At 43.6% G+C, this 144179-nt stretch overlaps 3 protein-coding genes across 50 annotated transcripts; 2 read left to right on the forward strand and 1 right to left on the reverse strand.

The window, feature by feature from the left end:
- Positions 1–10560: 10560 nt before the first annotated feature.
- efcc1 (EF-hand and coiled-coil domain containing 1) lies at positions 10561–27967 on the reverse strand. The gene is made up of 7 exons (XM_052501350.1): positions 27269–27967; positions 26486–27015; positions 12887–13035; positions 12743–12811; positions 12560–12626; positions 11495–11550; positions 10561–11165 (listed from the first exon to the last, which is right to left on the reverse strand). Exons 1-7 carry the CDS (start codon positions 27965–27967, stop codon positions 10561–10563), a joined length of 2175 nt encoding a protein of 724 aa, XP_052357310.1.
- Positions 27968–28980: 1013 nt separating this feature from the next.
- Positions 28981–81534, forward strand: cfap92 (cilia and flagella associated protein 92 (putative)). The gene is made up of 16 exons (XM_052501297.1): positions 28981–29173; positions 29576–29907; positions 34073–34281; positions 48195–48349; positions 50115–50176; positions 58936–59070; positions 60185–60275; positions 60484–60650; positions 60759–60911; positions 67969–68153; positions 68287–68404; positions 68599–68855; positions 69135–69290; positions 70859–71214; positions 79836–80030; positions 81030–81534. The coding sequence occupies exons 2-16, from the start codon at positions 29595–29597 to the stop codon at positions 81385–81387; spliced, it is 2910 nt and encodes a 969-aa protein (XP_052357257.1). The 5' UTR covers positions 28981–29173; positions 29576–29594; the 3' UTR covers positions 81388–81534.
- Positions 81535–84814: 3280 nt separating this feature from the next.
- On the forward strand, positions 84815–109747 carry LOC127918107 (uncharacterized). Of its 48 annotated transcripts, none has more exons than XM_052501309.1 (13): positions 84815–85541; positions 85594–85697; positions 85750–85801; positions 85854–85905; positions 86010–86165; positions 86218–86373; positions 86426–86685; positions 86790–87453; positions 94645–94857; positions 99201–99357; positions 105310–105536; positions 107554–107732; positions 109358–109747. In XM_052501309.1, the coding sequence occupies exons 8-13, from the start codon at positions 87274–87276 to the stop codon at positions 109554–109556; spliced, it is 1155 nt and encodes a 384-aa protein (XP_052357269.1). In that variant the 5' UTR covers positions 84815–85541; positions 85594–85697; positions 85750–85801; positions 85854–85905; positions 86010–86165; positions 86218–86373; positions 86426–86685; positions 86790–87273; the 3' UTR covers positions 109557–109747. The 48 variants fall into 48 exon arrangements, with proteins under 48 accessions (XP_052357269.1, XP_052357273.1, XP_052357276.1 ...); XM_052501313.1 differs by having other exon boundaries at positions 86062–86165; XM_052501316.1 differs by having other exon boundaries at positions 85750–85957; positions 86062–86321; positions 86478–86685; positions 86790–86841; positions 86894–87453.
- Positions 109748–144179: the final 34432 nt, after the last annotated feature.

Consider the following 144179-nt stretch of genomic DNA (forward strand, 5'->3'; position numbering starts at 1 on the left):
TGTCAACAACCTACAGTATAGTATAGTACAGTACATGTCAACAACCTACAGTATAGTACAGTACATGTCAACAACCTACAGTATAGTACATTACAGTACATGTCAACAACCTACAGTATAGTACAGTACAGTACATGTCAACAACCTACAGTATAGTACAGTACATGTCAACAACCTACAGTATAGTACAGTACAGTACATGTCAACAACATACAGTATAGTATAGTGCAGTACATCTCAACAACCTACAGTATAGTACAGTACATGTCAACAACATACAGTATAGTACAGTACAGTACATGTCAACAACCTACAGTATAGTACAGTACAGTACATGTCAACAGCCTACAGTATAGTACAGTACAGTACATGTCAACAACCTACAGTATAGTACAGTACAGTACATCTCAACAACCTACAGTATAGTACAGTACATGTCAACAACCTACAGTATAGTACAGTACAGTACATCTCAACAACCTACAGTATAGTACAGTACATGTCAACAACCTACAGTATAGTACAGTACAGTACATGTCAACAACCTACAGTATAGTACAGTACAGTACATCTCAACAACCTACAGTACAGTACAGTACATGTCAACAACCTACAGTATAGTACAGTACAAGTCAACAACCTACAGTATAGTACAGTACAGTACATGTCAACAACCTACAGTATAGTACAGTACATGTCAACAACCTACAGTATAGTACATTACAGTACATGTCAACAACCTACAGTATAGTACAGTACAGTACATGTCAACAACATACAGTATAGTACAGTACAGTACAGTACAGTACATGGCAACTACCTACAGTATAGTACAGTACAGTACATGGCAACAACCTATAGTATAGTATAGTACAGTACATGTCAACAACCTACAGTATAGTACAGTACATGTCAACAACCTACAGTATAGTACAGTACAGTACATGTCAACAACCTACAGTATAGTATAGTACAGTACATGTCAACAACCTACAGTATAGTACAGTACATGTCAACAACCTACAGTATAGTACAGTACAGTACATGTCAACAACCTACAGTATAGTACAGTACAGTACAGTACATGTCAACAACCTACAGTATAGTATAGTACAGTACATGTCAACAACATACAGTATAGTACAGTACAATATAGTACCTATAATATAGTACATGTCAACAACCTACAGTATAGTACAGTACAGTACATGTCAACAACCTACAGTATAGTACAGTACATGTCAACAACATACAGTATAGTACAGTACAGTACATGTCAACAACATACAGTATAGTACAGTACATGTCAACAACATACAGTATAGTACAGTACATGTCAACAACCTACAGTATAGTACAGTACATGTCAACAACCTACAGTATAGTACAGTACAGTACATGTCAACAACATACAGTATAGTACAGTACAGTACATGTCAACAACCTACAGTATAGTACAGTACAGTACATGTCAACAACATACAGTATAGTACAGTACATGTCAACAACCTACAGTATAGTACAGTACATGTCAACAACCTACAGTATAGTACAGTACAGTACATGTCAACAACATACAGTATAGTACAGTACATGTCAACAACCTACAGTATAGTACAGTACATGTCAACAACCTACAGTATAGTACAGTACAGTACATGTCAACAACATACAGTATAGTACAGTACAGTACATGTCAACAACCTACAGTATAGTACAGTACATGTCAACAACCTACAGTATAGTACAGTACAGTACATGTCAACAACATACAGTATAGTACAGTACAGTACATGTCAACAACCTACAGTATAGTACAGTACAGTACATGTCAACAACATACAGTATAGTACAGTACAGTACATGTCAACAACCTACAGTATAGTACAGTACATGTCAACAACATACAGTATAGTACAGTACATGTCAACAACATACAGTATAGTACAGTACAGTACATGTCAACAACATACAGTATAGTACAGTACAGTACATGTCAACAACCTACAGTATAGTACAGTACATGTCAACAACATACAGTATAGTACAGTACAGTACATGTCAACAACATACAGTATAGTACAGTACATGTCAACAACATACAGTATAGTACAGTACATGTCAACAACCTACAGTATAGTACAGTACATGTCAACAACCTACAGTATAGTACAGTACAGTACATGTCAACAACATACAGTATAGTACAGTACAGTACATGTCAACAACATACAGTATAGTACAGTACATGTCAACAACATACAGTATAGTACAGTACATGTCAACAACATACAGTATAGTACATTACAGTACATGTCAACAACATACAGTATAGTACAGTACATGTCAACAACATACAGTATAGTACAGTACATGTCAACAACATACAGTATAGTACAGTACAGTACAGTACATGTCAACAACCTACAGTATAGTACAGTACAGTACATGTCAACAACCTACAGTATAGTACATTACAGTACATGTCAACAACATACAGTATAGTACAGTACAATATAGTACCTATAATATAGTACATGTCAATAACATACAGTATAGTACAGTACAATATAGTACCTACAATATAGTACATGTCAACAACCTGCAGTACATACAGTATAGCACGTTAACAACAACATTTCCTGTTCAGACTTCTGTTTATGTTCACCAAAGATGTTTATAACTAACCCAAGATAGACCAGAGCCTGTCATTTCCAATGAGAGCAACTTAATCATAGCAAGGTGGGCAGAGTCAAGCACGAGCTAATGAGATCCTATTGGTGCGTTCTAGCATTTATTTGCATATTTCCATTAGGGAACGCCTACTCTGTCAAGTGCACCCGTGCATAACACAATTTGCCCTTGCACTCCTTCTAAACAACCCAACTTTTTTGAAACATTTACAATGAGTAAAGTCTACAAAACGCAGTCCACTTGGTTAGTTTACATTTTTTTTACATTTTAGCCATTTAGCAGTTGTTCTTATCCAAAGCGACATACAGTTAGTGTGTTTATCATAAGATATACTATATATACACAAATGTATGTGGACTCCCCTTCAAAGGATTGGATTCTGCTATTTCAGACACACCCATTACTGACAAGTGGAAAAATCGAGCACACGGCCATGCAATCTCCTTAGACAAACATTGGCAGTGGAATGGCTCAGTGGCTTTCAATGTGGTACCGTCATAGGATGCCACTTTTCCAACAAGTCAGTTCGTCAGATATCTCCCCTGCTAGAGCTGCCCTGGTCAACTGTAAGTGCTGTTATTGTGAAGTGGAAATGTCTAAGAGCAACAACGGTTCAGCCGTGAAGTGGTAGGCCACACAAGCTCACAGAGTGCTCACCGAGTGCTGTAGCAAGTATGTAGCATGTAAAAATCTTCTGTCCTCGGGTTGCAACACTAACTAACAAGTTCCAAACTGCCTCTGGAAGCAAAATCAGCACAAGAAAGACATGTGGCCGAGAAGATTGTGGACATTTTTAAGGCCTTTGTGTCTATGAACAGCCCCCACATTCATACCCTCTGCCCTCCTCCACTGGACGATAACACAGATTATTGCAAATTCTCTGTTGATGACTGGGTTCTTTCTTGTATGACGTTGCTGTTCAATTGCTCTGCCATTATTAGTATTATTATTATTGTATGAGGTATTCTTGTTGGGGTTATCCCTGTGCTGTGATGTGGGTTTTATAGGGTGTGTATTCTCTTTTCTTTTCACTGGCTATCTGGTAAACAGGCTACACTTTAGGCAGTCTCTTCTGCTGATGTGTGTGGATCTGGTGGTGTTACTCTCTCTATTCTACTATTTTCCTTTCGGCATGGTAAATACCTGCCCGAACAAAATCTTTATCTTTACCCCTCTCAAATAAATACCGCTACAATGTATCCTAGGAAGGAGATGAATGGATGGAATTTGTATTTTTATGCTTTTACCCAGCTCTGATACCAGGTTAGTGTCCATGAAACTCTCATCGACCCGAGTCAATGAGTACCCGGAGAGATTTCACCTGGTTGTCCCACAGCTGGACTAGCAGAATCTTTTTTCTTCTTTCACAACTCTGACGAGCCCGAGGTGGAGGATATACGGCTCCCTCGGGAACAGGCCCCAAGCCCCGTGATCTGCGTGAAGGGGAGGCGGAGAAAGAGAGGCCGGAGAACAGGCTGCCTGCTGAGAAGTCGGAGGCGATCGAATAAACCCCCACTTCCCTCAATTCTGCTAGCAAACATGCAATCTTTGGGCAATAAAATGGAAGAGTTATTGGGAAGATTAAACTACCAACGGGACATTAAAAACTGTAACATCTTATGCTTCACGGAGTTGTGGCTAAACGATGACAATACCAACATACAGCTGGCTGGTTATACGATGTACCGGCAGGATAGAACAGCAGCATCTGGTAAGACAAGGGGATGCGGTCTATGTATTTTTGTAAACAACAGCTGGTGCACGATATCTAAGTAAGTCTCGAGCTATTGCTCGCCTGAGGTAGAGTTTCTCATGATAAGCTGCAGACCACATTACCTACCGAGTGTTTTCATCTATATTATTTGTAGCTGTTTACATACCACCACAGTCAGAGGCTGGCACCAAGATAGCATTGAATGAGCTGTATTCCGCCATAAGCAAACAATAAAATCCTCACCCAGAGACGGCGCTCCTAGTAGCCGGGAACTTTAATGCAGGGAAACTTAAACCAGTTTTACCAAATTTCTATCAGCATGTTAAATGTGCAACCAGGGAAAATAACTCTGGACCACCTATACTCCACACACAGAGATGCATATAAAGCTCTCCCTCGCCATTCATTTGGCAAATCTGACCATAATTCCATCCTCCTGATTCCTGCTTACAAGCAAAAATTAAAGCAGGAATCACCAGTGATTAGATCAATAAAAAAGTGGTCAGATGAAGCAGGTGCTAAGCTACAGGACTGTTATATGTTACAGACTGGAATATGTTCCGGGATTCCTCAAATGACATTGAGGAGTACACCACATCTATCACTGTCTTCATCAATAAGTGCACCGATGACGTCGTCCCCACAGTGACTGTATGTACATACCCCAACCAGAAGCCATGGATTACAGGCAGCACCCGCACTGAGCTAAAGGGTAGAGCTGCCGATTTCAAAGAGCGGGACTCTAACACGGAAGCTTATAAGAAATCCCGGTAAGCCCTCCGACGAACCATCAAACAGGCAAAGCAATAAAGGACTAAGATCGAGTTGTACTACACCGGCTCTGATGCTTGTCGGATGTGGCAGGGGCTGCAAACCATTACAGACTGCAAACGGAAGCACAGCTGAGAGCTGCCCAGTGACACAAGCCTACCGGACGAGCTAAACTACTTCTATGCTCGCTTCGAGGCAAATGACACTGAAACATGCATGAGCACACCAGCTGTACCGGAAGACTGTGTGATCACCCTCTCCGCAGCCAATGTGAGTATGACCTTTAGACAGGTCAACATTCACAAGGCCGCAGGGTCAGACGGATTACCAGGACGTGTACTCAAAGCATGCGCTGACCAACTAGCAAGTGTCTTCACTGACATTTTCAACCACTCCCTGTTCGAGTCTGTAATACCAACATGTTTTAAGCAGACCACTATAGTCCCATGTGCCCAAGAACACAAAGGAAACCTGCCTAAATGACAACTGACCCGTAGCACTCACGTTTGTAGCCATGAAGAGCTTTGAAAGGCTGGTCATGGCTCACATTAACACCATCATCCCAGAAACCCTAGACCCACTCCAATTTGCACACCGCCCCAACAGATCCACAGATGATGCAGTCTCTATTGCACTCCACACTGCCCTTTCCCACCTGGACAAAAGGAACACCTATGTGAGAATGCTGTTCATAAACTACAGCTCAGCGTTCAACAACATAGTTCCCTCAAAGCTCATCAATAAGTTAAGCACCCTGGGACAAAACACCTCCCTCTGCAACTGGATCCTGGACTTCCTGACGTGCTGCCCCCAGGTGGTAAGGGTAGGCAACACATCCAACACACTGATCCTCAACACAGGGGCCCCTCAGGGGTGCGTGCTCAGCCCCCTCCTGTACTCCCTGTTCACTCATGACTGAATGTCCAGGCACGACTCCAATACCATCATTAAATTAGCAGATGACACAACAGTGGTTGGCCTGATCACCCACAATAACGAGACCGCCTATAGGGAGGAGGTTAGAGACATGGCTGTGTGATGCCAGGACAACAACCCCCTCCTCAACGTGATCAAGAGAAAGGGGATGATTGTGGACTACAGGAAAAAGAGGACGGAGCACGCCCCCATTATCATCGACGGGGCTGCAGTGGAGCAGGTTGAGAGCTTCCAGTTCCTTGGTGTCCACATCACCAACAAACTAACATGGTCCAAGCTCACCATGACAGTCGTGAAGCGGCACGACAAAACCTATTCCCCTTCAGGAGACTGAAAAGATTTGGCATGGGGTCCTCAGATCCTTTAAAGGTTCTACAGCTGCACCATCGAGAGCATCCTGATTGGTTGCATCACTACCTGCTATGGCAGCAGCTCGGCCTCCGACCGCAAGGCACTACAGAGGGTAGTGCGAATGGCCAAGTGCATCACCAGGGCCAAGCTTCCTGCCATCCAGGACCTCTATACCAGGCGGTGCCAGAGGAAGGCCCTAAAAATTGTCAAAGACTCCAGCCACCCTAGTCATAGACTGTTCTCTCTGCTACCACACAGCAAACCGTACCGGAGCACCAAGTCTAGGTCCAAGTGGCTTCTAAACAGCTTCTACCCCCAAGCCATAAGACTCCTGAACATCTAGTCAAATGGCTACCCAGACTATTCACATTGCCCCCCCTCCCCTCTCCACACCACTGCCACTCTCTGTTGTCATCTATGCATAGTCACTTTAATAACTCTACCTACATATATATGTAACCGGTGCCTCTGCACATTGACTCTGTACCGGCACCCCCTGTATGTATTGTTAATTTTTACTGCTACTCTTTAATTACTTGATGATTTTATCTCTTATTCTTATCCGTATTTTTTAAAACTGCACTCCTGGTTAGGGACTCATAAGTAAGCATTTCACTGTGAGGTCTACATCTGTTGTATTCGGCGCATGTGACTAATAAAATGTGATTTGAATTAATTGCCCCGTCTATAACTGTCTGCTCCCCCGTTTGATCCCTGTGTCAGCATTAATGTCGTTATGTGTTCTGGTCCAGACGCTGTCCTGTTCCATGTCCGTTGATAATTAAATGTTCACTCCCTGTACCTGCTTCTCATCTCTACCAGCATCTATCCTTACAAAGACTTGTTCAAGAGCTGGCCCGCTGGGTCAAACTGAGCAATCGGTGTAGAAGGGCCTTGGTCAGGGAGGTGACCAAGAACATGATGGTCACTCTGACAGAGCTCCAGAGTTCCTCTGTGGAGATGGGAGAACCATCAATCAGGCCTTTATTGTAGAATGGCCAGATGGAAGCCACGCCTCAGTAAAAGGCACATGACAGCCCTCTTGTAGTGTGCCAAAAGGCATCTAAATGACTCTCAGACCATGTGAATCAAGATTCTCTGGTCTGATGAAACCAAGATTCAACTCTTTGGCCTGAACGTCAAGCGTCACTCGGGAGGCCCATAGTTGACATAGTTTACGTGCTATAGTTGACAAAGTTGACATAATTCATGAGATGTAGTGGACATAGTTAATCTTCTATAGTTGACATGCTATAGTTAACGTGCTATAGTTGACATCTGTCACGCCTTGGTCTTAGTATTTTGTGTTTTCGTTATTTATTTGGTCAGGCCAGGGTGTGACATGGGTTTCTTTTGTGGTGTGTTTTTGTATTGGGATTGTGGTTGAGTAGGGTTGTCTAGCATAGTCTATGGCTGCCTGAGGCGGTTCTCAATCAGAGTCAGGTGATTCTCGTTGTCTCTGATCGGGAACCATATTTAGGTAGCCTGGGTTTCACTGTGTGTTTGTGGGTGAATGTTCCTGTCTCTGTGTTTGTTTTCACAAGATAGGCTGTATAGGTTTTCGCGTTTCGTTTGTTGTTTTGTATATTAAGTTATTTCATGTATCGTTCAATTTTCATTAAAGAACATGAGTAACCACCACGCATTTTGGTCCGACTCTCTTTCAACAGACGAACGCTATGTCAACTATAGCTGTCAGGTTCTGACCTTAGTTCCTTTGTTATGTCTTTGTTTTAGTATGGTCAGGGCGTGAGTTGGGTGGGTTGTCTATGTTCCTTTTCTATGTTGTGTTTGCGTTTGGCCTGGTATGGTTCTCAATCAGAGGCAGGTGTCGTTAGTTGTCTCTGATTGAGAATCATACTTAGGTAGCCTTTTCCCACTTGTGTTTTGTGGGTGTTTATTTTCTGTCTAGTGTGTCTTGTCACCTTACAGAACTGTTTTGGTTTCGTTTCTTTCTCTTTGTTATTTTGTTTAGTGTTCTGAGTTTAAATAAATATCATCATGAACACATACCACGCTGCGCTTTGGTCCTCACCTCATTTCAACGACGATCATTACAATAGCAGATTACCTATGTCAACTATAGCAGATTAACTATAGCAGATTAACTATGTCAACTATAGCAGATGAACTATGTCAACTATAGCAGATTAACTGTGTCAACTATAGCAGATTAACTATAGCAGATTAACTATAGCAGATTAACTATGTCAACTATAGCAGATTAACTATAGCAGATTACCTATGTCAACTATAGCAGATTAACTATAGCAGATTAACTATGTCAACTATAGCAGATTAACTATAGCAGATTACCTATGTCAACTATAGCAGATTAACTATGTCAACTATAGCAGATTAACTGTGTCAACTATAGCAGATTAACTATAGCAGATTAACTATAGCAGATTAACTATGTCAACTATAGTAGATTAACTATAGCAGATTACCTATGTCAACTATAGCAGATTAACTATGTCAACTATAGCAGATTAACTGTGTCAACTATAGCAGATTAACTATAGCAGATTACCTATATCAACTATAGCAGATTAACTATAGCAGATTAACTATGTCAACTATAGCAGATTAACTATAGCAGATTAAATATGTCAATTTTAGCACTGAACTTGTTCTTAAAAAGTGGTCACCACTCACAGCAGATGGTTAACATGAACAGATGTTTAGGGTTGTTGCCTGTAGGTACTATAGACCTCAGAGATCACAGCAGATGGTTAACATGAACAGATGTTTAGGGTTGTTGCCTGTAGGTACTATAGACCTCAGAGATCACAGCAGATGGTTAACATGAACAGATGTTTAGGGTTGTTGCCTGTAGGTACTATAGACCTCAGAGATCACAGCAGATGGTTAACATGAACAGATGTTTAGGGTTGTTGCCTGTAGGTACTATAGACCTCAGAGATCACAGCAGATGGTTAACATGAACAGATGTTTAGGGTTGTTGCCTGTAGGTACTATAGACCTCAGAGATCACAGCAGATGGTTAACATGAACAGATGTTTAGGGTTGTTGCCTGTAGGTACTATAGACCTCAGAGATCAGATGTAAAGAACGTCTCATTGTCTCCATGTTGGGTGAAAACTCCAACAGGCTCTAACCAGCAGGAATCATTCTGCTCTAGCAGAAGGGTTTGAAGGGTGAAGGGTGAAGGGTGTTTGTGGTCAACACACACAGGGAACCAGCTGTGCTTCAGTCAGGGTGGCTCAGTTCACTACTGGCTGGGGTTAGGGATGGGGTTTAAGGCTCAGGCTGGGAGGCTGAGGCTGAGGCTGGGTAGCTGGGAGCTGGGCTGAGGCTGGGGTTAGGGATGGGGTTTAAGGCTCAGGCTGGGAGGCTGAGGCTGGGGTTAGGGATGGGGTTTAAGGCTCAGGCTGGGAGCTGGGCTGAGGCTGGGGTTAGGGATAGAGTTTAAGGCTCAGGCTGGGAGGCTGGGAGCTGGGCTGAGGCTGGGGGCTGGGCTGGGGGCTGGGGGCTGGGTGTCTGGGAGCTGGGCTGAGGCTGGGGGCTGGGGCTGGGGGCTGGGGCTGGGGGCTGGGTGTCTGGGAGCTGGGCTGGGGCTGGGTGTCTGGGAGCTGGCTGAGGCTGGGGGCTGGGGCTGGGGGCTGGGTAGCTGGGAGCTGGGCTGAGGCTGGGGGCTGGGCTGGGGGCTGGGTGTCTGGGAGCTGGGCTGGGGGCTGGGGGCTGGGGGATGGAGCTGGGGGCTGGGTGCCTGGGAGCTGTTCTGAGGCTGGGTGGCTGAGAGCTGGGCTGAGGCTGGGTGACTGGGAGCTGGGCTGAGGCTGGGTGGCTGAGAACTGGGTTGAGGCTGGGTGGCTGAGAGCTGGGCTGAGGCTGGGTGGCTGAGAGCTGGGAGGCTGAGAATTGGGTTGAGGCTGGGTGGCTGAGAGCTGGGTTGAGGCTGGGTGGCTGAGAGCTGGGAGGCTGAGAACTGGGTTGAGGCTGCTGGGTGGCTGAGAGCTGGGCTGAGGCTGGAGCTTGGTGCTATTTGGAAGGAGGGCTGTGCCACTCTCTGCAGTCTTCTCCTCTTTGAAGTCCAAGTCGTTCATATCAACCTCCAGCAGGTTGTTCAGTTACCAGTCTTTCATATTAACCTCCAGGAGGTTGTTCAGTTCCCAGTCTTTCATATCAACCTCCAGCAGGCTGTTCAGTTCCCAGTCTTTCATATCAACCTCCAGCAGGTTGTTCAGTTCCCAGTCTTTCATATCAACCTCCAGCAGGCTGTTCAGTTCCCAGTCTTTCATATCAACCTCCAGCAGGTTGTTCAGTTCCCAGTCTTTCATATCAACCTCCAGCAGGCTGTTCAGTTCCCAGTCTTTCATATCAACCTCCAGCAGGCTGTTCAGTTCCCAGTCTTTCATATCAACCTCCAGCAGGTTGTTCAGTTCCCAGTCTTTCATATCAACCTCCAGCAGGCTGTTCAGTTCCCAGTCTTTCATATCAACCTCCAGCAGGCTGTTTAGTTCCCGGTCTTTCATATCAACCTCCAGCAGGTTGTTCAGGTCCCAGTCTTTCATATCAACCTCCAGCAGGCTGTTCAGTTCCCAGTCTTTCATATCAACCTCCAGCAGGCTGTTCAGTTCCCAGTCTTTCATATCAACCTCCAGCAGGTTGTTCAGTTCCCAGTCTTTCATATCAACCTCCAGCAGGCTGTTCAGTTCCCAGTCTTTGCCTCCTCCTCTAGTCTTTAATACATTTTACACCAGAACCAACAGTCCTCAGAATGATGACAACGAACTGAGAGTCAAAACATGCCGTATTTTGGTTGTTCACGTCAGTGGCTCCAGTTGTACCGGTTGTAGCTCACCACACATGTTCTGCTTTGAGTGTGTGTACGTGCACGTGTGTGTACCTGGTCCATGTCCATCTGTAACTGTTGTGCCTGGGTCTCCTTCTGCTCCAACTTTTTATTCAGCCTCGTCACCTTCTCTAAGAGCTCTACCACCGCACTCCTCCTCTCCTCACTCCTCTCATCATCCTCCTCTCCTCCTCTTGTGCTCTCCTCACTCCTCCTGGAACCACTGAAGTGGGACAGCAGTTTCTTCATAGCCTTGTCATCACACCTAAGGGACAGGAGAGACAGAGGCAGGTCAATTACATACAGGTTAGGGTTATGGCCCCCATTTTTCACATACACATGTGTGTGTGAGAGGCTAATGCTTGTGTGTGCATACCTATGTGTGAGTGTGTGTGTGTGTGTGTGTGTGTGTGTGTGTGTGTGTGTGTGTGTGTGTGTGTGTGTGTGTGTGTGTGTGTGTGTGTGTGTGTGTGTGTGTGTGTGTGTGTGTGTGTGTGTGTGTGTGCATGTGTCTATGCGCCTGTGTGTGTGTGTGTGTGTGTGTGTGTCTGTGTGTGTGTGTGTGTGTGTGTGTGTGTGTGTGTGTGTGTGTGTGTGTGTGTGTGTGTGTGTGTGTGTGTGTGTGTGTGTGTGTGTGTGCATGTGTCTGTGTGTGTGTGTGTGTGTGTGTGTGTGTGTGTGTGTGTGTGTGTGTGTGTGTGTGTGTGTGTGTGTGTGTGTGTGTGTGTGTGTGTGTGTGTGTGTGTGTGTGTGTGTGTGTGTGTGTGTGTGTGTGTGTGTGTGTGTGTGTGTGTGTGTGTGTGTGTGTGTGTGTGTGTGTGTGTGTGTGTGTGTGTGTGTGTGTGTGTGTGTGTGTGTGCATGTGTCTGTGTGTGTGTGTGTGTGTGTGTGTGTGTGTGTGTGTGTGTGTGCATGTGTCTATGCGCCTGTGTGTGTGTGTGTGTGTGTGTGTGTGTGTGTGTGTGTGTGTGTGTGTGTGTGTGTGTGTGTGTGTGTGTGTGTGTGTGTGTGTGCATGTGTCTATGCGTCTGTGTGTGTGTGTGTGTGTGTGTGTGTGTGTGTGTGTGTGTGTGTGTGTGTGTGTGTGTGTGTGTGTGTGTGTGTGTGTGCCTGTGTCTATGCTGTGTGTGTGCCTGTGTGTGTGTGTGTGTGTGTGTGTGTGTGTGTGTGTGTGTGTGTGTGTGTGTGTGTGTGTGTGTGTGTGTGTGTGTGTGTGTGTGTGTGTGTGTGTGTGTGTGTGCATTATCCTGTGTATGTGTGTGTGTACTGTGTACCTGTCTCCGCAGCAGGACAGTCTGGCGAGGATCCTCTTCATTTCGTCCACCTGTCTCTGTTGTTCACCTGTCCCCAACACACACCAACATTAATTAACATTAATCAACACACACGTTTACATTTAACACATGTTCATGTGAAAAGCCATCCCAAACATGCACACACACTAAACCTGTTCTCACCTGTCCACTTTTCCTCGTCGTCGTCTGATGCTGCCTGGCCCTCTACTGACCGGAACAACTGCTCCTGACCTGGAGGACAGAACACACACATTAACACAGAACATAGACGTCAGAAAAACAAACAAACCCCTCGTGGTGTCTTACTGTTATCTGGAGTTGTCTCAGAGCGGCCGGTGGGGGACCAGCGGTCCTGTTGGTCGTCTAGGCAACACCTCTGGACTGGTCCGCAGGCTCCGCCCACCTGCTTATTTGCCCTTGTGCACCCTGAGAGCTGTAATTTAGACACCTCCGACCTGAGAGGGAACAGTCAAAGAGATATAATAATAATATATGCCATTTAGCAGACGCTTTTATCCAAAACTTACAGTCATGTGTGCATACATTCTCTATGGGTGGTCCCGGGATTGAACCCACTACCCTGGTGTTACAAGCGCCATGCTCTACCAACTGAGCTACAGAAGGACATCATATATATACAGAACAAAAATCTAAACGCAACAATTTCTAAGATGCTACTGAGTTACAGTTCATATAAGGAAATCAGTCAATTGAAATACATTCATTAGGCTGTAATCTATGGATTTCAGATGACTGAGAATACAGATATGCATCTGTTGGTCACAGATAACTTTAAAAAAGGTAGGGGTAAAGATGAGAAAACCAGTCGGTATCTGGTATGGATCAGAAAACCAGCCAGTATCTGGTGTGGATCAGAAAACCAGTCAGTATCTGGTGTGGATCAGAAAACCAGCCAGTATCTGGTGTGGATCAGAAAACCAGTCAGTATCTGGTGTGATCAGAAAACCAGTCAGTATCTGGTGTGGATCAGAAAACCAGTCAGTATCTGGTGTGATCAGAAAACCAGTCAGTATCTGGTGTGGATCAGAAAACCAGTCAGTATCTGGCGTGGATCAGAAAACCAGTCAGTATCTGGTGTGGATCAGAAAACCAGCCAGTATCTGGTGTGGATCAGAAAACCAGTCAGTATCTGGTGTGGATCAGAAAACCAGTCAGTATCTGGTGTGATCAGAAAACCAGTCAGTATCTGGTGTGGATCAGAAAACCAGTCAGTATCTGGTGTGATCACCATTTGCCTCATGCAGCACGACACATCTCCTTCTCATATTGATCAGGCTGTTGATTGTGGCCTGTGAAATGTTGTCCCACTCCACTTCAATGGCTGTGTGAAGTGCTGGAAGGTGGTGGGAACTGGAACACTCTGTGGTACACGTCGATTCTGAGCATCCAGAACATACTCAATGGGTGACATGTCTGGTGAGCATGCAGACCATGGAAGAACTGGGACATTTTCGGCTTCCAGGAATTGTGTACAGATCCTTGAGACATGGGTCCGTGCGTTATCATGCTGAAACATGAGGTGATGGCGGTGGATGAATGGTACAACAATGGGCCTCAGGATCTTGTCACAATATCTCATTCAAATTGCCATCAATAAAATGCAATTGTGTTTGTTGTCCATAGCTTATGCCTGCCCATACCATAACCCTGAGGCACTCTGTTCACAACGTTGATATCAGCAAACCACTCGCACGACGCCATACATGCTGTTTGCCATCTGCCCGGTACAGTTGAAACCAGGATTCATACACTTCTCCAGCGTGACAGTGGCCATCGAAGGTGAGAATGAGGTGAGAAGGTTACGACGCAAACTACATTCAGGTCAAGACCCTGGTGAGGACAACGAGCACCCAGATGAGCTTCCCTGAGACGGTTTCTGACAGTTTGTGAGGACAACGAGCACCCAGATGAGCTTCCCTGAGACGGTTTCTGACAGTTTGTGAGGACAACGAGCACCCAGATGAGCTTCCCTGAGACGGTTTCTGACAGTTTGTGAGGACAACGAGCACCCAGATGAGCTTCCCTGAGACGGTTTCTGACAGTTTGTGTGTGAAATTCTTCAGTTGTGCAAACCCACAGTTTCATCAGCAGTCTGGGTGGCTGGTCTCAGACGATCCCGCAGGTGAAGAAGACAGACGTGGAGGTCCTGGGCTGGAGTAGTTACACGTGGTCTTTGGTTGTGAGGCAGTTTGAACATACTGCCAAATTCTCTAAAATGATGTTGGAGGAGGCTTATGGTAGAGAAATTAACATTCATGGAGACTCCTGCAGTCAGCATGCCAGTTGCACGTTCCCCCAAAACTCATTGTGTTGTGTGACAAAACAGCACATTGTGCACCTGTGTAATGATCTCGCTGTTTCATCAGCTTCTTGATATGCCACACCTGTCAGATAATGCTCACTAACAGGGATGTAAACACATTTTGTGCATATGGAACATTTCTGGGATCTTTTATGTCAGTTCATAAAACATGGAACCAATACTTTACGTGTTGCGTTTATATTTTTGTTCAGTATAAATATACACAGTGTAAATATATTCTTATTCTATTGCCACTTAGAATCAGGCTAGTATCTGCAGCTAAACAGAGCTCCATGGAGCCATTGATCACCAAAGGCCCATTGGGCACAGTGAAGGAGAAAACATTGACATTTTTCTTGTACAGAACAAGAGCTCCGTATACATTGACACAATCAATCCAAGACATTGCCTGACATCAAAGAGGGTATTCCGTAACATGAGCATCTACAATCACCATCATCCTTTAATAGGAGCTGTGATATACTTAGCTCTTTATAGGGCTGCCTGTGATATACTGTAGCTAGCTTGTTGGGTGGAGTACTATAATTGGGATAAGGTTTTCATCTTTAGTTGAAGGCGTTTTAGAAACTTTGTCTGCTAGAATAGTTTTGCTGAGGAAGACTGAGAGTTGTGAGGTTAAAAACAATGACATGAACTGGATCAAACTGAAAACCAGGAGAACACACAGACAACATGATGGTCAATCCAACCGTCCATAAGGCTCTGTTTTAGTCTAACATGAAAACAACTTATCCAGCTAACAACCATTTAACCATCTAGTTGTTTTTCTTTACATTTAAACTCCAAATTCAAAGTGTCTTATTCAGAACACATTCCCACTACAGTTCTCTAGCAGATCTATCATTCAGCTTTACATTTTCCAGTTCTTTCTCTTTCTCTCTCTCTCTCTCTCCTGCTGTCTGGTGTTCTGTGTCGGAGGAAATCCGATAGGGGGCCTGGGAGAATCACTGTAAGTGTTTCCAGATGTCAACGTCCTGCCGCGTGTGTGTGTGTCGGTGGCATGTATGTGTCTTGCCAAGAACAAAATCAGAGAAAGCTGTTTCTCAGAAGCTTGGATATACAGCCTCCAGCCAGTAACCCAGCAAGCCAGTTACCCAGCAAGCCAGTAACCCAGCAAGCCAGTTACCCAGCAAGCCAGTTACCCAGCAAGACAGTTACCCAGCAAGCCAGTTACCCAGCAAGCCAGTAACCCAGCAAGACAGTTACCCAGCCAGATAGTTACCCAGCAAGCCAGTTACCCAGCAAGCCAGTTACCCAGCAAGCCAGTAACCCAGCCAGACAATTACCCAGCCAGACATTACCCAGCCAGACAGTTACCCAGGCAGCCAGTAACCCAGCAAGACAGTTACCCAGCAAGCCAGTAACCCAGCCAGATAGTTACCCAGCAAGCCAGTAACCCAGCCAGACAATTACCCAGCAAGCCAGTAACAAAGCCAGACAATTACCCAGCAAGCCAGTAACCCAGCCAGACAATTACCCAGCCAGATATTACCCAGCCAGACAGTTACCCAGGCAGCCAGTAACCCAGCCAGACAGTTACCCAGCCATATAGCCTGTAACAAGGCCAGACATTTACACAGACAGACAGTTACCCAGCCAGCCTGTAACCCAGCCAAACTGCCAGACAGGTACCCAGCTGGCCAGCCTGTAACACAGCCAAAAAGCCAGACAGTTACCCAGCCAGCCAGCCTGTAACATAGCCAGACAGTTACCCAGCAACACAGACAGCCAGACAGTTACCCAGCCAGACAATTACCCAGCCAGCCAGCCTGTAACAGAGACAGCCAGACAGTTACCCAGCCAGCCTATAAAACAGCCAGACAGTTACCCAGCCAGCCAGTTACCCCGCCAGCCAGCCAGCCAGTTACCCAGCCATTCAGCAACACAGACAGCCAGCAACACAGACAGCCAGACAGTTACCCAACCAGCCAGCCTGTAACACAGCCAGACAGTTACCCAGCCAGCAAGCCTGTAACCCAGCCAAACAGACAGACAGTTACCCAGCCAGCCAGTAACCCAGCCTGCCATCCAGTAACCCAGAAAGTAACCCAGCCAGCTAGACAGTTACCCAGCCAGCCAGCCAGCCAGTAACACAGAAAGTAACCCAGCCAGCTAGACAGTTACCCAGCCAGCAAGCCAGTAACACAGAAAGTAACCCAGCCAGCTAGACAGTTACCCAGCCAGCAAGCCTGTTACCCAGAAAGTAACCCAGCCAGCTAGACAGTTACCCAGCCAGCAAGCCTGTTACCCAGAAAGTAACCCAGCCAGCTAGACAGTTATCCAGCCAGCCAGCCAGTAACACAGAAAGTAACCCAGCCAGCTAGACAGTTACCCAGCCAGCAAGCCAGTAACACAGAAAGTAACCCAGCCAGCTAGACAGTTACCCAGCCAGCAAGCCTGTTACCCAGAAAGTAACCCAGCCAGCTAGACAGTTACCCAGCCAGCCAGCCAGTAACACAGAAAGTAACCCAGCCAGCTAGACATTTACACAGCCAGCAAGCCAGTAACACAGAAAGTAACCCAGCCAGCTAGACAGTTACCCAGCCAGCAAGCCTGTTACCCAGAAAGTAACCCAGCCAGCTAGACAGTTACCCAGCCAGCCAGCCAGTAACACAGAAAGTAACCCAGCCAGCTAGACATTTACACAGCCAGCCAGCCAGTAACACAGGAAAACAGCCAGGCAGTTACCCAGCCAGCCAGCCAGCCAGTAACACAGAAAGTAACCCAGCCAGCTAGACAGTTACCCAGCCAGCCAGTAACACAGGAAAACAGCCAGGCAGTTACCCAGCCAGCCAGTATCCCAGCCAAACAGCCAGGCAGTTACCCAGCCAGCCAGTATCCCAGCCAAACAGCCAGGCAGTTACCCAGCCAGCCAGTATCCCAGCCAAACAGCCAGGCAGTTACCCAGCCAGCCAGTATCCCAGCCAAAAAGCCATACAGTTACCCAGCCTGCCAGATCAATCATTCAGCATTTATTCAAATGTTCCAGTTCTTTCTCTTTCTCTCGCTCTCTCCTTTCATCTGGTGTTCTGTGTCAGAGGAAATACGATAGGGGAGCTGGGAGAATCCAGATGTCAACGTCCTGCCGCGTGTGTGTGTGTTGGTGAGTGTATGTGTCTTGCCAAGAAAAAAATCAGAGAAAGCAGTTTCTCAGCAGCTTGGCTATACAAACACCAGTCTGTAACACAGCCAGAAAGTTACCCAGCAAACCAGCAAGTAACCCAGCCAGACAGTTACCCAGCCAGCCTATAACACAGCCAGACAGTTACCCAGCCAACCAGAGAGTAGCCCAGCCAGACAGTTACCCAGCCACCCAGCCAGTAACCCAGACAGCCAGCATGTCATTTTACTTACCTATTGTTCACCTAATACATTTTTTGCACTATTGGTTAGAGCCTGGAAGTAAGCATTTGACTGTAAGCCACCAACAGGGTTTGGACCAGGCTGACTCTATGCTGTAGGATCAGCCACAGTACAGAAACAGCCTGACTCCATGCTGTAGGATCAGCCACAGTACAGAAACAGCCTGACTCTATGCTGTAGGATCAGCCACAGTACAGAAACAGCCTGACTCTATGCTGTAGGATCAGCCACAGTACAGAAACAGCCTGACTCTATGCTGTAGGATCAGCCACAGTACAGAAACAGCCTGACTCTATGCTGTAGGATCAGCCACAGTACAGAAACAGCCTGACTCTATGCTGTAGGATCAGCCACAGTACAGAAACAGCCTGACTCTATGCTGTAGGATCAGCCACAGTACAGAAACAGCCTGACTCTATGCTGTAGGATCAGCCACAGTACAGAAACAGCCTGACTCTATGCTGTAGGATCAGCCACAGTACAGAAACAGCCTGACTCTATGTTGTAGGATCAGCCACAGTACAGAAACAGCCTGACTCTATGCTGTAGGATCAGCCACAGTACAGAAACAGCCTGACTCTATGCTGTAGGATCAGCCACAGTACAGAAACAGCCTGACTCTATGCTGTAGGATCAGCCACAGTACAGAAACAGCCTGACTCTATGCTGTAGGATCAGCCACAGTACAGAAACAGCCTGACTCTGTGGGAATAACAAGGGAAGGTTCTACAACTGAATGCATTCAACTGAAATGTGTCTTCCAGATTGAACCCATCTGAATCAGAGAGGTGCGGGGGGCTGCCTTAATCGACATCCACATCTTCAGCACCCGGGGAACAGTGGGTTAACTACTTTTACCTTGTCAGCTCTGGGATTCGATCCAGCAATCTTTCGGTTACTGGCCCAAAGCTACCTGCCACCCCTACTGTACAGCCACAGGGTTAGGGTTATATCCTGTTGGAACCAGACTGACTGTATGCTGTAGGATCAACAACAGTTGAAGTTGACTCTGTGGTTATAAAACATTTTAATGTGTAGTTTAGAGCTAGGTTTCTGTGGATATACAACAGAGCGATGTGTAGTTTAGAGCTAGGGCTCTGTGGGTATAAAACAGAGTGATGTGTAGTTTAGAGCTAGGGCTCTGTGGGTATAAAACAGAGTGATGTGTAGTTTAGAGCTAGGGCTCTGTGGGTATAAAACAGAGTGATGTGTAGTTTAGAGCTAGGGCTCTGTGGGTATAAAACATAGCATAGTGATGTGTAGTTTAGAGCTAGGGCTCTGTGGGTATACAACAGAGTGATGTGTAGTTTAGAGCTAGGGCTCTGTGGATATAAAACAGAGTGATGTGTAGTTTAGAGCTAGGGCTCTGTGGGTATAAAACAGAGTGATGTGTAGTTTAGAGCTAGGGCTCTGTGGGTATACAACAGAGTGATGTGTAGTTTAGAGCTAGGGCTCTGTGGATATAAAACAGAGTGATGTGTAGTTTAGAGCTAGGGCTCTGTGGGTATACAACAGAGTGATGTGTAGTTTAGAGCTAGGGCTCTGTGGGTATAAAACATAGCATAGTGATGTGTAGTTTAGAGCTAGGGCTCTGTGGGTATAAAACAGAGTGATGTGTAGTTTAGAGCTAGGGCTCTGTGGGTATAAAACATAGCATAGTGATGTGTAGTTTAGAGCTAGGGCTCTGTGGGTATACAACAGAGTGATGTGTAGTTTAGAGCTAGGGCTCTGTGGGTATAAAACAGAGTGATGTGTAGTTTAGAGCTAGGGCTCTGTGGATATAAAACAGAGCATAGTGATGTGTAGTTTAGAGCTAGGGCTCTGTGGGTATAAAACATTTTAATGTGTCGTTTAGAGCTAGGTTTCTGTGGATATACAACAGAGCGATGTGTAGTTTAGAGCTAGGGCTCTGTGGGTATAAAACAGAGTGATGTGTAGTTTAGAGCTAGGGCTCTGTGGGTATAAAACAGAGTGATGTGTAGTTTAGAGCTAGGGCTCTGTGGGTATAAAACATAGCATAGTGATGTGTAGTTTAGAGCTAGGGCTCTGTGGGTATACAACAGAGTGATGTGTAGTTTAGAGCTAGGGCTCTGTGGGTATACAACAGAGTGATGTGTAGTTTAGAGCTAGGGCTCTGTGGATATAAAACAGAGCATAGTGATGTGTAGTTTAGAGCTAGGGCTCTGTGGGTATAAAACAGAGTGATGTGTAGTTTAGAGCTAGGGCTCTGTGGGTATAAAACAGAGTGATGTGTAGTTTAGAGCTAGGGCTCTGTGGGTATAAAACAGAGTGATGTGTAGTTTAGAGCTAGGGCTCTGTGGGTATAAAACATAGCATAGTGATGTGTAGTTTAGAGCTAGGGCTCTGTGGGTATAAAACATTTTAATGTGTCGTTTAGAGCTAGGTTTCTGTGGATATACAACAGAGCGATGTGTAGTTTAGAGCTAGGGCTCTGTGGGTATAAAACAGAGTGATGTGTAGTTTAGAGCTAGGGCTCTGTGGGTATAAAACAGAGTGATGTGTAGTTTAGAGCTAGGGCTCTGTGGGTATAAAACATAGCATAGTGATGTGTAGTTTAGAGCTAGGGCTCTGTGGGTATACAACAGAGTGATGTGTAGTTTAGAGCTAGGGCTCTGTGGGTATACAACAGAGTGATGTGTAGTTTAGAGCTAGGGCTCTGTGGATATAAAACAGAGCATAGTGATGTGTAGTTTAGAGCTAGGGCTCTGTGGGTATAAAACAGAGTGATGTGTAGTTTAGAGCTAGGGCTCTGTGGGTATAAAACAGAGTGATGTGTAGTTTAGAGCTAGGGCTCTGTGGGTATAAAACATAGCATAGTGATGTGTAGTTTAGAGCTAGGGCTCTGTGGGTATAAAACATTTTAATGTGTCGTTTAGAGCTAGGTTTCTGTGGATATACAACAGAGCGATGTGTAGTTTAGAGCTAGGGCTCTGTGGGTATAAAACAGAGTGATGTGTAGTTTAGAGCTAGGGCTCTGTGGGTATAAAACAGAGTGATGTGTAGTTTAGAGCTAGGGCTCTGTGGGTATACAACAGAGTGATGTGTAGTTTAGAGCTAGGGCTCTGTGGGTATAAAACAGAGCATAGTGATGTGTAGTTTAGAGCTAGGGCTCTGTGGGTATACAACAGAGTGATGTGTAGTTTAGAGCTAGGGCTCTGTGGGTATACAACAGAGTGATGTGTAGTTTAGAGCTAGGGCTCTGTGGATATAAAACAGAGCATAGTGATGTGTAGTTTAGAGCTAGGGCTCTGTGGGTATAAAACAGAGTGATGTGTAGTTTAGAGCTAGGGCTCTGTGGGTATAAAACATAGCATAGTGATGTGTAGTTTAGAGCTAGGGCTCTGTGGGTATAAAACAGAGTGATGTGTAGTTTAGAGCTAGGGCTCTGTGGTTATAAAACATAGCATAGTGATGTGTAGTTTAGAGCTAGGGCTCTGTGGGTATAAAACAGAGTGATGTGTAGTTTAGAGCTAGGGCTCTGTGGGTATAAAACAGAGTGATGTGTAGTTTAGAGCTAGGGCTCTGTGGGTATAAAACAGAGTGATGTGTAGTTTAGAGCTAGGGCTCTGTGGGTATAAAACAGAGTGATGTGTAGTTTAGAGCTAGGGCTCTGTGGATATAAAACAGAGTGATGTGTAGTTTAGAGCTAGGGCTCTGTGGGTATAAACCAGAGTGATGTGTAGCTTAGAGCTAGGGCTCTGTGGGTATAAAACAGAGTGATGTGTAGTTTAGAGCTAGGGCTCTGTGGGTATAAAACAGAGTGATGTGTAGTTTAGAGCTAGGGCTCTGTGGGTATAAACCAGAGTGATGTGTAGTTTAGAGATAGGGCTCTGTGGATATAAAACAGAGTGATGTGTAGTTTAGAGCTAGGGCTCTGTGGGTATAAAACAGAGTGATGTGTAGTTTAGAGCTAGGGCTCTGTGGGTATAAAACAGAGTGATGTGTAGTTTAGAGCTAGGGCTCTGTGGATATAAAACAGAGTGATGTGTAGTTTAGAGCTAGGGCTCTGTGGGTATAAAACAGAGTGATGTGTAGTTTAGAGCTAGGGCTCTGTGGGTATAAAACAGAGTGATGTGTAGTTTAGAGCTAGGGCTCTGTGGGTATAAAACAGAGTGATGTGTAGTTTAGAGCTAGGGCTCTGTGGATATAAAACAGAGTGATGTGTAGTTTAGAGCTAGGGCTCTGTGGGTATAAAACAGAGTGATGTGTAGTTTAGAGCTAGGGCTCTGTGGGTATAAAACAGAGTGATGTGTAGTTTAGAGCTAGGGCTCTGTGGGTATAAAACAGAGTGATGTGTAGTTTAGAGCTAGGGCTCTGTGGATATAAAACCTAGCAGAAAAACCTACTGACATTTCCAACTACTTTAACCACTTTTTCATTGGGATGGCAGGTAGCCTTGTGGTTAGAGGTGGAGGCAGGTAGCCTAATGGTTAGAGGGGGAGGCAGGTAGCCTCGTGGTTAGAGGGGGGCAGGTAGCCTAGTGGTTAGAGGGGGGATGCAGGTAGCCTAGTGGTTAGAGGGGGAGGCAGGTAGCCTAGTGGTTAGAGGGGGAGGCAGGTGGCCGAGTGGTTAGAGTGTTATCTTACACCAGACTCCTATAGAGGCCACCCCACCACCACCACTACACCAGACTCCTATAGAGGCCACCCCACCACCTCTACACCAGACTCCTATAGAGGACACCCCACCACCTCTACACCAGACTCCTATAGAGGACACCCCACCACCACTACACCAGACTCCTATAGAGGCCACCCCACCACCACTACACCAGACTCCTATAGAGGCCACCCCACCACCACTACACCAGACTCCTATAGAGGCCACCCCACCACCACTACACCAGACTCCTATAGAGGCCACCCCACCACCACTACACCAGGCTCCTATAGAGGCCACCCCACCACCTCTACACCAGACTCCTATAGAGGACACCCCACCACCTCTACACCAGACTCCTATAGAGGCCACCCCACCACCTCTACACCAGACTCCTATAGAGGCCACCCCACCACCTCTACACCAGACTCCTATAGAGGCCACCCCACCACCACTACACCAGACTCCTATAGAGGTCACCCCACCACCACTACACCAGACTCCTATAGAGGCCACCCCACCACCACTACACCAGACTCCTATAGAGGACACCCCACCACCACCACTACACCAGACTCCTATAGAGGCCACCCCACCACCTCTACACCAGACTCCTATAGAGGCCACCCCGCCACCACTACACCAGACTCCTATAGAGGCCACCCCACCACCACTACCCCAGACTACTATAGAGGCCACCCCACCACCACTACCCCAGACTACTATAGAGGCCACCCCACCACCACTACACCAGACTCCTATAGAGGCCACCCCACCACCACTACACCAGACTCCTATAGAGGCCACCCCACCACCACTACACCAGACTCCTATAGAGGCCACCCCACCACCACTACACCAGACTCCTATAGAGGCCACCCCACCACCACTACACCAGACTCCTATAGAGGTCACCCCACCACCACTACACCAGACTCCTATAGAGGCCACCCCACCACCACTACACCAGACTCCTATAGAGGCCACCCCACCACCACTACACCAGACTCCTATAGAGGACACCCCACCACCACTACACCAGACTCCTATAGAGGCCACCACACCACCACTACACCAGACTCCTATAGAGGCCACCCCGCCACCACTACACCAGACTCCTATAGAGGCCACCCCACCACCACTACACCAGACTCCTATAGAGGCCACCCCACCACCTCTACACCAGACTCCTATAGAGGCCACCCCACCACCACTACACCAGACTCCTATAGAGGCCACCCCACCACCACTACACCAGACTCCTATAGAGGTCACTCCACCACCACTACACCAGACTCCTATAGAGGCCACCCCACCACCACTACACCAGACTCCTATAGAGGCCACCCCACCACCACTACACCAGACTCCTATAGAGGACACCCCACCACCACTACACCAGACTCCTATAGAGGCCACCCCACCACCACTACACCAGACTCCTATAGAGGACACCCCACCACCACTACACCAGACTCCTATAGAGGCCACCCCACCACCACTACACCAGACTCCTATAGAGGACACCCCACCACCACCACTACACCAGACTCCTATAGAGGCCACCCCACCACCACTACACCAGACTCCTATAGAGGCCACCCCACCACCACTACACCAGACTCCTATAGAGGACACCCCACCACCACTACACCAGACTCCTATAGAGGTCACCCCACCACCACTACACCAGACTCCTATAGAGGCCACCCCACCACCACTACACCAGACTCCTATAGAGGCCACCCCACCACCACTACACCAGACTCCTATAGTGGTCACTCCACCACCACTACACCAGACTCCTATAGAGGCCACCCCACCACCACTACACCAGACTCCTATAGAGGACACCCCACCACCACTACACCAGACTCCTATAGAGGCCACCCCACCACCACTACACCAGACTCCTATAGAGGCCACCCCACCACCACTACACCAGACTCCTATAGAGGCCACACCACCACCTCTATACCAGACTCCTATAGAGGCCACCACACCACCACTACACCAGACTCCTATAGAGGCCACCCCACCACCACTACACCAGACTCCTATAGAGGCCACCCCACCACCACTACACCAGACTCCTATAGAGGCCACCCCACCACCACTACACCAGACTCCTATAGAGGCCACCCCACCACCACTACACCAGACTCCTATAGAGGCCACCCCTACACCAGACTCCTATAGAGGCCACCCCACCACCACTACACCAGACTCCTATAGAGGCCACCCCACCACCACTACACCAGACTCCTATAGAGGTCACTCCACCACCACTACACCAGACTCCTATAGTGGTCACTCCACCACCACTACACCAGACTCCTATAGAGGACACCCCACCACCACTACACCAGACTCCTATAGAGGACACCCCACCACCACTACACCAGACTCCTATAGTGGTCACCCCACCACCACTACACCAGACTCCTATAGTGGTCACTCCACCACCACTACACCAGACTCCTATAGAGGTCACCCCACCACCACTACACCAGACTCCTATAGAGGACACCCCACCACCACTACACCAGACTCCTATAGAGGACACCCCACCACCACTACACCAGACTCCTATAGAGGACACCCCACCACCACTACACCAGACTCCTATAGTGGTCACTCCACCACCACTACACCAGACTCCTATAGAGGACACCCCACCACCACTACACCAGACTCCTATAGAGGACACCCCACCACCTCTACACCAGATTCCTATAGAGGCCACTCCACCACCACTACACCAGACTCCTATAGAGGACACCCCACCACCACTACACCAGACTCCTATAGTGGTCACCCACCACCACTACACCAGACTCCTATAGAGGCCACCCCCCACCACCACTACACCAGACTCCTATAGAGGACACCCCACCACCACTACACCAGACTCCTATAGAGGCCACCCCACCACCACTACACCAGACTCCTATAGAGGACACCCCACCACCACTACACCAGACTCCTATAGTGGTCACTCCACCACCACTACACCAGACTCCTATAGAGGCCACCCCACCACCACTACACCAGACTCCTATAGAGGTCACCCCACCACCACTACACCAGACTCCTATAGAGGCCACCCCACCACCACTACACCAGACTCCTATAGAGGCCACCCCACCACCACTACACCAGACTCCTATAGAGGCCACCCCACCACCACTACACCAGACTCCTATAGAGGCCACCCCACCACCACTACACCAGACTCCTATAGAGGCCACCCCCACCACCTCTACACCAGATTCCTATAGAGGCCACCCCACCACCTCTACACCAGACTCCTATAGAGGACACTCCACCACCACTACACCAGGCTCCTATAGAGGACACCCCACCACCTCTACACCAGACTCCTATAGAGGACACTCCACCACCACTACACCAGACTCCTATAGAGGACACCCCACCACCACTACACCAGACTCCTATAGTGGTCACTCCACCACCACTACACCAGACTCATGCACCTAGGTAGAACTGGACCTATCGTATAGGAATAACATGTCGAGTAACTGAATCTTTGTTCCTGAAGGTACAGTCGTGTTAACCTGTAGTAGCGGATCTCCTGCTCCAGCTGCTTGATGTGTCTCTGTAGGACTGGTACTCTGCTGGCTTTAGCCTCCAGCTCTTTGACCTTCCCCATTCCACTGACCAGCGCCTGACGGGCATCCTCCACCTTCCTCCTCATGTCCCCCTGCTCCACCTGCAGTGCCCTGTTACACCCCTCTAACTCCGACACTGCCTCCCGCGACGACCTCAGCTCTTGTTCCAGCTTTTTATTAAACAGAATGGCCTCCTCCACCTGCCCATTCCGAGAGCTGTGGATCGGGTCAATCTCATGGACGAGGCTCCGCAGGCAAGTGTACTGGCTACTGGTCTTCAGGCTAGAGTACTGACTGGGGTCACGCTGGCTGCTGGGATTGCTGCTGTGGGTCGTCTTGATGTGGCTGAGGTTGTGGATCTTGGTGTTCCCATGGCAGTTGTTGCTGCTGTGGGTCGTCCGGACAGATAGTTTGTGATGAGCGATGAAGCAGCCACCCTCTGATTCGTGTTTGGAGTGGCTCTTCAACAGTCCTACCTGGGAGGGGACAGACAGACAACAGTAGGCTATGGCCAGTTCAGTGATGGGGGGATAATAGCCTGCTAACACAGCTTTTCCAATGCCAACTTTCCCATAAACATATTCATTTGAAAGTGTCAGTGTCTCTATTCTAAAACTTCATGATCCTTTACAGGGCTATGTTTTGTTACAGACTCAAAGCCTCCCATCAACACATAATAATAATAATAACAATAATAATAACAATACCACTGATGCCCATCTGGATTACCTGTAGTGCCAGGGAGCGGGCATCACTGCTCTGTAGAGCCGCCCTCATATCCTCCACCAGCTCCCTCAGACTGGCATTCTCATCCTGTAGTTTAGTTATCCTTTCCTCTGCTTCCTCCAGAGCCACAATCTCCTCGTAACACTCCCGGGTGCAGGAGGCGCGCAGCTGCCGACAGCCCGGCAAATGTCTATCTGAGTTCGGTGACGATCCCGGGCTCTCTCTCCCACCGGTCCCCAGAGATAGCATCTTCTTTCGCCGCCTGAGAGGGATCCTCAGGCGGATCTGAGTCTCTATATGCTCACTGTCTTTCCCGACCAGTAACCTCCCGTTCTCATACTGGGACCCAGCCTTGGTGCTGAAGTATCCGCAGAGTTTAGCGTGGAACTGCCTGAAGGTAAACTCACTGGGCAGATTATCCAGGACCCCCACACACTCCTCCGACTCAGAGTCTTTGTTCAACCCCAAGATCTCACACAGAATATTAAAGTCCTCCATGGATATCTTCCCATCTCCTGTACAGTCCATGTGGTGGAAGATCTCCTGCAGATACTGGTCCAGTCCGGTCGCCAGAACTATAATTTCGTTCTCTACTCCCCGATCCAGTCCGTAGTGGTAAGCCAGGGTACTCGCTATCCATTGTGTCCTGCGGGCGGGTCGGCCGTACAGATCACAACTATCTTTAACCAATATTTTATCCATTCTTTTCAAATCAGTACAAATCCATTGATGAGAAGAAAACAAGTTGTGTATCAGTGATCATGTTGTAGCATCCTGTGTCCATGTTCCCTTTTCCGTGACTGAATAAAAGTGTATTTCTGCAGAGGAGCTCTCTGTGCGCACAGGGCGTTTCTTTGAAGCGAGTTTTGGCTCAGCCCCTCAACACATATAAACTGGGGCGACATTTGAAATGGTTTCCTCGAAAGTAGAGAAAGAAAATGTATGTTTATCACGTTCACATCTTTCTAACGCAGCCTACATTACACTATACTACAGTAAGAGTAGAACACATCATATTTTATAGAATAGAAAGCAAAATTAAATAAAATAATGGGATAGAATACAATACAATGTGCAATATCATATTGCGACCTGATAATAACGGTCCTGACATGTAGCTTATTTGAAACAATAGGGTTTAAACCAATCAACTGCTGTTCTATTGAGTTAGACCAGTTGATTGACAGTTGGGACTGATGTCTGGTCGACCAACAGATATCAATACGGCTTCATTGTTCTGTAATTGAGTCCGTGAGGGGGGTAATGGTTTGAAAAGCCTAGGTGGTATTCATGCACGAAAGAAAATATTGAATGATTTAAAGATTTTGTTATAATAGTTTCTAACAGGTTGAAAAAAGTAATTGCTGAAAATAATGACAGTCTTAAATGACTAAAATATTGTGTGGGTTGTTTGTATTTTTTGTAAAAACATTGTTTGTAGACTATTCTGATGCTAAAACAATCTTTTATCGAGTTAATAATTATCAGGATAATAGCAATGCTTGATTCTTCTAATCTAATCGGGCTTTCAAAGTTTCAGTTCGTTCCGGATTGGCCATTGTGATAAATAATATCCATTTATTATGATATATTATGATGTCACAATGTAACTTTCACTCGCGGCAACATTGTTACAAACAATTTGTGACACTGGTGATTGTAACGTTATCACGTTGTTGTCGCAACACTGGTTGCTAAGGTGACGTAAACAGTTGATGTGACATCCTACCGCATTTGATGTTATTCCGTCAAAGATGAAACCGTGATTCTACGTAATTATGAAAATAACTAGGCTATATATCATGTATCAGTGATGATATTGGTAAAAGATTTAAGGGACACAAACTGAAATAGCTGCCGAACTGCACCTCCAGTCTACCAAAGAGCTAAGGACTATTTCGTGTAGCGGTAAGTAGGAAGGTGATTCACAGAAAAGTTGACATGTAATTTTACTCAGATGATGTGAAAATGAAGTGCCTGAAGGATCGGTAGGATCACCAACCCACACAGGCAAACAGAAACAGTAAACGGTAGGCTTGTGCATTGGGAATTAGCATTTTAAAAGTTACATAATAATGTAGAGCTGTATCTTGTATTGTTGTATGCGTAGCATTTACTCATTGTTGTTAGGAGTGTAGAGCATGACATTTGTTATTTTAAGAATAAAATAATGAACATTTACTTTGTTTGGCTGCAACGTAATTTATTATATTTATTTATATTTATTTTTGACGAAGTTAGAAATAACAATGTTTGTTCCCTTGGCAGGTCTGTTATTCAGTCAGTAACGTTACACTGTCTATTCATCAGAAAAAGCTGTGACTGAACCATGGAGTCCAGATCGCTGTGTGAGGAACCCGACTCCAAGAGCTCTCTACCCTGTCCCTCTCCACCAGACTCTGATTTGGGGGAGGACACAGAGACAGAAGGGTGTGGAGGAGACAGGGACAGGGAGGACATGTTCCCAGGGGGACAAGAACATAGAGACCAGGACAGGTCATATTCGGAGTCCAGCTCACCTGTGGATGTCATCGTTACGACAGACAGCAAAGACATACCCGATGACCTGACCAGTACAAACAGCAAAGATGGCTCCCATGTCGTCAAATGGACTGTCAGCATTGTTATAGCCATTCCTAAAGGTACACTACCATATGTTGGGACTATACATATTACAACAGGCAAGCACATTATGAATAGAAATGTCAACACAAAATACAGTAGCACCCACAAACACATTGACAAACAGCAGAATTGCGCAGCATTTGAATTCACAAACATTAATTTTATAGAAAACAGAGAAGAAAATTATTGTTACTTGTTTATAGTTACTAGAACTATATCATACACACAAGAGTCCTTGACATCACACCTAGCTGTCCCCTATATCATAGAGATACATTACCCCTATATGTGTATCACACCTATCTGTCCCCTATATCATAGAGATACATTACACCATATGTATATCACCCCTATCTGTCCCCTAACTGTAACCTATATCATAGAGCTGCATCACCATATCTGTCCTCTATACCATAGAGCTACATTACTGCTATATGTATATCACCCCTATCTGTCCCCTATCTGTCCCCTATATCATGGAGATACATTACCCCTATATGTATATCACCCCTATCTGTCGCCTATATCATAGAGCTACATTACCCCTACATGTATATCACCCCTATCTGTCCCCTAACTGTCCCCTATCTGTCCTCTATACCATAGAGCTACATTACCCTCTATGTCCTCTATATAATAGAGCTGAATGACCCTCTCTGTCCTCTATACCATAGAGCTACATTACCCCTATATGTATATCACCCCTATCTGTCCCCTATATCATAGAGCTACATTGCACCATATGTATATCACCCCTATCTGTCCCCTAACTGTCCCCTATCTGTCCTCTATACCATAGAGCTACATTACCCTCTATGTCCTCTATATAATAGAGCTGAATCACCCTCTCTGTCCTCTATACCATAGAGCTACAGTACCCCTATATGTATATCACCCCTATATCATAGAGCTACATTGCACCATATGTATATCACCCCTATCTGTCCCCTAACTGTCCCCTATATCATAGAGCTGCATCACCATATCTGTCCTCTATACCATAGAGCTACATTACCCCTATATGTATGTCACCCCTATCTGTCCCCTATATCATAGAGCTACATTACCCCTATATGTATATCACCCCTATCTGTCCCCTAACTGTCCCCTATATCATAGAGCTACATTACCCCTATATGTATATCACCCCTATCTGTCCCCTATCTGTCCTCTGTATCATAGAGCTGCATCACGCTATCTGTCCCCTATACCATAGAGCTACATGATCCTCTCTGTCCTCTATACCATAGAGCTACATTACCCCTATATGTATGTCACCCCTATCTTTCCCCTATATCATAGAGCTACATTACCCCTATATGTATATCACCCCTATCTGTCCCCTATCTGTCCCCTATATCATTGACCTACATCATCCCCTCTGTCCCCTATACCATAGAGCTACATTACCCCTATCTGTCCCCTATACCATAGAGCTACATTACCCCTATATGTATATCACCCCTATCTGTCCCCTAACTGTCCCATATCTGTCCTCTATACCACAGAGCTACATTATCCTCTCTGTCCTCTATACCATAGAGCTACATTACCCCTATATGTATGTCACCCCTGTCTGTCCCCTAACTGTCCCCTATATCATAGAGCTGCATCACCCTATCTGTCCTCTATATCATAGAACTGCATCACCCTATCGGTCCTCTATATCATAGAGCTGCATCACCCCTATCTGTCCTCAATATCATAGAGCTGCATCACCATATCTGTCCTCTATACCATAGAGCTACATTACCCCTATATGTATATCACCCCTATCTGTCCCCTAACTGTCCCCTATATCATAGAACTACATTACCCCTATATGTATATCACCCCTATCTGTCCCCTAACTGTCCCATATATCATAGAGCTGCATCACCCCTATCTGTCCTCGATATCATAGAGCTGCATCACCATATCTGTCCTCTATACCATAGAGCTACATCTATACCATAGAGCTACATTACCCCTATATGTATATCACCCCTATCTGTCCCCTATATCATTGACCGAAATCATCCCCTCTGTCCTCTATACATAGAGCTACATTACCCCTATATGTATATCACCCCTATCTGTCCCCTATATCATTGACCGAAATCATCCCCTCTGTCCTCTATACATAGAGCTACATTACCCCTATATGTATATCACCCCTATCTGTCCCCTATATCATTGACCGAAATCATCCCCTCTGTCCTCTATACATAGAGCTACATTACCCCTATATATATATATTACGCCTATCTGTCCCCTATATCACAGAGCTACATTACCCCTATATGTATATCACCCCTATCTGTACCCTATATCATTGACCTATATCATTCATTACATTTACATTACATTACATTTAAGTCATTTAGCAGACGCTCTTATCCAGAGCGACTTACAAATTGGTGCATTCACCTTATGACATCCAGTGGAACAGCCACTTTACAATAGTGCATCTAAATATTTTAGGGGGGTGAGAAGGATCATTCCCTCTGTACTCTATACATAGAGCTACATTACCCCTATATGTATATCACCCCTAACTGTCCCCTATATCAGAGCTGAATCACCCTATCTGTCCTCTATACCATAGAGCTACATTACCCTCTCTGTCCTCTATACCATAGAGCTACATTACCCTCTCTGTCCTCTATACCATAGAGCTACATTACCCCATATGTATATCGCCCCTATCTGTCCCCTATCTGTCACGTATATCATAGAGCTGTATCACCCGACCTGCCTTTATACCATAGAGCTACATTACCCCTATATGTATATCACCCCTATCTGTCCCATAACTGTCCCATATCTGTCCTCTATACCACAGAGCTACATTATCCTCTCTGTCCTCTATACCATAGAGCTACATTACCCTCTCTGTCCTCTATACCATAGAGCTACATTACCCCATATGTATATCGCCCCTATCTGTCCCCTATCTGTCACGTATATCATAGAGCTGTATCACCCGACCTGCCTTTATACCATAGAGCTACATTACCCCTATATGTATGTCACCCCTGTCTGTCCCCTAACTGTCCCCTATATCATAGAACTGCATCACCCTATCTGTCCCCTATATCATAGAGCTGCATCACCCTATCGGTCCCCTATTTCATAGAGCTGCATAACCCCTATCTGGCCTCTATATCATAGAGCTGCATCACCATATCTGTCCTCTATACCATAGAGCTACATTACCCCTATATGTATATCACCCCTATCTGTCCCCTAACTGTCCCCTATATCATAGAACTACATTACCCCTATATGTATATCACCCCTATCTGTCCCCTAACTGTCCCATATATCATAGAGCTGCATCACCCTATCTGTCCTCTATATCATAGAGCTGCATCACCATATCTGTCCTCTATCCCATAGAGATACATCACCCCTCTGTCCTCTATCTGTCCTCTATCCCATAGAGATACATCACCCCTCTTTCCTCTATCCCATAGAGATACATCACCCCTCTGTCCTCTATCTGTCCTCTATCCCATAGAGATACATCACCCCTCTGTCCTCTATCTGTCCTCTATCCCATAGAGATACATCACCCCTCTGTCCCATATCTGTCCTCTATCCCATAGAGATACATCACCCCTCTGTCCTCTATCTGTCCTCTATCCCATAGAGATACATCACCCCTCTGTCCTCTATCTGTCCTCTATCCCATAGAGATACATCACCCCTCTGTCCTCTATCCCATAGAGATACATCACCCCTCTGTCCTCTATCCCATAGAGATACATCACCCCTCTGTCCTCTATCCCATAGAGATACATCACCCCTCTGTCCTCTATCCCATAGAGATACATCACCCCTCTGTCCTCTATCCCATAGAGATACATCACCCCTCTGTCCTCTATCTGTCCTCTATCCCATAGAGATACATCACCCCTCTGTCCTCTATCTGTCCTCTATCCCATAGAGATACATCACCCCTCTGTCCTCTATCCCATAGAGATACATCACCCCTCTGTCCTCTATCTGTCCTCTATCCCATAGAGATACATCACCCCTCTGTCCTCTATCTGTCCTCTATCTGTCCTCTATCTGTCCTCTATCTGTCCTCTATCCCATAAAAATTCATATTGGTGTGTTGTAATGTAATTCTTTCCCCTTTTGTCTCCTAGGTGATTTATAAGACAGCCTTGTCTTTAATTATATTCCCTGTTTTAGGTGAAGAACCCTGTCCTGTTGGTGAGGTGGTCTTAGTGGAGAAGAAGAAGCCCAAACGTGCTCTGTCCGGTGGAGTGGTGGAGGCCCCTAAGGCCCAGACATACTACCGTATAGAGTACAACATGCTGCCTGGGGACCAGGACCCTGTTAAAGTAGATCTGGTGATGTTCGGCCTTGCTGCTAAGATCTACATGGAGAATGAGACCAAGGTAATGCCATCAGTGTGTTAGCCTGCTGAACTGAGACAAGTCTTTATTATGAACTCTGGGAAGGCCTTATCACAGTGTGTGTGTGTGTGTGTGTGTGTGTGTGTGTGTGTGTGTGTGTGTGTGTGTGTGTGTGTGTGTGTGTGTGTGTGTGTGTGTGTGTGTGTGTGTGTGTGTGTGTGTGTGTGTGTGTGTGTGTGTGTGTGTGTGTTTTACATGCATAGATTTTGTACGAATGTAACAGAGGAAGCCATGCCAGCTGAGCTGAGTTGGTTTAGATTGATTGATTAATGTTTAATACCTGTCTATCAAATCAAATCAAAGTTTATTTGTCACGCGCCCCAAATACAGTGAAATGCTTACAGGCTCTAACCAATGGTGCGAAAAAAAGGTGTGTGTGTGTGTGTGTGTGTAGGTAAGTTAAGAAATAAAACAGTAAATAGAAATTTGAAAATAAGAGTAGCAAGGCTATATACAGACACCTGTTAGTCAGGCTGATTGAGGTAGTATGTACATGTATATATGGTTAAAGTGTCTGTACATATATGATAACCAGAGAGTAGCGTGAAACAGGGGGGCACACAATGCAAATAGTCCAGGTTGGTCCTTCTGTAGCTCAGTTGGTAGAGCATGGCGCTTGTAACGCCAGGGTAGTGGGTTCGATTCCCGGGACCACCCATACGTAGAATGTATGCACACATGACTGTAAGTCGCTTTGGATAAAAGTGTCTGCTAAATGGCATATAAAAAAAATATAAAATAACCATTTGATTACCTGTTCAGGAGTCTTATGGCTTGGGGGTAAAAACTGTTGAGAAGCCTTTTTGTCCTAGACTTGGCACTTCAGTACCACTTGCCATGCGGTAGCAGAGAGAAGAGTCTATGACTGGGGTGGCTGGGGTCTTTGACCATTTTTAAGGCCTTCCTGTGACACCGCCTAGTGTAGAGGTCCTGGATGGCAGGAAGCTTAGCCCCAGTGATGTACTGGGCCGTTCGCACTACACTCTGTAGTGCCTTGTGGTCAGAGGCCGAGCAATTGCTCTACCAGGCAGTGATGCAACCAGTCAGGATGATCTCGGTGGTGCAGCTGTAGAACCTTTTGAGGATCTCAGGACCCATGTCAAATATTTTCAGTTTCCTGAAGTTACCTGTCAGTCTGGATTAATACCTGTCTATCTATACCTGTCAGTCTGGGTTAATACCTGTCTATCTATACCTGTCAGTCTGGGTTAATACCTGTCTATCTATACCTGTCAGTCTGGGTTAATACCTGTCTATCTATACCTGTCAGTCTGGGTTAATAGCTGTCTATCTACACCTGTCAGTCTGGATTAATACCTGTCTATCTATACCTGTCAGTCTGGTTTAATACCTGTCTATCTACACCTGTCAGTCTGGGTTAATACCTGTCTATCTATACCTGTCAGTCTGGGTTAATACCTGTCTATCTACACCTGTCAGTCTGGGTTAATACCTGTCTATCTATACCTGTCAGTCTGGATTAATACCTGTCTATCTATACCTGTCAGTCTGGATTAATACCTGTCTATCTACACCTGTCAGTCTGGGTTAATACCTGTCTATCTATACCTGTCAGTCTGGGTTAATACCTGTCTATCTATACCTGTCAGTCTGGGTTAATACCTGTCTATCTATACCTGTCAGTCTGGGTTAATAGCTGTCTATCTATACCTGTCAATCTGGGTTAATACCTGTCTATCTATACCTGTCAGTCTGGATTAATACCTGTCTATCTACACCTGTCAGTCTGGATTAATACCTGTCTATCTATACCTGTCAGTCTGGATTAATACCTGTCTATCTACACCTGTCAGTCTGGATTAATACCTGTCTATCTATACCTGTCAGTCTGGGTTAATAGCTGTCTATCTATACCTGTCAATCTGGGTTAATAGCTGTCTATCTATACCTGTCAGTCTGGGTTAATACCTGTCAGTCTGGGTTAATACCTGTCTATCTATACCTGTCAGTCTGGATTAATACCTGTCAGTCTGGATTAATACCTATCAGTCTGGATTAATACCTGTCAGTCTGGATTAATACCTGTCAGTCTGGGATAATACCTGTCTATCTACACCTGTCAGTCTGGGGTAATACCTGTTAGTCTGGGATAATACCTGTCTATCTACACCTGTCAGTCTGGATTAATACCTGTCAGTCTGGATTAATACCTGTCTATCTACACCTGTCAGTCTGGGTTAATACCTGTCAGTCTGGGTTAATACCTGTCTATCTATACCTGTCAGTCTAGGTTAATACCTGTCTATCTATACCTGTCAGTCTGGGTTAATACCTGTCAGTCTGGGTTAATACCTGTCTATCTATACCTGTCAGTCTGGGGTAATACCTGTCTCTCTATACCTGTCAGTCTGGGTTAATACCTGTCTATCTATACCTGTCAGTCTGGGTTAATACCTGTCTATATATACCTGTCAGTCTGGGTTAATACCTGTCTATCTATACCTGTCAGTCTGGGTTAATACCTGTCTATCTATACCTGTCAGTCTGGGTTAATACCTGTCAGTCTGGGTTAATAGCTGTCTATCTATACCTGTCAGTCTGGGTTAATACCTGTCAGTCTGGGTTAATAGCTGTCAGTCTGGGATAATACCTGTCTATCTATACCTGTCAGTCTGGGTTAATACCTGTCAGTCTGGGATAATACCTGTCTATCTATACCTGTCAGTCTGGTTTAATACCTGTCTATCTATACCTGTCAGTCTGGGTTAATACCTGTCAGTCTGGGTTAATACCTGTCAGTCTGGGATAATACCTGTCTATCTATACCTGTCAGTCTGGTTTAGTACCTGTCTATCTATACCTGTCAGTCTGGGGTAATACCTGTCTATCTATACCTGTCAGTCTAGGATAATACCTGTCAGTCTGGGATAATACCTGTCTATCTACACCTGTCAGTCTGGGGTAATACCTGTTAGTCTGGGATAATACCTGTCTATCTACACCTGTCAGTCTGGATTAATACCTGTCAGTCTGGATTAATACCTGTCTATCTACACCTGTCAGTCTGGGTTAATACCTGTCAGTCTGGGGTAATACCTGTCTATCTATACCTGTCAGTCTGGGTTAATACCTGTCAGTCTGGGATAATACCTGTCAGTCTGGGATAATAACTGTCTATCTATACCTGTCAGTCTGGGATAATACCTGTCTATCTATACCTGTCAGTCTGGGTTAATACCTGTCAGCCTGGGATAATACCTGTCTATTTATACCTGTCAGTCATGGATAATACCTGTCTATCTATACCTGTCAGTCTAGGATAATACCTGTCAGTCTGGGTTAATACCTGTCTATCTATACCTGTCAGTCTGGTTTAATACCTGTCTATCTATACCTGTCAGTCTGGGGTAATACCTGTCTATCTATACCTGTCAGTCTGGGATAATACCTGTCAGTCTGGGATAATACCTGTCTATCTATACCTGCCAGTCTGGTTTAATACCTGTCTATCTATACCTGTCAGTCTAGGATAATACCTGTCTATCTATACCTGTCAGTCTGGGATAATACCTGTCTATCTATACCTGTCAGTCTGGGATAATACCTGTCTATCTATACCTGCCAGTCTGGTTTAATACCTGTCTATCTATACCTGTCAGTCTAGGATAATACCTGTCTATCTATACCTGTCAGTCTGGGATAATACCTGTCTATCTATACCTGCCAGTCTGGTTTAATACCTGTCTATCTATACCTGTCAGTCTAGGATAATACCTGTCTATCTATACCTGTCAGTCTGGGATAATACCTGTCTATCTATACCTGTCAGTCTAGGATAATACCTGTCTATCTATACCTGTCAGTCTGGTTTAATACCTGTCTATCTATACCTGTCAGTCTGGGTTAATACCTGTCAGTCTGGGATAATACCTGTCTATCTATACCTGTCAGTCTGGTTTAATACCGGTCTATCTATACCTGTCAGGCTGGGGTAATACCTGTCAGTCTGGTTTAATACCTATCTATCTATACCTGTCAGTCTGGGATAATACCAGTCTATCTATACCTGTCAGTCTGGGGTAATACCTGTCTATCTATACCTGTCAGTCTGGGTTAATACCTGTCAGTCTGGGGTAATACCTGTCAGTCTGGTTTAATACCGGTCTATCTATACCTGTCAGTCTGGGGTAATACCTGTCTATCTATACCTGTCAGTCTGGGATAATATCTGTCAGTCTGGGTTAATACCTGTCTATCTATACCTGTCAGTCTGGGTTAATACCTGTCTATCTATACCTGTCAGTCTGGGTTAATACCTGTCAGTCTGGGTTAATACCTGTTAGTCTGGGTTAATAGCTGTCAGTCTGGGATAATACCTGTCTATCTACACCTGTCAGTCTGGGGTAATACCTGTTAGTCTGGGATAATACCTGTCTATCTACACCTGTCAGTCTGGATTAATACCTGTCTCTCTACACCTGTCAGTCTGGGTTAATACCTGTCAGTCTGGGTTAATACCTGTCTATCTATACCTGTCAGTCTGGGTTAATACCTGTCTATCTATACCTGTCAGTCTGGGTTAATACCTGTCTATCTATACCTGTCAGTCTGGGATAATACCTGTCAGTCTGGGATAATACCTGTCTATCTATACCTATCAGTCTAGGATAATACCTGTCTATCTACACCTGTCAGTCTAGGTTAATACGTGTCTATCTATACCTGTCAGTCTGGGTTAATACCTGTCAGTCTGGGTTAATACCTGTCTATCTATACCTGTCAGTCTGGATTAATACCTGTCTATCTACACCTGTCAGTCTGGGTTAATACCTGTCAGTCTGGGTTAATACTTGTCAGTCTGGATTAATACCTGTCAGTCTGGGTTAATACCTGTCAGTCTGGGATAATACCTGTCTATCTATACCTGTCAGTCTGGGTTAATACCTGTCTATCTACACCTGTCAGTCTGGGGTAATACCTGTCAGTCTGGGGTAATACCTGTCTATCTATACCTGTCAGTCTGGGTTAATACCTGTCTATCTACACCTGTCAGTCTGGGGTAATACCTGTCAGTCTGGGGTAATACCTGTCTATCTATACCTGTCAGTCTGGATTAATACCTGTCTATCTACACCTGTCAGTCTGGGGTAATACCTGTCAGTCTGGGGTAATACCTGTCTATCTATACCTGCCAGTCTGGTTTAATACCTGTCTATCTATACCTGTCAGTCTAGGATAATACCTGTCTATCTATACCTGTCAGTCTGGGATAATACCTGTCTATCTATACCTGTCAGTCTGGGATAATACCTGTCTATCTATACCTGCCAGTCTGGTTTAATACCTGTCTATCTATACCTGTCAGTCTAGGATAATACCTGTCTATCTATACCTGTCAGTCTGGGATAATACCTGTCTATCTATACCTGCCAGTCTGGTTTAATACCTGTCTATCTATACCTGTCAGTCTAGGATAATACCTGTCTATCTATACCTGTCAGTCTGGGATAATACCTGTCTATCTATACCTGTCAGTCTAGGATAATACCTGTCTATCTATACCTGTCAGTCTGGTTTAATACCTGTCTATCTATACCTGTCAGTCTGGGTTAATACCTGTCAGTCTGGGATAATACCTGTCTATCTATACCTGTCAGTCTGGTTTAATACCGGTCTATCTATACCTGTCAGGCTGGGGTAATACCTGTCAGTCTGGTTTAATACCTGTCTATCTATACCTGTCAGTCTGGGATAATACCAGTCTATCTATACCTGTCAGTCTGGGGTAATACCTGTCTATCTATACCTGTCAGTCTGGGTTAATACCTGTCAGTCTGGGGTAATACCTGTCAGTCTGGTTTAATACCGGTCTATCTATACCTGTCAGTCTGGGGTAATACCTGTCTATCTATACCTGTCAGTCTGGGATAATATCTGTCAGTCTGGGTTAATACCTGTCTATCTATACCTGTCAGTCTGGGTTAATACCTGTCTATCTATACCTGTCAGTCTGGGTTAATACCTGTCAGTCTGGGTTAATACCTGTTAGTCTGGGTTAATAGCTGTCAGTCTGGGATAATACCTGTCTATCTACACCTGTCAGTCTGGGGTAATACCTGTTAGTCTGGGATAATACCTGTCTATCTATACCTGTCAGTCTGGGTTAATACCTGTCTATCTATACCTGTCAGTCTGGGATAATACCTGTCAGTCTGGGATAATACCTGTCTATCTATACCTATCAGTCTAGGATAATACCTGTCTATCTACACCTGTCAGTCTAGGTTAATACGTGTCTATCTATACCTGTCAGTCTGGGTTAATACCTGTCAGTCTGGGTTAATACCTGTCTATCTATACCTGTCAGTCTGGATTAATACCTGTCTATCTACACCTGTCAGTCTGGGTTAATACCTGTCAGTCTGGGTTAATACATGTCAGTCTGGATTAATACCTGTCAGTCTGGGTTAATACCTGTCAGTCTGGGATAATACCTGTCTATCTATACCTGTCAGTCTGGGTTAATACCTGTCTATCTACACCTGTCAGTCTGGGGTAATACCTGTCTATCTATACCTGTCAGTCTGGGTTAATACCTGTCTATCTACACCTGTCAGTCTGGGGTAATACCTGTCAGTCTGGGGTAATACCTGTCTATCTATACCTGTCAGTCTGGATTAATACCTGTCTATCTACACCTGTCAGTCTGGGGTAATACCTGTCAGTCTGGGGTAATACCTGTCTATCTATACCTGTCAGTCTGGATTAATACCTGTCTATCTACACCTGTCAGTCTGGGGTAATAACTGTCAGTCTGGGGCAATACCTGTCTATCTATACTTGTCAGTCTGGGTTAATACCTGTCTATCTATACCTGTCAGTCTGGGTTTATACCTGTCTATCTATACCTGTCAGTCTGGGTTAATACCTGTCTATCTATAACTGTCAATCTGGGTCAATACCTGTCTATCTATACCTGTCAGTCTGGGTTAATACCTGTCAGTCTGGGTTAATAGCTGTCTATCTATACCTGTCAGTCTGGGTTAATACCTGTCTATCTATACCTGTCAGTCTGGGTTAATACCCGTCTATCTACACCTGTCAGTCTGGGTTAATACCTATCAGTCTGGGTTAATACCTGTCTATCTATACCTGTCAGTCTGGGTTAATACCTGTCAGTCTGGGTTAATACCTGTCTATCTATACCTGTCAGTCTGGGTTAATACCTGTCAGTCTGGGATAATACCTGTCAGTCTGGGATAATACCTGTCTATCTATACCTGTCAGTCTGGGTTAATACCTGTCAGTCTGGGATAATACCTGTCTATTTATACCTGTCAGTCAAGGATAATACCTGTCTATCTATACCTGTCAGTCTAGGTTAATACCTGTCTATCTATACCTGTCAGTCTAGGATAATACCTGTCAGTCTAGGATAATACCTGTCTATCTATACCTGTCAGTCTGGTTTAATACCTGTCTATCTATACCTGTCAGTCTGGGGTAATACCTGTCTATCTATACCTGTCAGTCTGGGATAATATCTGTCAGTCTGGGATAATACCTGTCTATCTATACCTGTCAGTCTGGTTTAATACCTGTCTATCTATACCTGTCAGTCTGGGGTAATACCTGTCTATCTATACCTGTCAGTCTAGGATAATACCTGCCAGTCTGGGTTAATACCTGTCTATCTATCTAAAAGTACTTTTTCATTACATTTCATTACATTCATTATATTACAACGGTTTGATTTGTCTAATCTTAGCAATTTCTTCTTAGCTAGCTACATAGCCGTCTTTGTATCAACGATAATTGCATAATTATCGTATTTCGTCGTCCTAACGTAGTCTACTGCCCAGCAGCTAGCCACATAGCATACACCCACCGATTAGCAGCACTGTAGTAACTATTACACTCAACTGAACGACTTGATTAGTGTAGTGTTAGCGAGCTACATAGCTGTCTTGCTGTCTTCGTATCCAAGATAATTGTGTAGTCTTAGAGTGATTATCTTAACTTACCGAGGTTAGCTAGCCAGCTATCTGTCGTCCTTAACGTAGGAGACTCTGCTAGCTAGCCAACAGCTAGCCAACAGCTAGCCAACAGCTAGCCAACGGCTACCGAATAGGACTCAACAACCCGGTCGCATTCACAGGTAGTATCACATTTTCATTTCATTTCATTACAGTACAACGGTTTGATTTGTTTGATCGTAGCTAGCTACACAGCTAGCTACATAGCCGTCTTTGTATCAAAGATAAGTGTGTAGTCTAGAGCGATTTTCTAGGTTAGCTAGCCAGCTATTGTCGTTCTTTTAACGCAACGTAACGTAAACAACACTGCTAGCTAGCCAGCTAGCCCCGAATAGCAGCACTGCAGAAACTATTACACTCAACGGAACGACTTGATTAGTGTAGTGTCAACAACGCAGCCACTGCCAGCTAGCCTACTTCAGCAGTACTGTATCATTTTAATCATTTTAGTCAATAAGATTCTTGCTACGTAAGCTTAACTTTCTGAACATTCGAGACGTGTAGTCCACTTGTCATTCCAATCTCCTTTGCATTAGCGTAGCCTCTTCTGTAGCCTGTCAACTATGTGTCTGTCTATCCCTGTTCTCTCCTCTCTGCACAGACCATACAAACGCTCCACACCGCGTGGCCGCGGCCACCCTAATCTGATGGTCCCAGCGCGCACGACCCACGTGGAGTTCCAGGTCTCCGGTAGCCTCTGGAACTGCTGATCTGCGGCCAACAAGGCAGAGTTCATCTCAGCCTATGCCTCCCTCCAGTCCCTCGACTTCTTGGCACTGACGGAAACATGGATCACCACAGACAACACTGCTACTCCTACTGCTCTCTCTTCGTCCACCCACGTGTTCTCGCACACCCCGAGAGCTTCTGGTCAGCGGGGTGGTGGCACCGGGATCCTCATCTCTCCCAAGTGGTCATTCTCTCTTTCTCCCCTTACCCATCTGTCTATCGCCTCCTTTGAATTCCATGCTGTCACAGTTACCAGCCCTTTCAAGCTTAACATCCTTATCATTTATCGCCCTCCAGGTTCCCTCGGAGAGTTCATCAATGAGCTTGATACCTTGATAAGCTCCTTTCCTGAGGACGGCTCAGCTCTCACAGTGCTGGGCGACTTTAACCTCCCCACGTCTACCTTTGACTCATTCCTCTCTGCCTCCTTCTTTCCACTCCTCTCCCTCTTTTGACCTCACCCTCTCACCTCCCCCCTACTCACAAGGCAGGCAATACGCTTGACCTCATCTTTACTAGATGCTGTTCTTCCACTAACCTCATTGCAACTCCCCTCCAAGTCTCCGACCACTACCTTGTATCCTTTTCCCTCTCACTCTCATCCAACACCTCCCACACTGCCCCTACTCGGATGGTATCGCGCCGTCCCAACCTTCGCTCTCTCTCCCCGCTACTCTCTCCTCTTCCATCCTATCATCTCTTCCCTCTGCTCAAACCTTCTCCAACCTATCTCCTGATTCTGCCTCCTCAACCCCCTCCTCTCCTCCCTTTCTGCATCCTTTGACTCTCTATGTCCCCTATCCTCCAGGCCGGCTCGGTCCTCCCTCCCGCCCCGTGGCTCGACGACTCATTGCGAGCTCACAGAACAGGGCTCCAGGCAGCCGAGCGGAAATGGAGGAAAACTCGCCTCCCTGTGGACCTGGCATCCTTTCACTCCCTCCTCTCTACATTTTCCTCCTCTGTCTCTGCTGCTAAAGCCATTTTCTACCACTCTAAATTCCAAGCATCTGCCTCTAACCCTAGGAAGCTCTTTGCCACCTTCTCCTCCCTCCTGAATCCTCCCCCCTCCTCCCCTCTCTGCAGATGACTTCGTCAACCATTTTGAAAAGAAGGTCAACGACATCCGATCCTCGTTTGCTAAGTCAAACGGCACCGCTGGTTCTGCTCACACTGCCCTACCCTGTGCTCTGACCTCTTTCTCCCTCTCTCTCCAGATGAAATCTCGCGTCTTGTGACGGCCGGCCGCCCAACAACCTGCCCGCTTGACCCTATCCCCTCCTCTCTTCTCCAGACCATTTCCGGAGACCTTCTCCCTTACCTCACCTCGCTCATCAACTCATCCCTGACCGCTGGCTACGTCCCTTCCGTCTTCAAGAGAGCGAGAGTTGCACCCCTTCTGAAAAAACCTACACTCGATCCCTCCGATGTCAACAACTACAGACCAGTATCCCTTCTTTCTTTTCTCTCCAAAACTCTTGAACGTGCCGTCCTTGGCCAGCTCTCCCGCTATCTCTCTCTGAATGACCTTCTTGATCCAAATCAGTCAGGTTTCAAGACTAGTCATTCAACTGAGACTGCTCTTCTCTGTATCACGGAGGCGCTCCGCACTGCTAAAGCTAACTCTCTCTCCTCTGCTCTCATCCTTCTAGACCTATTGGCTGCCTTCGATACTGTGAACCATCAGATCCTCCTCTCCACCCTCTCCGAGTTGGGCATCTCCGGCGCGGCCCACGCTTGGATTGCGTCCTACCTGACAGGTCGCTCCTACCAGGTGGCGTGGCGAGAATCTGTCTCCTCACCACGCGCTCTCACCACTGGTGTCCCCCAGGGCTCTGTTCTAGGCCCTCTCCTATTCTCGCTATACACCAAGTCACTTGGCTCTGTCATAACCTCACATGGTCTCTCCTATCATTGCTATGCAGACGACGCACAATTAATCTTCTCCTTTCCCCCTTCTGATGACCAGGTGGCGAATCGCATCTCTGCATGTCTGGCAGACATATCAGTGTGGATGACGGATCACCACCTCAAGCTGAACCTCGGCAAGACGGAGCTGCTCTTCCTCCCGGGAAGGACTGCCCGTTCCATGATCTCGCCATCACGGTTGACAACTCCATTGTGTCCTCCTCCCAGAGCGCCAAGAACCTTGGCGTGATCCTGGACAACACCCTGTCGTTCTCAACTAACATCAAGGCGGTGGCCCGTTCCTGTAGGTTCATGCTCTACAACATCCGCAGAGTACGACCCTGCCTCACACAGGAAGCGGCGCAGGTCCTAATCCAGGCACTTGTCATCTCCCGTCTGGATTACTGCAACTCGCTGTTGGCTGGGCTCCCTGCCTGTGCCATTAAACCCCTACAACTCATCCAGAACGCCGCAGCCCGTCTGGTGTTCAACCTTCCCAAGTTCTCTCACGCCACCCCGCTCCTCCGCTCTCTCCACTGGCTTCCAGTTGAAGCTCGCATCCGCTACAAGACCATGGTGCTTGCCCACGGAGCTGTGAGGGGAACGGCACCTCAGTACCTCCAGGCTCTGATCAGGCCCTACACCCAAACAAGGGCACTGCGTTCATCCACCTCTGGCCTGCTCGCCTCCCTACCACTGAGGAAGTACAGTTCCCGCTCAGCCCAGTCAAAACTGTTCGCTGCTCTGGCCCCCCAATGGTGGAACAAACTCCAGAACGACGCCAGGACAGCGGAGTCAATCACCACCTTCCGGAGACACCTGAAACCCCACCTCTTTAAGGAATACCTAGGATAGGATAAGTTATCCTTCTCACCCCCCTTTAAGATTTAGATGCACTATTGTAAAGTGACTGCTCTACTGGATGTCATAAGGTGAATGCACCAATTTGTAAGTCGCTCTGGATAAGAAGAGCGTCTGCTAAATGACTTAAATGAAATGTAAATGTATCTATACCTGTCAGTCTGGGTTAATACCTGTCAGTCTGGGATAATACCTGTCTATCTATACCTGTCAGTCTGGTTTAATACCGGTCTATCTACACCTGTCAGTCTGGGGTAATACCTGTCTATCTATACCTGTCAGTCTGGGATAATACCTGTCAGTCTGGGATAATACCTGTCTATCTATACCTGTCAGTCTAGGATAATACCTGTCTATCTATACCTGTCAGTCTGGGGTAATACCTGTCAGTCTGGATTAATACCTGTCTATCTATACCTGTCAGTCTGGGTTAATACCTGTCAGTCTGGGATAATACCTGTCAGTCTGGGTTAATACCTGTCAGTCTGGGATAATACCTGTCAGTCTGGGTTAATACCTGTCTATCTATACCTGTCAGTCTGGATTAATACCTGTCTATCTACACCTGTCAGTCTGGATTAATACCTGTCTATCTACACCTGTCAGTCTGGATTAATACCTGTCTATCTACACCTGTCAGTCTGGATTAATACCTGTCTATCTACACCTGTCAGTCTGGGATAATACCTGTCAGTCTGGATTAATACCTGTCTATCTATACCTGTCAGTCTGGGCCTCTCTAGATGCCTGCCTGCCTGCCTGCCTGCCAGCCAGCCAGCCAGCCAGCCAGCCAGCCAGCCAGTCAGTCAGTCAGTCAGTCAGTCAGTCAGTCAGTCAGTCAGTCAGTCTGTCTGTCTGTCTGTCTGTCTGTCTGTCTGTCTGTCTGTCTGTTTGTCTGTGTTAAGGTGACAGACAGACAGACAGACAGACAGACAGACAGACAGACAGACAGACAGACAGACAGTTATTACAGACAGACAGACAGACAGACAGACAGACAGACAGACAGACAGACAGACAGACAGACAGACAGACAGACAGACAGACAGACAGACAGACAGACAGTTATTACCACAGACAGAGACAGACAGACAGACAGACAGACAGACAGACAGACAGTTATTACCCCAGACAGACAGACAGACAGACAGACAGACAGACAGACAGACAGACAGACAGACAGACAGACAGTTATTACCCCAGACAGACAGACAGACAGACAGACAGACAGACAGACAGACAGACAGACAGACAGACAGCTAAAATCTACATGTAGAATGAGAGGAAGTTAGTGTGTGTGTGAGAGAGACCAAGATAATGCCGTGATTGTGTTAGCCTGCTGAGCTAAAGCGAAGTTAGACGGACGGACGGACAGACCAAGGTAATGCCATGATTGTATTAGCCATGACACTACCGGTACCCTCTATATATAGCCTTGCTATTGTTATTTTACTGCTTCTGTCTAATTATTTGTTACTCGTTATTTTTAGTTTAACACTTATTTTTTTCTTAAAACGTCTTAACTTCTTGCGTTGAGAAATCCCGTATCCGGGAGCGTAATCATAGCCTCAAGCTCATTACCATAACACAACGTTAACTATAAAAAAAAATACACGCAGCTGGAGATTACGCAATAATTGCGACGGAGGACACCAAGCGAGCACCTGGTAGATGTCGTGTAAAATGGTCACTCTTCCAATGATATGCCTACAAGATACGTCACAATGCTGCAGACACCTTGGGGAAACGACAGAAAGTGTAAGCTCATTCTTGGCGCATTCACAGCCATATAAGGAGACATTGGAACACAGCGCCTTCAAAATCTGGAGCATTTCCTGTTTGAAATGTAATCTTGGTTTCGCCTGTAGCATCAGTTCTGTGGCACTCACAGATAATATCTTTGCAGTTTTGGAAACGTCAGAGTGTTTTCTTTCCAAAGCTGTCAATTATATGCATAGTCGAGCATCTTTTCGTGACAAAATATCTTGTTTAAAACAGGAACGTTTTTTTTAACCAAAAATTAAAAGAGCGCCCCCTATATCGAAGAAGTTAAAGCATTGTTGGTTAAGGGCTTGTAAAGTCAGCATTTCACTGTAAGGTCTAAACTATTCTATTCAGTGCATATGATTTGATTTTCTGAGTAAAGCCAAGGCAGACAAACAAACAGACCAAGGTAATGCCATGATTGTGTTAGCCTTCTGAGCTAAAGCTAAGCAGACAGACAGAAAGACAGGCATGGCATGGCATGGGCATGTAATCCCACTCAATCTCAACACAATGACACACCCTCCTTTTCTCTCGTTGAATATAATGGTCCTCAATGTAGAGTCCTCAAAGTGACCAGGCACATTATGTCCAACAGGTGTATAACGGACCATGCGGTGTGTGTATGTATCTTCCCAGGTGTTGAAGCCGTGGCTTGAAGGGGACCAGGTGTGGTTAGGCTGGTCTCAGTCTGTAAAGGTTAGAGTCACCAGAGAGCTGCTCATTAAACTGGTGTCTCATAAAATCACCTTCAAAATCTGGGACACCAAGGACAGGGTCTCTGCTAAAGCCAGGTATTGTACCACTCACACAGATTACAGACTAAAGACAGGCATTGTACCACTCACACAGATTACAGACTAAGGAATTATAGCACATATTACAGACAAGGCCTGGCATTATACCACACATTACAGACAAGGCCAGGCATTGTGCCACTTACACAGATTACAGACTAAAGCCAGGTAGTGTACCACTCACACAGATTACAGATTTAGGCAATGTATTATACCACATATTACAGACAAGAACAGGCATTGTACCACTCACACAGATTACAGACGAAAGCCAGGTATTGTACCACTCACACAGATTACAGACTAAGGCCAGGTATTGTACCACAGATTATAGACTAAGGCTAGGTATTGTACCACAGATTATGGACTAAAACCAGGTATTGTACCACAGATTATGGACTAAAACCAGGTATTGTACCACAGGTTATGTACTAAGGCCAGGTATTGTACCACAGATTATAGACTAAAGCCAGGTATTTTACCACAGATTATAGACTAAAGCCAGGCATTTTACCACAGATTATGGACTAAAGCCAGGCATTTTACCACAGATTATAGATTAAGGCCAGGTATTGTAACACAGATTACAGACTAAGGCCAGGTATTGTACCACAGATTATAGACCAAGGCAAAGAATCGTACCACAGATTATGGACTAAAGCCAGGCATTTTACCACAGATTATAGATTAAGGCCAGGTATTGTACCACAGATTATAGACTAAAACCAGGTATTGTACCACAGATTATAGACTAAAACCAGGTATTGTACCACAGATTATGGACTAAAGCCAGGTATTTTACCACAGATTATAGACTAAAGCCAGGTATTGTACCACAGATTATGGACTAATGCCAGGTATTTTACCACAGATTATAGACTAAAACCAAGTATTGTACCACAGATTGTGGACTAAAGCCAAGCATTTTACCACAGATTATAGACTAACGCCAGATATTGTACCACAGATTATAGACTAAGGCCAGGTATTGTACCACAGATTATAGATTAAAGCCAGGTATTGTACCACAGATTGTGGACTAAAGCCAGGTATTGTACCACAGATTATAGATTAAAGCCAGGTATTGTACCACAGATTGTGGACTAAAGGCTCAATTGAATCTATAGTACTGAAGAACTGCATTACATCGCGTTAGAAATGTTAAATCAATGTTCTTGGTTCAGTGGTAAATGCTGCATATCTCGGCTCATTCTGATATTGTAATGAATTTCCTCCTCTTCTTCCGAAGAGGAGAGGCGAAACGGATCAGAGGACCAATACGCGGCGTGGTAATTGTCCATGGTTCTTTTTAATACGTTAAGGTACACATGAACAACTGACTACAAAAAACCAAGAAATGTGAAAACTCAAAACAGTCCTATCTGGTGCAGAGACAGAGACAGGAACAATCACCCACAAACACACAGTGAAACCTGTTGTTCATGATTCTCAATCAGAGACAACTAATGACACCTGCCTCTGATTGAGAACCATACTAGGCCGAAACATAGAAATACCCAAATCATAGAAAAACAAACATAGACTGCCCACCCAACTCACGCCCTGACCATACTAACTAAATACAAAACACAGGAAATAAAGGTCAGAACGTGACAGATATTAACTTTAGATTTCAATAGTGATATAATGCTGAACCTCAGCGATACGGATTGAACTGAGCCCCAACAATGAATAAGTATGTAAACCTGTTGTTCAATGTAAGTGTGGATCAAAGTGTCTGCTTGCTTATTTATTGATCCAGATATGACCGACCCAAAACCTTCCGGCTGCCACAGGCCAAACCAGGGGAAGACAATGATCTAGGTAAGAGCTTTTAACCTGTTTTAACTTCTAATAACATCACTGGGAATCATTTACATTTCCCAAACTCAGATAGTTGTGTTCATGTTAATAACTGTCATGAGGTATTTATCTGACGTCTAGGAGTAAACCTAGACTGAGGCAGCCAGAAGTAATCAAATAAACAATCTCCATCTGTGACCTGAGATCTGGTCTGGGGCAGGGCACTGGGCTTAGCTAAGCATAGACATAATACAATCTCCATCTGTGACCTGAGATCTGGTCTGGGGCAGGGCACTGGGTGACCTGTGATCTGGGCTGGGGCAGGGCACTGGGCTTAGCTGAGCATAGACATAATACAATCTCCATCTGTGACCTGAGATCTGGGCTGGGGCAGGGCACTGGGCTTAGCTGAGCATAGACATAATACGGGTTTAGCTGAGCATAGACATAATACAATCTCCATCTGTGACCTGAGATCTGGTCTGGAGCAGGGCACTGGGCTTAGCTAAGCATAGACAATACAATCATAATACAATCTCCATCTGTGACCTGAGATCCGGGCTGATAGGCGTGATATACATATAGGGGTAATGTAGCTCTATGGTTAAGCTTGTGTGTTAAGCTTGTGTTTGAATATATTTATTTAATTTCAATTACGATTTTCATGAATAGGAAAAGTTGCGTTATGGTAATGCACTTGAGGCTATGATTACGCTCCCGGATACGGGATTGCTCGTCGCTAGAGGTTAAAATCGCCAGCTACAATAAATGTGACCTAAGGATATGGTTTCCAGTTTGCATGCGTCCAGTGTAGTTATTTGAGGGCCGTCATGGTATCGGCTTGAGAGGGAATATACATGGCTGTGCCTATAACTGAAGAGAATTCTCTCGGGAGGTAATACTGTCTGCATTTGATTGTGAGGTATTCTAGGTTGAGGAAACAAAAGGACTTGAGATTCTGTATTTTATCACAAATCACACCATGAGTAGTTAATAATGAAGCATACAGGCAGGGCCTTTCTTCTTCACGGAGAATTCTTTATTCCTGTCTGCGCGATGAACTGAGAACCCAGCTGGCTGTATGGATGGGGACAGTATATTCCGAGAGAGCCATGATTCCATGAACCAGAATATGTTACAGTCCCTGGTGTCTTTCTGGAAGGAGATCCTTGTCCTGAGCTCGTCTACTTCATTGTCCAGAGACTGAACATTAGCGAGTAATATACTCGAAAGCTTTGGATGGTGTACACGCCTCGGACTAGAGGTCCATTCTGAATATCTCTTCTCCACTGGCAATGTTTTGGAGCAGCCTCTGGGATAAGTGTAATTGTCCTGGGGGATACAAACAAAAGATCCAATTCTGGAAAGTCGTGTTCCTGTTCGTAATTGTGGTGAGTTACCGCCGCTCGGATATCCAAAAGTTATTTCCGGCTGTATGTAATAACACAAAAAACATTCTGGGCTAATAATGTAAGAAATAACACACAAAAATGAATACTGCAAAGTTGCTAACCTCTTAGTCCGCCCCATCCCGCATGCAGGATCGTGACTACAGCCTCAAGCTCATTACCATAACGCAACATTAGCGATTTCTAAAAATTGCAAATGAAATGAAATAAATATGCCTGCTCTCAAGCTTATCCTTGTCTTAACAATCCTGTCGTCTCAGATTTTCAAAATATGCTTTAGAACCAGAGAAAATCAATAATTTGTGTAAGAGTGGTGATAGCTAGCTTAGCATTTAGCGTTAGCATTTAGCACGCAACATATTCACAAAAACCAGCAAAGGGATCAAATAAAATAATTTACCTTTGAAGAACTTCAGATGTTTCAATGAGGAGACTCTCAGTTACATAGCAGATGTCCAGTTTTTCCTGAAAGATGCTTGTGTAGGACACAACGTTCCGTTTTGTTACTATGCATTTGGCTACCGAAACTAACCGAAAATTCAGTCACCTAAACGTCAAACTTTTTTCCGAATTAACTCCATAATATCGACTGAAACATGGAAAACGTTGTTTGAATCAATCCTCAAGGTGTTTTGTCATATATCTCTTCATTGAAATGCCGTCCCTGGAAGCGTGCATTCTTCTCTGATTCGGATGGAAAAATACTGGTAGCTGACTTTTTGCGCACCAATTTCCACGCAGACACCGTGCGGGACACTTGGCAATTGTAGTCTCTTATGGTCAATCTTCCAATGATATGCCTACAAATACGTCACAATGCTGCAGACACCTGGGGGAAACGATAGGAAGTGTCCGTTCATTCCTGTCGCATTCACAGCCATATAAGGCGATCATGGAAAACGTGCCGTCCGAAATCCTGTTGATTTCCTGGTCGCTCAAACATCTTGGTTTTGCCTGTAGATTTTGTTCCATGGCACTCACAGTGAAAATCTTTGCAGTTCTGGAAACGTCAGAGTGTCTTCTTTACAAAACTATCAATTCCAAGCATAGTTGAGCATCTTTTCGTGACAAAATATTGCGCTAAAAACGGGCACGTCTTTTTATCCAAAAATGAAATACTGCCCCTATAGGACGAGCTTGAAGCAGAGCTGCCATGTTTGTCGGCGGCACCTTATACTGATAGTTTGATGGTTTGTACGGTTGTGGCTAAATCAAGTACAGCTATGGATAGAAGTGACTTTAACAATCAGCATGGATCTCAAACCATGCTACAATATTAAAGCAGATTGTCAGCCAGGTTTCTTCCCTCTCTTCCCACTTCCCACCAGTGGACTTTGTCTCATCAACAGAAGTTCTATAAACAGATGCTTCAGATTGTTACATCCTGAGAGATCTGGCTCCTTCTTTTATCAGTGGTGTCAGGACCCGGTTACGAACCCGGGTCTCCGGAGTGAGAAACAGTCACTTAACCAACTGAGCCACGAATAGTCGGCAGAACCCAGAAGATGAGGCAGACACAGCAGTATTTGAGACGGTGTATTTAATGAAGTAAAAAGTGAAGTTCTTCAGGAAAACATGTAACTCCACAACCTCAAAAGGAATTCCATAAGAACAAAGGTAATCCTCCAAGACAAAAAGGTAAATCCACAAGATGGAAGGTATAGCACAAAAAGCCTCAAAAGATACTCAAAAAACAAACAAACAAGAACAAAAAAACAGAATTCCTCAAAATAGTCCACCGGGATCAACAAGAGTACACAGAGTACTAGGGCTGGGTGCTAACATACAAACACAGAGCACAGAACTGAGGAAAACAAAGGGTTTAAATACAATCAGGGGAAACGAGGCACAGGTGCAAATAATAATGGGGATCAAGGGAAAACAAAAAGGTCAAAAGGCACAATGGGGGCCTCTAGTGACCAAAAACCGGAACAACCCTGGCCAAATCCTGACAGAATCCCCCCCCCTAGGAACGGCTCCTGACGTTCCTACCAGCTCTCTCAGGGTGGAGGGCCCTGAACTCACGAATGAGGTCAGGGTCCAGTATGTCTTTGGCAGGAACCCAGGAGCGCTCCTCGGGACCGTAGCCTTCCCAGTCCACCAGATACTGCCAGGACCGCTGCACCCGGCGGGAATCCAGTATCCGATGGACGGTATAAGCCGGCTGGCCTCCAATGACACGAAGCAGAAGGGGAGATCTGTCTGCCGGGACAAGGGGAGAAAAAACAGGTTTTAATAAGGAAATGTGAAACGTGGGATTAATCTTAAGGGATCTGGGTAAGTGTAGGCGATAAGAAACTGGGTTAACTCTCCTGGCAACCTTAAAGGGGCCGATGTATTTTTGGGACAGCTTGCGAGACTCCACCCGTAGTGGTAAGTCTCTTGTGGAGAGCCAGACTCTCTGGCCGGGGCGCAGGGTAGGCCCAGGACGGCGACGTCTGTTGGCTTGTTGTTGGTACCTCTGTGAGGAACGCATAAGATTAAGACGGGTCTTCCTCCACATAAGCCGACAGCGTCTGACGAACTTCAAGGCTGAAGGCACTCTGACTCCTGCCTCCTGGTCTGGGAACAATGGAGGGGCATAGCCAAACTGACACTCGTGCGGGGACATACCAGTGGAGGAGGAGCGCAAGGTGTTGTGCGCGTATTCGGCCCAAACAATGAAGGACGACCATGTGGACGGGTTGTTACGAGTCATACATCGGAGGGTGGTTTCCAGCTCTTGATTCATCCTCTCTGTTTGGCCGTTGGACTCCGGATGGTACCCTGAAGATAGACTGGCAGAAGCCCCCATGAGTTGGCAGAAGGCCTTCCAAAACCTAGAGGCGAACTGGGGACCTCTGTCAGAAACAATATCTTGAGGAATGCCGAAGACTCGGAACACATGATTAATTACCAACTCAGCCGTTTCCTTGGCAGAAGGTAACTTAATCAGAGGGACGAACCTGGCCGCCTTAGAAAACCTGTCGATTATGACTAGGATAGTAGTATTGCCATGGGATGGAGGAAGGCCAGTAATAAAGTCCAACGAGATATGGGACCAGGGTCTGTGGGGAACAGGTAAAGGGTGAAGGAGTCCTTGCGGGCGGAGGTGAGAAGATTTGCCCTGGCAGCACACGGGGCAGGCATTGATGAAAGTGGCAACGTCTTCTCTTATGGTAGGCCACCAGAACTTACGCTGGATGAACTCCAAGGTGCGACCTACGCCCGGGTGACAGGTGAGGCGAGAGGAGTGCCCCCACAGAAGGACCTGAGTCCTCACTGCCTTGGGGACAAATAACCGATTGGCAGGACCTCCTTTCGGGTCCGGTTCAATAGCTTGAGCTCGTCTCACGGTATCCTCAACTTGCCACGAGATCGGAGCCACGATCTTAGCAGCAGGAAGGACAGGCATGTCCGTGTCATCTCGAATGGCAGGAGCGTAGACTCGGGACAGGGCATCCGGTTTGAGATTCTTCGACCCGGGCCGATAGATGAGGATAAACTGGAATCGATTGAAGAAAAGAGACCATCTAGCTTGTCTAGAGTTCAACCGCTTCGCCTGCTGGATATACTCCAGATTTTTGTGGTCCGTAAGCACTTGAAACGGGTGAGAAGCCCCCTCGAGCCAGTGTCTCCATTCCTTCAATGCCATCTTAACCGCTAGGAGTTCACGATCCCCCACATCGTAGTTCCTCTCAGCCGGGGTAAGCCGGTGTGAGAAGAAAGCGCACGGATGAAGCTTCTTGTCTTCACCCCTCTGAGACAGGACAGCTCCAACACCAACCTCTGAGGCGGCTACCTCCACCACAAACGGTTCATCCGTAGTCGGTAGTATCAGGATGGGAGCAGAGAGGACGCGCTGCTTGAGTCCTTGGAAGGCCGTCTCAGATTCTCTTCCCCACAAAAACCTTGCATTGCCACCCTTGGTTAAAGCTGAGAGAGGGGCTGCCACCAAGCTGAAGTTCTTGATGAACTTGCGGTAAAAGTTAGTGAAGCCCAGGAAACGCTGAACTTCCTTAACGGATTTGGGGGTGGGCCAATCCGCTACCGCCCCTACCTTCCTGGGGTCCATTTGGACTCGACCGGGTTCCACTACAAATCCCAGGAATTGTACTCGGGATGAATGGAATTCACATTTTTCCGGCTTAACGTACAGATGGCTGTCTAGGAGGCGTTTGAGTACTTGTCTGACATGCTTTGTGTGTTCTTGAAGAGAGCTCGAAAAGATGAGGATGTCATCCAAGTAAACGAACACAAAAATGTTAAGCATATCCCTAAGCACATCGTTTATGAGCGCTTGGAACACCGCTGGGGCGTTGGTCAGGCCGAAGGGCATCACCAAGTATTCATAGTGACCAGTAGGCGTGTTGAAAGCGGTCTTCCACTCGTCACCAGGTCTGATCCGCACAAGATGGTATGCGTTCCGCAGGTCAAGCTTAGTGAAAACAACTGCTTCCTGGAGCAGCTCGAAGGCTGTGGCCATAAGGGGTAGCGGGTAGCGGGTAACGGTTACGAACGGTTATGGCATTGAGTCCCCGGTAGTCGATGCAAGGACGTAATCCACCGTCTTTCTTGGCCACAAAGAAAAACCCTGCTCCCGCCGGGGAGGTGGATGGACGCATGAGGCCTGCTTCCAGAGCGTCCTTGATGTAGGTATCCATAGCAGCTCGTTCGGGTGGAGATAGGGAAAAGATCCGACCCCTGGGGGCAAATGCCCGGAAACAGTTCGATGGGGCAATCATAAGGTCTATGGGGTGGTAGCATGGTGGCCCTCTGTTTGCTAAATACCAGTTTGAGGTCATGGTAACACTCGGGAACTCGGGTCAGGTCGATGGATTCTAAAGACTCGGGAGTAGAACTCGGGAATTCGGGAAAATACAAGTAGCTTGGCACGTAGGACCCCACTGCTTGATAGTGCCCACAGACCAGTCGATGTGAGGGTTATGGCTGTGAAGCCAGGGGTATCCAAGGACGAGAGGGAACTCGGAACAGGAGATCAAATGAAAGTTCATCAATTCCTGGTGTTGTGAAACTGAAAGTCGCAAGGAGGTAGTGACATGAGTGACAAGTCCAGATCCCAAAGGGCTTCCATCCAATGTAGTAACCCTCATGGGGTCACTTAGAGGTTCAGAGGGAATGCCATTCTCCTTCGCCCAGACACCATCCATGAAGTTACCTGCGGCTCCAGAGTCTACCAAGGCTTGAAGGTGAAGCTTGTGGTTGTCCCAGGAAAGGGTGACTGGAATGAGCAGACGGGAGTTGGACGGATGGGAGGAGGTTATGTTTCCCGTTACAGTTCCCCCCGGTCTGTACGGGACAGAGCGTTTCCCTGGAGCCCGGGACACGTGGAACGGAAATGGCCCGGTTTGCCGCAATATAGACAGCGTCGCTCCCTCATCCGGCGGTCTCTCTCAGCCTGGGAGATGCGTCCAATCTGCATGGGTTCCGGTGGAGCCAGCGAGGATAAAGGTGGGGACTCGGAGCTGGGACTGATATGGGCTAGAGGTCTACGGTTGAGTTCTCTCTCTCTCAGACGCTGGTCAATGCGTGAGGCCAACTTGATCAGGGACTCGAGATTGTCCGGTGGTTCCCGAGTGGCCAGTTCATCTTGGATAGTGTCGGAAAGGCCTTTCAGAAAGCACACCGTGAGCGCCTCGTTGTTCCAGCCACTCGCTGCTGCCACCGTGCGGAACTGGATGGCATAGTCCGTCACGCTGCGCCGACCTTGGTGGAGAGTCAGGAGCTGTTTGGCTGAGTCAGAACCACTGCTTGGGCCTTGAAACACTCGTTTGAATTCCTTAGCAAAGGCAGAGTAGCTGGCACAGCAGGAATTATGGGCATCCCACACAGCAGTAGCCCAGGCCAGGGCTTTTTCCGACAGCAGGGTGATGATATATGCGATCTTAGACCGGTCGGTGGGGAACGACGAGGGTTGCAGCTCGAAGGAGAGAGAACATTGGGTGAGAAACCCTTTACAAGCACTTGGATCACCTGAGAACCGTTGGGGAGGTGGAAGACGAGGTTCAGCCAGAGGGTTAACTGCCATGGGTACGTGATTCTGAGGTACTGGGACGGGAACTGTTGCCGGGGTAAGTCGATCAGATATCTGCTTTATGGAAGTCAGCATCTCCGACAGAAGATGAGAATGTCTAGCCATTAAGGCCTCTTGCTGAACCAGGGCGGCTTCGTGGCGTTGAACAGTCTCCTGGTGGTGGGACAGCATGGCAACAAGGTCCTGGGAACTGGCTGCCTCTGGGTTCATTTTTGGCCCTGTGTTTCTGTCAGGACCCGGTTACGAACCCGGGTCTCCGGAGTGATAAACAGTCACTTAACCAACTGAGCCACGAATAGTCGGCAGAACCCAGAAGATAAGGCAGACACAGCAGTACTTGAGACGGTGTATTTAATGAAGTAAAAAGTGAAGTTCTTCAGGAAAACATGTAACTCCACAACCTCAAAAGGAATTCCATAAGAACAAAGGTAATCCTCCAAGACAAAAAGGTAAATCCACAAGGTGGAAGGTATAGCACAAAAAGCCTCAAAAGATACTCAAAAAACAAACAAACAAGAACAAAAAAAATAGAATTCCTCAAGAGAGTCCACCGGGATCAACAAGAGTTCACAGAGTACTAGGGCTGGGTGCTAACAAAACAAAGGGTTTAAATACAATCATGGGAAACGAGGCACAGGTGCAAATAATAATGGGGATCAAGGGAAAACAAAAGGTCAAAAGGCACAATGGGGGCCTCTAGTGACCAAAAACCGGAACAACCCTGGCCAAATCCTGACAAGTGGTGTAACTGAGCTGTCAAATCAGTGAGTGGCTGCTCATGTGCTCGTTGGGCAGGTTCATTTTGCATGGCCTATTGTCCTGGGTGGGCGTGGAGTTTGCACATATTAGACCATTCCATTGGTTCTTAACATTTCCACCCATCCGGGGCACTAGGCCATGCAAAACAAATTGGCCCATTGTCACGAAGCTGCCCACACCCTTCCCAATCGCGCTAGAAGTTCACAATGAGAAAGTGTGTTTTATGGAAGACATGACACTCAAATTTAAGATCATTAAAATAAATCACGAGGATTTCTGTCAGTCTAAACGAGGTTTAGATTACACCACATGTTCCAGTGTTTGAATTTGTAAACACAGCTGCATGGTATTTCTACTAATGTGACTCCATGCAGCCAATGGCAATGCTTGCGGTGGGTATAACACCGGGAGCCTCTTGTGGATTTGACAGCTTCCACCTCAGACACAATAAAAACAACAGCTATACGGGAGAAGGATAGCAACAATCTGGTAGAATGGCTGAGGTAGACTGCACGTTGGGACAATATAACAATCTGAATTTTAGCAAATAGTGGATTTCAGATGATGTTTGCTTTCAGGTGGGATAAAGAGCATGGTGTACAAGTTGAGATCAATGTTTGAGAAGAAGAATCCCAGGACCAGATCGTCCAATAAGAGAGGAGATGCCTTGTCCACGGACTTCAAGAGGTTCTCTGAGCTCAATTGTGTTACAGGTACAGGACTTTCATCAGTATCCATAACATGAACACAGGGTATACCTACAGTGTAACATGATGTTAACATTACCTACCAGTTGAGCCATAGCCTACAGTGTAACATGATGTTAACATTACCTACCAGTTGAACCATAGCCTACAGTGTAACATGATGTTAACATTACCTACCAGTTGAGCCATAGCCTACAGTGTAACATGATGTTAACATTACCTACCAGTTGAGCCATAGCCTACAGTGTAACATGATGTTAACATTACCTACCAGTTGAGCCATAGCCTACAGTGTAACATGATGTTAACATTACCTACCAGTTGAGCCATAGCCTACAGTGTAACATGATGTTAACATTACCTACCAGTTGAGCCATAGCCTACAGTGTAACATGATGTTAACATTACCTACCAGTTGAGCCATAGCCTACAGTGTAACATGATGTTAACATTACCTACCAGTTGAACCATAGCCTACAGTGTAACATGATGTTAACATTACCTACCAGTTGAGCCATAGCCTACAGTGTAACATGATGTTAACATTACCTACCAGTTGAGCCATAGCCTACAGTGTAACATGATGTTAACATTACCTACCAGTTGAACCATAGCCTACAGTGTAACATGATGTTAACATTACCTACCAGTTGAGCCATAGCCTACAGTGTAACATGATGTTAACATTATCTACCAGTTGAGCCATAGCCTACAGTGTAACATGATGTTAACATTACCTACCAGTTGAACCATAGCCTACAGTGTAACATGATGTTAACATTATCCACCAGTTGAACCATAGCCTACAGTGTAACATGATGTTAACATTATCTACCAGTTGAACCATAGCCTACAGTGTAACATGATGTTAACATTACCTACCAGTTGAACCATAGCCTACAGTGTAACATGATGTTAACATTACCTACCAGTTGAGCCATAGCCTACAGTGTAACATGATGTTAACATTACCTACCAGTTGAACCATAGCCTACAGTGTAACATGATGTTAACATTATCTACCAGTTGAGCCATAGCCTACAGTGTAACATGATGTTAACATTATCTACCAGTTGAGCCATAGCCTACAGTGTAACATGATGTTAACATTACCTTCCAGTTGAGCCCAAGGCATCCACCACAGAGGTCTCCTCCTCAGCTGCCCTCAACACAGGATCGCTGGTCTCAGACACAGAACAATGTGGAACCAGGTCACACACACACACACACACACACACACACACACACACACACACACACACACACACACACACACACACACACACACACACACACACACACACACACACACACACACACACACACACACACACACACACACACACACACACACACACACACACACCAATATTCCATGCCAAGCTTGACAAACTTTTCCATTATTCTGTGACGTTTTAGATCAGGGGAACAGGACCTGCAGTCAGTCGACTCAAAGAGTGCCAAACCTGATGGCCCAGTGGAACAGGAGAAGGAGAAGGATTCCGCTTCATCAAAACCAGCCCAGAAGAAATCAGCCCTGGACCAGTCTTCCAAAGCCGTAAAAGAAACCAGCAAGACAACCATTCGTACGTGACTGGTCTGGAAGCGCTGTTTGAACCTGTTTATTTCTATAGAAATCCTGTCAATATCAGCTGACACATACAGTATAAAGTCATGTGTTTCTCTCACATCAGCTCCTATGAAGGCTGGTTCAGTGAAGGACAAGTTGGTGGTGCCTAGGAAGAAGGCTCTCGTCAAGTCGACCCTGGAGACTGCTTCTCACATTGAGCACATCAGGAGGAACGGAGTGGCATCACTAGAACTCAGCTACATATACCTCCTGGCAGGTAAGATAGGAGAGACTGGGATGGAATAGAATGCAAATAAAGTGATCAAATGGAATGGGATGGAAAGAGACATGGGATAGAATGGAATGGAAAGAAAGGGGAAAATAAATGGGAAAGAATAGAATGGAAGGACAGGGAAATTGGACAGAATGGAAGGACAGGGAAATGGGATAGTATCAAAAGGAAGGACAGGGAAATGGGATCGAATGGGGGGAAAGGACAGGGAAATGGGATCGGATGGGGGGAAGGACAGGGAAATGGGATCGAATGGGGGGAAAGGACAGGGAAATGGGATCGAATGGGGGGAAGGACAGGGAAATGGGATCGAATGGGGGAAAGGACAGGGAAATGGGATCGAATGGGGGGAAGGACAGGGAAATGGGATCGAATGGGGGGAAGGACAGGGAAATTGGATCGAATGGGGGGAAAGGACAGGGAAATTGGATCGAATGGGGGGAAGGACAGGGAAATGGGATCGAATGGGGGGAAGGACAGGGAAATGGGATCGAATGGGGGGAAGGACAGGGAAATGAGATCGAATGGGGGGAAGGACAGGGAAATGGGATCGAATGGGGGGAAGGGGTAATCTGACAGAAAGGAACAATAGGAAAATCGGATTGAAAATAATGTAAGGAAAGGGAATATGGATAGAATGGAAGAAAAAGGAAATGGAAAGGAATGGAGGGAGTGTCAAATGGGATTGGGGGAAATGAAAAGAAAGGGAAATGGGATAGAATAACAGGGAAATGAGATAGATTGGAATGGAAGGAAATGGTAATTGGGCACAATGTAAGGACAGTGAAATTGAATAGAATGAAAGGGAATGGGAATGGAAGAAAAGGTAAATGGGAATGAATGGAATGGAAGAAAAGGTAAATGGGAATGAATGGAATGGAAGAAAAGGTAAATGGGAATGAATGGAATGGAAGAAAAGGTAAATGGGAATGAATGGAATGGAAGAAAAGGTAAATGGGAATGAATGGAATGGAAGAAAAGGTAAATGGGAATGAATGGAATGGAAGAAAAGGTAAATGGGATAGAATGGAATGGAAAGAAAGGTAAATGGGAATGAATGGAATGGAAAGAAAGGGAAAGGGTATATAATGGAAGTAAATGGAAATGGGATAGAATGGAATGGAAATGGAAATGGGATAGAATGGAATGGAAATGGAAATGGGATAGAATGGAAGGTAAATTAAATGGAATAGATTGAAATGGAAGGAAAATAAAGAGAAATTGGATAGTGTGGAAGAAAATGGAAATGCGATAGAATGGGATCGAAGGAAAGGGAATTGGGCTAGAATATAATAGAAGGAAAGGGAAATGGGCTAGAATATAATAGAAGGAAAGGGAAATGGGCTAGAATATAATAGAAGGAAAGGGAAATGGGCTAGAATATAATAGAAGGAAAGGGAAATGGGCTAGAATATAATAGAAGGAAAGGGAAATGGGCTAGAATATAATAGAAGGAAATGGAGCTGGGCGAGAATAGAATGGAAGGAAATGGAGCTGGGCGAGAATAGAATGGAAGGAAATGGAGCTGGGCGAGAATATAATAGAAGGAAAGGGAAATGGGATGTAATAGAATGGAAGGAAGATGAAATGGGGTAGAATAGAATGGAAGGAAATGGAAAATGGAGTAGAATGGAAGACAAGTGAAATTGAAAGGAATATAATGGGTTTAATGTATAGAAAGGGAAATCTGACAGAAGAAAACAAAGGGAATGGGATAGAATTTAAGGAAATGGAAATGGAATGGAAGGAAATGGAAATCGTATAAAATGGAATCGACAGATAAATGAGATTGAATGGAAGGAAAGGAAAGGAAAATGGGATAGAATGGTAGGAAATGGAAATGGAGTAGAATGAAAGGGAAATGAAATATAATTAAATGGAAAGAAGGGAAATGGGATAGAATAGAATGAATGGGAAATGGTATAGAATGAAATGGAAGGAAAGGGAAATGAGTCAGTGTGGAGGCTATATGCAGGGTATTACGGTACAGAGTCAATGTGGAGGCTATATACAGGGTATTACGGTACAGAGTCAATGTGGAGGCTATATACAGGGGGTACCGGTACAGAGTCAATGTGGAGGCTATATACAGGGTATTACGGTACAGAGTCAATGTGGAGGCTATATACAGGGTATTACGGTACAGAGTCAATGTGGAGGCTATATACAGGGTATTACGGTACAGAGTCAGTGTGGAGGCTATATACAGGGTATTACGGTACAGAGTCAATGTGGAGGCTATATACAGGGGTATTACGGTACAGAGTCAATGTGGATACTATATACAGGGTATTACGGTACAGAGTCAATGTGGAGGCTATATACAGGGGTATTACTGGTACAGAGTCAATGTGGAGGCTATATACAGGGTATTATGGTACAGAGTCAATGTGGAGGCTATATACAGGGGGTACTGGTACAGAGTCAATGTGGAGGCTATATACAGGGTATTACGGTACAGAGTCAATGTGGAGGCTATATACAGGGGTACTGGTACAGAGTCAATGTGGAGGCTATATACAGGGGTACTGGTACAGAGTCAGTGTGGAGGCTATATACAGGGTATTACGGTACAGAGTCAATGTGGAGGCTATATACAGGGGGTACTGGTACAGAGTCAATGTGGAGGCTATATACAGGGTATTACGGTACAGAGTCAATGTGGAGGCTATATACAGGGGGTACTGGTACAGAGTCAATGTGGAGGCTATATACAGGGTATTACGGTACAGAGTCAATGTGGAGGCTATATACAGGGGTACTGGTACAGAGTCAATGTGGAGGCTATATACAGGGGTACTGGTACAGAGTCAATGTGGAGGCTATATACAGGGAGTACCGGTACAGAGTCAATGTGGAGGCTATATACAGGGGGTACCGGTACAGAGTCAGTGTGGAGGCTATATACAGGGGGTACTGGTACAGAGTCAATGTGGAGGCTATATACAGGGGGTACTGGTACAGAGTCAATGTGGAGGCTATATACAGGGGTACAGGTACAGAGTCAATGTGGAGGCTATATACAGGGGGTACTGGTACAGAGTCAATGTGGAGGCTATATACAGGGGTACCGGTACAGAGTCAATGTGGAGGCTATATACAGGGGTACAGGTACAGAGTCAATGTGGAGGCTATATACAGGGTATTACGGTACAGAGTCAATGTGGAGGCTATATACAGGGGTACAGGTACAGAGTCAATGTGGAGGCTATATACAGGGGGTACCGGTACAGAGTCAATGTGGAGGCTATATACAGGGGGTACTGGTACAGAGTCAATGTGGAGGCTATATACAGGGGTACCGGTACAGAGTCAATGTGGAGGCTATATACAGGGGGTACCGGTACAGAGTCAATGTGGAGGCTATATACAGGGGGTACCGGTACAGAGTCAATGTGGAGGCTATATACAGGGGGTACCGGTACAGAGTCAATGTGGAGGCTATATACAGGGGGTACTGGTACAGAGTCAATGTGGAGGCTATATACAGGGGGTACCGGTACAGAGTCAATGTGGAAGCTATATACAGGAGGTACCGGTACAGAGTCAATGTGGAGGCTATATACAGGGGTACCGGTACAGAGTCAATGTGGAGGCTATATACAGGGGTACCAGTACAGAGTCAATGTGGAGACTATATACAGGGGTACCAGTACAGAGTCAATGTGGAGGCTATATACAGCGGGTACCGGTACTGAGTCAATGTGGAGGTTATATACAGGGGGTACCGGTACTGAGTCAATGTGGAGGCTATATACAGGGGTACCGTACAGAGTCAATGTGGAGGTTATATACAGGGGTACCGGTACAGAGTCAATGTGGAGGCTATATACAGGGTATTACGGTACAGAGTCAATGTGGAGGCTATATACAGGGGTACCGGTACAGAGTCAATGTGGAGGCTATATACAGGGGTACCGGTACAGAGTCAATGTGGAGGCTATATACAGGGGGAACTGGTACAGAGTCAATGTGGAGGCTATATACAGGGGGTACTGGTCCAGAGTCAATGTGGAGGCTATTTACAGGGGGTACTGGTCCAGAGTCAATGTAGAGGCTATATACATGGTATTACGGTACAGAGTCAATGTGGAGACTATATACAGGGGGTACCGGTACAGAGTCAATGTGGAGGCTATATACAGGGGTACCGGTACAGAGTCAATGTGGAGGCTATATACAGGGGTACCGGTACAGAGTCAATGTGGAGGCTATATACAGGGGTACCGGTACAGAGTCAATGTGGAGGCTATATACAGGGGGTACTGGTACAGAGTCAATGTGGAGGCTATATACAGGGGGTACTGGTACAGAGTCAATGTGGAGGCTATATACAGGGGGTACTGGTACAGAGTCAATGTGGAGGCTATATACAGGGGTACCGGTACAGAGTCAATGTGGAGGCTATATACAGGGGGTACCTGTACAGAGTCAATGTGGAGGCTATATACAGGGGGTACCGGTACAGAGTCAATGTGGAGGCTATATACAGGGGTACCAGTACAGAGTCAATGTGGAGGCTATATACAGGGGGTACCGGTACAGAGTCAATGTGGAGGTTATATACAGGGGGTACCGGTACAGAGTCAATGTGGAGGCTATATACAGGGGTACCGGTACAGAGTCAATGTGGAGGTTATATACAGGGGTACCGGTACAGAGACAATGTGGAGGCTATATACAGGGGGTACCGGTACAGAGTCAATGTGGAGGCTATATACAGGGGGTACCGGTACAGAGTCAATGTGGAGGCTATATACAGGGGGTACCGGTACAGAGTCAATGTGGAGGCTATATACAGGGGGTACCGGTACAGAGTCAATGTGGAGGCTATATACAGGGGGTACCAGTACCAGTACATGTCCATTTATTCGCCTGCCAAATAAGTTATGTTATAATCACAGACATAATTTGAACAGTTTTAGAAACTTTAGAGTTTTCTATCCGAATCTACCATTATATAAACATCATAGCTTCTGGGCCTGAGTAGCAGGGAGTTTACTTTGGGCACGCTTTTCATCCTGATGTGAAAATAGTTCCCCCTAGCCTGAAGAGGATTTAAGGAAGCGGAAATGGAAGGAAATGGACGGAAAATAAAATGGGATAGAATAGAAGGAAAGGGAAGTGGGATATAATGGAAGGACAGGTAAATGGGATAGAGAGGAATGGAATGGAAGGAAAGGGGAATGGGATCAAATGGAAGGAAAGGGAAATGGGATCGAATCGAAGGAAAGGGAAATGGATATAATGAAAGGAAACGGAAATGGAATGGACGGAAAATGAAATGGGAAAGAATTGAATGGAAAGAAATGTGATAGAGTGGCGTAACAGCATTTCCCACGGAAATGGGATAAAATGGTGGGAAAGGGAAATGGGATTGATTGGAAGAAAAGGGACTGAGTTAGAACGGAAGGAAAAGGAAACAGGATAGAATGGAAGGAAAGGGAATGGAAGGAAAGGGAACAGGATAGAATGGAAGGAAATGGAAATGGAATGGAAGGAAAGGGAACAGGATAGAATGGAAGGAAAGGGAATGGAAGGAAAGGAAACAGGATAGAATGGAAGGAAATGGAAATGGAATGGAAGGAAAGGGAACAGGATAGAATGGAAGGAAATGGAAATGGAATGGAAGGAAAGGGAACAGGATAGAATGGAAGGAAATGGAAATGGAATGGAAGGAAAGGGAACAGGATAGAATGGAAGGAAATGGAATGGAAGGAAAGGGAACAGGATAGAATGGAAGGAAATGGAAATGGAATGGAAGGAAAGGGAACAGGATAGAATGGAAGGAAAGGGAATGGAAGGAAAAGGAAACAGGATAGAATGGAAGGAAAGGGAACAGGATAGAATGGAAGGAAATGGAAATGGAATGGAAGGAAAGGGAACAGGATAGAATGGAAGGAAATGGAAATGGAAATGGAATGGAAGGAAAGGGAACAGGATAGAATGGAAGGAAAGGGAACAGGATAGAATGGAAGGAAATGGAAATGGAATGGAAGGAAAGGGAACAGGATAGAATGGAAGGAAATGGAAATGGAAATGGAATGGAAGGAAATGGAACAGGATAGAATGGAAGGAAATGGAAATGGAATGGAAGGAAAGGGAAATTGGATAGAATGCAATGGAAGGAAAGGGAACAGGATAGAATGGAAGGAAATGGAATGGAAGGAAAGGGAAATGGAATGGAAGGAAAGGGAACAGGATAGAATGGAAGGAAATGGAAATGGAATGGAAGGAAAGGGAACACGATAGAATGGAAGGAAATGGAAATGGAATGGAAGGAAAGGGAAATTGGATAGAATGCAGTGGAAGAAAAGGGAAATGGGTTAGAATGGAAGGGAAATAGGATAGGTTGGAAGGGAAATGGGTTAGAATGGAAGGGAAATGGGATAGGTTGGAAGGGAAAGCCAGTTCGTCGGGCTCCGACGCCTCTATGGAAGGTTTCTTCCTAAGTTCCCGCCTTTCAAGGGAGTTTTTCCTAGCCACTGTGCTTCTAGATCTGCATTGCTTGGTGTTTGGGGTTTTAGGCTGGATTTCTGTATGAGCACTTTGTTACATCTGCTGATGTAAAAAGGGCTTTATAAATACATTTGAGCCCTATTACAAACTTCACAAGGCAATAAGTTACCTGACATAGCAGGCTCAAAATAACTGCCTGAAACTAAATCCCCTACATACTGGTCGTGACAAGAAAAAAAAACTGTCTGGTGGTTTTCTTCTGCACTGTTCAACCAATCCAGTAAATGTTGAGGAGGAGTTAAGATGGAGTGTCGCCTTGCTAACACCTAAAAGCTCAATTTTCCCTGAAAAACAAAACACCCGGTTGGTGGGCAAAGGCTAGCCAATTAGAAATTATCTGTAGCCCCTCCCAAAATCCCCCAGTTACAACTACACTGCTAAACACAGTATCACAACACCAAAGAAAAGACACATCAAATGTTTTACTATTGGCATGGCAAAGTTAATGTAGTTCTAAAACGTAGATGAAGAACAACAGTTTTGTTATGTCAATCTTGTCCTTTTTTTAATTTGTGTATGTCAGGAGACCGGTGTCTGACTGACTGCCTGGAGACATATTCCTCTGGGGTGTACGAGGGTCTGTGTAACATCACACTTGACCGACCTCTGATCTCTGAGAAGCTGAAGGCTGAACTCAACCCTCTAGTCATCACCATCCTGTCAGCCTCCTCCCTGCCATCATCCCCTGTCCCCTTCCATGTCTTAGAGGTAATATACCCCAACTCTTGACCTCTAACATGACCCTCCCAGCCTGCCCCCTTCTACACACTGTAGGTACTAACACTACACTGTCTCAGCTGACCCCAAACATCCTTTCCTCTTCTACTACATCTTCTGCCAGGAGAAGTGTCTGCCAGTGTACTGCCAGTACCAGTTCCATAACACATCTAAGCACCGGACCAAAGGCCAGGAACACAGGACTAAAGTTTACTTCAATGACGTCAATGTCATCATGACAGGTGGAGCACTGTCACACATGCCCTTAAGAATTTGTTTACTGTCACTATTCATATCATCGCTATCGCTAAATGCAGTTATCGCTTTATCTATCATTAGCGCTAAAGCTATCGCTAAAGCTAATGTTACTGCTACAGCTATTGCTAAATCTGTCTATTGTTTGAGCTTTTATTATTGCTAGCTCTACCTAATCCAGGCTTGCTAAGTCCCGGGGAGCTGTTGGAGGTCCTGCGAGGTCCTCCGCTGGAGATTGAGGTCCACGACAGAGACAGGAAGTTGGAGAAGGTGTCGACCAGCCCCGCCCTGTTTGGGACATATCCCAATGATGACAAGCCTGTCTCTGGGAAACGGACCAATCACCACCCCTTCAGAGAGAACAGCAAACACTATGACCCCTGTGGCCTCGCCAAGCTTAACCTCAATGACCTGCTACAAGGACAGAGGAGTCTGAAGGTGAAGCTAGCATTGATCAAGGAAAAACAAGACTGTTCACTGTTTTTATTGTCACGTGCACAAGTACAGTGAAATGCCTTTCTAGCTCTTTCCCAAAGAAGCAGTAATCCATATCACAATATAACAACATTGATCTGACTTTGTGCTACTCACTTAAACCTCAGTGGGAAGATCGTGGCAGACATTTGTCATTTTTCTAGTACATCCATCCATCTTTCTTTTCAGCACCAGAACCAGTTGGATGGGAATATTTAGTGTTCTTTCCCGTTCCATGACCAGGTGAACCTGCCGATCCGCTGTTCCCCACCGCCCCAGCTGTTGAGTAGTGAGAGGAGTGACTGGGAGAGGAAAATGGCCTCCATGCCAGGGACAGGAGGGGTGGATGGGCCAGAGCAACAGCCTGGACACTATTTTGACGCCAATTCACAGCTCAAGGTATAGTAGTAGTAGAATAGTAGAAGTAGTAGTAGTAGTAGTAGCAGTAGTAGTAGTAGTGGTGGTAGTATTAGTAGTAGTGGTAAAATTAATAGTAGTAATAATAGTAGTAGTGGTAGTAATAGTAGTAGTACTAATAGTAGTAATAGTAGTCGTAATAGTAGTAGTAGTAGTGGTGTGGTAGTAGTAGTAGTGGTAGTAGTGGTAGTAGTATTAATAGTAGTATTGGTAGTAGTGGTAGTAGTAGTAGTGGTAGTAGTATTAATAGTAGTAGTAGTATTTATAGTAGTGGGAGTAGTAGTGGTAGTAGTAGTAGTGGTAGTGGTAGTAGTAGTGGTAGTAGTAGTAGTAGTAGTGGTAGTAGTAGTAGTAGTAGTAGTAGTAGTAGTAGTAGTAGTGGTAGTAGTAGTGGTAGTAGTATTAATAGTAGTGGTAGTAGTAGTAGTAGTAGTATTAGTGGTAGTAGTGGCAGTATTAATAGTAGTAGTGGTAGTAGTATTAATAATAGTAGTAGTAGTGGTAGTGGTAGTATTAATAGTAGTATTGGTAGTAGTAGTAGTAGTGGTAGTATTAATAGTAGTAGTAATAGTAGTAGTGGTAGTAGTAGTGGTAGTAGTAATGGTGGTAGTAGTAGTGATAGTAGTATTAATAGTAGTAGTGGCAGTAGTAGTAGTAGTAGTAGCTGTGGTAGTAGTGGTAGTAATAATAGTAGTAGTATTAATAGTAGTGGTAGTAGTAGTAGTAGTAGTAGTAGTAGTAGTGGCAGTAGTAGTAGTAGTAGCAGTGGTAGTAGTGGTAGTATTAATAGTAGTAGTGGTAGTAGTATTAATAGTAGTAGTGGTAGTAGTATTAATAGTAGTAGTGGTAGTAGTAGTAGTAGTAGTAGTGGTAGTGGCATTGGTAGTAGTGGTAGTGGTAGTAGTATTAATAGTAGTAGTGGTAGTAGTAGTAGCATTAGTGGTAGTAGTATTAATAGCAGTAGTGGTAGTAGTAGTGCTAGTATTAATAGTAGTAGTGGTAGTAGTATTAATTGTAGTAGCGGTGATAGTGGTAGTAGTATTAATAGTAGTATTGGTAGTAGTAGTAGTGGTAGTATTAATAGTAGTAGTGGTAGTAGTATTAATAGTAGCAGTGGTAGTATTAATAGTTAATAGTAGTGGTGCTAGTAGTGGTAGTAGTATTAATAGTAGTAGTGGTAGTAGTGGTAGTAGTATTAATAGTAGTAGTGGTGGTAGTGGTAGTAGTATGAATAGTAGTAGTGGTAGTAGTATTAATAGTAGTAGTGGTAGTAGTAGTATCAATAGTAGTAGTGGTGGTAGTGGTAGTAGTATTAATAGTAGTAGTGGTAGCAGTATTAATAGTAGTAGTGGTAGTATTAATAGTTAATAGTAGTGGTGCTAGTAGTGGTAGTAGTATTAATAGTAGTAGTGGTGGTAGTGGTAGTAGTATTAATAGTAGTAGTGGTAGTAGTATTAATAGTAGTAGTAGTAGTGGTAGTAGTGGTAGTAGTGGTAGTAGTAGTAGTTTATTGATCCCAACTTGAGAATTTGAGTGATTTATTGATTTAGGTGCAGGTGGAGATTGCCTGTCCTCTGACGGGAGAAGGTGGGGCCAGTGACGGGGCATGGGACTGCCCGTTCGGACGCATCATATACCTGTTCAAGTACGCTAATGTCCCGGTGATGTCACGGCTTAGGGCGGAGCTACTAAGGATCAATGCTGTGGCGTTCCATCTGGAGGACCAATCAGAGGAGACTGTGGAGCGGGCATTGTCGTGTTACAAGATGGCGGCGCCGGAGAGGGAGAGCCGTGACTTGGACGTGGTGACGGGGTTCCACCTGCTAGATAAACAAATCCACCTTTTTGTTCTGGAAGGACTGAAACATAAAGGTGTCAGGAGACTCTGGGACACAGTCTCCATACAGTAAGTTATAGAGAGACTGTCTCCATACAGTAAGTTATATAGAGACAGTCTCCATACAGTAAGTTATATAGAGACTGTCTCCATACAGTAAGTTATATAGAGACGTAGCCATACAGTGGTTAGAGAGACTGTAACCGGAAGGTCATTCAAGACTGTCTCCATACTGACAAGGTACACATCTGACTGTCTGCCCCTGAACAGGCAGTTAACCCACTGTTCCCTGGCTCCATGAAAATAAGAATGTGTTATAGAGACTTTCCTGGTTAAATAAGGTAAAAAAATAAAATAATAATAATAATTATATAGAGACTGTCTCCATACAGTAAGTTATATAGAGACTGTCTCCATACAGTAAGTTATATAGAGACTGTCTCCATACATTAAGTTATATAGAGACTGTCTCCATACAGTAAGTTATATCCATTCTGCTTGTTTGAGACTGTCTCCATACAGTAAGTTATATAGACCTCACTACTGTCTCCATACAGTAACTTATATAGAGACTGTCTCCATACATGTAAGTTATGCCTAGTAGACTGTCTCCATATCATTGTTTTAGTTATATAGAGACTGTCTCCATACAGTAAGTTTATAGAGACTGCGGTCTCCATTACAGTACCAGTCATGTCCAGAGACTGTCTCCATACAGTGCCTAAGTTATATAGAGACTGTCTCCATACAGTAAGTTATATAGAGACTGTCTCCATACAGTAAGTTCTATAGAGACTGTCTCCATACAGTAAGTCATATAGAGACTGTCTCCATACAGTAAGTTATATAGAGACTGGCTCCATACAGTAATTTATAGAGACTGTCTCCATACAGTAAGTTATATAGAGACTGTCTCCATACAGTAAGTTATATAGAGACTGTCTCCATACAGTAAGTTATATAGAGACTGTCTCCATACAGTAAGTCATATAGAGACTGTCTCCATACAGTAAGTTATATCAGAGACTGTCTCCATACAAGTAAGTTATATAGAGACTGACCAGTCTACTGGCCCTCCATACAGTAAGTTATATAGAGACTGTCTCCAAACAGTAAGTTATATAGAGACTGTCTCCATACAGTAAGTTATATGCCGCCTGGAGACTGTCTCCCATACAGTAAGTCATATAGAGACTGTCTCCATACAGCTCCTTCAAGTTATATAGAGACTGGCTGGGATACAGTAAGTTATATAGAGACTGGCTCCATACAGTAAGTTATATAGAGACTGTCTCCATACAGTAAGTTATATAGAGACTGTCTCCATACAGTAAGTTATCCTGACCAACTGTCTACCATACAGTAAGTTATATAGAGACTGTCTCCATACAGTAAGTCATATAGAGACTGGCTCCATACAGTAAGTTATATAGAGACTGTCTCCATACAGTAAGTTATATAGAGACTGTCTCCATACAGTAAGTGTTATAAGAGACTGTCTCCATACAGTAAGTTATATAGAGACTGTCTCCATACAGTAAGACCTATATAGAGACTGTCTCCATACAGTAAGTTATATAGAGACTGTCTCCATACAGTAAGTTATATAGAGACTGTCTCCATACAGTAAGTTATATAGAGACTGTCTCCATACAGTAAGTTATATAGAGACTGTCTCCATACAGTAAGTTATATAGAGACTGTCTCCATACATTAAGTTATATAGAGACTGTCTCCATACAGTAAGTCATATAGAGACTGTCTCCATACAGTAAGTTATATAGAGACTGTCTCCATACAGTAAGTTATATAGAGACTGTCTCCATACAGTAAGTCATATAGAGACTGTCTCCATACAGTAAGTTATATAGAGACTGGCTCCATACAGTAAGTTATATAGAGACTGGCTCCATACAGTAAGTTATATAGAGACTGTCTCCATACAGTAAAACCATATAGAGACTGTCTCCATACAGTAAGTTATATAGAGACTGGTCTCCATACAGTGGAAGTTATAGAGACTGTCTCCATACAGTAAGTCATATAGAGACTGTCTCCATACAGTAAGTTATATAGAGACTGTCTCCATACAGTAAGTTATGGCTTCCAACACGTTTGTATAGAGACTGTCTCCATACAGTAAGTTATATAGAGACTGTCTCCATACAGTAAGTTATATAGAGACTGTCTCCATACAGTAAGTTATATAGAGACTGTCTCCATACAGTAAGTTATATAGAGACTGTCTCCATACATTAAGTTATATAGAGACTGTCTCCATACATTAAGTCATATAGAGACTGTCTCCATACAGTAAGTCATATAGAGACTGTCTCCATACAGTAAGTTATATAGAGACTGTCTCCATACAGTAAGTTATATAGAGACTGTCTCCATACAGTACAGTTATATAGAGACTGTCTCCATACAGTAAGTTATATAGAGACTGTCTCCATACAGTAAGTTATATAGAGACTGTCTCCATACAGTAAGTTATATAGAGACTGTCTCCATACAGTAAGTCATATAGAGACTGTCTCCATACAGTAAGTTATATAGAGACTGTCTCCATACAGTAAGTTATATAGAGACTGTCTCCATACAGTAAGTTATATAGAGACTGTCTCCATACAGTAAGTCATATAGAGACTGTCTCCATACAGTAAGTTATATAGAGACTGTCTCCATACAGTAAGTTATATAGAGACTGTCTCCATACAGTAAGTTATATAGAGACTGTCTCCATACATTAAGTTATATAGAGACTGTCTCCATACATTAAGATTATATAGAGACTGTCTCCATACAGTACGTTATATAGAGACTGTCTCCATACAGTAAGTTATATAGAGACTGTCTCCATACAGTAAGTTATATAGAGACTGTCTCCGTACAGTAAGTCATATAGAGACTGTCTCCGTACAGTAAGTCATATAGAGACTGTCTCCATACAGTAAGTTATATAGAGACTGTCTCCATACAGTCCAAGTTATATAGAGACTGTCTCCGTACAGTAAGTTATATAGAGACTGTCTCCATACAGTAAGTTATATAGAGACTGTCTCCATACATTAAGTTATATAGAAACTGTCTCCATACAGTACGTTATATAGAGACTGTCTCCACACAGTAAGTTATATAGAGACTGTCTCCACACAGTAAGTTATATAGAGACTGTCTCCATACAGTAAGTTATATAGAGAATGTCTCCATACAGTAAGTTATATAGAGACAGTCTCCATACAGTAAGTTATATAGAGACTGTCTCCATACAGTAAGTTATATAGAGACTGTCTCCATACAGTAAGTTATATAGAGACTGTCTCCATACAGTACATTATATAGAGACTGTATCCATACAGTAAGTTATATAGAGACTGTCTCCATACAGTAAGTTATATAGAGACTGTCTCCATACAGTAAGTTATATAGAGACTGTCTCCATACAGTAAGTTATATAGAGACTGTCTCCATACAGTAAGTTAAATAGAGACTGTCTCCATACAGTAAGATACCATCATCATGTTAGGCTGTCTCCATACAGTAAGTTATACAGAGTTATATAAAGTTATATAGTCTCCATATAATAAGTTATATATATAGACTCTCCCCATACATTAAGATGTATATAGACTGTCTTTATACAGTACGTTACATATATAGACTGTCTTTATACAGTACGTTACATATATAGACTGTCCCCATACATTAAGATGTATATAGACTGTCTCCATACAGTACGTTAGACTGCCTCCATACAGTAAGTTATATATATAGACTATCCCCATATAGTAAGTTATATATATATATATATATATAGACTATATATATATATATATATATATATATATATATATATATATATATATATATACTGTCTCTATACAGTTAGACATATATATATATGACTGTCCCCATACAGTTTTTTTGTATTTTTTTTATTTTTTTTATTTAACCTTTATTTAACCAGGTAGGCTAGTTGAGAACAGGTTCTCATTTGCAACTGCGACCTGGCCAAGATAAAGCATAGCAGTGTGAACAGACAACACAGAGTTACACATGGAGTAAACAATTAACAAGTCAATAACACAGAGAAAAAAGGGGAGTCTATATACAATGTGTGCAAAAGGCATGAGGAGGTAGGCGAATAATTACAATATTGCAGATTAACACTGGAGTGATAAATGATCAGATGATCATGTACAGGTGGAGATATTGGTGTGCAAAAGAGCAGAAAAGTAAAGAAATAAAAACTGTGGGGATGAGGTAGGTGGAAATGGGTGGGCTATTTACCGAAGGACTACGTACAGCTGCAGCGATCGGTTAGCTGCTCAGATAGATGATGTTTGAAGTTGGTGAGGGAGATAAAAGTCTCCAACTTCAGCGATTTTTGCAATTCGTTCCAGTCACAGGCAGTAGAGTACTGGAACGAAAGGCGGCCGAATGAGGTGTTGGCTTTAGGGATGATCAATGAGATACATCTGCTGGAGCGCGTGCTACGGATGGGTGTTGCCATCGTGACCAGTGAGCTGAGATAAGGCGGAGCTGAGATAAGGCGGAGCTTTGCCTAGCATGTCCTTGCGTCCTACCTGACAGGTCGCTCCTACCAGGTGGCGTGGCGAGAATCTGTCTCCTCACCACGCGCTCTCACCACTGGTGTAAAGCTAGTTATTTTCCTATGTAGTAAAGCTAGTTATTTTCCCTATGTAGTAAAGCTAGTTATTTTCCCTATGTAGTAAAGCTAGTTATTTTCCTATGTAGTAAAGCTAGTTATTTTTCCTATGTAGTAAAGATAGTTATTTTTCCTATGTAGTAAAGCTAGTTATTTTCCTATGTAGTAAAGATAGTTATTTTTCCTATGTAGTAAAGCTAGTTATTTTCCTATGTAGTAAAGCTAGTTATTTTCCTATGTAGTAAAGGTAGTTATTTTTCCTATGTAGTAAAGCTAGTTATTTTTCCTATGTAGTAAAGCTAGTTATTTTTCCTATGTAGTAAAGCTAGTTATTTTCCTATGTAGTAAAGCTAGTTATTTTCCTATGTAGTAAAGCTAGTTATTTTTCCTATGTAGTAAAGCTAGTTATTTTTCCTATGTAGTAAAGCTAGTTATTTTCCTATGTAGTAAAGCTAGTTATTTTCCTATGTAGTAAAGCTAGTTATTTTCCTACGTAGTAAAGCTAGTTATTTTCCTATGTAGTAAAGCTAGTTATTTTCCTATGTAGTAAAGCTAGTTATTTTCCTATGTAGTAAAGCTAGTTATTTTCCTATGTAGAAAGCTAGTTATTTTTCCTATGTAGTAAAGCTAGTTATTTTTCCTATGTAGTAAAGCTAGTTATTTTCCTATGTAGTAAAGCTAGTTATTTTCCTATTAGTAAAGCTAGTTATTTTTCCTATGTAGTAAAGCTAGTTATTTTTCCTATGTAGTAAAGCTAGTTATTTTCCCTATGTAGTAAAGCTAGTTATTTTCCTATGTAGTAAAGCTAGTTATTTTTCCTATGTAGTAAAGATAGTTATTTTTCCTATGTAGTAAAGCTAGTTATTTTCCTATGTAGTAAAGCTAGTTATTTTCCTATGTAGTAAAGCTAGTTATTTTTCCTATGTAGTAAAGCTAGTTATTTTCCTATGTAGTAAAGCTAGTTATTTTCCTATGTAGTAAAGCTAGTTATTTTTCCTATGTAGTAAAGCTAGTTATTTTTCCTATGTAGTAAAGTTAGTTATTTTTCCTATGTAGTAAAGCTAGTTATTTTCCTATGTAGTAAAGCTAGTTATTTTCCTACGTAGTAAAGCTAGTTATTTTCCTATGTAGTAAAGCTAGTTATTTTCCTATGTAGTAAAGCTAGTTATTTTCCTATGTAGTAAAGCTAGTTATTTTCCTATGTAGAAAGCTAGTTATTTTCCTTTGTAGTAAAGCTAGTTATTTTTCCTATGTAGTAAAGCTAGTTATTTTCCTATGTAGTAAAGCTAGTTATTTTCCTATTAGTAAAGCTAGTTATTTTTCCTATGTAGTAAAGCTAGTTATTTTTCCTATGTAGTAAAGCTAGTTATTTTCCTATGTAGTAAAGCTAGTTATTTTCCTATGTAGTAAAGCTAGTTATTTTTCCTATGTAGTAAAGCTATTTATTTTCCTATGTAGTAAAGCTAGTTATTTTCCTATGTAGTAAAGCTAGTTATTTTCCTACAGATACATAGAGACTCTCCAGACAGATACATAGAGACTCTCCAGACAGATACATAGAGACTCTCCATACAGTAAGATACATAGAGACTCTCCAGACAGATACATAGAGACTCTCCAGACAGATACATAGAGACTCTCCAGACAGTAAGATACACAGAGACTCTCCAGACAGTAAGTTACATAGAGACTCTCCAGACAGTAAGGTACATAGAGACTCTCCATACAGTAAGATACATAGAGACTCTCCAGACAGTAAGGTACATAGAGACTCTCCAGACAGATACATAGAGACTCTCCAGACAGATACATAGAGAATCTCCAGACAGTAAGTTACATAGAGACTCTCCATACAGATACATAGAGACTCTCCAGACAGATACATAGAGAATCTCCAGACAGTAAGTTACATAGAGACTCTCCAGACAGATACATAGAGACTCTCCAGACAGTAAGATACATAGAGACTCTCCAGACAGGTACATAGAGACTCTCCAGACAGATACATAGAGACTCTCCAGACAGTAAGATACATAGAGACTCTCCAGACAGATACATAGAGACTCTCCAGACAGATACATAGAGACTCTCCAGACAGATACATAGAGACTCTCCAGACAGATACATAGAGACTCTCCAGACAGATACATAGAGACTCTCCAGACAGATACATAGAGACTCTCCAGACAGATACATAGAGACTCTCCAGACAGATACATAGAGACTCTCCAGACAGTAAGGTACATAGAGACTCTCCAGACAGATACATAGAGACTCTCCAGACAGTAAGTTACATAGAGAGTCTCCAGACAGTAAGATACATAGAGAATCTCCAGACAGATACATAGAGACTCTCCAGACAGATACATAGAGACTCTCCAGACAGATACATAGAGAATCTCCAGACAGATACATAGAGAATCTCCAGACAGATACATAGAGAATCTCCAGACAGTAAGGTACATAGAGACTCTCCAGACAGTAAGATACATAGAGACTCTCCAGACAGTAAGGTACATAGAGACTCTCCAGACAGTAAGATACATAGAGACTCTCCAGACAGTAAGGTACATAGAGACTCTCCAGACAGATACATAGAGACTCTCCAGACAGATACATAGAGACTCTCCAGACAGATACATAGAGACTCTCCATACAGTAAGATACACAGAGACTCTCCAGACAGATACATAGAGACTCCCCAGACAGTAAGATACATAGAGACTCTCCAGACAGATACATAGAGACTCTCCAGACAGTAAGATACATAGAGACTCTCCAGACAGATACATAGAGACTCTCCAGACAGTAAGATACATAGAGAATCTCCAGACAGATACATAGAGACTCTCCAGACAGATACATAGAGACTCTCCAGACAGTAAGGTACATAGAGACTCTCCAGACAGATACATAGAGACTCTCCAGACAGTAAGATACATAGAGACTCTCCAGACAGTAAGGTACATAGAGACTCTCCAGACAGATACATAGAGACTATCCAGACAGTAAGATACATAGAGACTCTCCAGACAGTAAGGTACATAGAGACTCTCCAGACAGATACATAGAGACTCTCCAGACAGATACATAGAGACCCTCCAGACAGTAAGGTACATAGAGACTCTCCAGACAGATACATAGAGACTCTCCAGACAGTAAGATACATAGAGACTCTCCATACAGTAAGGTACATAGAGACTCTCCAGACAGATACATAGAGACTATCCAGACAGTAAGATACATAGAGACTCTCCAGACAGTAAGGTACATAGAGACTCTCCAGACAGATACATAGAGACTCTCCAGACAGATACATAGAGACCCTCCAGACAGATACATAGAGACCCTCCAGACAGTAAGGTACATAGAGACTCTCCAGACAGATACATAGAGACTCTCCAGACAGTAAGATACATAGAGACTCTCCATACAGTAAGGTACATAGAGACTCTCCAGACAGATACATAGAGACTCTCCAGACAGTAAGGTACATAGAGAATCTCCAGACAGATACATAGAGACTCTCCAGACAGTAAGGTACATAGAGAATCTCCAGACAGATACATAGAGACTCTCCAGACAGATACATAGAGACTCTCCAGACAGTAAGGTACATAGAGAATCTCCAGACAGATACATAGAGACTCTCCAGAAAGTAAGGTACATAGAGACTCTCCAGACAGATACATAGAGACTCTCCAGACAGTAAGGTACATAGAGACTCTCCAGACAGTAAGGTACATAGAGAATCTCCAGACAGTAAGGTACATAGAGACTCTCCAGACAGTAAGGTACATAGAGACTCTCCAGACAGTAAGATACATAGAGACTCTCCAGACAGTAAGGTACATAGAGACTCTCCAGACAGTAAGGTACATAGAGACTCTCCAGACAGATACATAGAGACTCTCCAGACAGTAAGATACATAGAGACTCTCCAGACAGATACATAGAGACTCTCCAGACAGTAAGATGTTATAGATAAATGTAAAGTGTGATGTTAATGTGGTTTCAGGTTAACAGGCAGTGAGGAGGACCAGGTGATGGTTCTCTATAACTCTGGTCTGAGTTTCTCTAAGCGTCTATATACCCGTCTGGATGTCAGCTTTACTCCCGTCCACCTACACCAACCCCTGGAGACCATCATGAGACAACCTCTGGTCTACGTCAGAGACATGGTGCCTCATACCTGCTTCCAGGCCATGTCACGGTACTACACCTGTCTGTCTGTCTGTCTGTCTGTCTGTCTGTCTGTCTGTCTGTCTGTCTGTCTCTGTCTTTTGTGGTTAATATAGTTGTATATGATTAATATAGTTGTATATGGTTAATATAGTTGTTTATGATTCTTCAGGTTGAGCCTGCTGGTAGTATTTGTTATAGTTGTATATGGTTAATATAGTTGCTTATGATTCTTCAGGTTGAGCCTGCTGGTAGTATTTGTTATAGTTGTATATGGTTAATATAGTTGTTTATGATTCTTCAGGTTGAGCCTGCTGGTAGTATTTGTTATAGTTGTATATGGTTAATATAGTTGCTTATGATTCTTCAGGTTGAGCCTGCTGGTAGTATTTGTTATAGTTGTATATGGTTAATATAGTTGTTTATGATTCTTCAGGTTGAGCCTGCTGGTAGTATTTGTTATAGTTATATATGATTAATATAGTTGCTTATGATTCTTCAGGTTGAGCCTGCTGGTAGTATTTGTTATAGTTGTATATGGTTAATATAGTTGCTTATGATTCTTCAGGTTGAGCCTGCTGGTAGTATTTGTTATAGTTGTATATGGTTAATATAGTTGCTTATGATTCTTCAGGTTGAGCCTGCTGGTAGTATTTGTTATAGTTGTATATGGTTAATATAGTTGCTTATGATTCTTCAGGTTGAGCCTGCTGGTAGTATTTGTTATAGTTGTATATGGTTAATATAGTTGTTTATGATTCTTCAGGTTGAGCCTGCTGGTAGTATTTGTTATAGTTATATATGATTAATATAGTTGCTTATGATTCTTCAGGTTGAGCCTGCTGGTAGTATTTGTTATAGTTGTATATGGTTAATATAGTTGTTTATGATTCTTCAGGTTGAGCCTGCTGGTAGTATTTGTTATAGTTGTATATGGTTAATATAGTTGCTTATGATTCTTCAGGTTGAGCCTGCTGGTAGTATTTGTTATAGTTGTATATGGTTAATATAGTTGTTTATGATTCTTCAGGTTGAGCCTGCTGGTCCAGCTGAGGAAGATGAAGGACGTTGTCCAGAACAATCTGTTCCCGTCGGCTGAGATGGTCCTCTCCATGACCAAGGAGTTTGGAGCGGTGCACCCTGGGAGGTGGCAGCAGAGGCTGCTGGGTAGTGGTGCAGCAGAGGCTGCTGTGTTGTCACACCATGGCTCAGAGAACACACAATGCCACGTGGATACACACAATGCTCCCTATTTACAGTGGAAACATTACCTCTCCAACCAGCAGATGAACAAACTCACCAAAGATTTTATACAGGTTGTGGTGTCTTGTGTTATGTTACGCTATACTATCCCTGTTTATGCTATGCTATGCTATGTTATGATATAATATGTTATGTAAAACTATATTACGCTATGTTATGTTATTCTATTTGTTATTTTATGTTATGTTATGCTACATTATGCTATACTAATCAATATTATGTTGTGCTATATTATATTATGCTATATTATGTTATGCTATATTATGCTATGCTAATCGCTATTATGCTATGCTATATTATTTTATTTTATATTCTGTTATGAAATATTATGCTATGTTATGCTATATTATGTTATGAAATATTATGCTATGTTATGCTATATTATGTTATGCTATATTATGCTATTTTATATTGTGTTATGCAATATTATGCTATATTATGTTATGCTATATTATGTTATGCTATATTATGTTATGCAATATTATGTTATGCTATATTATGCTATATTATATTATGCTATATTATGTTATGCTATATTATGTTATGCAATATTATGCTATGTTATGCTATATTATGTTATGCTATATTATGCTATTTTATATTCTGTTATGCAATATTATGCTATATTATGTTATATTGTGCTATATTATGTTATATTATGTTATATTATGTTATGCTATATTATGTTATATTATGTTATGCTATATTATGTTATATTATATTATGCTATATTATGTTATATTATGCTATATTATGCTATATTATGTTATATTATGTTATGCTATATTATGTTATATTATGTTATGCTGTATTATGTATTATTATATTATGCTATATTATGTTATATAATGCTATATTATGCTATATTATGTTATATTATGTTATGTTATATTATATTATGTCATGCTGTATTATTATATTATTATATATATTATTATTATTATGCTGTATTATATTATATTATGCTATATTATGTTATATTATGCTATATTATGCTATATTATGTTATATTATGCTATATTATGTTATATTATGCTATATTATGTTATATTATGCTATATTATGTTATATTATGTTATATTATGTTATATTATGTTATATTATGCTATATTATGTTATATTATGCTATATTATGTTATATTATGCTATATTATGTTATATTATGTTATATTATGTTATATTATGTCATGCTGTATTATTATATTATTATATATATTATTATTATTATGCTATATTATGTTATATTATGTTATATTATGTTATATTATGCTATATTATGTTATATTATGTTATATTATGCTATATTATGTTATATTATGCTATATTATGCTATATTATGTTATATTATGTTATATTATGCTATATTATGTTATATTATGTTATATTATGTTATATTATGTCATGCTGTATTATTATATTATTATATATATTATTATTATTATGCTGTATTATATTATATTATGCTGTATTATATTATATTATGCTATATTATGTTATGCTATATTATGTTATGCTGTATAATGCTATGCTGTATTATGTAATCTTATGTAGTGCAATGCAATTATGTACAGTAGAGCCTGGTACCAGATCTCCATATGTAGGAGAGAGGGTGTGAGAAAGAGAGAGCAAGAGGAGTACATGTGTGAGAGAGAGAGAGGTGTGTGTGTGTGTGTGTGTGTGTGTGTGTGTGTGTGTGTGTGTGTGTGTGTGTGTGTGTGTGTGTGTGTGTGTGTGTGTGTGTGTGTGTGTGTGTGTGTGTGTGTGTGTGTGTGTGTGTGTGTGTGTAGTTTAGAGAGTGTGTGAAGGAAAGAAAACGATCATCAGAGGAGTTGGTACATCAAGGTCTGAACCAGGCTAATAGTGATTAAATAATGGCCCTGTCGCGTGATCTGTTTGTGCTGTCTTGCCAAATGCTATGGACACAATTTGGTCTCAGAGTAAAAAAAGTATTTAAATATTTGCGCCACTCCATTTAGTATGATATGTTACTCTACGTTACATTACATTGGCCTACCAATGCAATAGCAATCGTAAAATACTGTGCACTCGGAAAGTTCAGACCCCTTGACTTTTTCCACTATGTTAGCCTTAATATGAATATAAAATGGATAAAATATTTTTTCCCCCTCATTAATCTAAATACAATACCCCATAATGACAAAGCAAAAACAGTAACAGTGGCAGTGACTACAGCCTCCAGTCTTCTTGGGTATGATTCTACAAGCTTGGCACATCTGTATTTGAGTAGTTTATCCAGTTCTTCTCTGCAGATCCTCTCAAGCTCTGTCAGGTTGGATGGGGAGCCTCGCTGCACAGCTATTTTCAGGTCTCTCCAGAGCTGTTCGATCGGGTTCAAGTTTGGGCTCCTGCATTATCTTTGCTGTGCTTAGGGTCGTTGTCCAGTTAGAAGGTGAACCCCAGTCTGAGGCCCTGAGCACTCTGGAGCAGGTATTCATCAAAGAGCTCTCTGTACTTTGCTCCGTTCATCTTTCCCTTGATCTTGACAAGTCTCCAAGTCTCCACCGCAGAAAAACATCCCCACAGCATGATGCTACCATCACCATACTCACCGTAGGGATGGAGTCAGGTTTCATCCAGACACTTGGCATTCAGGGCAAATAGTTCAATCTTGATTTTATCAGACAAGAGTATCTTATTTCTCATGGTCTGAGAGTCCTCCAAGCGGACGTGTGTCTATTCCTGAGGAGTGGCTTCAGTCTGGCAACTCTACCGTAAAGGCCTGATTGGTGGAGTGCTGCAGAGATGGTTGTCCTTCTGCAAGGTTCTCCCATCCCCACACAGGAACTCTGGAGCTCTGTCAGAGTGACCATCGGGATCTTGGTCACCTCCCTGATGAAGGCTCTTCTCCCGCGATTGCTCAATTTGGATGGGCGGCCAGCTCTAGAAAAAGTATTGGTGGTTCAAAACTTCTTCCATTTAAGAAAGATGGAGGCCACTGTGTTCTTGGGGACCTTCAATGCTGCAGAAATGTTTTGGTACCCTACCCCAGATCAGTGCTTCGACACAATCGGACAATACTGTGGGACCTTATACAGACAGGTGTGCCGTTGCAAACAAATTGTACAGCGAATCAGGTGTACATTGAAATTCTTACTTAGAAGCCCTTAACCAACAACACAGTTTTAATCAAATAAGTAGTTCAAACAGACAGCTCAACAGGTCAATACCACAAATACAAGAAGAAACCAGATAAAAGATCAGATTCGCATTCTACATAATACAAAGGATCTTCCATGCAACCCATCTCCACTAACACACTTTAACCAGTTGCTGAAGTTTCAGCCAAAGGCAAAACATCCTCCAAAATGAAGGACTGGGCTGCCCCAATGTCTCACAGTATCTTCTCCGGCTGCTGACCAGCATCTCCCCTCTGCAGAGACACAAACCCATCTGAAACAAAGTGAAGGACTGGGCTGCCCCAATGTCTCACAGTATCTTATAATATATATAATATCGCTTTTATCCAGCTGCTTACCAGCATCTCCCCTCTGCAGAGACACAAACCCATCTGAAACAAAGTGAAGGACTGGGCTGCCCCAATGTCTCACAGTATCTTCTCCGGCTGCTTACCAGCATCTCCCCTCTGCAGAGACACAAACCCATCTGAAACAAAGGATTTTATTTTATTATTTATTTATTTATTTTACCTTTACTTTACTAGGCAAGTCAGTTAAGAACTAATTCTTATTTTCAATGGCCTAGGAACAGTGGGTTAACTGCCTGTTCAGGGGCAGAACGACAGATTTTGTACCTTGTCAGCTCAGGGATTTGAACTTGCAACCTTTCGGTTACTAGTCCAATGCTCTAACCACTAGGCTACCCTGCCGCCCCATTCATACATATCTGATCCAAAATCTTGTTATGGAGATAGACCAGAGACTTAATGGGCTGGACTGCTCCCATAAGAATTTTTATCTCAACGTAGGACACAGAGACAATTTCTCACGGCAGTAATGACACACTGGCGGATGCAAAACAAACCGTGTTCTGCAGAGTCACTGAGCAAAGCCACAATGAAACAGAAGGGGTTTTCAGAGGGCTTCTGAAAGACACTCATGACAGTTGACTTGCAATAACAACTAGAACCTAAAAGACATCCACACATAAAGACAGGAATCAAATCAAAAAGTGGAGCAAAGAGGAAAACAGGGAAGATCAGATAAAGAATTGTTTGTCTAGAAATAAAATAGGGAGCGCCAACTGAAGGTGTTCACCCTCCACATCTCTCAAGACAACTGGAGCACTGGGCCAACTGAAGGTGTTAACCCTCCACATCTCTCAATACAACTGGAGCACTGGGCCAACTGAAGGTGTTCACCCTCCACATCTCTCAAGACAACTGGAGCACTGGGCCAACTGAAGGTGTTCACCCTCCACATCTCTCAAGACAACTGGAGCACTGGGTCAACTGAAGGTGTTAACCCTCCACATCTCTCAAGACAACTGGAGCACTGGGCCAACTGAAGGTGTTCACCCTCCACATCTCTCAAGACAACTGGAGCACTGGGTCAACTGAAGGTGTTCACCCTCCACATCTCTCAAGACAACTGGAGCACTGGGCCAACTGAAGGTGTTCACCCTCCACATCTCTCAAGACAACTGGAGCACTGGGTCAACTGAAGGTGTTAACCCTCCACATCTCTCAAGACAACTGGAGCACTGGGTCAACTGAAGGTGTTCACCCTCCACATCTCTCAAGACAACTGGAGCACTGGGCCAACTGAAGGTGTTCACCCTCCACATCTCTCAAGACAACTGGAGCACTGGGCCAACTGAAGGTGTTCACCCTCCACATCTCTCAAGACAACTGGAGCACTGGGTCAACTGAAGGTGTTCACCCTCCACATCTCTCAAGACAACTGGAGCACTGGGTCAACTGAAGGTGTTCACCCTCCACATCTCTCAAGACAACTGGAGCACTGGGCCAACTGAAGGTGTTCACCCTCCACATCTCTCAAGACAACTGGAGCACTGGGTCAACTGAAGGTGTTCACCCTCCACATCTCTCAAGACAACTGGAGCACTGGGTCAACTGAAGGTGTTCACCCTCCACATCTCTCAAGACAACTGGAGCACTGGGCCAACTGAAGGTGTTAACCCTCCACATCTCTCAATACAACTGGAGCACTGGGTCAACTGAAGGTGTTCACCCTCCACATCTCTCAAGACAACTGGAGCACTGGGCCAACTGAAGGTGTTCACCCTCCACATCTCTCAAGACAACTGGAGCACTGGGTCAACTGAAGGTGTTCACCCTCCACATCTCTCAAGACAACTGGAGCACTGGGTCAACTGAAGGTGTTCACCCTCCACATCTCTCAAGACAACTGGAGCACTGGGTCAACTGAAGGTGTTCACCCTCCACATCTCTCAAGACAACTGGAGCACTGGGTCAACTGAAGGTGTTCACCCTCCACATCTCTCAAGACAACTGGAGCACTGGGTCAACTGAAGATGTTCACCCTCCACATCTCTCAAGACAACTGGAGCACTGGGCCAACTGAAGGTGTTCACCCTCCACATCTCTCAAGACAACTGGAGCACTGGGTCAACTGAAGGTGTTCACCCTCCACATCTCTCAAGACAACTGGAGCACTGGGCCAACTGAAGGTGTTCACCCTCCACATCTCTCAAGACAACTGGAGCACTGGGCAAGACTCGTAAATAACACCTCAAACAGCACAGGTGAAACACCTTCCCACTAAAGAGGTGACAAACCAGCACAGGTGTAACACATTATGACTAACGAGGTGACGCCAATCGGTGCGCCCTACATGCTAACGTCCAACCTTAAAATATAAATGGAAAACCAAAGCCTGTAACACATACTAAATAGATTTTAGTAAGATATAATACGTTTTGCTCTGAGACCAGACTAATGGACAGCACAAACAGATGTAGGACCAGGCTAAATACATAAAGTTGCCAAGGGGCATTTCGCTACACCTGCTAAACGCATGTATGTGTCCAATAAAATGTGATTTGATTAGATGTTTCTTTTTAACAAATACCATTTCATTGCAGTAACTCTGATCCAACCTATCCATATGTATTTTCAGGCCAACATTGCGGAGGTGCAGCAGGCCAGTCTTCAGCTGCAGAGGGCCAGACCTGCTGTACTGCTAGCTCCACTGGATGACGAAAGACACAGCATTCAGACCACAATGCAGGTATGGAGCAGGATGTGGTACAGGGTAGAAACATGCCACACTGGGATGGAGCAGGATGTGGTACAGGGTAGAAACATGCTACACTGGGATGGAGCAGGATGTGGTACAGGGTAGAAACATGCTACACTGGGATGGAGCAGGATGTGGTACAGGGTAGAAACATGCTACACTGGGATGGAGCAGGATGTGGTACAGGGTAGAAACATGCTACACTGGGATGGAGCAGGATGTGGTACAGGGTAGAAACATGCTACACTGGGATGGAGCAGGATGTGGTACAGGGTAGAAACATGCTACACTGGGATAGAGCAGGATGTGGTACAGGGTAGAAACATGCTACACTGGGATAGAGCAGGATGTGGTACAGGGTAGAAACATGCTACACTGGGATGGAGCAGGATGTGGTACAGGGTAGAAACATGCTACACTGGGATAGAGCAGGATGTGGTACAGGGTAGAAACATGCTACACTGGGATGGAGCAGGATGTGGTACAGGGTAGAAACATGCTACACTGGGATGGAGCAGGATGTGGTACAGGGTAGAAACATGCCACACTGGGATAGAGCAGGATGTGGTACAGGGTAGAAACATGCTACACTGGGATAGAGCAGGATGTGGTACAGGGTAGATTGATTCTATACAGGTATGGAGCAGGTTATGGTACAGAGTAGATTGAGAGACAACATTACAGGTAACATTATAGAGACATAACATTACAGGTAACATTATAGAGAGACACCATTACAGGTAACATTATAGAGAGACACCATTACAGGTAACATTATAGAGAGACACCATTACAGGTAACATTATAGAGAGACACCATTACAGGTAACATTATAGAGACATAACATTACAGGTAACATTATAGAGAGACAACATTATAGAGACATAACATTACAGGTAACATTATAGAGAGACACCATTACAGGTAACATTATAGAGAGACACCATTACAGGTAACATTATAGAGAGACACCATTACAGGTAACATTATAGAGAGACACCCTTACAGGTAACATTATAGAGAGACACCATTACAGGTAACATTATAGAGAGACACCATTACAGGTAACATTATAGAAACACCATTACAGGTAACATTATGGGAGAGACACCATTACAGGTAACATTATAGAGAGACACCATTACAGGTAACATTATAGAGAGACACCATTACAGGTAACATTATAGAGAGACACCATTACAGGTATCATTATAGAGACACCATTACAGGTAACATTATAGAGACACCATTACAGGTAACATTATAGAGAGATAACATTACAGGTAACATTATGGAGAGATAAGCAGGATGTAACGTTACAGGTAACATTGCTACACATTATAGAGAGATGTTACAGGTAACATTATAGAGAGACACCATTACAGGTAACATTATAGAGAGACACCATTACAGGTAACATTATAGAGAGACACCATTACAGGTAACATTATAGAGACATAACATTACAGGTAACATTATAGAGAGACAACATTATAGAAACATTACAGACATAACATTACAGGTAACATTATAGAGAGACACCATTACAGGTAACATTATAGAGACACCATTACAGGTAACATTATGAGAGACACCATTACAGGTAACATTATAGAGAGACACCATCACAGGTAACATTATAGAGACACCATTACAGGTAACATTATAGAGACACCATTACAGGTAACATTACAGAGACACCATTACAGGTAACATTATAGAGACACCATTACAGGTAACATTATAGAAGACACCATTACAGGTAACATTATAGAGAGACACCATTACAGGTAACATTATAGAGAGATAACATTATAGGAGATATTACAGGTTACAGGTAACATTATAGAGAGACACCATTATGAGAGATAACATTACAGGTAACATTATAGAGAGACACCATTACAGGTAACATTATAGAGAGACACCATTACAGGTAACATTATAGAGAGATAACATTACAGGTAACATTATAGAGAGACAACATTATAGAGAGATAACGTTACAGGTAACATTATAGAGAGACACCATTACAGGTAACATTATAGAGAGACACCATTACAGGTAACATTATAGAGAGACACCATTACAGGTAACATTATAGAGAGACACCATTACAGGTAACATTATAGAGAGACACCATTACAGGTAACATTATAGAGAGACACCATTACAGGTAACATTATAGAGAGACACCATTACAGGTAACATTATAGAGAGACACCATTACAGGTAACATTATAGAGACATAACATTACAGGTAACATTATAGAGAGACAACATTATAGAGAGACACCATTACAGGTAACATTATAGAGAGACACCATTACAGGTATCATTATAGAGAGACACCATTACAGGTAACATTATAGAGAGACACCATTACAGGTAACATTATAGAGACATAACATTACAGGTAACATTATAGAGAGATAACATTACAGGTAACATTATAGAGAGATAACATTATAGAGAGATAACGTTACAGGTAACATTATAGAGAGACCATTATAGAGAGATAACGTTACAGGTAACATTATAGAGAGATACCATTACAGGTAACATTATATAGAGATAACATTACAGGTAACATTATAGAGAGATAACATTACAGGTAACATTATAGAGAGACAACATTATAGAGACATAACATTACAGGTAACATTATAGAGAGACATCATTATAGAGAGATAACGTTACAGGTAACATTATAGAGAGATACCCTTACAGGTAACATTATAGAGAGATAACATTACAGGTAACATTATAGAGAGACACATTACAGGTAACATTATAGAGCGACACCATTACAGGTAACATTATAGAGAGACACCATTACAGGTAACATTATAGAGAGACAACATTACAGGTAACATTATAGAGAGACACCATTACAGGTAACATTATAGAGAGACACCATTACAGGTAACATTATAGAGAGACACCATTACAGGTAACATTATAGAGAGACACCATTACAGGTAACATTATAGAGAGACACCCTTACAGGTAACATTATAGAGAGACACCATTACAGGTAACATTATAGAGAGACACCATTACAGGTAACATTATAGAGAGACACCATTACAGGTAACATTATAGAGAGACACCATTACAGGTAACATTATAGAGAGACACCATTACAGGTATCATTATAGAGAGACACCATTACAGGTAACATTATAGAGAGACACCATTACAGGTAACATTATAGAGACATAACATTACAGGTAACATTATAGAGACACCATTACAGATTTTATAGTAGAGATAACATTACAGGTAACATTATAGAGAGACACCATTATAGGAGATAACGTTACAGGTAACATTATAGAGACACCATTACAGGTAACATTATAGAGACACCATTACAGGTAACATTATAGAGAGACACCATTACAGGTAACATTATAGAGACATAACATTACAGGTAACATTATAGAGATAACAGACAACATTATAGAGACATAACATTACAGGTAACATTATAGAGAGACACCATTACAGGTAACATTATAGAGAGACACCATTACAGGTAACATTATAGAGAGACACCATTACAGGTAACATTATAGAGAGACACCATTACAGGTAACATTAAGAGACACCATCACAGGTAACATTATAGAGAGACACCATTACAGGTAACATTATAGAGAGACACCATTACAGGTAACATTATAGAGAGACACCATTACAGGTAACATTATAGAGAGACACCATTACAGGTAACATTATAGAGAGACACCATTACAGGTAACATTATAGAGACACCATTACAGGTATCATTATAGAGAGACACCATTACAGGTAACATTATGAGACACCATTACAGGTAACATTATAGAGAGATAACATTACAGGTAACATTATTTAGATAACATTATAGAGAGATAACGTTACAGGTAACATTATGCCATTATAGAGAGATAACGTTACAGGTAACATTATAGAGAGACACCATTACAGGTAACATTATAGAGAGACACCATTACAGGTAACGTTATAGAGAGATAACATTACAGGTAACATTATAGAGCAGATAACATTATAGAGATAACGTTACAGGTAACATTTGAGAGACACCATTACAGGTAACATTATAGAGAGATAACATTACAGGTAACATTATAGAGAGATAACATTATAGAGAGATAACGTTACAGGTAACATTATAGAGAGACACCATCACAGGTAACATTATAGAGAGACATCCATTACAGGTAACATTAAAGAGACACCATTACATTTACTATAGAGAGACACCATTACAGGTAACATTATAGAGAGATAACAAGGTAACATTAAGACACCATTACAGGTAACATTACAAGGACACCATTACCATTACATTATTTTACCTCACGTTAGTGCTTCTACACCTGCATTGCTTGCTGTTTGGGGTTTTAGGCTGGGTTTCTGTACAGCACTTTGAGACATCAGCTGATGTACGAAGGGCTATATAAATACATTTGATTTGATTTGTTAGTCTCATTCCAAACGTCGTAAATTGTTGGTTATCTGCACAAACCCAGTCTTCACTGTTAGTCATCCATTTGTCTTAAATCATTTATTTACTAACTAAGTAATTCATAGAAATGCATAAACAAACAGTAGACAGTTACAAGGAAAGGATAACGGAGATTCCCTAGTGGGATAAACCGGCATATTGGTGGACAGAAAGGGAAGTGGGGGTCAACTGACATGAGACACTACAAAGTTGACAATTATAACAAATGAAATGCTAATCCTTTGCACATGAACGCTCACTCATTCGGGAACAATTGCAATCAATAAATATATTTACGCTCAGTGTGTCGTCGGGATCTCTGTTGAAAAGTTTGTTTCTGTTGGAGAGTTTGTCCGCCCTCTCTCTCTGTCTGTCGTGGCTAGAATGGATAGTTCAGAGTGACATTCATTCACGTTGTTATAATATTAAAGAATAGATTTTTCGGTGGTTGTCGGTCTTCGCGCTCAATGATACCGAATTCCTAGCTGCAGACTAGTAGTTAATATCAAAGACTTGTTCTTATTTTGTCGGTATCGATTAGTCTAAGAGTTTAACCATGTGGTATGGTTAAAAGATTCAGCCATCTACTCAAACCTTGGCCCTCTCGTTATCGAGGTAAGCTGGTCTGCAACCTTTGTCCTCTTGTGATTGAGAGAAACACGGTTTGTTGAGAAATTCTCAAGGTGGGGGTTTTATTCAGAAGAGCAGAAAGGGGCCTGTCCCAGGATGCCAGACCATAACTGTGCTCATGGGCGGTCCTCTGATTTAGTTAAACTCCAAAGGGAATAGGAGTTTCCTTCATTAAACAGTCCAAAATCACATTACACAATTTCACAAACACTATCATCCTCACACATTCATCTTATACAACAATTAGATGTAAGCCTCATATCTGAGGCTATTGTATAAACAGCATTATGGTAATGTGGCCGTATTAGCTCCCATGAGTTTCACAAAATTGTACCAAATGGACCAGTTCGTAGCTGGATTCTTCACCAATCTTTTATACCTTCTCCAGAACATAAATATTGTTCAGACCTCAAGTTCCGCGAGGTGGAAGAAATTCCTTTGTTCTCTCTATGGAAACTCACTCTCGCTCTATACTGTGGCCATGAGGAGATAATTTCCTCCAGGAATTTATGACCTGAGGTCACAGCAGCCTGAGTGTAGGAGACAGAGGGAGGGGGATGGTGCTCGCTGTTCCCAAAGAGGGCAACGTCATGACAGTACATACGGAGCAGGAGTTGACGTAGCAGGAGACGTCCTGCGCCAAGGTGGGTTACCAGTACTTAATGGAGATGGATTGAGTGGTGCGGGTGATACCTGGGTGTTCAGCGACAAGGGATGATTGCACCCAGGTCAAAAGTCAATCCCTTACCTCAGTGGGAACGTAGGTGCGCTCTGGAGGACAGGAAGCCGGTGCGGGTTCCCTCTCCAAAGCCTGGCGGATGTCCAGATTCAGCTGCCTCTCCACTCCTCTAATGCCAACTTCACCGCCAGGAGCTATCGATCACCGAAGTCATAGTTCCTCTCTGCAGGGGACAGTTTCTTTAGAGTAGTATGCACATGGATGCAGTTTTTGTTGATTACCCTGACGTTGTGACAGGACAGCTCCCACGCCCACCACAAAGGGTAGCTTAGGATCTGGGTGTTTCAGCAACGGGGCGTGTGGAAAAGTGTTGGTCCCATGTTTCATGAGCTGAAATAAAAGATCCCAGAATTGTTCCACATTTCTGTAATGTAGATGCAGGGAGTCAGGAAGCAGTTAGTGAGTTTAATGTCGAAGAACATTGAACGATACAAAACAAGAGTATGGCGTTGTGTGGGCAAGCGATTTGCTGATGTCAGCGTTGTGAACCGAGTGCCCCATGGTGGCAGTGGGGTTATGGTATGGGCAGGCATAAGCTATGGACACAGTTGCATTTTATCGATGGTAATTTGAATGCACAGAGATACCGTGACAAGATCCTGAGGCCCATTGTCGTGCCTTTCATTCGCCTCCATCACCTCATGTTTCAGCATGATAATGCAGGACCCATGTCTCAAGGATCTGCACACAATTCCTAGAAGCTGAAAATGTCCCAGTTCGTCCATGGCCTGCATACTCACCAGACATGTCAACCATTATTTTTTTTTATTTTTTTTTATTTCACCTTTATTTAACCAGGTAGGCTAGTTGAGAACAGGTTCTCATTTGCAACTGCGACCTGGCCAAGATAAAGCATAGCAGTGTGAACAGACAACACAGAGTTACACATGGAGTAAACAATTAACAAGTCAATAACACAGAGAAAAAAGGGGAGTCTATATACAATGTGTGCAAAAGGCATTAAGCATGTTCAACAGCCTGATCAACTCTATGCAAAGGAGATGTGTCCCACTGAATGAGGCAATTGATGGTCACACCAGCTACTGACTGGTTTTCTGATCCACGATCTACTTTTTTAAGGTATCTGTGACCAACAGATGCACATCTGTATTCCCAGTCATGTGAAATCCATAGATTAGGGCCTCATGAATGTATTTTAAAACACTGAATTTCTTATATGAACTGTAACTAAGTAAAAACGTTTAAATTGTTGCATGTTGTGCTTATATTTTTGTTCAGTGTACTTCCATTGTCTTCCAAGAGGGGCTAAATATACTCACTTCCTCTCCCTATGCAGTCTTTAGGGCAGAGGTGGCCCTACAACCAGCAGTACCACAGCGCTACAGTCGACCCCCAGGAGGTAGAGGCTGAGCGGAAGGCTAGGGAGGCCCAGAGGAGGGCAGCCTGGAGGACCCACGATGGCTTCCTCTACCCAGGCTTCAGGAGTTCCATCGAGGCCAACGAACACCCCAGACACCCCGATGAGGCCCGCAGGGACGAGCTCAGGAAGGTGATATCATAGATAGCCCAGAGGTTAGGGGTCAGAGGTCCGGTTACAGCAGGGTCACATTCATTAAGGCACATTCTTTCATATTCATTAAGGCACATTCCTTCACATTCACAACCCAGGTTTCAGCAGGCTTCACCATCACCAGTATGTTCTGCAACTGAAAACAAGACTTCTCATTCATTCAATCAATCAATCAAATGTATTTATAAAGCCCTTCTTACATTAGCTGATGTCACAAAGTGCTGTGTAGAAACACAGCCTAAAACCCCAAACAGCAAGCAATGCAGGTGTAGAATCAAGGTGGCCAGGAAAAACTTCCTAGAATCAAATCAAATCAAATCAAAGTTCACGTGTGCCAAATACGTCACGTGTGCCAAATACGAGAAACGTATCCTTATTTTAGATTTGTGTTTTCTCTTTAAAAACGAAACATACAAACATAGTATGTTATATGTACAGTGAAACACTTACTTACAGGCTCTAACCAAATGTGCAAAAAAGGTATTAGGTGAACAATAGGTAAGTAAAGAAATAAAAATAACAGTAAAAAGACAGGCTATATACAGTAGAGAGGCTACATACAGTAGAGAGGCTGTATACAGTAGAGAGACTATATACAGTAGAGAGACTATATACAGTAGAGAGGCTATATACAGTAGAGGGGCTATATACAGTAAAGGGGCTATATACAGTAGAGGGGCTATATACAGTAGAGAGGCTATATACAGTAGAGGGGCTATATACAGTAGAGAGGCTCTATACAGTAGAGAGGCTCTATACAGTAGAGGGGCTATATACAGTAGAGAGGTTATATACAGTAGAGAGGCTATATACAGTAGAGAGGCTATATACAGTAGAGAGGCTCTATACAGTAGAGAGGCTATATACAGTAGAGAGGCTATATACAGTAGAGAGGCTATATACAGTAGAGGGGCTATATACAGTAGAGAGGCTATATACAGTAGGGAGGTTATATACAGTAGAGAGGCTCTATACAGTAGAGAGGCTATATACAGTAGAGAGGCTCTATACAGTAGAGGCTATATACAGTAGAGAGGCTATATACAGTAGAGAGAGGGGCTATATACAGTAGAGAGGTTATATACAGTAGAGAGGCTATATACAGTAGAGGCTATATACAGTAGAGAGGCTATATACAGTAGAGAGGCTCTATACAGTAGAGAGGCTATATACAGTAGAGAGGCTATATACAGTAGAGGGGCTATATACAGTGGAGGTTATATACAGTAGAGAGGCTATATACAGTAGAGAGACTATATACAGTAGAGAGGCTATATACAGTAGAGAGACTATATACAGTAGAGAGGTTATATACAGTAGAGAGGCTATATACAGTAGAGGCTATATACAGTAGAGAGGCTATATACAGTAGAGAGGCTCTATACAGTAGAGGGGCTATATACAGTAGAGGGGCTATATACAGTAGAGGGGCTATATACAGTAGAGAGGATATATACAGTAGCGAGGCTATATACAGTAGAGAGGCTATATACAGTAGAGAGGCTATATACAGTAGAGAGGCTATATACAGTAGAGAGGCTATATACAGTAGAGAGGCTATATACAGTAGAGAGGCTATAAAAGTAGTGTGGCTACATACAGACAGTTAGTCAGGCTGATTGAGGTAGTATGTACATGAATGTATAGTTAAAGTGACTATGCATATATGATAAACAGAGAGTAGCAGCAGCGTAAAAAGAGGGGTTGGGAGGGGCACACAATGCAAATAGTCTGGGGAGCCATTTGGTTACCTGTTCAGGAGGCTTATGGCTTAGGGGTAAAAACTGTTGAGAATCCTTTTTGTCCTAGACTTGGCACCACTTGCCATGCGGTAGTAGAGAGAACAGTCTATGACTGGGGTGGCTGGGGTCTTTGACAATGTTTAGGGGCTTCCTCTGACACCGCCTGGTGTAGAGGTCCTGGATGGCAGCCAATTTAGCCCCAGTGATGTACTGGGCTGTACGCACTACCCTCTGTAGTGCCTTGCGGTCAGAGGCCGAGCAATTGCTGTACCAGGCAGTGATGCAACCAGTCAGGATGCTCTCGATGTTGCAGCTGCAGAACCTTTTGAGGATCTCAGGACCCATGCCAAATCTTTTCAGTTTCCTGAGGGGGGAATAGGCTTTGTCGTGCCCTCTTCACGACTGTCTTGGTGTGTTTGGACCATTCTAGTTTGTTGGTGATGTGGACACCAAGGAACTTGAAGCTCTCAACCTGCTCCACTAAAGCCCCGTCGATGAGAATGGGTGTGTTCTCGGTCCTCCTTTTCCTGTAGTCCACAATCATCTCCTTAGTCTTGGTTATGTTGAGGGATAGGTTGTTATTCTGGCACCACCCGGCCAGGTCTCTGACCTCCTCCCTATAGGCTGTCTCGTCGTTGTTGGTGATCAGGCCTACCACTGTTGTGTCATCTGCAAACTTAATGATGGTGTTGGAGTCGTGCCTGGCCTTGCAGTCGTGGGTGAACAGGGAATACAGGAGGGGACTGAGCACGCACCCCTGTGGAGCTCCAGTGTTGAGAATCAGCGTGGCAGATGTGTTGCTATCTACCCTCACCCCCTGGCGGCGGCCCGTCAGGAAGTCCAGGATCCAGTTGCAGAGCGAGGTGTTTAGTCCCAGGATCCTTAGCTTATTGATGAGCTTTGAGGTCACTATGGTGTTGACTTCTGAGCTGTAGTCGATGAATAGCATTCTCACATAAGTGTTCCTTTTGTCCAGGTGGGAAAGGGTTGTCCATACCTCAAAGCTCATCAATAAGCTGGGATAATGATGTTGATGTGAGCCATTACCAACCTTTCAAAGCACTTCATGGCTACGGACGTGAGTGCTACGGGTCTGTAGTCATTTAGGCAGGTTTCCTTTGTGTTCTTGGGCACAGGGGCTATGGTGGTCTGCTTGAAACATGTTGGTATTACAGACTCAATCAGGGACATGTTGAAAATGTCAGTGAAGGCACCTGCCAGTTGGTCAGCACATGCCCGGAGCACACGTCCTGGTAATCCGTCTGGCTCCGCAGCCTTGTGTATGTGGACCTGTTTAAGGTCTTACTCACGTCGGCTACGGAAAACGTGATCACACAGTCGTCTGGAACAGCTGATGCTCTCATGCATGCCTCAGTGTTGCTTGCCTCGAAGCGAGCATAGAAGTGATTTAGCTCATCTGGTATTTTCGTGTCACTGGGCAGCTTGTGGCTGTGCTTCCCTTTGTAGTCTGTAATAGTTTGCAAGCTCGCCACATAAGACTAGCGTCGGAGCCAGTGCAGTATGATTCAATCTTAGCCCTGTATTGACTCTTTGCCTGTTTGATGGTTCATTGCAGGGCATAGCATGATTAGTTAGTCATATATACCTCTATATGGTTATGGTTAGTGATATATACCTCTATAGGGTTATGGTTAGTGATATATACCTCTATAGGGTTATGGTTAGTGATATATACCTCTATAGGGTTATGGTTAGTGATATATACCTCTATAGGGTTATGGTTAGTGATATATACCTCTATAGGGTTATGGTTAGTGATATATACCTCTATAGGGTTATGGTTAGTGATATATATCTCTATAGGGTTATGGTTAGTGATATATACCTCTATAGGGTTATGGTTAGTGATATATACCTCTATAGGGTTATGGTTAGTGATATATACCTCTATAGGTTTAGGGTTATGGTTAGTGATGTATATCTCTGTAGGGTTATGGTTAGTGATATATACCTCTATAGGGTTATGGTTAGTGATATATACCTCTATAGGTTTAGGGTTATGGTTGATGTATATCTCTGATATATACCTCTATAGGGTTATGGTTAGTGATATATACCTCTATAGGTTTAGGGTTATGGTTAGTGATGTATATAGGGTTATGGTTAGTGATATATACCTCTATAGGGTTATGGTTAGTGATATATACCTCTATAGGGTTATGGTTATAGGGTTATGGTTAGTGATATATACCTCTATAGGGTTATGGTTAGTGTTAGGGTTATGGTTAGTGATATATACCTCTATAGGGTTATGGTTAGTGATTATATATCTCTATAGGGTTATGGTTAGTGATATATACCTCTATAGGGTTATGGTTAGTGATGTATACCTCTATAGGTTTATGGTTAGTGATGTATACCTCTATAGGGTTATGGTTAGTGATGTATACCTCTATAGGGTTATGGTTAGTGATATATACCTCTGTAGGGTTATGGTTAGTGATATATACCTCTATAGGGTTATGGTTAGTGATATATACCTCTATAGGGTTATGGTTAGTGATGTTTTTAAAACAGCTATGTGTGGCATCTTAATGTGTAATGTCTCTACCTCCATAGCCTTGGAGAGAGAATGTGCTACATGGCAACACCCAGAGACCCACACTGCCTCAGAGAGACATCCGACCCTGGCTACACCGCTACAATGACATGGAGCTCTACATCACACCCCCACCAGTCTTGAGTCCTGTCCCCCCTGTCACAATACACCTGGCAGGTAACACACCATCAGCCCTGTTACTATACACCTACCAGGTACCAGACCCTCACCCTGTCTCTATGGTTACTATACACCTACCATGTACCAGACCCCCACCCTGTCTCTATAGTTACTATACACCTACCATGTACCAGACCCCCACCCTGTCTCTATAGTTACTATACACCTACCATGTACCAGACCCCCACCCTGTCTCTATAGTTACTATACACCTACCATGTACCAGACCCCCACCCTGTGTCTATAGTTACTATACACCTACCATGTACCAGACCCCCACCCTGTCTCTATAGTTACTATACACCTACCATGTACCAGACCCCCACCCTGTCTCTATAGTTACTATACACCTACCATGTACCAGACCCCCACCCTGTCTCTATAGTTACTATACACCTACCATGTACCAGACCCCCACCCTGTCTCTATAGTTACTATACACCTACCATGTACCAGACCCCCACCCTGTCTCTATAGTTACTATACACCTACCATGTACCAGACCCCCACCCTGTCTCTATAGTTACTATACACCTACCATGTACCAGACCCCAGACCCCCCACCCTGTCTCTATAGTTACTATACACCTACCATGTACCAGACCCCCACCCTGTGTCTATAGTTACTATACACCTACCATGTACCAGACCCCCACCCTGTCTCTATAGTTACTATACACCTACCATGTACCAGACCCCCACCCTGTCTCTATAGTTACTATACACCTACCATGTACCAGACCCCCACCCTGTCTCTATAGTTACTATACACCTACCATGTACCAGACCCCACCCTGTGTCTATAGTTACTATACACCTACCATGTACCAGACCCCCACCCCTGTGTCTCTATAGTTACTATACACCTACCATGTACCAGACCCCCACCCTGTCTCTATAGTTACTATACACCTACCATGTACCAGACCCCCACCCTGTCTCTATAGTTACTATACACCTACCATGTACCAGACCCCCACCCTGTCTCTATAGTTACTATACACCTACCATGTACCAGACCCCCACCCTGTCTCTATAGTTACTATACACCTACCATGTACCAGACCCCCACCCTGTCTCTATAGTTACTATACACCTACCATGTACCAGACCCCACCCTGTCTCTATGGTTACTATACACCTACCATGTACCAGACCCCCACCCTGTCTCTATAGTTACTATACCAGACCCCCACCCTGTCTCTATAGTTACTATACACCACCTACCATGTACCAGACCCCCACCCTGTCTCTATAGTTACTATACACCTACCATGTACCAGACCCCCACCCTGTCTCTATAGTTACTATACACCTACCATGTACCAGACCCCCACCCTGTCTCTATGGTTACTATACACCTACCATGTACCAGACCCCCACCCTGTCTCTATAGTTACTATACACCTACCATGTACCAGACCCCCACCCTGTCCTGTCTCTATAGTTACTATACACCTACCATGTACCAGACCCCCACCCTGTCTCTATAGTTACTATACACCTACCATGTACCAGACCCCCACCCTGTCTCTATAGTTACTATACACCTACCATGTACCAGACCCCCACCCTGTCTCTATAGTTACTATACACCTACCATGTACCAGACCCCCACCCTGTCTCTATAGTTACTATACACCTACCATGTACCAGACCCCCACCCCTCTATGTCTCTATAGTTACTATACACCTACCATGTACCAGACCCCCACCCTGTCTCTATAGTTACTATACACCTACCATGTACCAGACCCCCACCCTGTGTCTATAGTTACTACCTACACCTACCATGTACCAGACCCCCACCCTGTCTCTATAGTTACTATACACCTACCATGTACCAGACCCCCACCCCGTCTCTATGGTTACTATACACCTACCATGTACCAGACCCCCACCCTGTCTCTATAGTTACTATACACCTACCATGTACCAGACCCCCACCCTGTCTCTATAGTTACTATACACCTACCATGTACCAGACCCCCACCCTGTCTCTATAGTTACTATACACCTACCATGTACCAGACCCCCACCCCCTGTCTCTATAGTTACTATACACCTACCATGTACCAGACCCCCACCCCGTCTCTATGGTTACTATACACCTACCATGTACCAGACCCCCACCCTGTCTCTATAGTTACTATACACCTACCATGTACCAGACCCCCACCCTGTCTCTGTAGTTACCATGTACCAGACCCCCCACCCTGTCTCTGTAGTTACTATACACCTACCATGTACCAGACCCCCACCCTGTCTCTATAGTTACTATACACCTACCATGTACCAGACCCCCACCCTGTCTCTATAGTTACTATACACCTACCATGTACCAGACCCCCACCCCGTCTCTATGGTTACTATACACCTATCATGTACCAGACCCCCACCCTGTCTCTATAGTTACTATACACCTACCATGTACCAGACCCCCACCCTGTCTCTGTAGTTACTATACACCAGGGTAGTTTACCATAACCGTATTCAGCTCTGTCCTACCTTTAACCATCCATTTCACAAGTAACGACCAGGTAGGGACCAGGTAGGGACCAGGTAGGGACCAGGTAGGGACCAGGTAGGGACCAGGTAGGGACCGCTCCACACCAGGGCCATGTATAGCATCAGTCTGTGGTTTGGACACACCCACCCATTCAAGGGTTTTTCTTTGTTTTTTACTATTTTCTACATTCTAGAATAATAGTGAAGACATCAAAACTATGAAATAACACATATGGAATAATGTGGTAACCAAAAAAGTGTTAAGGGCTTTTTGAGTGCTGCATCAGATCACCTGGCTTCCACAATCACCTGACCTCAACCCAATTCGGGATGATTTGGACCACAGAGTGAAGGAAAACCAGCTAACAAGTGCTCAGCTTATGTGGAAACTCCTTCAAGACTGTTGGAAAAGCATTCCAGGTGAAACAGGTTGAGAGAATGCCAAGAGTGTGCAAGGGTGTCATCAAGGCGAAGGAAAGGGTGGCTACTTTGAAAAATCTAAAATCTAAAACATATTTTGATTTGTTTAAAACCTTTTTGGTTACTATATGATTCCATCTGTGTTATTTCATAGTTACCAGGGCCATGTAGTAGTAGGGCACAGTGTTAAGTAGTGCACTGCGTTCAGTATGGCCCAGCGTTCAGTAGGATACAGAATTCAGTATGGCCCAGTGTTCAGTAGGATACAGCATTCAGTATGGCCCAGCGTTCAGTAGGATACAGCATTCAGTATGGCCCAGTGTTAAGTAGAATACAGCATTCAGTATGGCCCAGTGTTCAGTAGGATACAGCATTCAGTATGGCCCAGTGAATACAGAATTCAGTATGGCCCAGTGTTCAGTAGGATACAGCATTCAGTATGGCCCAGTGTTCAGTAGGATACATTCAGTATAGCCCAGTGTTCAGTAGAATACAGCGTTCAGTATGGCCCAGTGTTCAGTAGAATACAGCATTCAGTATGGCCTAGTGTTCAGTAGGATACAGCATTCAGTATGGCCCAGTGTTCAGTAGGATACAGCGTTCAGTAGAATACAGCATTCAGTATAGCCCAGTGTTCAGTAGGATACAGCATTCAGTAGAATACAGCATTCAGTATGGCCCAGTGTTCAGTAGGATACAGCATTCAGTATGGCCCAGTGTTCAGTAGGATACAGCATTCAGTATGGCCCAGTGTTCAGTAGGATACAGCATTCAGTATGGCCCAGTGTTCAGTAGGATACAGCATTCAGTATGGCCCAGTGTTCAGTAGGATACAGCATTCAGTATGGCCCAGTGTTCAGTAGGATACAGCATTCAGTATGGCCCAGTGTTCAGTAGGATACAGCATTCAGTATAGCCCAGTGTTCAGTAGGATACAGCGTTCAGTAGAATACAGCATTCAGTATGGCCCAGTGTTCAGTAGGATACAGCATTCAGTATGGCCCAGTGTTCAGTAGGATACAGCATTCAGTATGGCCCAGTGTTCAGTAGGATACAGCATTCAGTATGGCCCAGTGTTCAGTAGGATACAGCATTCAGTATGGCCCAGTGTTCAGTAGGATACAGCATTCAGTATGGCCCAGTGTTCAGTAGGATACAGCGTTCAGTAGAATACAGCATTCAGTAGAATACAGCATTCAGTAGGATACAGCATTCAGTAGGATACAGCATTCAGTATGGCCCAGTGTTCAGTAGAATACAGCATTCAGTATGGCCCAGTGTTCAGTAGGATACAGCATTCAGTATGGCCCAGTGTTCAGTAGAATACAGCATTCAGTATGGCCCAGTGTTCAGTAGGATACAGCATTCAGTATGGCCCAGTGTTCAGTAGGATACAGCATTCAGTATGGCCCAGTGTTCAGTAGGATACAGCATTCAGTATGGCCCAGTGTTCAGTAGAATACAGCATTCAGTATGGCCCAGTGTTCAGTAGGATACAGCATTCAGTATGGCCCAGTGTTCAGTAGGATACAGCATTCAGTATAGCCCAGTGTTCAGTAGAATACAGCGTTCAGTATGGCCCAGTGTTCAGTAGGATACAGCATTCAGTAGAATACAGCATTCAGTATGGCCCAGTGTTCAGTAGGATACAGCGTTCAGTATGGCCCAGTGTTCAGTAGGATACAGCATTCAGTAGGATACAGCATTCAGTATGGCCCAGTGTTCAGTAGGATACAGCATTCAGTATGGCCCAGTGTTCAGTAGGATACAGCATTCAGTATGGCCCAGTGTTCAGTAGGATACAGCATTCAGTATGGCCCAGTGTTCAGTAGGATACAGCATTCAGTATGGCCCAGTGTTCAGTAGGATACAGCATTCAGTATGGCCCAGTGTTCAGTAGGATACAGCATTCAGTATGGCCCAGTGTTCAGTAGGATACAAGATTCAGTATGGCCCAGTGTTCAGTAGGATACAGAATTCAGTATGGCCCAGTGTTCAGTAGGATACAGCATTCAGTAGGATAGTGTTCAGTAGGATACAGCATTCAGTATGGCTAAAGTGTTCAGTAGGATACAGCATTCAGTAGGAGCCCAGTGTTCAGTAGGATACAGCGTTCAGTACAGCCCAGTGTTCAGTAGGATACAGTGTTCAGTAGAAGCCCAGCATTCAGTAGGCCCAGTGTTCAGTAGGATACAGCATGTTCAGTATGGCCCAGTGTTCAGTAGGATACAGAATTCAGTATGGTCAGTGTTCAGTAGGATACAGCATTCAGTAGGTTGGCCCAGTGTTCAGTAGGATACAGCATTCAGTAGGTTCAGTATGGCCCAGTGTTCAGTAGGATACAGCATTCAGTATGGCCAAGTGTTCAGTAGGATACAGCATTCAGTATGGCCCAGTGTTCAGTAGAATACAGCATTCAGTATGGCCCAGTGTTCAGTAGGATACAGCATTCAGTATGGCCCAGTGTTCAGTAGTATACAGCGTTCAGTAGAATACAGCATTCAGTAGAATACAGCATTCAGTATGGCCCAGTGTTTAGTAGGTTTGTGTTCAGTAGTATTCAGTGTTCAGTAGGATACAGTGTTCAGTAGGTTACAGTGTTCAGTATGGCCCAGCTTTTAGTAGGTTACATTGTTCAGTAGGATACACCCTTTAGTAGGTTAGTGTTCAGTAGTATTCAGTGTTCAGTAGTATTCAGTGTTCAGTAGTATTCAGTGTTCAGTAGGATACAGTGTTCAGTAGGTTACAGTGTTCAGTAGTATTCAGTGTTCAGTAGGTTACAGTGTTCAGTAGGTTACAGTGTTCAGTAGTATTCAGTGTTCAGCAGTATTCAGTGTTCAGTAGTATTCAGTGTTCAGTAGGATACAGTGTTCAGTAGGATACAGTTTTCAGTATGGCCCAGCTTTTAGTAGGTTACAGTGTTCAGAAGGATCCAGTTTTCAATAGGGCACGGCGTTCAGTAGGGCACGGCATTGTGAAACATTCATTATAATATGCTCCTACCTGTGTTCCCTCCCCCAGGAGAGCGTCTGCAGAGGGAGCAGCTGCAGGGAGCCCAGTCTCAGTACTACCGCTGGCTGAGGAAGGTGCTGCCTGACGCAGGACACACTCCCGCGCCAAACTGCAGCCACGTGCGGGTCCCACAGTTCAGCTGCCACATGGGCGGGGCCGACCCAGGGAAGCTGCATGATATACTGAAGGATCGACCAATGAAATACTCCCTCAGGAAACCTGGCCTCACCCTCAAGGTAGGGAACAGGAGTAGGGACAGGAGATTTACCTGGTCAGGTGAACACTGCTTCAGGAAACACTCCTGCCCCCATTAATAGACAATCACAGAAAACCAAAAGTAATGTTGAGGAGGAATTACAGAACATGACATCATGTTCTTCCCCTGAAATACAGTGTGTGATACCATGACATCATGTTCTTCCCCTGAAATACAGTGTGTTCTCTTGCTCCTTGAGCCAGAGATGTGTGATACCATGACATCATGTTCTTCCCCTGAAATACAGTGTGTTCTCTTGCTCCTTGAGCCAGAGATGTGTGATACCATGACATCAATCAATCAAATCTTATTTATATAGCCCTTCGTACATCAGCTGATATCTCAAAGTGCTGTACAGAAACCCAGCCTAAAACCCCAAACAGCAAGCAATGCAGGTGTAGAAGCACGGTGGCTAGGAAAAACTCCCTAGAAAGGCCAAAACCTAGGAAGAAACCTAGAGAGGAACCAGGCTATGTGGGGTGGCCAGTCCTCTTCTGGCTGTGCCGGGTGGAGATTATAACAGAACATGCCCAAGATGTTCAAATGTTCATAAATGACCAGCATGGTCGAATAATAACAAGGCAGAACAGTTGAAACTGGAGCAGCAGCACAGTCAGGTGGACTGGGGACAGCAAGGAGTCGTCATGTCAGGTCGTCCTGGGGCACGGTCCTTGGGCTCAGGTCCTCCGAGAGAGAGAAAGAAAGAGAGAATTAGAGAGAGCATATGTGGGGTGGCCAGTCCTCTTCTGGCTGTGCCGGGTGGAGATTATAACAGAACATGGCCAAGATGTTCAAATGTTCATAAATGACCAGCATGGTCAAATAATAGTAAGGCAGAACAGTTGAAACTGGAGCAGCAGCATGGTCAGGTGGACTGGGGACTGCAAGGAGTCATCATGTCAGGTAGTCCTGGGGCATGGTCCTAGGGCTCAGGTCAGTTGAAACTGGAACAGCAGCATGGCCAGGTGGACTGGGGACAGCAAGGAGCCATCATGTCAGGTAGTCTTGGGGCATGGTCCTAGGGCTCAGGTCCTCCGAGAGAGAGAAAGAAAGAAGGAGAGAATTAGAGAATGCACACTTAGATTCACACAGGACACCGAATAGGACAGGAGAAGTACTCCAGATATAACAAACTGACCCTAGCCCCCCGACACAAACTACTGCAGCATAAATACTGGAGGCTGAGACAGGAGGGGCCAGGAGACACTGTGGCCCCATCCGAGGACACCCCCGGACAGGGCCAAACAGGAAGGATATAACCCCACCCACTTTGCCAAAGCACAGCCCCCACACCACTAGAGGGATATCTTCAACCACCAACTTACCATCCTGAGACAAGGTTGAGTAGAGCCCACAAAGATCTCCGCCACGGCACAACCCAAGGGGGGGGGCAACCCAGACAGGATGACTACAACAGTGAATCAACCCACTCAGGTGACGCACCCCCTGCAGGGACGGATTGAGAGAGCCCCAGTAAGCCAGTGACTCAGCCCCTGTAATAGGGTTAGAGGCAGAGAATCCCAGTGGAAAGAGGGGAACTGGCCAGGCAGAGACAGCAAGGGCGGTTCGTTGCTCCAGAGCCTTTCCGTTCACCTTCCCACTCCTGGGCCAGACTACACTCAATCATATGACCCACTGAAGAGATGAGTCTTCAGTAAAGACTTAAAGGTTGAGACCGAGTTTGCGTCTCTGACATGGGTAGGCAGACCGTTCCATAAAAATGGAGCTCTATAGGAGAAAGCCCTGCCTCCAGCTGTTTGCTTAGAAATTCTAGGGACAATTAGGAGGCCTGTGTCTTGTGACCGTAGCGTACGTGTAGGTATGTACGGCAGGACCACATCAGAAAGATGGGTAGGAGCAAGCCCATGTAATGCTTTGTAGGTTAGCAGTAAAACCTTGAAATCAGAGGCTAGCACTGGAGTAATATGATCAAATTGTTTGGTAATGGTTGTGTGTGTGTACTTACTGTATGACAATGTGTGTGTGTTGTATCACAGCCCATGCCGGTACTGTCAGTACTGCAACAACCCCAGCAGGTCTCCAGGTCAGGCCGTATGGCGGTGGTGAGAGAGGAGAGCTCGTCCTTCGCCCCAGGACCGTTCCCGGAACACAGTCTGAGAAGGGATAAGAACACCATCCCCCGACAACCCTCACACTACAACAAGTACCACTTTACGTAAGTTACCATGACCACCCTCACTACAACAAGCAACACATCACATACATTACCACGACAACCAGTAACAAGTAACACATTATGTACAGTATGTTACCTAAAGCTAACACTTCCCCCCTAGCCTAACCCCTAACCATCCTGACACTACAACAAGTACCACTTTATGTATGTTACCTAAAGCTAACACTTCCCCCCTAGCCTAACCCTCCTGACACTACAACAAGTACCACTTTATGTATGTTACCTAAATAACACTTTAACCCCTAAAAGCAACAAGTACCACTTTATGTATGTTACCTAAAAACTAAACACTTGACACTACAACAAGTACCACTTTATGTATGTTACCTAAAGCTAACACTTCCCCTAACCCTCCTGACACTACAACAAGTACCACTTTATGTATGTTACCTAACCCTCCCTGACACTACAACAAGTACCCTTTATAGTTACCCTAACACTTCCCCCCCTAACCCTCCTGACACTACAACAAGTACCACTTTATGTATGTTACCTAAAGCTAACACTTCCCCCTAGCCTAACCCTCCTGACACTACAACAAATGGAAGTTACCTAAAGCTAACACTTTATGTCCTGACATACAACAAGTACCACCTAACACTAGCCTAACCCCAAGTCCTGACACTACAACAAGTACCACTTTATGTATGTTACCTAAAGCTAACACTTCCCCCCTAGCCTAACCCTCCTGACACTACAACAAGTACCACTTTATGTATGTTACCTAAAGCTAACACTTCCCCCCAAGCCTAACCCCTAACACTTCCATGTGATTTACCTAATCCTAACCCTTACCTAACCCTAAAACTCTCTAACCCTAACACTCCTGACTCTAACCCTTACCTAACCCTAATACTCCTGACTCTAACCCTAACACTCCCTAACCCTAACACTCCCTAACCCTAACACTCCTGACTCTATCCCTAACACTCCCTAACCCTAAACATTACCTAACCCTAACACTCCCTAACCCTAACACTCCCTAACCCTAACACTCTCTAACCCTAACACTCCTGACTCTAACCCTAACACTCTCTAACCCTAACACTAACTGACTCTAACCCTAACACTCCCTAACCCTAACCCTCTCTAACCCTAACACTCCCTAACCCTAACACTCCTGACTCTAACCCTAACACTCTCTAACCCTAACACTCCTGACTCTAACCCTAACACTCCCTAACCCTAACCCTAACACTCCTGACTCTATCCCTAACACTCCCTAACCCTAACAATCTTGACTCTACCCTAACACTCCCTAAACTTACACTCCCTAACCCTAACCCTAACACTCCCTAACCCTAACAATCCTGACTCTAACCCTTACCTAACCGTATTACTCCTGACTCTACAAGTACCAGTTCATGTATGTTACCTCACAATCTTTATTACCATACACACTAACATTAGTCACAACAGAATCTCAGATTTTACAAATGTAGTAAATAACTGTATATATACTAATCTATATCACTGTCTTGTAGTTGTATTTAGTAACAGGAAATGTTAGTGAAAAATAAATAGAGGCCCTAGCTGAGAGCTATAGGTGCCACAGATTTGTTTTAAAGGACCATGAAACATAAGTGTGATGTCACTTCCTGAAGGGAGTTCCTGAGGCAGAGGTCGTTCCAGTACAAGAGGTCAGCTCCTCCCCTAACAGACAAAGAGAGGCGTATCCACGTTTTCCAGAAACACCCAGCCCCCTATGACACCAGACAAACTGCTGGAACCAGCCAATCACAGCCAGCCCAGAGCATCGTAGAGACTCGGACCTATAGGGATGTCACCCTGCACATCAACTGAGGAAAACCCCTTGAGTGAGTCCCAAATGGCAGCCTATACAGTGCACTACTTTGACCAAACGTTGGTACTGTAAAGGGAATCGGGCGCCATTTGAGATGTAACCTCAGACTGAAACCACACCACTGCACTATGGATGACAAATGTGAAAAATCAACACTTTAATATAATAAATGGTCAGTATGTTCCAACCACCACTGTTCATTTCATTACAACCTCTTCAGTAGTGTCAGTAGAATAATCAGTACTAAAAGAAGAGCAGCATCCCAAATGGCACCCTATATGCTATGTAGTGCACTACTTTTGATCTGGGAAACAGGGTGCAATGGGACCCAGGTAAGGTCATTATAGTCACTTGTGTGTGTTATTATAAATGGTGTATACAGTATTAAATGAACATCCCTGGTGATTTTCTTGAGAGAATCTGGAACCAATAGAGCTTCATTACATACAAACATCCACTACATTCATTCATCTAATAAAACAATAGTTTTTTCTGGATCAAAAAGGGTCTTAGGCGGCACGCCCAGAAAACCCCTGCTCTCTGAATATGTTGAGTAACTGGCACAAAGCATATGAAATGTCAGTAATTAAAATAGCTTGTATAATGTGGCAATATGGCATGCGATGATGTGGCTGACTGACTGGTGGGATTTCTGCAACACATGCAACTCTGCTGTAGTGATGAGCTGAAAAACTCTACTGGCTGTAAACAATTAGCCGCCCATGTTTTCTGTTCTACCCACTCTTCTGCAGCTGAGTCATCCAGTAGTTGTTCTTGAAGAATGCGTTGGTGCAGAACGTGTTAGGCAGCAGCACCTAGAAAAATAGAACACAACACAGCCGTAGAACAACAGAACACTTCCGTAGAACAACAGAACACACCCGTAGAACAACAGAACACACCCGTAGAACAACAGAACACACCCGTAGAACAACAGAACACACCCGTAGAACAACAGAACACTTCCGTAGAACAACAGAAAACTTCCGTAGAACAACAGAACACACCCGTAGAACAACAGAACACTTAGAACAACAGAAAACTTCCGTAGAACAACAGAACAAGCCGTATAACAACAGAACCGTAGAACAACAGAACACTTCCGTAGAACAACAGAACACAACCGTAGAACAACAGAACACACCCGTAGAACAACAGAAAACTTCCGTAGAACAACAGAACACAGCCGTATAACAACAGAACACACCCTTAGAACAACAGAACACTTCCATAGAACAACAGAACACAACCGTAGAACAACAGAACACACCCGTAGAACAACAGAACACTTCCGTAGAACAACAGAACACAGCCGTATAACAACAGAACACACCCGTAGAACAACAGAACACTTCCGTAGAACAACAGAACACAGCCGTATAACAACAGAACACACCCTTAGAACAACATAAACTTCCGTAGAACAACAGAACACACCCGTAGAACAACAGAAAACTTCCGTAGAACAACAGAACACAGCCGTATAACAACAGAACACACCCTTAGAACAACAGAACACTTCCGTAGAACAACAGAACACACCCGTAGAACAACAGAAAACTTCCGTAGAACAACAGAACACAGCCATATAACAACAGAACACCCTTAGAACAACAGAACACTTCCGTAGAACAACAGAAAACTTACGTAGAACAACAGAACACTTCCGTAGAACAACAGAACACTTCTGTAGAACAACAGAACACTTCCGTAGAACAACAGACCACACCCGTAGAACAACAGAACACTTCCGTAGAACAACAGAACACTTCCAGAACAACAGAACACTTCCTTAGAACAACAGAACACACCCGTAGAACAACAGAAAACTTCCGTAGAACAACAGAACACTTCCGTAGAACAACAGAAAACTTCCGTAGAACAACAGACCACACCCGTAGAACAACAGAACACTTCCGTAGAACAACAGAACACTTCCGTAGAACAACAGAACACTTCCGTAGAACAACAGAACACTTCCGTAGAACAACAGAACACTTCCGTACAACAACAGAACACATCCTTTCACTTAGTTCGTCACGGTACAGAATATATTAGAGATATAAAAAAATGGAAGAAATAAATATTGAGGAAAGGTTCGGGTGGCATGCATTGAAGCGAGTGGCCTTTTCATGGCTTTCTTTTGCAACCTGTCAATACTAAACATCATATTAAGATGTGGGACAAGAAATAACTAGCAGGTCTATTACGCTCCAGCAGCTAGGATTTCTGTCCACAATTCAACATGGCGGCTCTCAACACCAACAGAAAGAGTTGAAAACTACTATACGAGAGAATATTTGTGAGGGATTTACCTCTGCCTTCGATTTACAATTAAAACTGGTAATTGAATCATTGGAAGTGCTCACTGCTAACGTGGATACCTATTTAACCAAAGTGGAAAGTCTGGAAAGGACAGCCAATACAGTACCAGTCACAAGTTTGGACACACCTACTCATTCAAGGGCTTTTCTTTATTTTTTATATTGTTTTCTCTTTTCTACATTGTTGAATAATAGTGAAGACATCAAAACTATGAAATAACACATATAGAATCATGTAGTAACCAAAAAAGTGTAGTAACCAAAGAATTAAAAATATAAAAAGCCTTTTCCAGCTTCATGAGGAATGCTTGAAGGAGTTCTCACATATGCTGAGCACTAGTTGGCTGCATTTCCTTCAGTCTGGTCTAATGAGTCCAAATTTGAGATTTTTGGTTCTAACCACTGTGTCTTTTGAGACGCAGAGTAGGTGAACAGGTGATCTCCGCATGTGTGGTTCCCACCGTGAAGCATGGAAGAGGAGGTGTGATGGTGTGGGGGTGCTTTGCTGGTGACACTGTCTGTGATTCACTCTGCAGTCCAACTCATCCCAAACCATCTCAACTGGGTTGAGGTTGGGTGATTGTGGAGGCCAGATCATCTGATGCAGCACCCCATCACTCTCCTTCTTGGTCAAATAGCCCTTACACAGCCTGGAGGTGTGTTGGGTCATTTTCCTGTTGAAAAACAAATGATAGTTCCACTAAGAGCAAACCAGATGGGATGGTGTATCTCTGCAGAATGCTGTGGTAGACATGCTGGTTGTGCCTTGAATTCTAAATAACCAGTTGGATTTAGGGGGCGCTATTTTAATTTTTGGATGAAAAACGTTCCCGTTTTAAACAAGATATTTTGTCATGAAAACATGCTTGACTATACATATAATTGACAGCTTTGGAAAGAAGACACTCTAACGTTTCCAAAACTGCAAAGATATTGTCTGTGAGTGCCACAGAACTGATGTTACAGGCGAAACCCAGAAAAAATTCAACCAGGAAGTGACACCTTTTTTGAAACCACCTCATGCCAATGACTCCTTATATGGCTGCGAATGAGCTTACGTTTTCCACGTTTTCGCCAAAGTGTCTACAGCATTGTGACGTCTTTTTAGGCATTTCCCTTGAAGAATGGCTGTAAGGGACCATATATGGCATGTGGTCACATGGTGTCTCCCGCAGAAAACCTCGCGTAAAATACTGAGGTAGCCATTTTTCCTATCGCTTCTTATGTGAAACCAACTGCCTCGACGGATATATTATCGAATATATTTGTTAAAAACACGTTGAGGATGGATCCTAAACAACGTTTGACGTGTTTCTGTCGATATTATGGAGCAATTTTTTTAAAAAGTTTCGCGTTATAGGGTCGATTTCTCAGCCAAGCATGATGAACAAACGGGGAGCTATTTCGCCTACAAAAATAATATTTTGGGAAAAAAGGAACATTTGCTATCTAACTGTGAGTCCCTGAGTGAAAGTATCTGAAGTTCTTCAAAGGTAAATGATTTAATTTGGTTGCTTTTCTTATTTCCGTGAAAATGTTGCCTGCTGCCAGCAGAGCCTAGCATAACATTATGCCATGATAAACTTACACAAATGCTTGTCTAGCGTTGGCTGTAACGCATATTTTGAAAATCTGCGATGACAGTGTTGTTAACAAAAGGCTAAGCTTGTGTTTGAAAATATTTATTTAATTTCATTTGCGATTTTCATGAATAGGAAAAGTTTCTAGGGGTATTTATGTCCGTTGCGTTATGCTAATGCTTTTGAGGCTATGATTACGCTCCCGGATATGGGTTTGCTCATCGCAACAGGTTAAATCACATACAGTGTCACCAGCACATCTCCTCCTCCATGCTTCACAGTGGGAACCACACATGCAGGGATCATCTGTTCACCGATAAAAAGTAAAGACACAGAGATAAGATAATTGTATATCTTACACTACAGTTGGTGAACTATGGCAAAGTCATTCTGCTTTGAAAGTTGATAAACTTGTAACCCCACTTTTGAGAAAATGTCCCTTGAATGTTTTGGAGAGCTGTTCTTTACATGTTAGTCATTTAGCATAAGCTCTTATCCAGAGTTACTTACAGTAGTGAGTGCATACATTTTCATATTGTCTTTCCTTTGTCTACACCCATTCAGCATTGTTCACACCCTCTTAAGCCTTAGCCCCACCCATTCTGCATTGTTCACACCCTCTTAAGCCTTAGCCCCACCCATTCAGCATTGTTCACACCCTCTTAAGCCTTAGCCCCACCCATCTCTTTAAGGATCCACATGTGAGGCCATGTACTAAACAGAGTGCACAAAAAAAACTAAAATGTTAATACTAAAGGCTGCTTTACTACACTACGCCTATCGACGTGTCTGTAGACAGTTGTCACTATGAAAAAGTAGAAACACAAAAACAACAGGATGCATGGTGGTCCAAAATAGCATACTTGGTGTATTTTATTAACACCAATAAACCCATCAGTTTAAAAAACGAATTTAGTAAATGTCAATCTAGAAAACCAGCCAACTAAAAGCAACTTTCTGAACAATGTTTTGGTTCGTTTTTAGCTTGTTAGCTAGCTGGCTATCCAGTTCCAATAATGACCATATTATATAGCTGACAACAACTTCACTTTAGCTAATCTAGATTCATTATTACACAAAATAAACTCACAACAAGATCATTATTTACAAGTAAATGGCGAGCTAATTGCAGAAAATAGATTATAGTTGTGAGTTTGAAAATCAGAGCATTCTACCAGAGAATCGTAATTTTATATCCTAATTTGACTTTGATACATGTTGCTCTTCACATTCCCATCTCTGGTAAACAAACACTATATCAGAGGATACAGAAGGTGTAAACAGTACAGTGAAATGGTTACTGGCATAGTGGAGTCATTTGTTTATACATGAAGCTAGCTAAACAATGAACTATAATCACAACTCATAATGTTACTACCCTGCATTACATAGTGGAGTCTTTTCTTTAGACATGTAGCGAGCTAGCTAAACAATTAACTATAATCACAACTCATAACGTTACTACCCTGCATTACATAGAGGAGTCTTTTCTTTAGACATGTAGCTAGCTAGCTAAACAATTAACTATAATCCCAACTCATAATGTTACTACCCTGCATTACATAGTGGAGTCTTTTCTTTAGACATGTAGCGAGCTAGCTAAACAATGAACTATAATCCCAACTCATAACGTTACTACCCTGCATTACATAGTGGAGTCTTTTCTTTAGACATGTAGCGAGCTAGCTAAACAATGAACTATAATCACAACTCATAATGTTACTACCCTGCATTACATAGTGGAGTCTTTTCTTTAGACATGTAGCGAGCTAGCTAAACAATGAACTATAATCCCAACTCATAACGTTACTACCCTGCATTACATTACAGTTACTTCTGGCGCCGACAGAGATGGCCGCCTCGCTTCGCGTTCCTAGGAAACTATATGGTTTTTTACGTGTTATTAAACTCATTCATATATCTTTATGTACATATTCTTTATCCCCTTACACTGTGTATAAGACAGTAGTTTGGGAATTGTTAGCTAGATTACTTGTTGGTTATCATTTATGTTTACATACTCATCTCATATGTATATAATGTACTCGATATCATCTACTGTATCTTGCCTATGCTGCTCTGTACCATCACTCATTCATATATCCTTATGTACATATTCTTTATCCCCTTACACTGTGTATAAGACAGTAGTTTGGGAATTGTTAGCTAGATTACTTGTTGGTTATCATTTATGTTTACATACTCATCTCATATGTATATAATGTACTCGATATCATCTACTGTATCTTGCCTATGCTGCTCTGTACCATCACTCATTCATATATCCTTATGTACATATTCTTTATCCCCTTACACTGTGTATAAGACAGTAGTTTGGGAATTGTTAGCTAGATTACTTGTTGGTTATCATTTATGTTTACATACTCATCTCATATGTATATAATGTACTCGATATCATCTACTGTATCTTGCCTATGCTGCTCTGTACCATCACTCATTCATATATCCTTATGTACATATTCTTTATCCCCTTACACTGTGTATAAGACAGTAGTTTGGGAATTGTTAGCTAGATTACTTGTTGGTTATCACTGCATTGTCGGAACTAGAAGCACAAGCATTTCGCTACACTCGCATTAACATCTGCTAACCATGTGGTCCTTCTGTAGCTCAGTTGGTAGAGCATGGCGCTTGTAACGCCAGGGTAGTGGGTTCGATTCCCGGGACCACCCATACGTAGAATGTATGCACACATGACTGTAAGTCGCTTTGGATAAAAGCGTCTGCTAAATGACATATATTATTATATTATTATTATTATTATTATTATTATTATTATTATATTATTATTATTATTATATATGTGTATGTGACAAATAAAATTTGATTTGGATTTGATTTGATTTAGTGGATCAAATCCTTCCCCCACTGCGAACAAATTAAACAGACTAATTACCAATACTTAATGAACAATTTCAATAACCAAAAACACTAAGTACTTTTGGGATACACATACCGCTGAAGGAGCGGCTACAAAATAATATCCACACAACTTTTACTGACTGCCACAACAATCAACACGGGACATAAAAAGTAGCTCTCTTCTGACAAAGGAACACTTTGCTATCAAGCTGGAGAAGGAGATGGTAATTGCAGAGGCAGCTGTATCCCCTGATGAGAGAGAGGGGTCAGAGCTCCAATCTGCAATGGGGCTGACCTATCAGCTGCTTAGAATCCAGGAAGCCATTTTCTGAAAAACATACACATACAAACCCACAACACAGAAACTGGGGAACGTAACAGTACAGTAGAGTCTATAGTCTGGAGGGACAGAGAGAGAAACAAGTATATAGTCGAGTCTATAGTCTGGAGAGACAGAGAGAGAGACAGGCATATAGTAGAGTATATAGTCTGGAGAGACAGAGAGAGAGACAGGCATATAGTAGACTCTATAGTCTGGAGGGACAGAGAGAGAAACAGGTATATAATCGAGTCTATAGTCTGGAGAGACAGAGAGAGAGGCAGGCATATAGTAGAGTCTATAGTCTGGAGAGACAGAGAGAGAGAGACAGGCATATAGTAGAGTCTATAGTATGGAGGGACAGAGAGAGAGAGACAGGTATATAATAGAGTCTATAGTCTGGAGATACAGAGAGAGAGCCAGGTATATAGTAGAGTCTATAGTCTGGAGGGACAGAGAGAGAGACGGGTATATAGTAGTCTATAGTCTGGAGGGACAGAGAGAGACAGGTATATAGTAGAGTCTATAGTCTGGAGAGACAGAGAGAGAGAGAGACAGGCATATAGTAGAGTCTATAGTCTGGAGAGACAGAGAGAGAGGGAGACAGGCATATAGTAGAGTCTATAGTCTGGAGAGACAGAGAGAGGGACAGGCATATAGTAGACTCTATAGTCTGGTGGGACAGAGAGAGAGACAGATATATAGTAGAGTCTATATTATGGAGGGACAGAGAGAGAGAGACAGGTATATAGTAGAGAACAGTAGAGTCTATAGTCTGGAGGGACAGAGAGAGAGACAGGCATATAGTAGAGTCTATAGTCTGGAGGGACAGAGAGAGAAACAGGTATATAATCGAGTCTATAGTCTGGAGAGACAGAGACAGAGACGGGTATATAGTAGAGTCTGAGACAGAGAGAGAGACGGGTATATAGTAGTCTATAGTCTGGAGGGACAGAGAGAGACAGGCATATAGTAGAGTCTATAGTCTGGAGAGACAGAGAGAGAGAGGGACAGGCATATAGTAAACTCTATAGTCTGGTGGGACAGAGAGAGAGAGACAGGTATATAGTAGAGAACAGTAGAGTCTATAGTCTGAAGAAACAGAGAGAGACAGGTATATAGTAGAGTACAGTAGAGTCTATAGTCTGGAGGGACAGAGAGAGAGAGACAGGAATATAGTACCATCCCCTACTACCCCATCCCCTACTACCCCATTCCCTACGACCCCATTCCCTACTACCCCATTCCCTACGACCACATCCCCTACTACCCCATCCCCTACTCCCCCATCCCCTACTACCCCATTCCCTATGACCCCATTCCCTACTACCCCATTCCCTACTCCCCCATCCCATACTACCCCATTCCCTACTACCCCATTCCCTACTCCCCCATTCCCTACTCCCCCATCCCATACTACCCCATTCATTACTCCCCCATCCCATACCCCCCCATTCCCTACTACCCCATTCCCTACATCCCCTACTACCCCATTCCCTACTCGCCCATCCCCTTCTACCCCATTCCCTACTCCCCTACTCCCCCATCCCATACTACCCCATTCCCTACTACCCCATTCCCTACTCCCCTACTCCCCCATCCCATACTACCCCATTCCCTACTACCCCATCCCCTACTACCCCATTCCATACTACCCCATTCCATACTCCCCCATCCCCTACTACCCCGTTCCCTACTACCCCATTCCCTACTCCCCCATCCCATACTACCCCATTCCCTACTCCCCCATCCCATACTACCCCATTCCCTACTCCCCCACTCCCCCATCCCATACTACCCCATCCCCTACTACCCCATCCCCTACTACCCCATTCCCTACTCCCCTACTCCCCCATCCTACCCCATTCCCTACTGCCCCATTCCCTACTACCCCATCCCCTACTACCCCATTCCCTACTACCCCATTCCCTACTCCCCCATCCCTTACTCCCCTACTCCCCCATCCCCTACTACCCCATTCCCTACTCCCCTACTCCCCCATCCCCTACTACCCCATTCCCTACTCCCCCATCCCCTACTACCCCATTTTCTACTACCCCATTCCCTACTCCCCCATTCCCTTCTACCCCATTCCCTACTACCCCATTCCGTACTACCCCATTCCCTACTACCCCACCCACTACTCCCCCATCCCATACTCCCCCATCCCAGACTACCCCATTCCCTACTACCCCATTCCCTACTCCCACATCCCCTACTACCCCATTCCCTACTACCCCATCCCCTACTACCCCATTCCCTACTACCCCATCCCCTACTACCCCATCCCCTACTACCCCATTCCCTACTACACCATCCCCTACTACCCCACCCCCTACTCCCCCATTCCCTACTACCCCATCCCATACTACCCCATTCCCTTATGCTTATCTTGTGATCAAATCCTTTCATGGCCATGGAGGAAGTCTCTTTAAATGTCTAAAACTAGTCTGTTTAATCAAATGTTGGTCAACACTATGAACCGGGAATAAACTCACACAGGACGATGACAGGAAGACAGGGGGTATCTGAAGCATTTCCCACTATTTTACTGGTTATCCTCAATAACATGGCTCCATACACACACCTCTAGGAATACGCTACCTCGGAACAGATCTGTGAATCTGTCTGTGTGTGTGTGTGTGTGTGTGTGTGTGTGCAGCTGCTGAGCAGATGAACATGATCTCAGCAGGGACAGGAAGTGAGGGAGTTGAGAGAAGGTCCCCGCTGGTATCAACACTGGGGGGACCTTAGTGAGCAGCGTTAGTAATCACCATGGCCGTCTCCATGGAAACACGCAACACTGTAAACACTGTTCAACACATGGAACATTTGGCAGAGGAATTCAACAATTGATTTCCTTTTAATCGTACCAAATATATCTACTTATTTGACGGCAGAAGTAACTGTTCCATTACTTTGGGAACTGAACTGAGAAGAAGAATGTGGAACATTTACAAGCTTTTTAGTTTTAACACATCAATTCACTTACATTACATTTACATTTACTACAATTCACTTACTGAGAAACAGTCAGAGAAAAAGAGGGATATAATGTAGCTTTATATAAACTACTGTACATACAGTAAATAATGTAGCTTTATATAAACTACTGTACATACAGTAAATAATGTAGCTTTATATAAACTACTGTACATACAGTAAATAATGTAGCTTTATATAAACTACTGTACATACAGTAAATAATGTAGCTTTATATAAACTACTGTACATACAGTAAATAATGTAGCTTTATATAAACTACTGTACATACAGTAAATAATGTAGCTTTATATAAACTACTGTACATACAGTAAATAATGTAGCTTTATATAAACTACTGTACATACAGTAAATAATGTAGCTTTATATAAACTACTGTACATACAGTAAATAATGTAGCTTTATATAAACTACTGTACATACAGTAAATAATGTAGCTTTATATAAACTACTGTATATACAGTAAATAATGTAGCTTTATATAAACTACTGTACATACAGTAAATAATGTAGCTTTATATAAACTACTGTACATACAGTAAATAATGTAGCTTTATATAAACTACTGTACATACAGTAAATAATGTAGCTTTATATAAACTACTGTATATACAGTAAATAATGTAGCTTTATATAAACTACTGTATATACAGTAAATAATGTAGCTTTATATATAATAATATAATAATAATATATGCCATTTAGCAGACGCTTTTATCCAAAGCGACTTACAGTCATGTGTGCATACATTCTACGTATGGGTGGTCCCGGGGATTGAACCCACTTCCCTGGCGTTACAAGCGCCATGCTCTACCAACTGAGCTACAGAAGGACCATAATATATTGTGCATAAATATTGAGGCTATAATGTAGCTTTATATAAACTACTGTACATACAGTAAATAATGTAGCTTTATATAAACTACTGTACATACAGTAAATAATGTAGCTTTATATAAACTACTGTACATACAGTAAATAATGTAGCTTTATATAAACTACTGTACATACAGTAAATAATGTAGCTTTATATAAACTACTGTATATACAGTAAATAATGTAGCTTTATATAAACTACTGTACATACAGTAAATAATGTAGCTTTATATAATATATTGTGCATAAATATTGAGGCTATAATGTAGCTTTATATAATATACTGTACATACAGTAAATAATTATATGTATATATATATATACACACTGCTGTTCAAAAGTTTGGGGTGACTTAGAAATATCCTGGTGCTTGGAAGAAAAGCAAATGTTTTGTCCATTAAAATAACATCAAATTGATTAGAAATACAATGTAGACATTGTTCATGTTGTAAATGACTATTGTAGCTGGAAACGGCTGATTTTTAATGGAATATCTACATAGGCCCATTATCAGCAACCATCACGCCTGTGTTCCAATGGCACGTTGTGTTAGCTAATCCAAGTTTGTCATTTTAAAAGGCTAATTGATCATTAGAAAACCTTTTTCGCAATTATGTTAGCACAGCTGAAAACTGTTGTCCTGATTAAAGAAGCAATAAAACCTATGATGTCAGTTCGGTTGTCATCTGAGACATTCTCATCGATGATAGGATGACATAAACTCTACAGTGGAAAGGCTACACATCAGAGTTATAGGATTCACATGGAATTGTTGTTCAATTTGAATGTTTGAATATACAATTATTGGTGAAGAGATGAAATGTAATTTTAGCTTCCAAATGAGAGACTTTGGTTTTCATAAGGTAGGGCTCTGCTCAATCAGTTGCCCGCCCCTGTGAAGGGACATGGTTATACAGCTTTTCAGACACGCCCTCTTCTCCCTTCCTATATAAAGCCTTGATGACAATATAACCTCGTGTTCCAAGTACGTGAGGTCTGCAGCCTCTGCGTTAAAAGGACTGACATGTCAACTACAGAACTAAGCCAACCTCAGAGTGAGGTTTGGTTGCGAATGGTATGAACTTTGATCTCTTATTCACTACAGAAGTGATACCTCCTAGCCGTTGAGTTAGCAGCAGCTGTAAACGTGGTCTAGGAAAGAACAGACAGAGTATCCCATCTACCACACAATGACGTTACTACAACGTATCCAACTGACCACCAGAGACATTCTTCAAAGGACAAAGGACTCGGTTTGGCAACACGGCCTTCCATCCACCACCAACCTACCGAAGCGCAGCTCAAAGTGAATATTAATTGCATTTTCCTTTTCCAAATGGGCGGTAATTTAGAATGCATAAGATACAGAATTTACGATAGCACAGCTTCTCCCTTTGTCCCTCAGTCTTTCACTCAAACCCAGCCCCCTTTTCTTTTGTGTAACCAGCTGTCATATCTGTTCCGTCCACTAGGGACGTTTTCCTTTATGACGTAATTTGTAATCAAGGTATGATTCATTTTTGTATATGTAATTCTGTGTGATTAGTTGGGTATTTAGTAAATAAATAATTAAACCCAATTGTGTATTGCTGATTCAACTTGTTTGCCAGGGTTCGTGAAGATAACCAAGAATTGGGTTTAAGACTGAATTAAGGTGATGATTAATATTGATTGCTATTGATGTAAAATATTACTAGGTCTTTAAGAGTTTATTCGGAAGATAACAGCTCTATAAATATTATTTCGTGGTGCCCCGACTCTCTAGTTAATTACATTTACATGATTACCTGATTAATCAGGTAATATTAATTACGGAGAAATCTCTTAATCCGGCATAGCCAACGTTTTGTAACGGATCTTGTCCTCCTCTTCTGAGGAGGAGTAGCGAGAAGGATCGGAGGACCAATTTGCAGCGTGGTAAGTGTTCATGATGTAATATTTAATGAATCAAACTGAACAGAACACTGGAACAAAACAATAAACGTGAATAAACCGAAACAGTCCCGTCTGGCAAAATACACAAAGACAGAAAATAACCACCCACAAAACACAATGGAAAACAGGCTCCCTAAATATGGTTCTCAATCAGGGACAACGATAGACAGCTGCCTCTGACTGAGAACCATACCAGGCCAAACACAATGGAAAACAGGCTCCCTAAATATGGTTCTCAATCAGGGACAACGATAGACAGCTGCCTCTGACTGAGAACCATACCAGGCCAAACACAATGGAAAACAGGCTCCCTGAATATGGTTCTCAATCAGGGACAACGATAGACAGCTGCCTCTGACTGAGAACCATACCAGGCCAAACACAATGGAAAACAGGCTCCCTAAATATGGTTCTCAATCAGGGACAACGATAGACAGCTGCCTCTGACTGAGAACCATACCAGGCCAAACACAGAAATAGAAAATCATAGACAAACTAACATAGACAACCCACCCAACTCACGCCCTGACCATACTAAAACAAAAGGCAAAACAAAGAAACTAAGGTCAGAACGTGACACATTTGGTATACATATTTGTTCAGAACTTAGCAATGAACCTCAGCTATCATAGCCAGTTGTATCAACTTCAAAACAGTCTGAATGACATTAATGAAGCCTATTGATTGAGTAGAATATAATATCATGTTGTGCCAAGGATGCAAGTTGTATATACATTTGAAGTCGGAAGTTTACATACACCTTAGCCAAATACATTTAAACTCAGTTTTTCATCATTCCTGACATTTAATCCGTGTAAAAATTGTAAATGTAAAATAATTCCCTGTCTTAGGTCAGTTAGGATCACCACTTAATTTTAAGAATATGAAATGTCAGAATAATAGTAGAGAGAATGATTTATTTCAGCTTTTATTTCTTTCATCACATTCCCAGCGGGTCAGAAGTTTACATACATTCAATTAGTATTTGGTAGCATTGCCTTTAAATGGTTTAACTTGGGTCAAACATTTCGGGTAGCCTTCCACAAGCTTCCCACAATAAGTTGGATGAAATTTGTCCCATTCCTCCTGACAGAGCTGGTGTAACTGAGTCAGGTTTGTAGACCTCCTTGCTCGCACATGCTTTTTCATTTCTTCCCACACATTTTCTATAGGATTGAGGTCAGGGCTTTGTGATGGCCACTCAAATACCTTGACTTTGTTGTCCTTAAGTCATTTTGACACAACATTGGAAGTATGCTTGGGGTCATTATCCATTTGGAAGACCCATTTGCAACCAAGCTTTAACTTCCTGACTGATGTCTTGAGATGTTGCTTCAATATATCCACATAATTTCCCTTCCTCATGAAGCCATCTATTTTGTGAAGTGCACCAGGCCTCCTGCAGCAAAGCACCCCCACAACATGATGCTGCCACCCCGTGCTTCAGGGTTGGGATGGTGTTCTTCAGCTTGCAATCCTTCCCCTTTTCCCTCCAAACACAACGATGGTCATTATGGCCAAACAGTTCTACTTTTGTTTCATCAGACCAGAGGACATTTCTCCAAAAAGTACGATCTTTGTCCCCATGTGCCGTTGCAAACCGTAGTCTGGATTTTTTTAATGGCGGTTTGAGAGCAGTGGTTTCTTCCTTGTTGAGCGGCCTTTCAGGTTATGTCGATATAGGACTTGTTTTAATGTGGCTATAGATTCTTTTGTACCTGTTTCCTCCAGCAACTTCACAAGGTCCTTTGCTGTTGTTTTGGGATTGATTTGCACTTTTTGCTCCAAAGTACGTTCATCTCTAGGAGACAGAACGCGTCTCCTTCCTGAGCGGTATGACGGCTGCGTGGTCCCATGGTGTTTATACTTGCGTACTATTGTTGGTACAGATGAACATGGTACCTTCAGGCATTTGGAAATAGCTCCCAAGGATGAACCAGACTTGTGGAGATCTACAAAAAAAATTCTGAGGTCTTGGCTGATTTCTTTTGATTTTCCCATGGATATCAAGCAAAGAGTTAGTGAGTTTGAAGGTAGGCCTTGAAATACATCCACAGGTACACCTCCAATTGACTCAAATGATGTCAATTAGCCTATCAGAAGCTTCGAAAGCCATGCCATCATTTTCTGGAATTTTCCAAGCTGTGTAAGGGACAGTCACCTTAGTGTATGTAAACCTCTGACCCACTGGAATTGTGATACAGTGAATTATAAGTGAAATAGTCTGTCTGTAAACAATTGTTGGAAAAATTACTTCTGTCTGCACAAAGTAGATGCCCTAAAAGACTTGCCAAAACTATAGTTTGTTTACAAGAAATTTGTGGAGTGGTTGAAAAAGGAGTTTTAATGACTCCAACCTAAGTGTATGTAAACTTCCGACTTCATTTACATTACATTTACATTTAAGTCATTTAGCAGACGCTCTTATCCAGAGCGACTTACAAATTGGTGCATACACCTTATGACAACCAGTGGAACAGCCACTTGCATCTAAATCTTGTTGGGGGGGAGAAGGGGGGTGAGAAGGATTACTTACCCTTACTTACCCTATCCTAGGTATTCCTTGAAGAGGTGGGGTTTCAGGTGTCTCCGGAAGGTGGTGATTGACTCCGCTGTCCTGGCGTCGTGAGGGAGTTTGTTCCACCATTGGGGGCCAGAGCAGCGAACAGTTTTGACTGGGCTGAGCGGGAACTGTACTTCCTCAGTGGTAGGGAGGCGAGCAGGCCAGAGGTGGATGAACGCAGTGCCCTTGTTTGGGTGTAGGGCCTGATCAGAGCCTGGAGGTACTGAGGTGCCGTTCCCCTCACAGCTCCGTAGGCGAGCACCATGGTCTTGTAGCGGATGCGAGCTTCAACTGGAAGCCAGTGGAGAGAGCGGAGGAGCGGGGTGACGTGAGAGAACTTGGGAAGGTTGAACACCAGACGGGCTGCGGCGTTCTGGATGAGTTGTAGGGGTTTAATGGCACAGGCAGGGAGCCCAGCCAACAGCGAGTTGCAGTAATCAAGACGGGAGATGACAAGTGCCTGGATTAGGACCTGCGCCGCTTCCTGTGTGAGGCAGGGTCGTACTCTGCGGATGTTGTAGAGCATGAACCTACAGGAACGGGACACCGCCTTGATGTTAGTTGAGAACGTCAGGGTGTTGTCCAGGATCACGCCAAGGTTCTTAGCGCTCTGGGAGGAGGACACAATGGAGTTGTCAACCGTGATGGCGAGATCATGGAACGGGCAGTCCTTCCCCGGGAGGAAGAGGAGCTCCGTCTTGCTGAGGTTCAGCTTGAGGTGGTGATCCGTCATCCACACTGATATGTCTGCCAGACATGCAGAGATGCGATTCGCCACCTGGTCATCAGAAGGGGAAAGGAGAAGATTAATTGTGTGTCGTCTGCATAGCAATGATAGGAGAGACCATGTGAGGTTATGACAGAGCCAAGTGACTTGGTGTATAGCGAGAATAAGAGAGGGCCTAGAACAGAGCCCTGGGGGACACCAGTGGTGAGAGCGCGTGGTGAGGAGACAGATTCTCGCCACGCCACCTGGTAGGAGCGACCTGTCAGGTAGGACGCAATCCAAGCGTGGGCCGCGCCGGAGATGCCCAACTCGGAGAGGGTGGAGAGGAGGATCTGATGGTTCACAGTATCGAAGGCAGCCGATAGGTCTAGAAGGATGAGAGCAGAGGAGAGAGTTAGCTTTAGCAGTGCGGAGCGCCTCCGTGATACAGAGAAGAGCAGTCTCAGTTGAATGACTAGTCTTGAAACCTGACTGATTTGGATCAAGAAGGTCATTCTGAGAGAGATAGCGGTAGAGCTGGCCAAGGACGGCACGCTCAAGAGTTTTGGAGAGAAAAGAGAGAAGGGATACTGGTCTGTAGTTGTTGACATCGGAGGGATCGAGTGTAGGTTTTTTCAGAAGGGGTGCAACTCTCGCTCTCTTGAAGACGGGAGGGACGTAGCCAGCGGTCAGGGATGAGTTGATGAGCGAGGTGAGGTAAGGGAGAAGGTCTCCGGAAATGGTCTGGAGAAGAGAGGAGGGGATAGGGTCAAGCGGGCAGGTTGTTGGGCGGCCGGCCGTCACAAGACGCGAGATTTCATCTGGAGAGAGAGGGGAGAAAGAGGTCAGAGCATAGGGTAGGGCAGTGTGAGCAGAACCAGCGGTGTCGTTTGACTTAGCAAACGAGGATCGGATGTCATCGACCTTCTTTTCAAAATGGTTGACGAAGTCATCTGCAGAGAGGGAGGAGGGAGGGGGGAGGATTCAGGAGGGAGGAGAAGGTGGCAAAGAGCTTCCTAGGGTTAGAGGCAGATGCTTGGAATTTAGAATGGTAGAAAGTGGCTTTAGCAGCAGAGACAGAGGAGGAAAATGTAGAGAGGAGGGAGTGAAAGGATGCCAGGTCCGCAGGGAGGCGAGTTTTCCTCCATTTCCGCTCGGCTGCCCGGAGCCCTGTTCTGTGAGCTCGCAATGAGTCGTCGAGCCACGGAGCGGGGAGGGGAGGACCGAGCCGGCCTGGAGGATAGGGGACATAGGGAGTCAAAGGATGCAGTAAGGGAGGAGAGGAGGGTTGAGGAGGCAGAATCAGGAGATAGGTTGGAGAAAGTTTGAGCAGAGGGAAGAGAAGATAGGATGGAAGAGGAGAGAGTAGCGGGGGAGAGAGAGCGAAGATTGGGACGGCGCGATACCATCCGAGTAGGGGCAGTGTGGGAAGTGTTGGATGAGAGCGAGAGGGAAAAGGATACAAGGTAGTGGTCGGAGACTTGGAGGGGAGTTGCAATGAGGTTAGTGGAAGAACAGCATCTAGTAAAGATGAGGTCAAGCGTATTGCCTGCCTTGTGAGTAGGGGGAGGGTGAGAGGGTGAGGTCAAAAGAGGAGAGGAGTGGAAAGAAGGAGGCAGAGAGGAATGAGTCAAAGGTAGACGTGGGGAGGTTAAAGTCGCCCAGAACTGTGAGAGGTGAGCCGTCCTCAGGAAAGGAGCTTATCAAGGCATCAAGCTCATTGATGAACTCTCCGAGGAACCTGGAGGGCGATAAATGATAAGGATGTTAAGCTTGAAAGGGCTGGTAACTGTGACAGCATGGAATTCAAAGGAGGCAATAGACAGATGGGTAAGGGGAGAAAGAGAGAAAGACCACTTGGGAGAGATGAGGATCCCGGTGCCACCACCCCGCTGACCAGAAGCTCTCGGGGTGTGCGAGAACACGTGGGCGGACGAGGAGAGAGCAGTAGGAGTAGCAGTGTTATCTGTGGTGATCCATGTTTCCGTCAGTGCCAAGAAGTCAAGGGACTGGAGGGAGGCATAGGCTGAGATGAACTCTGCCTTGTTGGCCGCAGATTGGCAGTTCCAGAGGCTACCAGAGACCTGGAACTCCACGTGGGTCGTACGCGCTGGGACCACCAGGTTAGGGTGGTCGCGGCCACGCGGTGTGGAGCGTTTGTATGGTCTGTGCAGAGAGGAGAGAACAGGGATAGACAGACACATAGTTGACAGGCTACAGAAAAGGCTACGCTAATGCAAGGAAATTGGAATGACAAGCGGACTACACGTCTCGAATGTTCAGAAAGTTAAGCTTACGTAGCAAGAATCTTATTGACTAAAATGATTAAAATGATACAGTACTGCTGAAGTAGGCTAGCTGGCAGTAGCTGCGTTGTTGACACTACACTAATCAAGTCGTTCCGTTGAGTGTAATAATTCTACAGTGCTGCTATTCGGGGCTAGCTGGCTAGCTAGCAGTGTTGTTTACGTTACGTTGAGTTAAAAGAACGACAATAGCTGGCTAGCTAACCTAGGGAATCGGTCTAGACTACACAATTATCTTTGAAACAAAGACGGCTATGCAGCTAGCCACGATCAAACAAATCAAACCGCTGCACTGCAATGAAACGAAACGAAAATGTGAAACCACCTGACCGGGTTGTTGAATTCAAAACAGCAGACGTTGGCTAGCTGTTAGCAGTTAGCTGTTGGCTAGCTAGCAGAGTCTCCTACGTTAAGGACGACAAATAGCTGGCTAGCGAACCTCAGTGAATTAAGATAATCACTCCAAGGCTACACACACTAAACTACACAATTATCTTGGAAACAAAGACAGCTATGTAGCTAGCTAACACTGAACTAATCAAGTCGTACAGTTGAGTGAATAGCACTACAGTGATGCTAATCTGTGTGCGTTAGCTAGCTCCTGGGCGAATAGCAGTGAAGGCTACGTTAGGGCGACGAAATACGATAATTATGCAATTATCTCTGATACAAGGACGGCTATGTAGCTAGCTAAGAAGAATTGCTAAGATTAGACAAATCAACCGTTGTACTATAATGAAATGTAATGAAAAAGTTATAAAAAGTTATACAACCTGCAGAGCGAAGTGCGAATGCGACCGCTCGCTCCAACCGGAACCGGACATGTACATGTAGTTATTACCATGCATGATACACCCACATTGTAGCCTGTACATTTAATAGATTTGTATTTTTGTATTTATTATGGATCCCCACTACTCTTCTCGGGGTCCAGCAAAAGTACGGCAGTTTATACCATTTTTAAACAGTACAGTACATTCACAGATTTCACAACACACGGTGTGCCCTCAGGCCCCTCCGCCACCACTACCACATATCTACAACACACGGTGTGCCCTCAGGCCCCTCCTCCACCACTACCACATATCTACAACACACTGTGTGTCCTCAGGCCCCTCCTCCACCACTACCACATATCTACAACACACTGTGTGCCCTCAGGCCCCTCCTCCACCACTACCACATATCTACAACACACGGTGTGCCCTCAGGCCCCTCCTCCACCACTACCACATATCTACAACACACTGTGTGCCCTCAGGCCCCTCCTCCACCACTACCACATATCTACAACACACGGTGTGCCCTCAGGCCCCTCCTCCACCACTACCACATATCTACAACACACGGTGTGCCCTCAGGCCCCTCCTCCACCACTACCACATATCTACAACACACTGTGTGCCCTCAGGCCCCTCCTCCACCACTACCACATATCTACAACACACGGTGTGCCCTCAGGCCCCTCCTCCACCACTACCACATATCTACAACACACTGTGTGCCCTCAGGCCCCTCCTCCACCACATATCTACAACTCACTGTGTGCCCTCAGGCCCCTACTCCACCACTACCACATATCTACAACACACGGTGTGCCCTCAGGCCCCTCCTCCACCACTACCACATATCTACAACACACTGTGTGCCCTCAGGCCCCTCCTCCATCCCTACCACATATCTACAACACACTGTGTGCCCTCAGGCCCCTCCTCCACCACTACCACATATCTACAACACACGGTGTGCCCTCAGGCCCCTCCTCCACCACTACCACATATCTACAACACACTGTGTGCCCTCAGGCCCCTCCTCCACCACTACCACATATCTACAACACACTGTGTGCCCTCAGGCCCCTCCTCCACCACTACCACATATCTACAACACACTGTGTGCCCTCAGGCCCCTCCTCCACCACTACCACATATCTACAACACACGGTGTGCCCTCAGGCCCCTCCTCCACCACTACCACATATCTACAACACACTGTGTGCCCTCAGGCCCCTCCTCCACCACTACCACATATCTACAACACACGGTGTGCCCTCAGGCCCCTCCTCCACCACTACCACATATCTACAACACACTGTGTGCCCTCAGGCCCCTCCTCCACCACTACCAGGGTGGACTATTTCATCAAGTTTTTTCCACTCACCACGTTTATTCTGAAAAATGGCCGTCCTCACTCTGGTAGCCTATGGACAAACATTAAGAATACGATACATGGTGAGTTGATGGCTATTCGGCAGCTAGTTAGCTATGTGAATTGATCATGCTACTTTGTATGCATTGTTTGTTGGCAACCTTGTAATTCACAAAGTTTTTGGAACAGATTACTGTTGGAACGTTCCACAAATGATACCCACCCCCACTACCACATATCTACATTACTATATCCATGTGTATTACATTTACATTTACATTTAAGTCATTTAGCAGACGCTCTTATCCAGAGCGACTTACAAATTGGTGCATTCACCTTGTGGCATCCAGTAGAATAGTCACTTTACAATAGTGCATCTAAATCTTAAAGGGGGGGTGAGAAGGATTACTTATCCTATCCTAGGTATTCCTTAAAGAGGTGGGGTTTCAGGTGTCTCTGGAAGGTGGTGATTGACTCCTCTGTCCTGGCGTCGTGAGGGAGTTTGTTCCACCATTGGGGGGCCAGAGCAGCGAACAGTTTTGACTGGGCTGAGCGGGAACTGTACTTCCTCAGTGGTAGGGAGGCGAGCAGGCCAGAGGTGGATGAACGCAGTGCCCTTGTTTGGGTGTAGGGCCTGATCAGAGCCTGGAGGTACTGAGGTGCCGTTCCCCTCACAGCTCCGTAGGCAAGCACCATGGTCTTGTAGCGGATGCGAGCTTCAACTGGAAGCCAGTGGAGAGAGCGGAGGAGCGGGGTGACGTGAGAGAACTTGGGAAGGTTGAACACCAGACGGGCTGCAGCGTTCTGGATGAGTTGTAGGGGTTTAATGGCACAGGCAGGGAGCCCAGCCAACAGCGAGTTGCAGTAGTCCAGACGGGAGATGACAAGTGCCTGGATTAGGACCTGCGCCGCTTCCTGTGTGAGGCAGGGTCGTACTCTGCGGATGTTGTAGAGCATGAACCTACAGGAACAGGACACCGCCTTGATGTTAGTTGAGAACGACAGGGTGTTGTCCAGGATCACGCCAAGGTTCTTAGCGCTCTGGGAGGAGGACACAATGGAGTTGTCAACCGTGATGGCGAGATCATGGAACGGGCAGTCCTTCCCCGGGAGGAAGAGCAGCTCCGTCTTGCCGAGGTTCAGCTTGAGGTGGTGATCCGTCATCCACACTGATATGTCTGCCAGACATGCAGAGATGCGATTCGCCACCTGGTCATCAGAAGGGGGAAAGGAGAAGATTAATTGTGTGTCGTCTGCATAGCAATGATAGGAGAGACCATGTGAGGTTATGACAGAGCCAAGTGACTTGGTGTATAGCGAGAATAAGAGAGGGCCTAGAACAGAGCCCTGGGGGACACCAGTGGTGAGAGCGCGTGGTGAGGAGACAGATTCTCGCCACGCCACCTGGTAGGAGCGACCTGTCAGGTAGGACGCAATCCAAGCGTGGGCCGCGCCGGAGATGCCCAACTCGGAGAGGGTGGAGAGGAGGATCTGATGGTTCACAGTATCGAAGGCAGCCGATAGGTCTAGAAGGATGAGAGCAGAGGAGAGAGAGTTAGCTTTAGCAGTGCGGAGCGCCTCCGTGATACAGAGAAGAGCAGTCTCAGTTGAATGACTAGTCTTGAAACCTGACTGATTTGGATCAAGAAGGTCATTCTGAGAGAGATAGCGGTAGAGCTGGCCAAGGACGGCACGCTCAAGAGTTTTGGAGAGAAAAGAGAGAAGGGATACTGGTCTGTAGTTGTTGACGTCGGAGGGATCGAGTGTAGGTTTTTTTCAGAAGGGTGCAACTCTCGCTCTCTTGAAGACGGAAGGGACGTAGCCAGCGGTCAGGGATGAGTTGATGAGCGAGGTGAGGTAAGGGAGAAGGTCTCCGGAAATGGTCTGGAGAAGAGAGGAGGGGATAGGGTCAAGCGGGCAGGTTGTTGGGCGGCCGGCCGTCACAAGACGCGAGATTTCATCTGGAGAGAGAGGGGAGAAAGAGGTCAGAGCATAGGGTAGGGCAGTGTGAGCAGAACCAGCGGTGTCGTTAGACTTAGCAAACGAGGATCGGATGTCGTCGACCTTCATTTCAAAATGGTTGACGAAGTCATCTGCAGAGAGGGAGGAGGGGGGATTCAGGAGGGAGGAGAAGGTGGCAAAGAGCTTCCTAGGGTTAGAGGCAGATGCTTGGAATTTAGAATGGTAGAAAGTGGCTTTAGCAGCAGAGACAGAGGAGGAAAATGTAGAAAGGAGGGAGTGAAAGGATGCCAGGTCCGCAGGGAGGCGAGTTTTCGTCCATTTCCGCTCGGCTGCCCGGAGCCCTGTTCTGTGAGCTCGCAATGAGTCGTCGAGCCACGGAGCGGGAGGGAGGACCGAGCCGGCCTGGAGGATAGGGGACATAGAGAGTCAAAGGATGCAGAAAGGGAGGAGAGGAGGGTTGAGGAGGCAGAATCAGGAGATAGGTTGGAGAAGGTTTGAGCAGAGGGAAGAGATGATAGGATGGAAGAGGAGAGAGTAGCGGGGGAGAGAGAGCGAAGGTTGGGACGGCGCGATACCATCCGAGTAGGGGCAGCGTGGGAAGTGTTGGATGAGAGCGAGAGGGAAAAGGATACAAGGTAGTGGTCGGAGACTTGGAGGGGAGTTGCAATGAGGTTAGTGGAAGAACAGCATCTAGTAAAGATGAGGTCAAGCGTATTGCCTGCCTTGTGAGTAGGGGGAAGGTGAGAGGGTGAGGTCAAAAGAGGAGAGGAGTGGAAAGAAGGAGGCAGAGAGGAATGAGTCAAAGGTAGACGTGGGGAGGTTAAAGTCGCCCAGAACTGTGAGAGGTGAGCCGTCCTCAGGAAAGGAGCTTATCAAGGCATCAAGCTCATTGATGAACTCTCCAAGGGAACCTGGAGGGCGATAAATGATAAGGATGTTAAGCTTGAAAGGGCTGGTAACTGTGACAGCATGGAATTCAAAGGAGGCGATAGACAGATGGGTAAGGGGAGAAGAGAGAAAGACCACTTGGGAGAGATGAGGATCCCGGTGCCACCACCCCGCTGACCAGAAGCTCTCGGGGTGTGCGAGAACACGTGGGCGGACGAGGAGAGAGCAGTAGGAGTAGCAGTGTTATCTGTGGTGATCCATGTTTCCGTCAGTGCCAAGAAGTCGAGGGACTGGAGGGAGGCATAGGCTGAGATGAACTCTGCCTTGTTGGCCGCAGATCGGCAGTTCCAGAGGCTACCGGAGACCTGGAACTCCACGTGGGTCGTACGCGCTGGGACCACCAGATTAGGGTGGCCGCGGCCACGCGGTGTGGAGCGTTTGTATGGTCTGTGCAGAGAGGAGAGAACAGGGATAGACAGACACATAGTTGACAGGCTACAGAAGAGGCTACGCTAATGCAAGGAGATTGGAATGACAAGTGGACTACACGTCTCGAATGTTCAGAAAGTTAAGCTTACGTAGCAAGAATCTTATTGACTAAAATGATTAAAATGATACAGTACTGCTGAAGTAGGCTAGCTGGCAGTAGCTGCGTTGTTGACACTACACTAATCAAGTCGTTCCGTTGAGTGTAATAGTTTCTACAGTGCTACTATTCGGGGGCTAGCTGGCTAGCTAGCAGTGTTGTTTACGTTACGTTGCGTTAAAAGAACGACAATAGCTGGCTAGCTAACCTAGAAAATCGCTCTAGACTACACAATTATCTTTGATACAAGGACGGCTATGTAGCTAGCTATGTAGCTAGCTACGATCAAACAAATCAAACCGTTGTACTGTAATGAAATGAAATGAAAATGTGATACTACCTGTGAATGCGACCGGGTTGTTGAATACTATTCAGTAGACGTTGGCTAGCTGTTAGCTGTTAGCTGTTGGCTAGCTAGCAGAGTCTCCTACGTTAAGGACGACAAATAGCTGGCTAGCGAACCTCGGTAAATTAAGATAATCACTCCAAGACTACACACTCTAACTAGAAAATTATCTTGGAAACAAAGACAGCTATGTAGCTAGCTAACACTAAACTAATCAAGTCGTTCAGTTGAGTGAATAGCACTACAGTGATGCTAATCTGTGGGCGTTTGCTAGCGTTTGCTAGCGTATGCTAGCTGCTGGGCGAATAGCAGTGAAGGCTACGTTAGGGCGACGAAATACGATAATTATGCAATTATCTCTGATACAAGGACGGCTATGTTGCTAGCTAAGAAGAAATTGCTAAGATTAGACAAATCAACCGTTGTACTATAATGAAATGTAATGAAAAAGTTATACAACCTGCGGAGCGAAGTGCGATGCGACCGCTCGCTCCAACCCGGAAGTGTAAAAAAACAGACCAGCTAGATCTACTGTCTCTATTATATTACGACAGACCAGCTAGATCTACTGTCTCATATTATGACAGAACAGCTAGATCTACTGTCTCTATTAGATTATGACAGACCAGGTAGGTCTACTGTCTCTATTATATTATGACAGACCAGCTAGATGTACTGTCTCTATTATAAAATGACAGACCAGCTAGATCTACTGTCTCTACTATATTATGACAGACCAGCAAGATCTACTGTCTCTATTATAATATGAAAGACCAGCGAGATCTACTGTCTCATATTATGACAGAACAGCCAGATCTACTGTCTCTATTCTATTATGACAGACCAGCTAGATGTACTGTCTCTATTATAATATGACAGACCAGCTAGATCTACTGTCTCTATTATAATATGACAGACCAGCTAGATCTACTGTCTCCATTGTAATATGACAGACCAGCTAGATCTACTGTCTCTATTATATTATGACAGACCAGCGACATCTACTGTCTCTATTATAATATGACAGACCAGCTAGATCTACAGTCTCTATTATATTATGACAGACCAGCTAGATCTACTGTCTCCATTATAATATGATAGACCAGCTAGATCTACAGTCTCTATTATATTATGACAGACCAGCTAGATCTACTGTCTCCATTATAATATGATAGACCAGCTAGATATACTGTCTCGATTATATTATGACAGACCAGCTAGATCTACTGTCTCTATTATAATATGACAGACCAGCTAGATCAACTGTCTGTATTATAATATGACAGACCAGCTAGATCTACTGTCTCTATTATAATGTGACAGACCAGCTAGATCTACTGTCTCTATTCTATTATGACAGACCAGCTAGATCTACTGTCTCTATTATATTGTGACAGACCAGCTAGATCTCCTGTCTCCATTATAATATGACAGACCAGCTAGATCTACTGTCTCTAATATAATATGAAAGACCAGCTAGATCTACTGTCTCATATTATGACAGAGCAGCTTGATCTACTGTTTCTATTCTAACATGAAAGACCAGCTCGATCTACTGTCTCTATTATTTTATGACACATCAGCTAGATCTACTGTCTCTATTATAATATGACAGACCAGCTAGATCTACTGTCTCTATTATAATATGACAGACCAGCTAGATCTACTGTCTCTATTCTATTATGACAGACCAGCTAGATCTACTGTCTCTATTATAATATGACAGACCAGCTCGATCTACTGTCTATATTATAAAATGACAGGCCAGCTTGATCTACTGTCTCTATTATAATATGAAAGACCAGCTAGATCTACTGTCTCATATTATGACAGAACAGCTAGATCTACTGTCTCATATTATGACAGAACAGCTAGATCGACTGTCTCTATTCTATTATGACAGACCAGCTAGATCTACTGTCTCTATTATAATATGACAGACCAGCGAGATCTACTGTTTCTATTATAACATGAAAGACCAACTCGATCAACTGTCTCATATTATGACAGAACAGCTAGATCTACTGTCTCCATTATAATATGACAGACCAGCCAGATATACTGTCTCTATTATATTATGACAGACCAGCTAGACCTACTGTATCTATTATAATATGACAGACCAGCTAGATCTACAGTCTCTATTATATTATGACAGACCAGCTAGATCTACTCTCTCCATTATAACATGATAGACCAGCTAGATCTACTGTCTCTATTCTATTATGACAGACCAGCTAGATCTACTGTCCCCATTATAATATGACAGACCAGCTAGATCTACAGTCTCTATTATATTATGACAGACCAGCTAGATCTACTCTCTCCATTATAACATGATAGACCCGCTAGATATACTGTCTCTATTCTATTATGACAGACCAGCTAGATCTACTGTCCCCATTATAATATGACAGACCAGCTAGATCTACTGTCTCTATTATAATATGACAGACCAATTAGATATACTGTCTCATATTATGACAGAACAGCTAGATCTACTGTCTCTATTATAACATGACAGACCAGCTAGATCTACTGTCTCTATTATATTATGACAAACCAGGTAGATCTACTGTTTCTATTATAACATGAAAGAACAGCTCGATCTTCTGTCTCTATTATTTTATGACAGACCAGCTAGATCTACTGTCGCTATTCTATTATGACAGACCAGCTAGATGTACTGTCTCTATTATAATATGACAGACCAGCTAGATCTACTGTCTCTATTATATTATGACAGACCAGCTAGAACTACTGTCTCTATTATTTTATGACAGACCAGGTAGATCTACTGTCTCTGCTATATTATGACAGACCAGCTAGATCTACTGTCTGTATTATAATTTGACAGACCAGCTAGATATACTGTCTCTATTATATTATGACAGACCAGCTAGATCAACTGTCTCTATTATAATATGACAGACCAGCTAGATCTACTGTCTCTATTATTCTATGACAGACCAGGTAGATCTACTGTCTCTATTATAATATGAAAGACCAGCTAGATCTACTGTCTCATATTATGACAGAACAGCTACATCTACTGTCTCTATTATAATATGACAGACCAGCTCGATCTACAGTCTCTATTATATTATGACAGACCAGCTAGATCTACTGTCTCCATTATAATATGACAGACCAGCTAGATGTACTGTCTCTATTATAAAATGACAGAACAGCTAGATCTACTGTCTCTATTCTATTATGACAGACCAGCTCGATCTACTGTCTCTATTCTATTATGACAGACCAGCTAGATCTACTGTCCCCATTATAATATGACAGACCAGCTAGTTCTACTGTCTCTATTCTATTATGACAGAACAGCTAGATCTACTGTCTCTATTATAATATGACAGACCAGCTAGATCTACTGTTTCTATTATAACATGACAGATCAGCTCGATCTACTGTCTCTATTATTTTATGACAGATCAGCTAGATCTACTGTCTCTATCATATTATGACAGACCAGCTAGATCTACTGTCTCTATTATTTTATGACAGACCAGGTAGATCTACTGTCTCTGCTATATTATGACAGACCAGCTAGATCTACTGCCTCTGTTATAATTTGACAGACCAGCTAGATCTACTGTCTCTATTATATTATGACAGACCAGCTAGATCTACTGTCTCATATTATGACAGAACAGCTAGATCTACTGTCTCTGTTAGATTATGACAGACCAGGTAGGTCTACTGTCTCTATTATAATATGACAGACCAGCGAGATCTACTGTTTCTATTATAACATGAAAGACCAACTCGATCAACTGTCTCATATTATGACAGAACAGCTAGATCTACTGTCTCCATTATAATATGACAGACCAGCTAGATATACTGTCTCTATTATATTATGACAGACCAGCTAGACCTACTGTATCTATTATAATATGACAGAACAGCTAGATCTACTGTCTCTATTATAATATGAAAGACCAGCTCAATCAACTGTCTCATATTATGACAGAACAGCTAGATCTACTGTCTCCATTATAATATGACAGACCAGCCAGATATACTGTCTCTATTATATTATGACAGACCAGCTAGACCTACTGTATCTATTATAATATGACAGACCAGCTAGATCTACAGTCTCTATTATATTATGACAGACGAGCTAGATCTACTCTCTCCATTATAACATGATAGACCAGCTAGATCTACTGTCTCTATTCTATTATGACAGACCAGCTAGATCTACTGTCCCCATTATAATATGACAGACCAGCTAGATCTACAGTCTCTATTATATTATGACAGACCAGCTAGATCTACTCTCTCCATTATAACATGATAGACCAGCTAGATATACTGTCTCTATTCTATTATGACAGACCAGCTAGATCTACTGTCCCCATTATAATATGACAGACCAGCTAGATCTACTGTCTCTATTATAATATGACAGACCAATTAGATATACTGTCTCATATTATGACAGAACAGCTAGATCTACTGTCTCTATTATAACATGACAGACCAGCTAGATCTACGTGGTCCTTCTGTGGCTCAGTTGGTAGAGCATGGCGCTTGTAACGCCCGGGTAGTGGGTTTGATTCCCGGGACCACCCATACGTAGAATGTATGCACACATGACTGTAAGTCGCTTTGGATAAAAGCGTCAGCTAAATGGCATATATTATTATATTATTATTACTGTCTCTATTATATTATGACAAACCAGGTAGATCTACTGTTTCTATTATAACATGAAAGAACAGCTCGATCTTCTGTCTCTATTATTTTATGACAGACCAGCTAGATCTACTGTCGCTATCATATTATGAGAGACCAGCTCGATCTACTGTCTCTATTATTTTATGACAGACCAGGTAGATCTACTGTCTGTGCTATATTATGACAGACCAGCTAGATATACTGTCTCTATTATAATTTGACAGACCAGCTAGATATACAGTCTCTATTATATTATGACAGACCAGCTAGTATATCTATTATGACAGACCAGCTCGATCTACTGTCTCTATTATTTTATGACAGACCAGGTAGATCTACTGTCTCTGCTATATTATGACAGACCAGCTAGATCTACTGTCTGTATTATAATTTGACAGACCAGCGAGATATACTGTCTCTATTATATTATGACAGACCAGCTAGATCAACTGTCTCTATTATAATATGACAGACCAGCTAGATCTACTGTCTCTATTATTCTATGACAGACCAGGTAGATCTACTGTCTCTATTATAATATGAAAGACCAGCTAGATCTACTGTCTCATATTATGACAGAACAGCTACATCTACTGTCTCTATTATAATATGACAGACCAGCTCGATCTACAGTCTCTATTATATTATGACAGACCAGCTAGATCTACTGTCTCCATTATAATATGACAGACCAGCTAGATGTACTGTCTCTATTATAAAATGACAGACCAGCTAGATGTACTGTCTCTATTCTATTATGACAGACCAGCTCGATCTACTATCTCTATTCTATTATGACAGACCAGCTAGATCTACTGTCCCCATTATAATATGACAGACCAGCTAGTTCTACTGTCTCTATTCTATTATGACAGAACAGCTAAATCTACTGTCTCTATTATAATATGACAGACCAGCTAGATCTACTGTTTCTATTATAACATGACAGATCAGCTCGATCTACTGTCTCTATTATTTTATGACAGATCAGCTAGATCTACTGTCTCTATCATATTATGACAGACCAGCTAGATCTACTGTCTCTATTATTTTATGACAGACCAGGTAGATCTACTGTCTCTGCTATATTATGACAGACCAGCTAGATCTACTGCCTCTATTATAATTTGACAGACCAGCTAGATCTACTGTCTCTATTATATTATGACAGACCAGCTAGATCTACTGTCTCATATTATGACAGAACAGCTAGATCTACTGTCTCTGTTAGATTATGACAGACCAGGTAGGTCTACTGTCTCTATTATATTATGACAGACCAGCTAGATGTACTGTCTCTATTATAAAATGATAGACCAGCTAGATCTACTGTCTCTACTATATTATGACAGACCAGCAAGATCTACTGTCTCTATTATAATATGAAAGACCAGCTAGGATCTACTTTCTCATATTATGACAGAACAGCTAGATCTACTGTCTCTATTCTATTATGACAGACCAGCTAGATGTACTGTCTCTATTATAATATGACAGACCAGCTAGATCTACTGTCTCTATTATATTATGACAGACCAGCTAGATCTACTGTCTCTATTATTTTATGACAGACCAGGTAGATCTACTGTCTCTGCTATATTATGACAGACCAGCTAGATCTACTGTCTGTATTATAATTTGACAGACCAGCTAGATATACTGTCTCTATTATATTATGACAGACCAGCTAGATCAACTGTCTCTATTATAATATGACAGACCAGCTAGATCTACTGTCTCTATTATTCTATGACAGACCAGGTAGATCTACTGTCTCTATTATAATATGAAAGACCAGCTAGATCTACTGTCTCATATTATGACAGAACAGCTACATCTACTGTCTCTATTATAATATGACAGACCAGCTCGATCTACAGTCTCTATTATATTATGACAGACCAGCTAGATCTACTGTCTCCATTATAATATGACAGACCAGCTAGATGTACTGTCTCTATTATAAAATGACAGAACAGCTAGATCTACTGTCTCTATTCTATTATGACAGACCAGCTCGATCTACTGTCTCTATTCTATTATGACAGACCAGCTAGATCTACGGTCCCCATTATAATATGACAGACCAGCTAGTTCTACTGTCTCTATTCTATTATGACAGAACAGCTAGATCTACTGTCTCTATTATAATATGACAGACCAGCTAGATCTACTGTTTCTATTATAACATGACAGATCAGCTCGATCTACTGTCTCTATTATTTTATGACAGATCAGCTAGATCTACTGTCTCTATCATATTATGACAGACCAGCTAGATCTACTGTCTCTATTATTTTATGACAGACCAGCTAGATCTACTGTCTCTGCTATATTATGACAGACCAGCTAGATCTACTGCCTCTATTATAATTTGACAGACCAGCTAGATCTACTGTCTCTATTATATTATGACAGACCAGCTAGATCTACTGTCTCATATTATGACAGAACAGCTAGATCTACTGTCTCTGTTAGATTATGACAGACCAGGTAGGTCTACTGTCTCTATTATATTATGACAGACCAGCTAGATGTACTGTCTCTATTATAAAATGACAGACCAGCTAGATCTACTGTCTCTACTATATTATGACAGACCAGCTAGATCAACTGTCTCTATTATAATATGAAAGACCAGCTAGATCTACTGTCTCATATTATGACAGAACAGCTACATCTACTGTCTCTATTATAATATGACAGACCAGCTCGATCTACAGTCTCTATTCTATTATGACAGACCAGCTAGATCTACTGTCCCCATTATAATATGACAGACCAGCTAGTTCTACTGTCTCTATTCTATTATGACAGAACAGCTAGATCTACTGTCTCCATTATAATATGACAGACCAGCTAGATGTACTGTCTCTATTATAAAATGACAGACCAGCTAGATCTACTGTCTCTATTCTATTATGACAGACCAGCTCGATCTACTGTCTCTATTCTATTATGACAGACCAGCTAGATCTACTGTCCCCATTATAATATGACAGACCAGCTAGTTCTACTGTCTCTATTCTATTATGACAGAACAGCTAGATCTACTGTCTCTATTATAATATGACAGACCAGCTAGATCTACTGTTTCTATTATAACATGACAGATCAGCTCGATCTACTGTCTCTATTATTTTATGACAGATCAGCTAGATCTACTGTCTCTATCATATTATGACAGACCAGCTAGATCTACCTTCTCTATTATTTTATGACAGACCAGGTAGATCTACTGTCTCTGCTATATTATGACAGACCAGCTAGATCTACTGCCTCTATTATAATTTGACAGACCAGCTAGATCTACTGTCTCTATTATATTATGACAGACCAGCTAGATCTACTGTCTCATATTATGACAGAACAGCTAGATCTACTGTCTCTGTTAGATTATGACAGACCAGGTAGGTCTACTGTCTCTATTATATTATGACAGACCAGCTAGATGTACTGTCTCTATTATAAAATGACAGACCAGCTAGATCTACTGTCTCTACTATATTATGACAGACCAGCAAGATCTACTGTCTCTATTATAATATGAAAGACCAGCGAGATCTACTCTCTCATATTATGACAGACCAGCTAGATCTACTGTCTCTATTATTCTATGACAGACCAGGTAGATCTACTGTCTCTATTATAATATGAAAGAACAGCTAGATCTACTGTCTCATATTATGACAGAACAGCTACATCTACTGTCTCTATTATAATATGACAGACCAGCTCGATCTACAGTCTCTATTCTATTATGACAGACCAGCTAGATCTACTGTCCCCATTATAATATGACAGACCAGCTAGTTCTACTGTCTCTATTCTATTATGACAGAACAGCTAGATCTACTGTCTCCATTATAATATGACAGACCAGCTAGATGTACTGTCTCTATTATAAAATGACAGACCAGCTAGATCTACTGTCTCTATTCTATTATGACAGACCAGCTCGATCTACTGTCTCTATTCTATTATGACAGACCAGCTAGATCTACTGTCCCCATTATAATATGACAGACCAGCTAGTTCTACTGTCTCTATTCTATTATGACAGAACAGCTAGATCTACTGTCTCTATTATAATATGACAGACCAGCTAGATCTACTGTTTCTATTATAACATGACAGATCAGCTCGATCTACTGTCTCTATTATTTTATGACAGATCAGCTAGATCTACTGTCTCTATCATATTATGACAGACCAGCTAGATCTACCTTCTCTATTATTTTATGACAGACCAGCTAGATCTACTGTCTCTGCTATATTATGACAGACCAGCTAGATCTACTGCCTCTATTATAATTTGACAGACCAGCTAGATCTACTGTCTCTATTATATTATGACAGACCAGCTAGATCTACTGTCTCATATTATGACAGAACAGCTAGATCTACTGTCTCTGTTAGATTATGACAGACCAGGTAGGTCTACTGTCTCTATTATATTATGACAGACCAGCTAGATCTACTGTCTCTATTATTTTATGACAGACCAGGTAGATCTACTGTCTCTGCTATATTATGACAGACCAGCTAGATCTACTGTCTGTATTATAATTTGACAGACCAGCTAGATATACTGTCTCTATTATATTATGACAGACCAGCTAGATCAACTGTCTCTATTATAATATGACAGACCAGCTAGATCTACTGTCTCTATTATTCTATGACAGACCAGGTAGATCTACTGTCTCTATTATAATATGAAAGACCAGCTAGATCTACTGTCTCCATTATAATATGACAGACCAGCTAGATGTACTGTCTCTATTTTAAAATGACAGACCAGCTAGATCTACTGTCTCTATTCTATTATGACAGACCAGCTCGATCTACTGTCTCTATTCTATTATGACAGACCAGCTAGATCTACTGTCCCCATTATAATATGACAGACCAGCTAGATCTACTGTTTCTATTATAACATGACAGATCAGCTCGATCTACTGTCTCTATTATTTTATGACAGATCAGCTAGATCTACTGTCTCTATCATATTATGACAGACCAGCTAGATCTACCTTCTCTATTATTTTATGACAGACCAGGTAGATCTACTGTCTCTGCTATATTATGACAGACCAGCTAGATCTACTGCCTCTATTATAATTTGACAGACCAGCTAGATCTACTGTCTCTATTATATTATGACAGACCAGCTAGATCTACTGTCTCATATTATGACAGAACAGCTAGATCTACTGTCTCTGTTAGATTATGACAGACCAGGTAGGTCTACTGTCTCTATTATATTATGACAGACCAGCTAGATGTACTGTCTCTATTATAAAATGACAGACCAGCTAGATCTACTGTCTCTACTATATTATGACAGACCAGCAAGATCTACTGTCTCTATTATAATATGAAAGACCAGCGAGATCTACTCTCTCATATTATGACAGACCAGCTAGATCTACTGTCTCTATTATTCTATGACAGACCAGGTAGATCTACTGTCTCTATTATAATATGAAAGAA

This window comes from Oncorhynchus keta, unplaced genomic scaffold (assembly GCF_023373465.1).
Source record: "Oncorhynchus keta strain PuntledgeMale-10-30-2019 unplaced genomic scaffold, Oket_V2 Un_contig_1319_pilon_pilon, whole genome shotgun sequence".
Taxonomy (NCBI): Eukaryota; Metazoa; Chordata; class Actinopteri; order Salmoniformes; family Salmonidae; genus Oncorhynchus; species Oncorhynchus keta.

Coding starts and splice junctions, on each gene's coding strand:
- LOC127918107 (XM_052501316.1), top strand. CDS start 87,274: ATGTTTCTTTTTAACAAATACCATTTCATTGCAGTAACTCTGATCCAA. Junction 94,858..99,200: donor GCAGGGACGAGCTCAGGAAG/GTGATATCATAG, acceptor CTACCTCCATAG/CCTTGGAGAGAGAATGTGCT. Junction 105,537..107,553: donor AACCTGGCCTCACCCTCAAG/GTAGGGAACAGG, acceptor GTTGTATCACAG/CCCATGCCGGTACTGTCAGT.
- cfap92 (XM_052501297.1), top strand. CDS start 29,595: ATGGAGTCCAGATCGCTGTGTGAGGAACCCGACTCCAAGAGCTCTCTA. Junction 48,350..50,114: donor AGGGTCTCTGCTAAAGCCAG/GTATTGTACCAC, acceptor TTATTGATCCAG/ATATGACCGACCCAAAACCT. Junction 69,291..70,858: donor ACGCCAATTCACAGCTCAAG/GTATAGTAGTAG, acceptor TTATTGATTTAG/GTGCAGGTGGAGATTGCCTG.
- efcc1 (XM_052501350.1), bottom strand. CDS start 27,967: ATGGATAAAATATTGGTTAAAGATAGTTGTGATCTGTACGGCCGACCC. Junction 12,627..12,742: donor CGACGAGGAAAAGTGGACAG/GTGAGAACAGGT, acceptor TGTTGGGGACAG/GTGAACAACAGAGACAGGTG. Junction 11,551..12,559: donor CTGTCCTGCTGCGGAGACAG/GTACACAGTACA, acceptor CCTGTCCCTTAG/GTGTGATGACAAGGCTATGA.